Raw genomic sequence first — 144,179 nt, 5'->3', positions numbered from 1 at the left:
TCCTGGTTAATCTATTTTAAATATACATCCTATCAACCTCATTCTTCTTTCTTGCTTTTTCTAATTCAAAAGTATTTATTTCCACAAATTTTTATCCACAGCTAAATATTACAGTGACTATTCCAAGCATTTTTCTATAAAGAAAGGTGTAGTTTACAGATTTGTTCAAAGTGGAAAAATATTTTCATCAGTAGCCTTTCTTCCCTGGTGTTAGGTTCACCCCTGAATATGTTCTGAACTCTTCCGGAGAGGCAGTCCTTCATCTAAATGTCAGTGGGTGGCAAAATGTTATATTCAAATCTGAATTATTCTGATACAGTGTCACTTCAGAAAGTAGCTTAGTTTCATTTCTGGTTGATCCCCTTTTTTAGAATTAGGAATTTAAAAAAATCTTTTGTATGTAATGACCTTTATAATAATAATAAATCCTGCCCTGTGTTTGTCACTGGCATTAACCTCTGTCTACACCCTCTAATTCTTTAATTATGGCTCCAGTGGGTACAAAAGGTGAATTATGGTTATTTGGCTCATGCAGCAAATTAATTGGAGAAACTGATGACAAATGGTCTGTGAAGAACTGCAAGGTCTTGCCCCATGCTGTCCCATTTTAGTTACCATTTAGTTATGTAGGCATTATACAAATGCCTCAAATTAGGACACCTTTGCTGTCTCTGCAGGTCGAATGTATGAAAATTTACTTTATGCAGAAGAAATAAATTCTAATTTATTGGTTACCTGAATCTTAATGTATGAAGGTTCTAAGTAAATATTTGATGAATTGATGGTAGCAGCGTTAATTTTTAAATGTTCAAAGCTCCTAGTTTTTTTTGTTTGTTTTTACAAAAGCCTTAAAGTTTGGTACTAAGGAAATCAAAGAATCAACTCCCACCATCATGCTTCAGGGAAAGGGAAAAATGTCTACCTTTGGGTCTAATCTGCCTCCCAGGAGAGCCTACAGGTACTAGAACTCTAACTGCAACTATGATGGCACAGGGAAAATGCATGTATGTAATATGCTTGTCGGCTTCAGCAACAACTCATGTATACATACACATTTACTATATGTAAACAGGTCCCGTATCATACTTAAAACACAAGTGTTTGATCTATAAATATTTGATTCTTAGTATTTAAAATGCTTCTAATGTTTTAAAAGACAAAACTCCACCATGATATCACATTGGACATTAAAATTATTCCCACAGCAACACTTATTTCAGAGAAACAATTGAGAAGTCAGTTATCTTAGTCACCACTAAAGGCACCTGGTGAGAAAAGCCTGAACTAAATTTTAAATATTAAAAAATTAAAGAGACATCTAGTACAGAGTTCAAACCTTTATGTTGAATTGTTTGAGAGTAATTACTGATTTCATGACGCTGGTAAGTGTTTGAGTTGAAATGATTTTTAAAAATGCAGAGAAAATGCTAACAGAATATTATATAGTTCCCCTAAAGATGCTTCTTCTAACCTCCAAGTATTAAGTAAGACTGATCTAAATGTTAAGTACATATAAAGTATATATTTGCTAGTCATCTATAAATTTTAAGCACAATTCCAGTGATATACCTGTATCTTTTGGAAGAGAAGAACTAAACCTGCCATTTCTTAGGCTAAATAGATGATTCATAAGGTCCTTCCCTCCCCATTTATTCTGATTGCCAAGCTTGTGTTCAGTAAGCTCTTGGCATCTAGTGATTAACCAGTGACAGCAGACAGTAGTGACCAAGAGAGATGGAGAGAACGATGATGTAAGACAGTATATAAGGACAGTAAGCCACTGTATTTGTGGAACCACTGCATGTCAAAACTCCTTAACACTCTAACAAGGCATTTTTGGTCTTTTAAGATTAAGGACAGTCCTTACATAAGGGACTCAGTTTCAAACTAAAGTGCATCAAAAAGCAAATTATACTTCACAAACAACTTTAAAGAGGTAGCCACAAACCCAGTTGTTTTAGATTGGCCTTCTAAATGAAGTCAGCACATGGATCCATGTGTGAGTGTCATGGATGTCAGTGATTATGTAACTGTAACTGAAAGAAAAAGGCACAGCTCTGCAGACACCCAAGAGAAGCTGGCATGTTTAATGTGGATGTAGAAGGGATAATATCCATGGCAACTGATTGGAACACAACTGTCAGCAGCCTCAACGCAGGCTAAGACTGGGTTAAGCCCCAGGAGATGCAGAGAACAACTGAGGAAGCTGTGGTCTAAGGGCATAGTACAGAAGGTAGCTTGGAGTGTGCTATGTTTCCGAGAGCCTTTTAAGTTGGGTGGTTGAGTAAAGGAGGGTGGAGGCAGGCTGTTCTACTTCCAATCCATGGATAAATCTCATTTTCTCAATGTAATACAGAGGCTGTTCTTCTATGATTGGCAAACACTATTTGTTCTTATCATGGAAACAGCATACTGCTATCAGGAAATAAGGAAAAGACAGTAAAAAAAATGTGTGGAAAGAATATGGAATACCATGCAGCCATAAAAAATGATGAGTTAATGTCCTTTGTAGGGACATGGATGAAGCTGGAAACCATCATTCTCAGCAAACTATCGCAAGGACAAAAAACCAAACGCCACATGTTCTCACTCATAGGTGGGAATTGCACAATGAGAACACTTGGACACAGGAAGGGGAACATCACACACCAGGGCCTGCTGTATGGTGGGGGGAGGGGGGAGGGATAGCATTAGGAGATATATCTAATGGAAATGACGAGTTAGTGGGTGCAGCAAACCAACATGGCACATGTATACATATGCAACAAACCTGCACATTGTGCACATGTACCCTAGAACTTTAAGTATAATAAAAAAAGTGTGGAAAGAATAATATGGGTTTCTAACTGAATGCTTGCTTTTGAAGAGCCCAAAAACAAACAAACAAAAAATTCTAAGAGCAGCAAACATCTACGTCTGTTATATTACTGAATTACTCTTTTTTAAAATCCTTATTTCATAGGAGAGATATTTACAATTTTGAATTACAACGTTTGAAAAACGTTGAAAATAACCTGAAAGGGGAAAGTTGACCTAAGCCATTTTATTCTCTTAAAAAACCCCAAACTTTTGTATAATAGTAATCCCTGAACTGAGTATTTTTTAAGGTTTTTCAGATAATCTGATGTGCGAGGTTAGTTTGTTTTACTATTCAGTTGTTTGGAATAGTAGAGCATTATATGACACTCTTACTGGAGGCTTAATGGTATTAAGAGATTAAAAGCTTTCACATTGTTTGGATTTTACATCTATAAATAAAACAAGTTGTTATCATTTTGTAATATTTAGCTTATATACTTTTTTTGTGAGAGTTTTGTGGGACTTGGAAAGTGTATGGACTAGCATCAGACACAAATTATTTTTCCATCTTTCTCACTTGGAGTTTCAGATAGCAGCATTTTAATCATCTCTTCCATTAAACCAAGATTACACAAAAGTGTTTGAGGACACTGAGGAATGGCACTTCTAATTTTGCTTCAGAAACCAGTACTCAAAATGTCTGGTTTGGAGGTCAGTTACACTGCTGTCTTTGTATAATCAGCCATTAAAAAATATTTTGGGGACAATTCTCAGAAGTCTCATCCCCATATTTTTGTTCTTAACACATCTCACCACAAACTCTACCACACCTATGGTTTGCAAACTTTGGGAAATGTCAGTGTATGCCATTATCATGGTTATTAGTACTATTATTTGTTAAAAGCACTTTGAAGGCAATTTATGTGACTTATATATAGTTAGTATTTTAATCTGGAAATTCTCCAGTTATATGCAAAGATTAAAACTCGGCACCTTCATTTTATACAATTGGCATCTTTTATATGGCTATGGGGACTGCTTGGTGTCTATAAATTATTATGTATATTTGTTGGACTGAAATCAAAATCTTCCACATTTCAAGTGTTTTTATTCTGAGCAGTACGTACAAAAAATAATGCCATAGTTGTGTCTAATTCTGTATAGTTCAGCACTCTCTACAGGCTGTCAATCTAAGATTTGATCTACTTTTACCAGATTTAACAGATCCTTGAATTTACTTTACTGTCTATACTTCCTTTTTGCTGACATTGGGAATCAGACTAAACATGCATCTACTTCATTGAGGAACTCCAGATTGAGACATGCTGGGATTGACTCCATGGTTTGGGAAGATGGATAAAATGGAAACAAAACAGGAAACATTTGCTTGGCATCTAATAGCAGTTGCTGAGGGTCATTCTGCTCTTGTAGTTGTGCCTGGATCATTTGTATAAAGGCCACTGTTACCTGTTCTTCAAATTCATTCAGGGGAGGCTAAAGGTTTAAAATTTTGACAATCTGCTGGGTGCTGAGAGAGGCACACAGGGAGCAGATGGCCTCTGCATCCTCCTGGGTTTTCTTCTTTAATTGCAGGACCTGGGCCGCTTGGACCAGAGGTTCCATGGTCTGAACTACTCCACTCTGGTGAAGGTTTCTTCCCCAAAGCCACTCCTCAAGCTGACTTATATTGTACCTGAGTTGCATGCCTGTGCTCCAAGAGCAGACGTCCTTCCGCAGGAGCAGGTCATTAAGAGTCACTGGGTTGATCATGTAGAAGAGTTGTCTGAATACCTTCAGGATGATCTCAGGGTCCAAGCCCTGGTCACACATGACTGTATGAAAGGCATTCATCTGGCGGATGATAGCTTCCAGGCGGTATGAGTTATCCTCATCTGCCATGCTGGAGGAGTGCTTCTGGGAGCCAGTGGGCTTCACACCAGATAGACCCTGAATGCTCTCATTTTCCAACATGGCAGAAATTATCATCGGCTGTAACACACCCTCGGCAATTTTAAAGAGGTGCTGGTAGATCTGAATGGAAAGGTCGCTCAGTACCTGACGGTATTTGGTGAGGTCAAAGTTCTTAAGGCAGTGTTCGTTGTGCTTTGCAGTATTCTGAGTCATGAAGCCCTCATCCCCACTGTACCGCTTCAGACAGTGAAGAAGGTGGCAGGTGTTGGATAACAAGAATGACGTCATCTCAAAGTCATCACTGTGCTTCTTCAGGACTTTCTTAATGCCGTTGGTGGTGGAGATGATCAGCGAGTGCACCTTGAGATCATCGTTGGTTTGGTCCGCGAGCCGGATGCACATGTAGGGGATGTAGGCGGGGATACAGGGCACTGTGTCCAACAGCATCTGGGGCTTCAAGTCTGTCACCAGGTTGAGGATGAGGAGGGCCTCGCCCTCTTTTTGGCACTCCAACATGCTCTGGAAATCCTTTTCTTTCCACTGAACTGTGACCTGCCTGTTGAACTCATGGCGCTTCCTCTCACTCTGGGCCAACGCCTGGGCAGCTTCTTCATGTAAATCTTCAGTTGCTTTTAGAGCTTCCTCTCATCCTTTTCCTCTTACTTTATTTTTCACCACAGAACTTCCTATCAACTAGTATGTTGAATATTTTGCTTATTAACTTTGTTTATTGTCTTCTCCCTCGATTAGAATATTAGCTACTTGAGTACAAGGATTTGAGCCTGTTACGTTCACTGCTAAATTTTAGGCTCCTGGAAGATACCCAGCATTCAATAGAGACCACACAATAAATATATGTCAAACAAATGAGTCTGTAAGTTCATCAATTTATTTGCCCATATGCATTAACTTTTGCCCATATACATCCAATAACTCTTGTTATATGAAATCAACTGTACTATTTGCTTCATGTAATAGTTTAAAAATACATATGTGTGTATATAAATATATACAGAGATCATAGACCTAACTCCGTCTATATATGTGTGTATGTGATATGTATAAATATATACACACATATATGACTGACATATATATATAAATATATACACACACATATATATGACTGACATATATAAATATATACACACACATAGATATCACTGATATATATATCTATCTTGTGTAAGTGGAATCAGGCAGTATTCAAACATACTTTCAATTAGTAATGACTATAGTTTAAATAAGAGAAAGTTTAAAGATTCTGATAGTTTAAATAAGAGAAAGCAAACATCACTACTACTAGTATTTGGGGAAAAAGATTACAAATAGAGATATCATGATAAAAGTGTACAATATTTTTTATGTTTGTGCACTTAGATCCATGTTCAAACTTTGGCTCACCTATACATGTATAGCACATTGGAATATGTGCTACAGTATGCCATTTATAAAGACTGAAAATAATAGTTTATAAACATTATTATTTATTTAGCAAACTCATAAGCTTGGTTTCAAAAATACCTGAATTACATAGCATAATCCCAGTGCTGGAGAACAGAACAGTAGCTGCCAAGGGTTAGGGTTGGTTGGAAGATGTGATTAGTGAGGGATAACATGAAAATATGTACTTTCTTTGTGGTGATAGAGCAGTTCTGCATCCAGATTGTGGTAATGGTTACATAAATCCACACTTCATAGATCTATACACACACATCACACATACATTCAAACACATCTGTACATGTAAAATCCTTAGAAATATGAATAGGGTCTGAACCTGAGTTAATGGTATGGAAACAATGTCAATTTCCTGATTTTGGCAATGTAGTAGGTTAAGTTATGTATAATCATTGGGGAAAGTTGCCTGAAAATAGCATAGTCATTCATTTTACTTCTTTTTTTAACTTCTTATGAGTCAAATTATTTTAAAACAAAAGGTATTAAGCAAAGACAAAAATTTGAAAATTCAAAAATCAAAGCCCATATGAATTTGGACATATGATTTGATTTCTTTTGTAGACCTTGATTTCTTCACCTGTAAAAATGGAATAATAGTATGATTCCTATCTCATTATTGTCATGCTTAAATCATACCACTTATGTAGGTGCCTGTATATATATATATACACACACACACACATATCTATATATATGACTGACTTTGACTGACTTAGGTCTATGATTTAAGATGCGGAAATTGGAATTTACTAGAACATTTGTGAATTGATTTGTTCTTACGCTTCACCAACTGTCATGGTAAAGGAAACCTTAGCCCCAGCTCATAGTATGAAAACACGTAAATGCTTCTATGTGCCCTAAATTTCTTTTGGTTAAGCTTTATACTTTTTTTTTTGTTTATGACACAGAAATATGATCACAAAGCACATGTGTACCACAATACAAATTTCATGTATTTTGTCTCTGTGTTATGTTTTCTTTCCATTTATGTCTTTTCAAGCTAACAATTCCTAATCTCCTAATACAGTGGGCCTTTCAAGAACTTACTTCTTTACATAGTCATGTTCTTTTAACTAGGATCTCACAGATAAAGTTATCAAAGCATGGAAAAGGATGAAGAAACTTGACTCCTTCCCCTCTCCATCCCCCACTAAATTAAATTCATCCCAACCTTGTATTTGTTTTGTTCTCCTGGAAAAGAAAATATAGTCATCACCCTCAATAAATATACAATCTAGTTAGAGAGATATGACCTCAGAGTAGGATTTCTTAGTTTTCATTTTGATTATCTTCCTTTAGATATTTGTAAAGACAAAAATGCTGTATGCTTATGGACTGCAAGCAGTATGAGTGGAAAACAAAAGTAATAAATGTTACTTCTGACTTTATTATAATGTTAGGATTGTTAATAGTTAACAATTACTTACTGAAGGAAGATTTAAATTGAATATTTCTAAATGGGAAAAATTTAAAAAGCAGGTGAGTCCATAAATTTTAGGACCCAGAATCTACTGAGCTAAAAACTCAATGAGAGTTAATTCTCTGTTGGTGTTGTAGCAATTCTTGAGGTTATTTCTGAAGACTCACATGAGAGCTAAACAATAAAAGAGGACTGAGACCACTTCAAGGGATGGAGAACACCTTCCTTTCTTGTTCAGATGATGCTCTGAGACATCGCTGTTTATTTTGACTGCCTCTTTTTAAACAAACTTCCACTTAGGAACTTAAAAACCACCTGTAAACCAACAGCCACAAAAAAGTGGGGGAACTCAGCGTTTAAGCATTATTGTTCACCAGACACAGTACTGGGCACTTACATAAATGATATGGTTTAAGCATGACAATAATGAGACAGAAATTCTACTATCATTCCATTTTTACAGGTGAAGAAATCAAGGTCTACAAAATAAATCAAATAATATGTTCAAATTCATAAGGGCTTTGATTTTAGAAATTTTAGATTTTTTTGTCTTTGTTTAATACCAATTATTTTTAAATAATTTGACTCACAAGAAGTTAAAAAATAGTAAAAAGAATGACCGTCTTATTTTCAGCCAACTTTCCCCAGTAATTATATCTAACTTAACCTAGTACTTTGCCAACATCAGGAAATTGACATTGTTTCCATACCATTAACTCAGGTTCAGACCCTATTCATATTTCTAAGGATTTTACATGTACTCTTGTGTAGGTGTGTGTGAGTGTATGTGTGATGTGTGTGTATAGATCTATGAAGTGTGGATTTATGTAACCATCACCATAATCTGGATGCAGAACTGCTCTATCACCACAAAGAAAGTACATGTTTTCATGTTATCCCTCACTAATGACATCTTCCAACCAACCCTAACCTTTGGCAGCCACTGATCTGTTCTCCAGCACTAGGATTATGCTTTGTAAATCAGGTATTTTTGAAGCCAAAGCTCATGAGGTTGCTAAATAAATAATAATGTTTTATAAAATGTTATTTTCAGTCTTTATAAATGGCATACTGTAGCACATATTCAAATGTGCTATACATGTATAGGTGGCAAAGTCTGAACATGGCTCTAAGTGCACAAATGTAAAAAATATTGTACACTTTTATCACAATATCCCTATTTGTAATATTTTCCCCCAAAAGCTAGTAGTAGTGATATTTGCTTTCTCTTATTTAAATTATCCGAATTATAGTCATTACTAATTGAAAGTATGTTTTAATACTGCCTGATTCCACTTACGTAAGATATCTAAAATAGTTAAACTCCTAGAAATAGAGTAGAATACTGGTTGCCAGGGTCTGGAAGGAGGGGAAATGGGGGTTGCTGTTCAATGGGTATAAAATTCAGTTATAACAGATGAATAAGTTCTAGAGATCTGCTGTCAACAGAGCACCTATAGTTAACAAGATTGTATTGCACAGTTAAAAATTTATTAAGCGGATATATCTCATGTTAAACATACTTACTTCATTAACAGAAAAAAATGGAATATTTTACACATAAAATTACATATATGCCTGAATTTCACATTTCGTTTCACAAATTGTACTGGTGCTAAAAAGGTATTTTTCTATTAAAAAACATCTAACTGAAGGAAAAGTTACAAATCAGTGATCATTCATAAATAAAATATAATCCTAGGGACCGCTGTTTTTGCATTTTGAATACCCTCCACAATTAGTCTTAATAATTATGTTGACTGAATGAAAAATAATGATTTCTCAAGAGGCAATAGAAAATAGAGAATAAGTCCATTCTTGAGAAAATTTATAATTAGTGAAAGTAATTTTTTCATCCTCTTTTCTTATTTAAATCTCAAGTACTCTCTGCCACTCTGTGCTCTTCTTTCTGGGGTAAAATATGCCAGCTATCCACAGTCAGGGCATTCTCTAACCACTCCTCCTTAGAGATGTCTACAGACTTTTACTCAGCTAGACTGTCTTGTTGCCTGTCTTCATATCAACTTCGCAAGACGTGTGGACCATTCTCTTAGGCCCCTGCATGGCAGTGCATAATATATTCCATGCTAATTATCTAATGAGGTTCACTAAATTAATATTTTATTATACCACATAAAATACTCTTAGATCTAACAGTATAAAAATTTCCAATTATGGGCCGGGCGCGGTGGGTCACGCCTGTAATCCCAGCAATTTGGGAGGCCGAGATGGGTGGATCACGAGGTCAGGAGATCGAGGCCATCCTGGGTAACATGGTGAAACCCCGTCTCAACCAAACATACAAAAAATTAGCCCGGTGCGGTGGCGGGCGCCTGTAGTCTCAGCTACTCACAAGGCTGAGGCAGGAGAATGGCGTGAACCCAGGAGAGGGAGCTTGCGGTGCGCCCAGATTGCACCACTGCACTCCAACCTGGGAGACAGAGGGAAACTCTGTCTCAAAAAAAAAAAAAAAAAAAAAAGAAGAAGAAGAAAATTCCAATTACATCACTCCTTTGAATTACATCCTAAGACTAATTTAAAGAGGGTATCACAAAAATAGAAATGATAGTGACAGAAAATGGTCCCAATTTTCACTGCACTGTTGCTAAGACCACCTTGCCACTCATCATTATAGAATGCCTTTCAGGTAACATAATAAGAGCCATTTTTAAAATGGAACCTTACTATACCCATGTATGACAGGCAGAGGGACTCTATTATTATTCATAGTTTACAGATGAAGCAGTTAGATTTGCCCCAGGTCACTGGCTTATTAAATGACAGGCTAAGACAGAACCAAGTTTTATTCTCAAATAAGACCATAAAGAAGAGGATTGATCCAAATGAATTACAAAATTTTCTTACAGCCCCAGTAACAATAATAGATAAGCTAATGATTTCTTTAATAAAAATCTGATATGACAAGTAGAATGTGACAGAATCAACATGATCAAATAATCAGATTTGGGTAGTAGTTTGGTAGCTAAATGTTGGATACTCTTGGACATAAAGATGACAGTATTCATGACGATAAAGATGACCATTCCACAGTTTGAGAATTTCTACAGAGAGAGAGATGAAGAAAATTTCTGAAGTTATTTAAACTGTGTGAAGATGAATTATTTGGTTGATGAACTGCTATCATTCTAAATGGACTTCACTTTCTGAAAAAATAATGCATAAGGATGAAATATGTATTGAATGAAAATTATATTTTGTTTTTCCATTTTTTACCTAATAAAAAATCAGAAAAACAGATTTTTTTTAAAAAAAGAAAAGATGACTATAATAGACAATGGAGACTAGTAGAGGCAGTAGGGAGGGCAGCCAGGGTTGAAAAACTACAGGGTACTAAGCTTCGTATCTGCATGATGAGATCAGTCATACCCCAAACCTCAGCATGGCACAATATACCCGGTTAACAAACCTGCCTAGACATTTGTGTAAAATGAGATGATTGCAGGGTAGTTTTAAAAGTCATTCCCCTTATGAAAATATGGAATGTTGTGCACATTATTTCATAGACTTTGTGCTTAGTTAAAGGTCTTAACCAAAAATTCTAAATGATTTCTCCTATTAATAAATAAATAGCAATAACATCATTTTAATGGGCTCTATGAAGACCTTATTAAGTGATTGTATCATAATTCAACAAGTGCCCTATTGTTGAACACTTAGACTCTTTCTGATTATTTCCCTTTACAAAAAATGCTATATTATAAATTGTTGTATGTATTTTTAAGTTATGAAATTGTTAGGGCAAAAGGTGAATAAATGTAAGGTCTTTGATAAATACTGTCAGAATTCTCTCCATAGAGGATACGATAAAGCATCTTTTCATTTAAAGGAGCAAGAATAACTGCTAAATACTTCTGAGACTTCCAGTACTTTTTTGGTTTTAAGTTTTGTTGTTGTTTATTTGGTTTTTTGGAGGTTTTCTGTTTTGTTTTATAAGTAGGTTTCAGTATTGCTAAGTATTCAGTCATGGTGGATATTCAAAGAATAATTTCTCTCTTTGGGATTATTCCTCTAACACTATGAGCAAGTATCACTGTGTTCTTTCTCTAAAGGAAAATATAAAGCATAGACAAATTAAATGCTGCTCAGATTCTAAAACTATGAAAATATAACAATGGAGAAACAAATAGCAAGTCTGTAGCTACTCAATGACTTTAGCATTGAGTGGATCCTAAAATGCCTATTTTGCACAGAATGAAAAAGATACAGCAGGTTCCTTTGGAAGATCAAAGTGAGAAAATTGACTACAGCTTTAACAGCCTTAAAATAAATACCTAATGTAAATGACAAGTTAATGGGTGCAGCAAACCAACACAGCACATGTATACATATGTAACAAACCTGCACGTTGTGCACATGTACCCTAGAACTTAAAGTATAATAAAAATAAATAAATACATAAATAAAATAAAATGAATAAAAAAGAAATACAAACATATTAATCATAAGTAAATGAAACATCTGATAATCTCATTATGTCTTGTAGTAATGTCACCTCTGAGTATTTAAATATTCATCTACATATTTCTTTGCTAAATTTCCTTTTATTTCTCCTTTATATTAAACTTTTTTTAGAGAGCACAACTCCAAAGCATCTTTTATTAATATAGAAAGGTCATATTTAGCAAAAGACACAAGGCAGGGAAGTGTCAGGGCTGAGGCCTGAGCTGTGCTGAGGGACAAGGAGGCTCCGGACAAGTGCTGGGAAGGGCTGAGTGGTGGGGGCCACAGAAAGTTCCAGTGGACAACACTGTCGGCAGGTCATGGGTGGGACTCACGGGGACCTCGTTGCTAACTCTTGTTGCGTTGGCGGGGTGGGGTGGGGAGGGGGGTCCTTAGTGCTGCCACCTAGAGTGAGAACCGCCCCTTGGTTCCTGGAGGGCACCCATCAAGGGACACAGGACAGGAAGCCCAGGATGGTTAGTTCAACTAGGGATGAAGGCCAGGGAGAAGGAGGTGCTCCGGAGTCCAGACACAGAGGCCTAGGAGCTTCCTGTTAAGTGTGGGCGTTCCGCTCTGTCTCTACCAGGCACTCTGACTAGGGATGGACGATACCTCTCTTCAGGCGCTCCGTGGCGCTCTTGCTGCCAGCATAGGTGGGCCGGATCACTTTGCCCATCTTCCCTGTGACCAACAGCAGTTCCGTGTAGGTGCTCTGGGAGCCCTGGGCACCAGGTGGTTTCATGGCCTGCACACAACCGATGGTAGGCGGTCCAAAGTCTTTAAACAGCGGTCTGAAAGGGGCAGTGGCACCCGGCCCTGAGCCCGACGGCGACGGGACGCTTCCTGTAGGGACCGGAGTGCCTGGCCCAGGGGTGCTGGAGCCGGGGGTGCTGCTGGGGGCAGGGGTGGTAGGTTTGTAGGACATCCCCAGCTCCTGGGAGCTGGGGAAGCCAGCAGGCTGCTCTTCGGGGGTTGGCTGCGGGACCGCTCAGCAGCGATCTGATTGGCAAGCGGGCTGCACGCCCCCTGGTAAATCTATATTAAACTTTTTAACTGCAATTTGTATTAATCTAAATATAGTTCAAATATTCTCCATGAAAATTTCACATTTGAGTTGAGACATCCTAAAATGTAAAATACACAATGGATTTCAAAGATTTCATATGAAAAAAGAATGCAAACTATCTCTAATAATTTTTATATTGATTACATATTGACCCAATTTTTGGATATATATTGGGTTAAATAAAATATACAATTTAAAAAAATTATGCTACATTTTTGTTAAAAAATTTAAATAAACTATATATGAAATTATTTCTTGGGATAGAAAAGGGGACATGATTAAATATTTACTTAAACTTTTTTCAAAAACATATCTTTAAAACACATTTTCAAACACAACAAAAGTATTTTAATTTTGAATAGGTAAAATAAACTTATTCCTGCTGAAATTCAATCATGGCATGATTTCCTTTGTATGCATTTGAGGACTCTGTTTATAACCCAGATAAAAACATAAAATTTTGAAACTCTTCTAAGAATGTCTAACACAAATTACCTGTATAGGTATCACGGCACAGACGATGCTGAGGCCGGACTGACTGAAGAAGAACAGGCTGAAGATGCTGTACTCACACAGCAGCTGGCCCCCAGGTTACCCGCCCTTCATGTACATGGCGATGGTCACCTGGCTCACCAGCAAAGTGAACAACAGGTCGGTGGCAGTCAGCCGCATAACTGTGTAGAAGGTGGTCTCCTTCTGCTCCTTGCGTGACTTGCACAGCACCACGATGGCCACCAGGTTGCCCACCACCCCGAAAATGGACGGTCCCAGGCTGTCCAGCAGATTGGGCTCCAGGCCAAGGACACATTGGCCTGGGAAGGGGTTAACATGACAGTGGCTGGTGGTACGCAGCCCTGGAGTGCGGAGTCTGGAGATAGCAGAAGAGAGACAAAGCCACCATGAGTGAAATGACCACCTGCAGGGCATTAGACCCGCGCCCAGGAAACGGGATGCTAACATGACAAGGGAGGAACTCAATCCCACTCTCTGGATTGCAACCACTTACCAACGGCAGCCACCCAAATCTCTAGGCTCCCTCTGCTCCTGCCAGCAGCACACCCTTGCTGATCTTAATATTTATAAACTGAGCCTCCCATTCCTCTTCCTCCCCCCAGCCTATCTCACTCCACTGACAAGACCTATCTCCAGGGAAAGGTAGCGCCCTAGTAGTATTCCCAACAGATTCTGAGTTAATAAAATGCACATTGAAACCCTGGAAGACAATTTGGAAAGCGCTCTCTTTCCTCCTTGGCTCCCCTGGCAGCGCCCCATCTCCACACCCTTTGCCCGATGGCCCACATCCCATGTCACGTGTAGCGGCCCTAGTGGTGGGGCCTAAGACAATGAAACCTAAGACTAATTGGTGTACCTGAGGAAGAAGTGAATTCTAAAAGCTAGGAAAACATATTTGGGGGAATAATCAAGGAAAACATCTGTGGCCTTGTGAGAGACCTAGACATCCAAATAAAAGAAGCACAAATAACACCTGGGAAATTCATCACAAAAAGATCTTAGCCTAGGCACATTGTCATTGGGTTATCCAAAGTTAAGACAAAAGAAAGAATCTTAAGAGCTGTGAGACAGAAGCACTAGGTAACCTATAAAGGAAAACCTATCAAACTAAGAGCAGATTTTGCAGCAGAAACCTTAAAAGCTAGATGGGATTGGGGCCCTTTCTTCAGCCTCCTTAAACAAAACAATTATCAGCCAAGAATTCTGTATCCAGCAAAACTAAACATCATATATGAAAGAAAGATACAGTCATTTTCAGACAAACAAATGCTGACAGAATTTGCCATTACCAAACCAGCACTGTAAGAACTGCTAAAAGGAGCTCTAAATCATGAAACAAACCATGGAAACACATCAAAACAGAACTTCATTATAGCATAAATCACACAAGACCTATAAAACAAAAATACAAGTTAAAAAGCAAAAACAAAAAACAAAAACAAAGTACAGAGGCAACAGAGAGCATGATGAAAGAAATGGTACCTCACTTTTTAATACTAATGTTGTTTGTAAATGGCTTCAATGCTCCACTTACAAGATACAGAACCACAGAATGGATAATAACTCACCAACTAACCATCTGCTGCCTTCAGGAGACTCACCTAACACATAATGACCTACATAAACTTAAGGAAAGTGGCAGAAAAAGGCATTTCATGAAAATGGACACCAAAAGCGAGCAGCGGTAGCTATTCTCATATGAGACAAAACAAACTTTAAAGCAACAGTAGCTAAAAGAGAGAAAGACAGACAGTATATAATGGTAAAGGTCTCATTCAACAGAAAAACATGACAATCCTAAACATACATGAAGCTAACACTGGAGCTCCCAAATTTATAAAACAATCACTAGTAAACATAAGAAATAAGATAGACAGCAACACAATAATAGTGGGGGACTTCATTACTCCACTGACAGCACCTGTCGGTCATCAAGACAGAAAGTCAACAAAGAAACACTGGATTTAAACTATACTTTGGAACAAATAGACTTAACAGATATATAAGAACATTTCATCCAACAACCACAGAATACACATTCTATTCAACAGCACATGGAATTTTCTCCAAGATAGACCATATGATAGGCCATAAAACGAGTCTCAATAAATTTAAGAAAATTGAAATTGTATCACGCACTCTCTCAGATCACAGTGGAATAAAACTGAAAATCAACTCCAAAAGGAATCTTCAAAACCATGCAAATACATGGAAATTAAATAACCTGCTCCTGAATGAGCACTGGGTAAAAAACAAAATCAAGATGGAAATGGAAAAAATTTCTTTGAACTGGATGACAAAATCTATCAAGACCTCTGGGATACAGGAAAGGCAGTGCTAAGAGGAAAGTTTGTAGCCCTAAACACCTATGTCAAAAAGTATGAAAGAGCACAAACAGACAATCTAAGTTCACATCTCAGGGAACTGGAGAAGCAGGAACAAGCCAAACCCAATCCCAGCAACAAAGGAAATAACCAAGATTAGAGCAGAACTAAATGAAATTGACACAGCAACAACAACAACAACAACAAATACAAAACATGAATAAAACAAAAAGTTGGTTATTTGAAAAGATAAACAAAATTAATAGACCATTATAAGATTAACCAAGAAAAGAAGAGAGGAAATCCAAATAACCTCACTAAGAAATGAAACAGGGGATATTACAACTGACACCACTGGAATATTAAAGATTATTCAAGGGTACTATGAACACCTTTTGACACATAAACTAGAAAACCCAGAAGAGTTGCATAAATTCCTGGAAAAATACAACCCTCCTAGCTTAAATCAGGAAGAAGTAGATACCCCAAGCAGACCAATAAAGCAAGCAGCAAGATTGAAATGGTAATTTTAAAATTACCAACAAAAAAAGCCGAGGACCAGACAGATTCACAGCAGAATTCTACCAGACATTCAAAGAATATTTTATTTCATTCAAAGAAGAAATGATACCAATCCTTTCACACTATTCCACAAGACAGAGAAAGAAGAAACACTCCCTGATTCATTCTATGAAGCCAGCATCACCCTAATACCAAAACCATGAAAGGACATAACCAAAAAAGAAAACTACAGACCAATATCCATGATGAACACAGATGCCAAAATCCTTAACAAAATACTATCTAACTGAATCCAACAATATATCAAAGAGATAATCCACCATGATCAAGTGGGTTTCATACCAGTGACACAGGAATGGTTTAACATATGCAAGTCAATAAATGTGATACACCAAATAAACAGAATTAAAAAAAAAACTCACATGATTTTATCAACAGATGCAGAAAAAGCATTCGACAAAATCTAGCATTGCTTTATTATTAAAGCTCTCAGCAAAATAGGCATACAAGGGACATACCTTAATGTAATAAAAGCCATCTATGACAGACCCACAGCCAACATAATACTGAATGGTGAAAAGGTGAAAGCATTCCCTTTGAGAACTGGAACAAGACGAAGAGCCTACTCTCACCACTCCTCTTCAACATAGTACTGGAAGTCCTAGCCAGAGCAATCAGACAAAAGAAGGAAATAGAGGAAATCCAAATCGTAAAGAGGAAGTCAAACTGTTACTGGTTGCTGACGATATGATCTTTCATCTTGAAAACCCTACGGACTCCTCTAGAAAGCTCCTAGAACTGACAAAAGAATTCAGCAAAGTTTCCAGATACGAGATTAATGTACACAAATAGGTAGCTCTTCTATACATCAACAGCTACCAAGCTGAGAATCACATCAAGAACTCAACCCCTTTTACAATAGCTGCAAAAAAACAAACAAACAAAAAAAACAAACAAAACTTAGGAATATACCTAGCAAAGTAATCAAAAGACCTCTACAATGAAAATTACAAAACACTGCTGAAAGAAATCATAGATGGAGCCAAGCACGTTGGCGCATGCCTATAATCCCAGCTACTCGGGAAACTGAGGCAGGAGAATTGCTTGAACCCGGGAGGCAGAAGTTGTAGTGAGCCGAGATCACACCATTGCACTCCCACCTCAGCGACAAGAGCGAAACTACCTCTGGAAAAAAAAAAAAAAAAAAAAACAAGAAAGAAAAGAAATCATAGATGACACAAACAAATGGAAACACATCCCCATGCTCATGGATGGGTAGAACCAATATTGTGAAAATTACCATTCTGTTAAAGGCAATCTACAAATTCAATGCAATCCCCATATGAATACCACCATCATCCCTCACAGAATTACAAAAACAATTCTAAAATTAATATGGAACCAAAAGAGTGCCATGTAGCCAAACCAAGGCTAAGCAAAAAGAACAAACCTGGAGGCATCACACTACTTGATTTCAAACTGTACAATAAGGCCATAGTTACCAAAACAGCATGGTACTGGTTTAAAAATAGGCACATAGACCAGTGGAACAGAAGAGAGAACCCAGAAATTAACCCAAATACTTACAGCCAACTGATCTTCGACAAAGCAAACAAAAACATAAAGTGGGGAAAGGACACCCTTTTCAACACATGACGTTGGGATAATTGGCGAGCCACATGTAGGGTAATAAAACTGGATTCTCATCTCTCACCTTATACAAAAATCTACTCAAGATGGATTAAGAACTTAAACCTAATTCCTGAACTGTAAAAATTCTAGAAGATAACACTGGATAAACCCTTCTAGACATTGGCATAGGCAAGGATTTCATGACCAAGAACCCAAACGCAAATGCAATAAAAACAAAGATAAATAGCAGGGACTTAAATAAACTAAAGAGCTTTTGCATGGCAAAGGGAACAGTCAGCAGAGTAAATAGACAAATCGCAGAGTGGGACCTCTGACCCTGACCCTGACCCCTGACCCCTAACCCTGACCCCTAACTACTGATCCAAACCCTAACCACTATCCCCAACCCTAACCCCTAACCCCAACCCTCACCCTAACCCAACCCTAAACCCTAATCCCTAACCCCTAACATCTCTTAAACCCTAACTCTAAACGTTGACTCCTAACCCCTAACTCTGACGCCAATCCCTATCTCCAACCCCTAACCCTAAACTTAACCCCTAACCCCTAACCCTAACACCAACCTTAACCCTAGGTTCGTTACTACGTTTGTATTGACTATGTCAATGTTGATTATTATGATCGCTGTCTTTGGACTGCACAGCAGCGAGGGGATTGCGGATCTTATATTAATATTTTTGTATTGAGGCAGTGCATTAGCATTACAGGTGCTTTTTACATGAGCAATGGGGGTGTCATACTTTGGGTGTCATGTCTGCATTAGGAATGCCGCATTTGTCTTCCGAGGCTGCAGTGTGGATCTCGCACTGCGGCCGCCTCGCCTTGGCTGGGGAGAACCTCGGTGGGCAGGATTCAGAGGGGCTTTTGGTTTCCCGTTTTCCACACTGAACCCTTCTAACTGGCCTCTGACACTGATTATTCAGGGCTGCAAACAGGAAGGATTTTATTCACCATTGATGCGGCCCCGAGTTGTCCCAAAGCGAGGCAGTGCCCCCAAGGTCTGTGCTGAGGAGAACGCTGCTCTGCCTTCGCGGTGTCCCCCGGGTATGTGCTGAGCAGAACGCAGCTCCGCCCTCGCGGTGCCCCCGGCCCGCCCGCCCGGGTCTGTGCTGAGGAGAACACTGCTCCGCCTTCGCTGTATCTCCGAAGTCTGTGCAGAGGAGAACTCAGCTCCGCCCTGGCGATGCTCTCCCGGCCTGTGCTGACGAGAAGGCAGCTCTGCCCTCGCAAAGGCAGAGCGCCATTCGCAAAGGGAGAGAGGCGCAGAGCGCCAGCGCAGGCGCGGAGGGGGCGCAGGGCGCCGGCGCAGGCGCGGAGAGGCGCAGAGCAGGGCAGGTGGCACCAACAGCGGGTCCCTCAGGCCTCAAGCGCATGCATTCCAGTGGCCACCCAGACCATGCTCCGCCGACTGGGCGCCCAAGCTGCAGTCGCCCTCCGTGTGCAGGCAGCAGCTGCCTGGCAACCCCCGAGCCCGCTCGCGCTGCCAGCATCGCAGAACCAGGGCCAGGTGTCCCAGTGGCTGCGGCCAAGCCAGGCATTCTGACCGGCGGCGGCGGCTGCACAGGAGCGAGAACTGAGAACCCGCCGCTCAACCCCACACGGGGTGACTGCCGAGTGCCCATACCAACGGCCCCGATCTCCCTCAGGTGGAGGACTGGGCGGGAGGCACAGCCTGGGGGCCCTCAGGCTGGGCGCGCTGGCGATCCCGAGGCCGACCAGGCCATGCACCTCCAGCCCGCCTGGGCAACCAAGCTGCAGCCACCTTCTGTGTGCAGGCAGCAACCTCCAGGCAACTCCCGAGTCCGCCCTCACTTCCCACATCTCGGAACGAGGGCCAGATGTCCCTGTGGCTGCGGCCAAGCCAGGCGGTCTGCCCTGCAGCAGCTGCACGGGGGCGGGAACCGGCCCTCAGCCCTATCCCCCTTGGCTGCAGAGGGCCCTTGGCTAGAGGTGTCGAGCTCTGACAGAGGAGGAGCCGGGCGGGGGCAGGGTCTGGCGGGCTCTCAGGCCAGGGGCACTAGCGATCCAGAGGCCACCCAGGCCATGCTCCACCACCTGGGCGCCCAGCTACAGGCGCCAGGCAACTCCCAAGCTGGCTGGCGCACCCAGCCTCGCAGACCTGGGCCTGGATGTCGCCGTGGCTGCGGCCAAGCCAGGCGGTCTGCCCGGCGGCGGCTGCACCGGGGCAGGAACCGACCCTCAGCCCCATCCCTGGTGGCTGCGGACGTCCGCTGGAGCGGCCCCGACCTCTCTTCGGAGAAGAGGGGCGGGAGTCACGGACAGGCAGGCCCTCAGGCGGGAAGGGATGCGCGCCTGCGATTCCGGGACATACCGCGCCAGCCCAGGAGAACCCGGAAGCCCGCAGCGCCTGTTTCTCTGTGTGATTCTGTGAGGAACCACCAAATTGTTTTCCACGGCAAGTGCATCATTTTCTATTCCTAGCAGCCAGTTCATGAGGGCTCCAATTTCTCCACCTCCTTAGCAATATTGATTTTCTGTGTCGTTGTTATGAAAGCCTTACTAGTGGATGCAAAGTGGCATCTCATTTGGGTTTTGTCTTGCATTTTATTAATGAATAACGGTGTTTAGCATCTTTTCTTGTCCGTCTTAGACATTTGTGTATCTTCTTCAGAGAAATGTCTATTCAAGTCCTTTGCCTATTTTTTAATTGGGATGTTAGAAATTCTGATGTTGAGTTGTGGGATATTAAGCTTTTATCAGATACGCACTTTGATTTTATCAGATACATATTTTCTCACATACTATGGGTTGTCTTTTAACTCCCTTGATAGTATCCTTTGATGCATAAAGGTTTTTTATTTTGATTAAATCTAATTTACGTGTATTTTCTTTTGTTATCTGTGCTTTTCTGTCATATTTCAAAATACACTTAAAACTCAAAGGTCATAAAGGTTTACCTTGTGTTTTCTTCTAAGAGTTACATACTTTAGTCCTTACATTTAAGTCTTTTATTAATTTAGAATTAATTTTTGTGTGTACTGCAAGGTAGGGGTCTAACTTCTCTCTTGTGCACTGACATCCAGCTGTTGGAGAGACTGTTCTTTCCTCCCTTGACTAGACTTGGACAGCTTGTTGAACAGTCATTGACCATATATGTGAGCACTAATTTGTAGGATCTCAAATCTGTTCTATTGTATTGGTCTAAAAGTCTATTAGTCTTATGCCAGTACCACACTCTCTTGATTACTGTAGATTTGTAGTAGGCTGTGAAACTGAAAAATGTGAGTTTTCTAATATTCTTTTTCAAGACTGTTTTGTCTGTCAGATCCTTTGAATTTTTGTATGAATTGTAGAATGAGTTTCTTTCTTTCTGCAGAAATGCCTTTGGGATTTTGATGGTATTGCATTGAATCTGTAGATTACTTTAGATGGTATTGTCATCTTAACAATATTGTCTTACAACCCGTGAACACAGAATGTCTTTCCAGTTATTTCCACTCTCTTTCGTTTTTTTCAGCAAAGTTTTGGGTATACCACCATGGTTAGATTTATGCCTGAATAACTTATTCTTTGATGCTATTATAAATGGAATTTTTAAAATGTTTTCATAGTTCTTTACAACTATATAGAAATATAGCTCATTTGCCTATGTTTGTTTTGCATACTGCCTCTTTTATTAGTTATAATCGGTTTTGTGTTTTATTTGGAGCTTTATACACATAAGATCATGTGTAGATATAATTTTACTTCTGTTTTTTAGTTCTAATTTAGATGCCTTTTGTTTCTTTGTCTTGCCTAATTGCTCTGGCTAAAATTGCCAGTGGTACGTTGAATACAAGTGGCAAATGCACCGTGCTTGTCTTGTTCTAGATGTTAGGAAAACAGCTTTCAGTGTTTCGTCATTGATCATGATATTAACTGTTGGGTTTTTGTACATCCTATTGTCATGTTGCAGAAAATCCCTTCTATGCCTAGTTTATTGAATATTTTTATTATAGAAGGGTGTTATATTTCATCAATGTTTTCTCTGCATCAATTGAAATAATCATGTGCTTATTCATTTTACTGTTAGAGTATATTACACTGATTGATTTTTTATATGTTGAGCCACCCTTGCATTTTGGGGATAAATCTCACAGGGTGATAGTTTACAATCCTTTGATTATACAGTATTGCTGCTAGTATTTTGCTAGTATTGCTAGTATTTTGCTGAGATTTTTGCTTATATATTCATAAGGGATATTGTGCTGTAGTTCTCTTTTTTGTGCTCTCTTTGGCTTTGGTATAAGGATAATGCTGTTATCAAAAAATGAATTAGCAAGTATTCCTTCTTCATGTATTATGTCGGAAGAGTTTGAGAAGAAAGGGTATTAATTCTTCTTTAAATGTTAGGTTGACTCACCAGTTAATGCAGCTATTTGGTCATAAATGTTTCTTTGTTAATCACTTTCAATTACCAATTCAATATCCTAGGTTATAGGTCTATTCAGATTTTCTCTTTCTTCTTGAGCCACTTTGGTAGTTTGTGTCTTTCTAGTGATTCGTCCATTTCATCCAGGGCAGCTAATTTGTTGTTAGACAGTTGTTCACAGTATACTCCTGTAATCCTTTTGTATTTCTGTAAAGTTGGTAGTAATGGCTCTGCTTTCATTTATTATTTTAATAATTAGTCTTCCATCTTTTGCTCAGTCAATATAGTGAAAGGCTTGATCTTTCAAATAATCTATGTTTATTCATTCTACTGCTCTCCAAACTTCTATTTTATTTATTTATGCTCTAATTATGCTCTCTATTATTTCTTTCATACTGCTAGCTTTGGATTTAGTCTTCTTTTGTCTTCTTCCACTGCCTTTAGGTATAGAGTGAGGATGTTGATTTGAGATTTTTCTTAAAGGTAGTTGTTTATATCCATACATTTTCCTTTGAACTCTACTTTCACTGCATTCAATAAGTTTTGGTATGTTTTGTTTTTATTTTAATTTATCTCAAGATATTTTATAATTTTGCTTGTGATTTATTTTTTCACTCACTGGTAGTTGAAGACTGTATTGTTTAATTTCCACATTTTCGTGAATTTTCTAGTTTTCACTTATCTGTTGTTTCTTCCATTGTGGTTGTAAATTATATTTTGTATGATTTCAAACTTTTAAAAATGATTAGGACATATTTTGTGGACGAAGATATGGCCCATCCTAGAGAACTTCCATATACACTTGAAAGGAATGTATATTCTGCTGTTGTTGAATGGACTGTGCTGTATATGCATATTAGCTCTCAGTGGCTTATACTGTTGTTTAACTCTTGTATTTCTCATGAAGCTTCTGTCTGGTTTTTCTATCCATTAATTAAAATGAGGTATTGAAGTGTCCAACTGTGACTATAGAACTGTGGGTTTATCCTTTCAATCCTGTTAATTATTTCAGCTTTACTGAGGTGTAATAGAGAAATAAAAATTGTACATGTGATGCGTTTATATGCACATTCTGAAATGATTACCAAAAGGAAGTCAATGAACATGTTAATTACCTCACAGAATAGTTACCTTTTTGTGTGCATGTGTGGGATAAGAAAACTTAACTCTATCCCCTGTGACTGCAAAGTGGACATTCCAGCTGCTCCAGGCTCCAGCAGAGGAAGACTGGGGCAGGTGGCACCACCAGGGAGGCCCTCAGGCCTGGCGCGCACGCATTCCAGAGGCCACCCAGACCACGTTCCGCCGCCTGGGCGCACAAGCTGCAGTCGCTCTCCGTGTGCAGGCAGCAGCTGCCTGGCAACCCCTGAGCCCGCTTGTGCTCCCAGTCTCGCAGAACCAGGGCCAGGTGTCCCTGTGGCTGTGGCTAAGCCAGGCATTCTGCCCGGCGGTGGCGGCTGCACAGGGGCGAGAACTGAGAACCTGCCGCTCAACCCCACACGGGGTGACTGCCCATGACAGCGGCCCCCATCTCTCTCAGGTGGAGGAGTGGGTGGGAGGCATGGCCTGGGGGCCCTCAGGCTGGGCGCGCTGGCGATCCCGAGGCCGACCAGGCCATGCACCTCCAGCCCGCCTGGGCTCCCAAGCTGCAGCCGCCTTCTGTGTGCAGGCAGAAGCCTCCAGGCAACTCCTGAGCGTGCCCGCTCTCCTCACATCTCCGAAGCAGGGCCAGATGTCCCTGTGGCTGCGGCCAAGCCAGACGGTCTGCCCTGCAGCAGCTGCACGGGGGCGGGAAGCGGCCGTCAGCCCCATCCCCAGTGGCTGCAGAGGGCCCCTGGCTAGAGGTCTCGAGCTCTGGCAGAGGAGGAGCCGGGTGGGGGCAGGGTCTGGCTTGACCATTTGGAATTACAATACACTTCACTCATCAACCACAGAACATACACTGGAGTATCATCTGCGTGCAGATGAGTATACTGCTCAAAGCGATTTACAGATTCAATGCTTTTCCTATCAAACTACTAATGTCATTTTGCAAAAAATAGAAAACATCTAAAATTTATATGGAACCTAAAAGAAGTCTGAATAGCCAAGTCAAAGCAATACTAAGGCTAGAGACATAGGCTAGAGACATCATAGTACATGACTTCAAACTATACTAGAAGACTATAGTAATCAAAACAACATGGTACTGGTAGAAAAACAGACACATAGACCAAGGGAACAGACTAGAGTACTAGAAACTAAGGCCACATGCCTGCAACCATCACATCTTTAAAAAAGTTGACAAAAGTAAGCAATGGGAAAAATACTTTTTATTTAATAAATAATGCGGGGATAACTGGCTAGTCATATGCAGAAGAATAAAACTAGACCCCCATATTTCACCAAATACAAAAATTAGCTCAAGATGGATTAAAGAGTTAAATGAAAAATCTCAAGCTATAAAACGCCTAGAAAAAACCTAGGAAATACTTTTCTTGATAACGGCCTTGGCAAATAATTTATGGCTAAGTCCTCAAAAGCAATTGCAACTAAAACAAAAAATGACAAGTGGGATTTAATTAAACTGAAAAACTTTTGCACAACAAGAGAAACTATCAAGGTAGTAAAGAGATAACCCACAGAATGAAAGAAAATATTCACAAACTACGCATCTAACAGAGGTCTATTATGCAGAACCTATAAGGAACTTAAACAAATCAACAAGCAAGCAGCAAGTAACTCCATTAAAAAGTGGGCAACAGGACATGAACGGACATTTTTCAAAAGAAGACATACACACAAGCACCCAACAAACATATGTAAAAGTGCTCATCGTCATTATTTATTAGAGAAATGCAAATCAAAACCGAAATGAAATACCATTTCACACCGTTCAGAATGGCTTTTTTTGAAAAGTCAAAAGAAAAACACATATCGGTGAAGATTTAGAGAATAGAGAACACTTATACGCTTTCTGAAGGAATGTAAATTAGTTCAGCCACTGTGGAAAGCAGGTTGGGGATTTCTTAAAGAACTGAGAGTTGATCTACCATTCAATCCAGTAACCCCATTACTGGGTATATACCCGAAAGAAAATAAATATCCTATCAAAAAGACACATGTAGCCATATTTTTATCACAGCAGTATTCACAATCACAAAGACATAGGCTTAATCCAGACATCCATCAGTGGTGGTCTGGATAAAGACTCATGGAATACTATACAGCCAGAAAAAACTCAAAATTATGCCATTTGAAGCAACATGGATGCATTGTTTCCAGCAAACTAATGCAAAAGCAAAAAACAAAATACTGCATGTTCTCTTTCATAAGTGGGAGCTAAATGCTGGGTACACATGGTCATAATACAGAGGGGTGGGAGGGGCCGGGACGGTGGCTCACGCCTATAATCCCAACACTTTGGGAGGCCAAGGTGAGCAGATCACCCGAGGTCAGGAGTTTGAGACCAGCCTGGCCAACGTGGTGAAACCCCGCCTCTAATGAAAACACAAAAATTAACTGAGCATGGTGGCTGGCGCCTGTAATCCCAGCTACTCAGGGATCTGAGGCGGAGAGTCGCTTGAACCCGGGGGGCGGAGGTTGTAGTGAGCCAAGATCGCGCCACATCACTCCAGCCTGGGCGACGAGCAAAACTCTGTCTCAAAAACAAACAAACAAACAAAAAACAAAGAGGGATGGGGGAGGGAATACAGATTGATTAAAACTACCGATTTGTTAGTGTCCTCTCTACCTTGGTAATGAATTCATTCATTTAATTCATAAGTCATTCATTCAATTCATAATTCAGTTCCCCCTGAGAAAAAAATATTCACTTGTCATTAAAATCTCTCTGTATCTTACTGATTTCAGATAGAAGTTAAATTTCACCTTAATAATAGAAATAAAAGAACTAGTTAAACTGACAAAAACTAATAAATGTTTGCTCAAATTTACTGAGAGAGTCATGGGTACTCATATAATAGTAACATTCTACCAGTTTTAAGTAAAATAAATAAGGAAACAATCTTAACTCCATCGCCTACCGGAAGGGACGTGACCCCGCTCCCAGGTGAGTGGGACCCTGTGCTCTGGGCGGGTTGCGCCGCGGTCTCTGGCACCTCTTGTTGGCAGCGTCGCTTTTGCAGGCACAGGGCAGGCATTGGGGGGCGGGCAGCGGGCCAGGCCCAGGTGAATCCTTTGCCAGGGGCTGGGCAGGTGTGGAGAGGGGCGGAGCGGTGCTGCCCTGGGCGAGGGAGCCTCCCGCTCTGGACGGTTCGCCGCCCCTGCCCCAGGAAGGCGCTGCAGGATCTGGGTGGGGAAGGGGAGGGACGAGGGAACACAGGCCAGGCCAGGTGGCCCCTGAGACCTGGATGATGCAGGAGGGGCTGTGGGAGACCAGAGAGGACCCGAAGCAGAAACCGGGAACTGATATCTGTGGCTGAATATTTGTCCTCTTGCTGAAGTTTGAAAGTCAGTTATTTCATTAAAGTTTAATTTTATTATAAAAATAACAACTATTAAAAATTCCCTGTAGTCACTGGAGTGATAAATTTTGGTGCAGTTTCAGCATAACACTCTAATTATTCAAATTGTGGCCATGTTTCAAAATATATGCCATATATTTTTATGGCATCCACCCCTGTGTCCCTGTGTCCCGCATCCGCCTCTGTGTCCCTGCTGGCTCAGGAAACGAGCTTCTTCCTCCTTCCGCAGACTCGAATCAGGCCATCCTCCCTCCTGCGCCTGAGGCTGTCATGGGGACAGCCTGCCCTTGAATAGCCGGAGAACGCCCGGCCTGTGCCCTGTGCTCGGCCTGGTGTCCTGGCTTGTGCCCCTCAGAGCCCCGCACAAAGCAGTGTGACAGGTGTGGAAGGACCCAGCACCAGGCAACGGTGAGCGGATGGATGCTCCAGGGATGTGGGGCTGCTGGCAGTCAAGAACCCATTGCCAAATTCCATGGCATAATTTTGGATATTTTTCCCTTATATTTTTGTGTAAGGCTTTCAGACTTACACATTTTGAGTTTTTTAAAAAAATAGTATAAACTACAATTCTGACTACTGTATTTTACATGTTGATAGCAAATCTTCATACCGTTTTTGTGTTAAAGGGGGCTATTCCCTCTCCATAGTTTGGCCTTTGCACCCTTGTTGAAGATCATTTTGACCATATATACAAGGTTTTGTGGAGAGAGGGGTCTCTATTATTTTCTATGTCTACACGTCTTGATTTAATACATTTCTTTTTAGATTTTCTCCTTTTTACTTTTTGAGACAGGTTCTCTGTCATCCAGGCTGGGGTGCACTGGTGCGACCATGGCTCACTGCAGCCTTGCTCTCCCAGGCTTAAAAAATCCTCTCACTTCAGCCTCTGGAATAGCTGAGACTACAGGTTCATGTCACATTGCCAGGTTAATTTTAATTTTAATTTTTTTTTTAGCGATAGATGTTCTCACTAGGATGTCCAGTGTGGTTTGAACTCCTGGGTTCAAGCAATCCTCCTACCTCAGCCTCACAAAGTGCTGAGATTACACGTGTAAGCCATAGAACCTGGCCTCAAAATACCACATTTGAAAAGAGTTCAACAGCACTGCAATTAGTTTTTGATTTAAAAATTGTGAGGGCTCCACAATTGACATTATTTTACAAGTTTAATTGGCTATTTTCAATCTTGAGATTTCATATGTTTTAGAATTTTGTATTTCTGCAAGTAAATATTGTTATGATTTATATAGCTATTGCATTTAATCTGTTGTTGATTTCATTAGTATAGACTTAAGAATATTGTTTTCTAATTTATGAATATGGGATATCTTTTCAATTGTCTAATCTATAAATATAGAATATCTTCCACATTGTTTGTGACTTTTCTTCAGAAACATCTTGTAACTTCTAGTATACTAGTCTTACATCTCTTTGCTTGTTTATTCCAAAGTATATTCTTCTTAATGCTATTTTCAATGGAATTTTAAAAACTTGGATTGTACCATGTAATGAAGAGAAATACACTTAATTTTGTATTCTGCAATTTTGCTAAATGCAACTATTACTCTAACAGGTATTGTTTTCAGCGTATAGGATTTTTTTGTATATAACATCATATCATGTAATTTTACTTCTTCCTTTAGAATGTGGATCTTTTCTTTTTTTCACTGCCTAGTTGTTTTGCCAGGACTTTCACTGCTATTTTTGAATAGATGTGGCAACAGTGAATATCTTGCCTTATTATTAATCTTAGAGGATAAACTTTCCACACTTCAGAATTCTGTATAATATTAGTGATGATGGTTTTGTTGTTGTTGTTGTTGTTGTTGTTGTTGTTTTTCTGAGATAGGATCTTGCTCTGTCAACCAGGCTGGAGTGCAGTGGCATGATCTGGGCTCACTGCAACCTCCACCTCCCGAGTTCAAGCTATTCTCATGCCTCAGCCTCCCTGGTAGCTGGGACTACAGGCACACACCACAACGTCAAGCTAATGTTAATATTTTTTGTAGAGACAGGGATTCACCATGTTGGTCAGGCTGGTCTGGAACTCCTGACCTAAAATCATCCACCCGCCTCAGCCACCCAAACTGCTGGGACTATAGGCATGAGCTGTTGAACCCAGTTGGTGATGAGTTATTTACATATCTTTTGCTATGTTATTTTCCTTTTATTTCTAGATTATTGAGTGTTTTTTTATCTTGAAAAGATGATTAATACTGTCAGTTGACTTTTCTGCATTATTTGAGATGATTGTGTGGTTTATATCTTTCACTCTGTTAATATGATATATTAAATTGATTGGTTTAAACTCTCATTCCAATATAGCCAAATAGGAAGAGCTCTGGTCTGCAGCTCCCAGTGTGATCAATGCAAGATGGGTGATTTCTGCATTTCCAACTGAGCTACCTGATTCATCTCATTGGGACTGATTGGACAGTGACTTCATCCCATGGAGGGTGAGCTGAAGCAGGGCAGGGCATCAACTCACCCAGGAAGTGCAAGGGGTTGGGGGATTTTCCTTTCCTAGCCAAGGGAAGGCATGACAGACTGCATCTGGCAAAACAGGACACTCTTGCCCAAATACTGCACTTTTTGCACAGTCTTAGCAACTGGCAGACCAGGAGATTCTCTCCTGTGCCTGATTCATTGGGTCCCACACCCATAGAGCCTTGCTTACTGCCAGTGCACCAGTCTGAGATTAACCTTCATGCTGCAGATGAGCAGATGGAGGTGAATCCACAATTTTTGAGGTTTGAGTAGGTAAACAAAGTGGCCACGAAGCTTGAACAGGGTAGAGCCACTCACAGCTCAGCAAGGCCTACTGCCTTTATAAACTCCACCTCTGTGGGCAGGGCATAGCTGAATAAAAGGCAGCAGAAACTTCTGCAGACTTAAACCTCCCATCTGACAGCTCTGAAGAGAGCAGTGGTTCTCATGGCATGGTGTTTGTGCTCTGAGAATGGACATACTGCCTCCTCAAATGGGTCCCTGAACCCCGTGTAGCCTAACTGGGAGACACCTCATAGTAAGGGCCAACAGACACCTCATACAGGTGGGAGACCCTCTTCAATGAAGCTTCCAGGGAAGGATCAAGCTGCAATATTTGCTGTTCTGCAGCCTTCTCTGTTGATACCCAGGCAAACAGGGTCTGGAGTGGACCTCCAGCAAACTCCAACAGACCTGCAGCTGAGGGACCTGACAGTTAGAAGGAAAACTAACAAACAGAAAGGAATAACATCAACATAAACAAAAAGGACATCCACACCAAAACCCCATCTGTCAGTTACCAACATCAGATACCAAAGGTAGATAAAACCACAAAGATGGGAAGAAACCAGAGCAGAAAAGCTGAAAATCCTAAAAACCAGGGCACCTCTTTTCTTCCAAAGGATTGCAGCTCCTCACCAGCAGTGGAACAAAGCTGGAGGGAGAGTGACTTTGACGAGTTGACAGAAGGAGGCTTCAGAAGGCTGGTAATAACAAACTTCTCCAAGCTAAAAGAGCATGTTCGAACACATCGCAAGGAAGCTAAAAACCTTGAAAAAAGGTCAGACAATGGCTAACTAGAATAAACAGTGTAGAGAATACCTTAAATGACCTTATGGAGCTGATAACCATGGCACAAGAACTTTGTGACACATGCACAAGCTTCAATAGCTGATTCAATCCAGTGGAAGAAAGGATATCAGTGATCAAAGATCAAATTAATAAAATAAAGTGAGAAGACAAGTTTAGAGTAAAAAGAGTGAAAAGAAATGAACAAAGCCTCCAGGAAAAATGGGGCTATGTGAAAAGACCAAATCTACGTTTGCTTGGTGTACCTAAATGTGACAGAGAGAATGGAACCAAGTTGGAAAACACTCCTTAGGATGTTATTCAGGAGAATTTTCCCAATGTAGCAAGGCAGGCCAGCATTCAAATTCAGGAAATACAGACAACACCACAAAGATACTTCTGGATAAGAGCAACCCCAAGATACTAATTGTCAGATTCACCAGGGTTGAAATGAAGGAAAAAATGTTAAGGGCAGCCAGAGAGAAAGGTCAGGTTACCCACAAGGGGAAACCCATCAGACTAACAGCAGATCTCTCAGCAGAAACCCTAGAAGCCAGAAGAGAGAGGGGTCAATATTCAACATTCTTAAAGATAAGAATTTTCAGCCCAGAATTTCATATCCAGCTAAACTAAGCTTCATAAGTGAGGGAGAAATAAAATCCTTTACAGACAAGCAAATGCTGAGAGATTTTGAGACCACCTGGCCTGCCTTAAAAGAGCTCCTGAAGGAAGCACTAAGCATGGAAAGGAACTACCGGTACCAGCCACTGCAAAAAATATGCCAAATTGTAAAGACCATCGATACTATGAAGAAGCTGCATCAATTAACAGGAAAAACAGTGAGCTAACATAACAATGACAGGATCAAATTCACACATAACAGTATTGACCTTAAATGTAAATGGGCTAAATGACTCAATAAAAAGACATAGACTGTCAAATTGGATAAAGAGTCAAGACCCATCAGTGTGCTGTATTCAGGAGACCCATCTCACATGCAGAGACACACATAGGCTCAAAATAAAGGGATGGAGGAAGATTTACCAAGCAAATGGAAAGCAAAAAAAATTAAAAATTAAAAAAAAGCAGGGGTTTCAATCCTAGTCTCTGATAAAACAGAATTTAAACCAACAAAGATCAAAAGACACAAAGAAGGCCATTACATAATGGTAAAAGGATCAATTCAGCAAGAAGCGCTAACTACCCTAAATATATATGCACTCAATACAGGAGCACCAAGATTCGTAAAGTAAGTCCTTAGATACCTACAAACAGACTTAGACTCCCACACAATAATAACGGGAGACTTTAACACTCCACTGTCAATATTAGACAGATCAACAAGACAGAATGTTAACAAGGATATCCAGGACTTGAACTCAGCTCTGCACCAAGTGGACCTAATAGAAATTTACAGAATTCTCCACCCCATATCACCAGAATAAACATTCTTCTCAGCACCACATCACACTTATTCTAAAATTGATCACATAATTGGAAGTAAGCACTCCTCATCAAATGTAAAAGAACAGACATCACAACAAACTGTCTCTCAGATCACAGTGCAATCAAATTAGAACTTAGAATTAAGAAACTCACTCAAAATGGCACAAACACATGGAAACAGAACAACCTTCTTCTGAATGGCTACTGGGCAAATAACAAAATGAAGGCAAAAATAAAGATGTTCTTTGAAACCAGTGAGAACAAAGACAAAAAACACCAGAATCTCTGGGACACATCTAAAGCAGTGTGCAGAGGGAAATTTATAGAACTAAATGCCCACAAGAGAAAGGAGGAAAGATCTAAAATCAACAGCCCCACATCACAATTAAAAGAACTAGAGAAACAGGAGCAAACAAATTCAAAAACAAGCAAAAGGCAAGAAAGATCAGAGCAGAACTAAAGGAGATAGAGACACATAAAACCCTTAAAAAATCAATGAATTTAGGAGCTGATTTTTTGAAAAGATCAACAAAATTGATAGACCACTAGCAAGACTAATAAAGAAGAAAGAAGACAAGAATCAAATAGACACAATAAAAAATGATAAATGGTATACCATCACTGATCCCACAGAAATGCACACTACCATTAGAGAATACTATAAACTCCTCTACACAAATAAACTAGAAAATCTAGAAGAAATGGATAAATTCCTGGACACATACACCCTCCCAAGATTAAACCAGGAAGAAGTTGAATCTCTGAATAGACCAATTACAGGCTCTGAAAATTGAGGCAATAATTAATAGCATACCAACAAAAAAATATCCAGGACCAGATGGATTCACAGCTGAATCCTACCAGAGGTACAAATAGGAGCTGGTACCATTCCTTCTGAAAGTATTCCAATCAATAGAAAAAGAGGAAATCCTCCCTAATTCATTTTATGGGACCAGTATCATCCTGATACCAAACCCTGGCAGAGACAAAACAAAAAAAGAGAATTTTAGACCAATATCCTTGATGAACATCGATGTGAAAATCCTCAATAAAATACTGGCAAATAGAATCCAGCAGCACATCACAAAGCTTATCCACCACGATCAAGTAGTCTTCATCCTTGGAATGCAAGGCTGGTACAACATACACAAATTAATAAATGTAATCCATCATATAAACAGAATCAATGACAAAAACCACATGACTATCTCCATAGATATACAAAAGGCCTTTGAAAAAATTCAACAGTCTTTCCTGTAAAAACTCTCAATAAACTACATATTGATGAAATGTATCTCAAAATAATAACAGCTATTTATGACAAACCCACAGCCAATATCATACTAAATCAGTAAAACTGGAACCATTCCCTTTCAAAACTGACACAAGACAAGAATGCCCTCTCTCACCTCTCCTATTCAAAATAGTGCTGGAAATCCTGGCCAGGGCAATCAGGCAAGAGAAAGAAACAAAGGTATTCAATTAGGAAGTCAAATTATCTCTGTTTGCAGATGACATGATTGTATATTTAGAAAACCCCATCGTCTCAGCCCAGAATCTCCTTAAGCTGATAAGCAACTATAGCAAAGTCTCAGGATAAGAAATCAATATGCAAAAATCACAAGAATTTCTATACACCAATAACAGACAAACAGAGAGCCAAATCATGAGTGAGCTCCCATTAACAATTGCTACAAAGAGAATAAAATACCTTGGAATACATCTTACAAGGGATGTGAAGGACCTTTTCAAGGAAAACTACAAATCACTGCTCAACGAAATAAAAGAGGACACAAACAAATGGAAGAACATTCCATGCTCATGGATAGGAATAACCAATATTGTGAAAATGGTCATACTGCCCTAGGAAATTTACAGATTAAATGCTATCCCCATCAAGCTATGAATGACTTTCTTCACAGAATTAGAAAATACTACTTTAAAGTTCATATGGAACCAAAAAAGAGCCCATATCGCCAAGACAATCTAAGCAAAAAGAACAAAGTCAGAGGCATCACACTATCTGACTTCAATCTATACTACAAGGCTACAGTAACCAAACAGCATGGTACTGATATCAAAACAGATCTATAGACCAATGGAACAGAACAGAGGCCTCAGAAATAACACCACACATCTACAGCCATCTGATCTTTGAAAACCCTGACAAAAACAAGCAATGGAGAAAGGATTCCCTATTTAATAAATGGTGCTGGGAAAACTGGCTAGCCATAGGTAGAAAGCTGAAACTGGATCCCTTCCTTACACCTTATACACAAATTAATTCAACAGGGATTAAAGACTTAAATGTTAGCCCTAAAACCATAAAAACCCTAGAAAAAATCCTAGGCTACATCATTCAGGACATAGGCATGGACAAAGATTTCATGACTAAAATACCAAAAGCAATGGCAACAAAAGCCAGAATAGACAAATCAGATCTAATTAAACTAAAGCACTTCTGCACAGTAAGAGAAACTACCAACAGCGTGAATAGACAACCTACAGAATGGGAGAAAATTGTTGGCAATCTATTCATCTGACAAAGGGCTAATATCCAGAATCTACAAAAAACTTAAACAAATTTACAAGAAAAAAACACCATCAAAAATTGGGCAAAGGATATGGACAGACACTTCTCAAAAGAAGACATCTATGCAGCCAACAGACACATGAGAAAATGCTCATCATCACTGGTCATCAGAGAAATGCAAATCAAAACCACAGTGAGATACAATCTCATGCCAGTTAGAATGGTGATTATTTGAAAGTCAGGAAACAACAGATGCTGGAGAGGATGTGGAAAAATAGGAAGGATTTTACACGGTTGGTGGGATTGCAAATTAGTTCCACCATTGTGGAAGACAGTGTGGCCATTCCTCCAGGATCTAGAACTAGAAATACCATCTGACCCAGCAATCCCATTACTGAGCATATACCCAAAGGATTATAAATCATGCCACTATAAAGACACATGCACACTTATGTTTATTGCAGCACTAGTCACAATAGCAAAGACTTGGAACCAACCCAAATGTCCATCAATGATAGAACTGATTAAGAAAATGCAGCACGTTTACACCATGGAATAGTACGCAGCCATATAAACAGATGAGTTTTTGTCCTTTGTGGGGACTTGGATGAAGCCAGAAACCATCATTTTCAGCAAAATATCACAAGGACAGATAACCAAACACCACATGTTCTCACTCATAGGTGGGAATTTACCAATGAGAACACTTGGACACGAGGCAGGTAACATCACACAATGAGGCCTGTCAGGGGCTGGAGGGCTAGAGGAGAGATAGCAGCAGGAGAAATATCTAATGTAAATGATGAGTTGATGGGTGCAGCAAAACAACATGGCACATGTAAACCTATGTAACAAACCTGCATGTTGTCCACATGTATCCTAGAACTTAAAGTGTAATAAAAAACAAATAGATTGATTTACGTGTGTTGAACAATACTTTCATTGGAGAGATAACTCCTTCTTCGTCATGGTGTATAATCCTTGCAATATGTTATTGAATTTGGTGTTCTAATGTTCCGAGGAGAATTTTTACATCAGTAGTCAACAGGAAAATTGATTTGTAGTTGTATTTTTTTTTCTCCTTAGTGTCTTTGTGGGATTTGGTGTTGTGTTAATTCTGGGCTCATAAAATAAGTTGGAAATTGTTTTATCTTTTTCATTTTTCTGAAGTAGTTTAAGAAGGGTTGGTGTTAACCCTGCTTTAACATTTTGAAAAAAATATGTATTTAATGAAGTGATCCGGGCCTCGGCTTTTTGAGGGGAGGTTGTTGTTACTACTTATATGCCTATTCAGATTTTTTTATGGTTTATTTTTAGTATAATCTATATTTCTAGACATTTGTCTATTTCTCTTAGCTTATCATATTCCCTAAGTGCCAGGTTAGCTACAATAAAATAGAAGAGCAGCTAAATTTTGAAGATTCTATGCTTTAATCTCTGGCTCCCAGGTAGCATCTGTGGACCCACTCATGGCTAGGGGAACTTGCAACCCCATAGGCAGAGACACAAACCTGGCTGGCATTGCCAACTATTAATCACAGAGTCCTAGGGCTTTGAATAAACTTATATGGTAGCCAAGTAGTGGTTGCAGTGGGCCTTGGGTGAGACCAAGTATTTTCTACTCTTCTTTCCCCTCTCTGCAGGCAGAAGAGCTTCTTCTATGACTGCCAACACTACTGGCCCATGGGGGGTTTCCACCAAATCATCATCACTTTCTCACTTAAAGCCCAAGGACTCTTTAGTTAGCTTGTGATAAATTCTGCAATGCCTGGGACTCGACCTTTGGCCCAGGGCAAGTGCAGAAATGCTGACCAAGAAGACCCTAGGCCTGGACTCAGGGACTCTAAGAATCTGCTTGGTGATCTACCCCACTGTGGTTGAGCTGGTATACCAGGTGCAATGTAGAGTTCCCTTTACTTTCCCCCCTGCCTTTCTCAAACAGAAGTCTTTCACCATAGCTACCACAGCTAGAAATGTACTGGGTCACACCTGAACTTAGCACTTCTCAGAGCCCAATGCCCATGGTGTATTACCTGGTTGTCACTGTTTTTTATTCTGGGTACAGGGGTTCTTTAGTCAGCAGGTGATGAATTCTGCCAGGTCTTTACTGACATGGCAGCATTGAGTTTGATGTAAAGTCCTCCAGTCACTGTGCTCTCCCTCTCCCAAATTCACAGGTTTCTGTGTGTTGTGTGGCTGCTGCTAGGTGGGGGGTGGGGGAGTGGTGTTGTGAGCACTCCCTTAGCTGCTCTGGCTGCTGTCTCAGTAGACCCCATACTCCCCACCCTCCACATTCCACTGGCTCTGAGCCCAGCTCGGAATATGACTTGCCTAATAATTGAAGTCCTTGTGGCCTAGACTGCCCCTTAAGTTCTCTTAGAGTCCAATAGCACGTCAACTCATGATGGCAAGACTTGTAAAAACTCAAGCTCCCAACACTAGGATGGGAAGTTTTCCTCTTTCTAGGGCCAATACACATGCTTCTTCCATTGGCAGATGTCAGCTGAGTACAGTCTTGTTCTGCTTTTCACTGTGACAGGGTAGTACTGAGTTTATTGAAAGCCTCACAAACTATGCGCTCCCTCTCCCAAACATACTATCTCTGCACGATGTAGCCACTACTGGTGGTTGAAAAAGAGGTGACATCCATGCTTCTAGACCGTCTTTTATTTTTTTGTCTTCTCCAATGTCTGTTTCAGTGATATGAAGTTAATACCAGGTACTGTGATTGCTCACCCAATTTTTGGTCCCTTTGACAGTGCTTCTTGAATGTAGTTAGTTGTGAAAATTTGGTGTTTTTGTGTGGTGGATGAGAATGTAGGCTTCTATTCTGCCCTCTTACTCTGTCTCTGCCTTAAATTTTTTAGATTCAGGGAGTATATCTGCAGGTTTATTACATGGATATATTGTGTGATGCTGAGCAATGTGGGATATTATTGATCCCATCACCAAGGTAGTGAGCATATATTGTGGGATATAATTGATCCCATCACCTAGGCAGTAAGCATAGCACCTATGGTTTTTCATCCCCTGCCCTCCTCCTTCCCTCATTCATCTGGTAGTTCTCAGTGTCTATTGTTGTCATCTTTATATTCATGAGTACCCCATGTTTAGATCCTACTTATAGGCAAGAACATATGGTATTTGGTTTTCTGTTCCTGTATTAATTTCCTTATGATAATGGCCTCCAGACTTATGCATGTTACTGCACAGGACATAATTGTATTCTTTTTAATGTGTGCATAGTGTTTTATGGTGTATATGTGGCACATATTTCTATCCAATTTATTGATTCACACATAAGTTAATTCCATGCCTTCCCTATTGTGAATAGCAATATGACGCATATACAAGTGCATGTGGGGTTTCTTTTTGTAGAATTTTAAATTTTCTTTTGGATATATACTCAGTAATGGAATTGCTGGTTGAATGGCACTTCTGTTTTAAATTCTTTGAAAAATCTCCAAACTGCTTTTCACAGTGGCTGAACTAATTTACATTCTCACCAACAGTGTATAAGCATTTCATTTTCTCTGAAGTCTAACCAGAATTTGTCATTTTTTTACTGTTTAATAGTAGCCATTCTGACTAATATGAGATGGTATCTTACATTGACTTGCATTTCTCTGATGATTAGTGATGTTGGACATTAGGAAAACAACCCCATTAAAACATTGACAAGGGACATAAGCAGACATTTCTCAAAAGAAGACGAGCCAGGCACCGTGGCTCACGCCTGTAATCCCAGCACTTTGGGAGGCTGGGGTGGGGGGATCACAGGGTCAGGAGATCGAGACCATCCTGGCTAACACGGTGAAACGCTGTCTCTACAAAAAATACAAAAAATTAGCCGGGCGTGGTGGTGGGCGCCTGTAGTCCCAGCTACTCGGGAGTCTGAGGCAGGAGAATGGCGTGAACCTGGGAGGCAGAGCTCGCAGTGAACCAAGATCGCACCACTGCACTCCAGCCTGGGCGACAGAGCGAGACTCCGTCTCAAAAAAAAAAAAAAAAAAGATACAGAAGTGGGATTCTTATTCTGTCACATTAAGCTGCCTTTCCTTTGCAAATACAAAATCAAACCATTCGAAAAATCACTTTAATTGTAGGGATTGACAGTATCTTTCCCCTTCCCTATCTCCTTTCCTCTTTTGTGATTTTTTTTTTTCTGATCACTATGAATCCACTCCACAGAGTAACCTCCTTTCTTAATCTGTGTGAATTGTGGTGATGAGCTAGTCAGCTCTGTTAAAACCACCAACAAAAAAGTTTTAAATTTCCTAGTTAGTAATACATTTTTAGCATGCCACAAGATACTCTTAGAACAAGGACTTCTGGTCCAGGCATTATGGATTATGATGATTAGTTCTCTGGATTTCTATAAGCTTTGAAATTATGAGGTAAAAATCTAAAATAAGTCGGACTTCATGCTATTTATACATTTATTGGGTTTGTTAATAATTCCATAGGAAAACAGATGAAAGACTTTTGTAGAATTCAATTCTGCTTCACCATACTTAGGGTTACAAGACGGCAATTATATTGATGTAATTGACAGACTGAATTAACCTCAGTCATCACATGTGATTTTTCTAGAGTTTTTTTTAATGGTGCTGACATTCTCTTCAATATGTCCATGCTTCGCTTGGGTTTCTGGGGGACAGATGAGTAGCTAGTACTACCCATCTAAAACATAATGTTCATTAGTTGGAATAATGGTGTGATATGATAGTCTTCAAGATGATGCCCTCAATTTCTTTCCTCTCTGCATGCACATGCTGCTGTTTACATTGACAGGTAGAGTCGAATCTCCCATTTCTTGAATCTGTACTGGTCACAATGACTTGCTTTTCCAATAGGATGGAGCAGAAGTCGTATTCTAGGACCTCCAAGGCTAGGTCCTAAGAAGCTTTGTAGTATTTGCCTGTGTGTCTTGGGACAAACTACCACGTTGTGAGCACTCCAGGTAACATGGAGAGGTCAGATAGGCATCACACTCAGCAGCCAATATGTACTGCCAGCCATGTAAGTGACCCGTCTAGACTCTTTAGCCTAATTGAGCTTTCAGGTGACTTCAGCAGCAGCCAACCAACCGCAACTTCAAGAAAGTCTCCAAAAGACAACTTTTGTAGTGCCCATCAACCCACAAAACCATGAGAAATAACGTTATTAAAATTACTAAACAAATAATAACAATAAACAATATTAAACAATAAATAATTCCTTAAGTTTTGGAATGGCTTACTATTCAGCAAGAGATGGCTAGAACAAGTACTAAATATTGCACAATACTGAATAAGTATAAGTTTATTTGTATAATATACTTCTATATTTCAAAGCCATTGACATTTCTGGAAAGAGTGCAAAAGTGAGCACTGATTAAATGGTTCCCAAGAGAAGTTGTCTGTTGTGTCTCAATAGCATCATTTACCAATGGGAGCTGTATTTTGTTTTTGGAAAATATACATTTTAATGTTCATTTTAAAAAATATACTAACCATTGTTTAGAAAGGCATATGCTATTTTGAAAAAAATTTGAGCGAACCAGAGAAGTGTAAACTTTAAAGCTCTAATCATATTTATATGCAATTTAACCCATAAGTCCAAAGTCTGATGACAAATATGTTTATGTAATACTGATATTTGGATAAATAAGTTAAACTAACAGCTTTCTTTTTAAATGATAGGCTTATAATTGGTATGATGTTGAGATGGCTGCAGTGGATGGGCTCATCACCAGAATAAAATTTTCTCTTTAATACTTTTTTAGAACATTAAGTGAGAACCAGAGAGTCTAAAACTGGGTTACACAGCAGCAATAAAATCAGAGTGACACTTACTTTGCAGCAGCAGGACTGGAATTCTTGCTGTTGGGGTTGGTGGCAGCAAACTCAATTATGGGTGTCTCCTGCTTCATGCTTAGATGGTGTGTTGGGACATTTCCTGTTTAGAACTCTCTAACACTTCCTGACTAGAGCTGTTTAAAATAGAAACAAACTCCTCTGATTTTGAATTTAGCCTATTTATTGTTACGATTTGTTCATATGTTTCTACTTTTTAGACTGTGGCTTTCTTGTAGACAGAAATTATATCTTATACCTCTTTTTCTTCAGCAGCAGTGTGCCTGGCACCTAGTTGAATTGTCAGGTTCATTGAATGAGTAAAGCAAAATTATACTAGACTTAAACTATTAACTTTATCAATTTTACTCAGAAAATATATAGCTAAGTATGACGTATGAATCAATTTACTCACTTATTCAACAAAATTTTTAAGTGACTACAATATGTTATGAGCTAGGAATATGACAGTAAACAAATCTCACCTTGTCTCAAACTTCAGTGGATCCAGGAGTCTCTAGAAGTTAATTCTTGCTCAATCAGCAATTCCTTTTCACTGAAGACTTGACAAGAAGGTTTGAGAAGGCAAGAGTGTGTGAACTCAGCAGATGTTTGTGATGCACCTACCTACTGTGTGCCAGAAGTTGTAGTGTCACAGGCTCTGCCTGTGTCTCCTAGGAAAGGTGAAAACTAAGGACAATATTTTACACAACAAATAATGGCAAGTATGCCATGTGATGGAGAGGGAAAGTGCTGGCTCCCAAGAGTATAACAGGCACTGAGCCTAGCGTGGGGTCCAGGCGTCTCTGGCATGGTGCCCTCCTAGGTCCTGGTTGTCCCTCCTCGTTGCTTCTGATGTCTTCTTCAGTTACATCTGCTTCTCTGCATTTCCTCATTTTACAGTATGTTGGATGCAGTCATCTCTGAACAGGAGTAGGCAACTGTGCACCTGTTATGCCATGCTTGATGCTCTGCATTGATGTACACTGGGCCCAGGTTTCCCTGGTGGACTGCTTGGGCCGTTCTTGTCATCTGGCTCTGAAGTCTTTGCTCACAGAGGTGCACTTGCCAGATGGGTAAGCCAGAGATCTGGGGTCTCTGATGAGGCCACTCTCACCCTGCTTATCTTTCCTGACATACATAACAGATGAAGCTCAGGTGGGCGATGCACCTCAGGCCACAGTGTGGACTGTTGTAACCAAGCGAGTTATAGAGGAACACCACACTTTGAGATAAATTAAGGAGTCCTTTATTAGCCGGCAACTGAGAGGCATGTAATGCTCAAAATTCTCTTGGGCCCGAGGAAGGGGCTGGTTTTGTTTTTATACCGTGGTCTAAATAGGGGAGGGGGGAGTTTAGCTGAAACAAGTTTTACAGAAGCAGAGCTGGCAAATAGTTAAAAAATTAATTGGTTACAACAGCAGTTACAAAACAAATAAACAGTTCCAGGTGCAGGGGCTTAAACTATCACAAAGAGAGAAATGCAGGGGTTTTGCATGACATTCACCGAGTGCATACCCAGGAGCAGCTGGTGCAACTTGCCTCAATATCTTATCAGTAAGTGCATTCCTGGACCTGCTTTGAGTCAGTTTACACTAGTTATGCAATTAAGGGTGGGAGGTAAAGGGGGCTGCATGCGAAGAAAGAAACTAAAATGGAGTCTGTCCGGCTCTCTCTCCACTAGGAGAGAGTCACTCAGGTTAAAACAAGGTAGGGTATCACAGGACCATGTACAATTCTTCAAACTGCAGCTTCAACTCTCTTTCTTATTGCTCTCTTAAGACAGTATATTTAGATCAGAGTAAATGAAAGTAATGTTATTAGGAGATAAGATTAAAATTGATCCCATTTGTAAAAAGGGAAGTAGATTATTTGTGAACTGTAACACTTTTTTTTAGTGAAGAATCACCTTAAAACTTGGAACTTGGATACAAGATAATTCCTTCATTCTGTAAAAGTTTAGTAGCAAACTATATGCCAGGACTGTGCTAGGTACTAGGGATAGATGGTTGAATATATAGTATAAGATGCCTTGGAGTGTCAGATAGTTTCATATAAATGGCTCATGCAGTATATAGACAGTGTGGTAAAAAGAGACTACTGAGATGCACAGAGGACAGACAATAAAGTGTCTTTGAATGGTAGATAAGTGTGTTTAGACTTTTCACCCAGGGCTGTTGAAGTTTTTGAAGGTCAGTGGTCTCAGAGTTTTGGTGTTTTCAAGCCCTGCTAAGCACTTTGTTTCTAGCTGATGATTGGCCACCATTACTGATCATCTATTGGCTCTGTCTGATTCAGCAATCCCACCACTGAGTATTTATGCAAAGGAAAAGAAATCAATGTATCAGAAAGATAACTGTACTTGTGTATTTGTTGCAACACTATTCACAGTAGCACAGACATAAAATCAAACTAAATGCCCATCAACAAATGATTGGAGAAAGAAAATGTAGAAAATATACACAATGAAATACTATTCAGGCATAAAAAACAATAGAATCATAACTTTTGAAGACACATGGATGGAACTGGAGGCCATTGTTGTAAGTGAAGCAAGCCAGACACAGAGTAAACATCGTATTTTAGCATTCATAAGCGGGTGCTAAAAGATGTGTAGATATTGACGTAGAGAGTGGAATGATAATGGAGACTCAGCAGGGTGAGGGGATGGAAGGGGTGAATAGTGAGAAATTACTTAATGGGTACAATGTGCATTATTCTGGTGATGGATACCAAAAGCCCTGACTTCACCACTATGCCATCCATGCTTACAGCAAAATTGCACTTGGAACCCATAAATTTATACAAAAAAAGTCTTAGACCTCTCTCTCTTCTCTCATAAGCCTCAGAGCTCAATGATCCCCTTGGATCTCCTCAGCCTGCTGAGTTGTGATTTTCCTACCTAAGGTGATTTTGGGCAGAGACAAGGGAGTGTTTCAGGAAGATGTTCTCAGGCACACGCTTCTAAAGAAACATTGGAGACTCTTCTACTGGCCTTTATCTAGTCACTGCTTTAAGCAAGGAATAAAACATCTGTGGCTAAAATTTGTAAAACTGTGTTTCCCACCCACCCTTCAGACCTGACAGAAGAGTTTTTAGGATTTTAAGGGAATAGCTTTTTCCTGACCCAAAAGGGCACAGTAGTGCAAAGGCCAATGTCACGTAGGTACCGTTTCCCTATCTGTAAAATAACTTTCAGATATGATTCCTACACCTGGAATCAGTACAGTGTTTTGACTGAGGTATTAGAAAAACTTATGAGTTCATTATCATTTGAACATATGACTAATGTGAAATTTAGGCAGAATTTTATTTGAAAGGATTATTTATGTAATTTTTGATTAAATGATTTATATTGCAGTTATTTCAAACAATAAAAACCAGGTCATTGTGTTGTAAGCTAGAAATACTTACAATAACACATGGTCTTGATTATCTCACATGATGAATTGAAGATTAAAGCAAAATAATTTATCTTAGGGAATTCTGTGACAGTTTCTCTTTCTCTTTGCTTTAATAATGACTTCAAACTCTTGTACATATATGGAGAAATCCTGACTAAAGATTTTTTTTTGTCTATTGTGCTATGTTTCTGTAACTTTTTAAGATCCAGAGGAACGTACAATTAGTCTCAGTTGGCCAACTAAATGTTATGGAGTCAGCTTCTGCATTATGTGCTGAGCATTGAAGGAATGGTGGAGACAAGGCTGCTACCCTCACGGAGTCTGCTGAGAAAACCTGATGGAGTGTGGCAGGGAACATGCTGGGAGCATCCCAGGATGCCAAAAGTGCACACGGATGGAACACCTGCCTTAGAACAGGGGAGGGTCAGACAAGGAGAAGTGTCAGGAAAAACAAGGAAAGTTTAAAATGCAGGAATAGAAACACACTTGAGAAATCCATGGGGAATGAAAAGAGAATGGCTGAGCAGCAGCAGATTGTCAAAAAGGAAATCAAGAAGGAGCAGCCAAAGAGGTTGATGGAGAACCAGGAGAAAGAAGGTGACACTGAAGCCAAGGGAAGGAAAGTGTTTCAACATTTCTGGGAAACAATGACATGCTCTGTCTTAACCTTGCTGTTTTATGAGTCATATAGCCACATTCCCGGTTCTGAGAAGTCCAGCACTAAAGATGTTTCTTTTAATTTGCTTAACCCAACATTTGCCAGAATAATCTGGGCTCAGTGTGAGTGTGTGTGCGTGTGTGTGTCTGTGTGTTCTACTAATATCTCACTGAGGCTAGTGCTGTACACAACATAAATTTTAAAACACTGGTTTTATCCATCTTTTTGTTCAGCTGCAGCAACATTTACAAAGGTCAACTTTGATCATGTGTCTTCATTACTAAAGGAAACAAAACAAACTAATGAATAAAGCCCACCTGGCAGTTGCTCCTCACTACCTGTACGTCGGAGCCCACCTGGCTTGGCCTGGGTGCCCTGTGCTGACCTGGCCGTGCTGTCTTCTGCCTGCTGCTTTGCCTCCCCTTTCCTCCTGGAGAAGGTAGAGATGCTCTGAGCTTTGGCCTGTCTGGAACATGTGTCCTTCCCCTCATGTGGCCCATGTTTTCCTGAGTCCACTTTAATCTCGTTTAAGGGTATAGAACTTTCCTTAAAGCTTTTGGTCAGGTCTCACTCTCTATGCTGTTTTCCTGCCCCTTCTACAATGTACATACTTTACTGATACATTAATTATGCTATACCAGCCCAGGTTTTTACTTCTATATCATTTTATATCATCATCATTTTTCTTAGAGCTTAGTTCATTTATTTATTCAGTCTTTCCAAAATATAATTGTATGTCATATAATTTCATATTTATTTTCATTGGTGTTTATGTATCTTTTCTGTAAAAATGGAGGCTTTCTAAATAGATCTTCATTAATGTTGAAATAACAAGGTTTCATGTCTTGGTCTCAGCCAAAAGGAGTTCCCCACATTACCAGGAGGGAAATAAACATTTGCATTGTTGCATTAGATATTCTTACAGAGAAAGAGAACCATGTGTAATGGAAAATTGCTAACTTTGCCTCAGGGAGACCAGGTTGATTCACTGAGAAAGTCTGAATTGGTTTAGAAAGTATAGTTCTGAGTTTTCTAGAAGGACAAAAGTTAGAGTAGGGCATAAGAAGTAATGCCCATATCAAAAAATTAGAAATATCTCAAATTAACCACCTAACATCACAACTGAAAGAATTAGAGAAGCAAGAAGAACTCAACCACAAAGCTTATAGAAGACAAGAAATAACTAAAATCAGAGCTGAATTGAAGGAAATTGAGACATGAAAAACTGTACAAAAGATCACTTAATCAAGGTTTTTTGAAAAAATTAATAAGATAGGGCACTAGCTAGACTAATAAAGAAGAAAAGAGAGAAGATTCAAATAAACAAAATTAGTAATGATGAAGGGAATGTTACCACTGACCCCAGAGAAATAAAAATAACAACCAGCAACTACTACGAGCACCTCTATACACACAAACTAGAAACCCTAGAAGAGATTAATAAATTCCTGGACACATATACTCTCTCAAGACTGAACCAGGAAGAAATTCAGTCTCTGAGCAGACCAATTATGAGCTCAAAAAATTGAATCCATAATAAATAGCCTATCAACCCCCCCCAAAAAAAACCCAGGACCTGATAGATTAATAAATTTTAACAGATGTACAAAGAAGAGCCAGCACCAGTCCTACTGAAACTATTTCAAGAAATAGAGGAGGAGGGACTCTTCCCCAACTTGTTCTACGAGGCCAGAATCATTCTGATACCAAAGTCTGGCAGTGACACAACAAAAGAAGAAAACTTCAGGCCAGTATCCTTGATGAACATCCATTCAATAATCCACAACAAAATACTTGCAAACTGAATCTAGCAACACATCAAAAGTCTAATTCACCATAGTGAAGTAAGCTTCTTCCCTGGATTGGAAGGTTGGTCCATCATGGGCAAATCAATAAAACGTGATTCGTAACATAAATTAAACTAAAGATAAGAACCACGTGATTGTCTCAACAGATGCAGAAAAGGCTTTCAGTAAAATTCAACAAAGCTTCATGTTAAAAATTCACAATAAATGAGGTATCAAAGGAACATACCTCAAAATAATAAAGGCCACCTATGACAAACTCACAACCAACATTATACTAAATGGGCAAAATCTGGAAGCATCCTCCTTGAAACCCGCACAAGACAAGGATGCCCTCTCTCACCACTCCTATTTAACATAGTATTAGAAGTCCTTTCTGGAGCAATCTGACAAGAGAAAGAAATAAAGGGTATTTAAATAGAAAGAGAAGTCCAACTACCTCTGTTTGCAGACAACATAATTCTCTATCTAAACCCTATAGTTGTGACCCAAAAACTCCTTAAGCTGATAAACAACTTCCACAAAGTTTCAGGACACAAAATCAATGTACGAAATTTGCTAGCATTCCTATACACCAAGAAGAACCAAACTAACAGCCAAATCAGAGAGGCAATTTTATTCACAATTTCCACGAAAAGAATAAAGTACATATGAATACAGCTAAGCAGGGAGGTGAAAAATCTCTACAATGAAAATTACAAAACACTGCTCAAAGAAGTCAGAGAAGACACAGATAAATGAAAAATCATTCCATGTTAATGGAGAGAAAGAATTAATATCATTTAAATGGTTGTACTGCTCAAGGCTATTCCTATTAAACTACCAATGACATGCTTCATGGAAGTAGAAAAAAGCTATTCAAAAATTCATATAGAACTAAGAAAGAACCTAAGTAGCCAAGGCAATCCTAAGCAAAAAGAACAAAGCTTGAGGCATCACATTACCCGACTTCAAACTATACTACAGCCCTATAGTAACCAAAACAGCAAGGTACCAGTGCAAAAACAGACACATACACCAGTGGAACAGAATAGAGAGGTTAGAATTAAGACCACATACCTACAACTATCTAATCTTTGACTAAGCTGGCAAAAACAAGCAATGGGGAAAAGATTCCCTATTCAATAAATGGTGCTGGGATAACTGGCTAGCGATATGCAGAAGATTGAAGTTGGACTTCTTCCTTATACCATACACAAAAATCACTGAAGATGGATTAAATACTTAAATGTAAAACCCAAAACTATAAAAGCCCTGGAAGACAACATAGACAGTACAATCCTGGACATAGAAAGAGGCAAAGATTTCATGATAAAGACATCAAAAACAACTATTTACAAGTGGGATCTAATTAAACTTAAAAGCTTCTGCTCAGCAAAAGAAATTATCAAGAGAGTGAACAGACAACATATAGAATGAGGAAAAAATATTTACAAACTATGTATCTGACAAAGATCTAATATTCAATATAAGGAACTTGAATTTACAAGAGAAAAACAAAAAACCCTATTAAAAAGTGGCCAAAGCCCTGACTTCTGAATGGCACTTCTAGACCCAGCCAGGGACTGAGGGATCTCACTGCCTTAAAGGAAAGAACACAGGTCTGTCTGGCTTTGCCAACTGCTAATTGTAGAGGCCAAAGGCCTTGAGTGAACATAGGCAGTCGTCAGAAAGTGCATGCAGCAGGACTTGAGCAAGACCCATGCTGTGCTAGCTTCAGGTCTGATCCAGGGCATCATAGTGGTGGTGGCCAGGGGTGCTTGTGTCTTTCTTCTCCCAGCTTTAGGTGGCTTAGAACAGAGAGAAAGACTCTGTATCTTTGAGAGAAAATAAGGGTAGGGAAAAAGAGTCTCTGGCTAGTAATCCAGAAAATTCTCCTGGATCTTGTTGAAGGCTGTCAGGGTGGTACTTCTGTGAGTCTGGAAGAATTACAGCATTATTGGGTATAAGGTGCCCCATAAAGCAGATATGGCTTAGATCACAACACCCAACTCTTTTCAAATATGTGAAAGCCTTCCTAAGAAAGACAGCTACAAATAAACCCAGACAATGAAGACTACAATAAATACTCACCTTTTCTCTCTTTAAATTTTATTTTTTAAACCTCTCATATGGTGCTGCATGCCCAAGATTTTAATGTCCAGACATCGAAGAACATCTACTAGCATCAACACCATCCAGGAAAACATGACCTCACCAAGTGAACTAAATAAGGCACTGGGGACAAATCCTGGAGAAAAAGAGATATGTGATGTTTCAGACAGAGAATTCAAAATAGCTGTATTAAAAAAAAAAGCTGAAAGAAATTTAAGATAACAAAGTAAAGAAATTCCAAATTTTATCAGCTAAACTCAACAAAGAGTTTGAAATAGTTACAGCAAATTAAGCAGAAATTCTGAGTGTAAAATGCAATTGGCATGCTGAAGAATGCATTAGAGCCATGTAATAGCAGAATGGATCAAGCAGAAGAAATAGTGAGCTTGAAGACAGGCTCTTTGAAAATACATATAAGAGACAAAAGAAAAAGAATAAAAACAACAAATCATGCCGACAGGATCTAGAAAATAGCCTCACAAAGACAGATCTAAGAGTTATTGGTTTTAAAGAAGATGTAGAGAAAGAGGCAGGGGTAGAAAAATTTACTGAAAGGGATAATAACAGAGAACTTTCCAAACCTAGAGGAAGATACCCATATCCATCTGCAAAAATGTTATAGAACATTAAGCAGATTTAACCCAAAAAAGACTACTTCAAAGCATTCAATAGTCTTCCAAAAGTCAAAGATAAAGAAAAGTTCTTAAGGAAGAAAGAGAAAAGAAACAAATAACATACTGGGGAGCTCCAACACCTCTGGCAGCAGACTTTACAGTGGAAACTCTACTGGCCAGGAGAGAGAAGCAATAAATATTTAAAGTACTAAAGGAAAGAAACGTTTACCTTAGAATAGAATATACAGTGAAAATGTTCTTCAAATAAAAAGAAGAAATACTGACTTTTTCAGACAAACAAAAGCTGAAGTATTTTATGAATACCATACCTGTCCTAAAGGAATGCTAAAGGGAGTACTTCAATCAGGAAGAAAAGGACATTAATGAGTAACAAATGATCACCTAAAGGTAAAAAAAAAATCCTCATTGCTAATAGGATACAAAACAAAACAGAATATTATAACACTATAGCTGTGTGGTGGTGTGCAAACTACTCTTATTCAAAGTAGGAATACTAAAGAATATCCAATCAAAAGTAATAGCAACAACAACATTTCAAGACATAGCACAATAAAATATAAATAGAAACAACAAAAAGTTAAAAAGTTAAGGGATGAACACGACCAGTCCTGAGCCGGCAGATGTGGTGGAAGCCCCGGAGCTCGGGAGCTCGCGGAAGGACTGGAGCGTGGGCGGAAAGGAGGCCGCCCCTAGAGCCGGAAGCCTGCGCAGGGGACAGAGGCCTCCGGCGGCGCCCCCCAGCAACAGCAGGGCGGTGCCACATTGGTCCTGAGCCAGGCCTGGCCGCCGGTGACGGCGGGACTCTCTGGGAGGCCGGCGGTCCTCGGGTGTAGAGGGAGACAGCTGCCCGGGGGCACGGGCGAGCGCCTCTGGGGGTCCTGGATCCGAGACCTGCGGCCCCGGGGTGGCGGTGACGCCTGGAGTCATGTGGGCTTGGCTGGGCCGGGCTCTTGGGGCAGCCAGGCGCCGCTACTGGCGTCTAGGCCACACCACCCTGAATGCGCCCGCTCGCCTCTGATCTGCTGAAGCTAAGCAAGGTCGGGACTGATTAGTACTTGGATGGGATTCCGCCTGTTAATAGCGGGTACCGTAGGCTTTTGGCTTCCCGCTCCCTCCCTCTTTCCCCCTTTTGTCTCCGTGCTTCCCAACCGCCCCCCCACCCCCACCGCCTCTGCTCCCCCTTGACCGACCCCGCGCCCCAGCCGAAGCCCAGGACCTGCTCCTGAAGATCCGCCACTGCAGCACCACCAGGCAGCAGCATCCCACCTCTTCCGACTCGCGGCAGACCCACCCAACCCGGGCGGGAGGGGACCGACCCTGAGGGCGCAGGCGCGGGTTCCCTGAGGTCCCGGGTGTCTTCACGATCCCCGGACTCCCAGGCAATTGTATTCACTCATTCAGCGTCACGCAACCGTCCAAGCTGGTGGAAGGGGCGAGCAGGGGCAGCGGGTGCCACAGACCCCAGCCAAGATCTCCGCTCCAGAACCCAAGGGCTGCTTTCCCCAGAGGAAGGACATTTTCTTCGCCAGCCACGAGGAAATCCGTCCCTGTGCACCCTGTTTCCCAGTGCCACCGACTTCGTGTAAACTCCAGTCTGGAGGACAGGAGAGAGACCCAGGCCTCGCCCCGTGGACACGCTCGGCGCCACGGCTCCCGCCAGACATGCGAGCACACTCTACAAATCTCTGGGCCCACCGCGCCAAGGAGACAGAAAGAAGCAAACAAAGGAAGGACCTTATGAAACGCACCCCCAAAGCAACCAACCAATCCAAGAAAAAAAAACACGTCTCAGGGCTCCATTGGTTTTCCTGGGTGGGGGGCCCTGACCCCCTGTTCTAGCCTGGCCCAAGCACCCTCCACCCCACCCCGGCCTGCTGAAAGGTGCCCTGTCTACCTGAGCAGAGCCTCCCTCTCCAAGGCTCTGTCACTGTCGCTCCACAACTCCCTCACCCTCTCCCTTTCTCTGCTTCCCCCTCCACCTCGCGCTCTACTGTGGCGCTCTCTCTTCCCCCCTCTCTCTCTCCTCCCCCCTTTGCTGTCTCTCTCTATCGCTGTCTCTCTCTCTCCCTCTGGTTCTATTTCTCCATTGCTGTCTCCCTTGCTCTCCTTCTGTAGCAGGAGGAGCTGCAGACAAAACCCCTCAGACACGGAGTTGTAGAAGGAAGGGCTTTATTCAGCTGGGAGCATCGGCAGACTCACGTCTCCAAAAACCGAGCTCTCTGAGTGAGCAATTCCTGTCCCTCTTAAGGGCTTACAACTCTAAGGGGGTCCGCGTGAGAGGGTCGTGATGGATTGAGGAAGCAAAGGGTACGTGACTGGGGGCTGCATGCACAGGTAATTAGATGAGAACAAAACAGGACAGGGATTTTCACAGTGCTTTTCTGTGAAAATAGATAACATAACCGAGTAGGTCAGGGGTCGATCTTTAACTACCAGGCCCGGGTGTGGCGCGGGGCTGTCTGCCTGTGGATTTCATTTCTGCCTTTTAGATTTTACTTCTTCTTTCTTTGGAGGCAGAAATTGGGCATAAGACAATACGAGGGGTGGTCTCCCTTCAAGCTATCTGTGTCTGTGTCTTTGTGTGTCCGTGTGTGTGTGCCCGGGTGTGCTGTGTGTGTGTGCATGTGTGCACCCGTGTGTATCCGTGTGTGTGTCAGGGTGGGTTTGCTCGTGGTAGTGGTGGGGTGTGTCTGGGTGTCCGTCAGCCCCTCTTTCCCGGGATGAGGCTGCCGGGGCTCTAGTGCCAGGGCGGGGCAAAGCAGAGACTTCCTGCCCCTTTGGCCATGGCGGGTCCTCGTCAGAACAAGCGTCGATGGTGTGAGCATTGTGAGAAAAAGGGCCTGTGGGGCTGGGCCGGCTGTTTGCCCCTGGGCAGCCCTGGTGGCTCTGGGTGTGTGGGGCAAGAGGGGGCCTTGCAGGAGGGGCGGCGAGGAATCCAAAATAATTTTTCCGCAGCAAGGCGGAGGACCGGAGGGGACCCCAGGACCGTGGGCCCTGGGCCCTGACGCCTCGGAGCACACCCCGTCCTGAGCGGGCCCCAGGTGTTGGAAGCTCGGGAGCTCGAGAGCCTGGGGAAGGCCTGGAGTCTCAGCGAGAGGGTGGCCGCCTGGAGACTTCAGAGCCCTGGCAGGGGATGGAGGCCTCTGGCGCCTGGGCTGTCTCCCGCATGGCGCATGGTCTGGCCGCCAGCGACATCGGGACGCTCTGGGAGGTCGGTGGAAAGGGCAGCGCGGCGACTGGTGGTGCTTGGGCGTAGAGGGGGAGAGCAGCCCGGCCACAGGCAAGCGGCTTCGGGGTGCCTGATCCCAGCCTCGCGGCCCCCGGGTTGGTGGTGATGCCTGGAATCAGGCGGGCGTACCTGGACTGGGCTTTTGGGCCAGCCAGGAGCCACTGCCATTGTCTACGGCCATACCACCCGGAAAACGAGAGAGACCCAAGCCGCGGCCCGTGAGCACGCTCAGCGCCACTGCTCCTGCCACAGTGAGGGGCGCACTCTACAACTTTCAGGGCCCACAGCACCAAGAGGACAGGGAGGAACCAACAAAGGAATGACGCTACGAAAAGCACCCCCAAAGCAACCAACAAATCCAAGTAAAAACACGTCTCAGGGCCCTGTTGGTTTTCCCGCGTGGGCGGCCCTGCCCCCCTGTTCCAACCCAGCCCAGGCACCCTCCACCCTACCCTGGCCAAAGGGTCCCCTGTCTACCAGATAGAGCCTCCCTCTCCAAGGCTCTGTTGCTCTCCCTCTCTAGCTCCCTCATCCTTTCCCTTTCTCTACTTCCCTCTCCACCTTGCTCTCTCTCTCAATCTCCCAGGTTCCTCTCTGTCTCTCTCTCCATCGCTGTTTCTCTCCTTCTGTTTCTATCTCTCCATCCCTCCATCCCTCTGTCCCTTGCTCTCCTTCAAGCTGTCTGTGTTTTTGTGTGTCTGTGTGTGTGCTTGTGTTCCCGCGCGTGCGCCCGTGTGTGTCTGTGTGTTTGGGAGTGGGTTTGCTAGTGATTGTGGTGGGGTGTGTCTGGATGTCCATCAGTACCTTTGTCCCAGGATCAGGCTGCCAACTCTATTGCCAGCGCCTGGGTGTCACAGTTGCCGTGATAGTCTCACACACGCAGGTGTGTTCATCTCGTTCATTTTCACGTAGACAACGAGAGCGAAACCACAGAGAAAAGAAACATCCCGTGCATCACGGCCTGATGATGGATTCCTGTTTCCTGCAAAATAGGGAGTCTCCAATATAGCCTGTTTGAAAACTGGAAAGGAGAGCACCGACACGATGCTGGTCTTCCACGCATTCCTGGAAGTTTCTGGGGCCCCACAGAGCTCGGGAAACACACAGTCAACATGGTCACGCTTTCGGGGGGCAGAAACTTGAGCAACAGGCACCTTTACAGAGGGCAAAGAAACGTGGAATCCAGAATCACGCTTCAGTTGGCCTGGGTGTGACTCCTGTGTGGATGGGACTATCCGCCTCGAGCTCTGTTGCAGGGCTCAACGTGGGGATATGTCATCTGTGAACCATGTGGATGAAAAACAGACAACCACCTGAGTCTCGGCTCATTGCTCTCTGGGGAATTCGCTCATTCCTTCGGAAACAGAATTGGTCTGAATTGCTCCGGGATGAAGTAACCCAGGCTGGAGATCCAGAGGGCCGCTGAGCGCCCCGCCGGCCAAAGGGGCTGTGGGCCCAGCACTCAGCCCGTACTGGGCACCCAATATTTTCCCAGAGTTCTGGGTCTTGTTGGTTCCGGAGGCAGAAGACCGTTTTTCTCTCTGCCTTCCGTTCTCTGTTTCTTGCTCCTTTTGTCCCTCGGTCCATCCTTCCCTCTGTTCTTCCCTCCCTCCCCCGGTTTTTTCCTCCCTTTCTCCCTCCCTCTTTCTCTCCCTTCCAGGGTCCCTCCTTCCACCCATCCTTGCCTAGCTCCATCCTTCCATCTCACTCTGTCTCCGTTCCTGTCCTCATCTCTGCCTGCCTTCCCTCTTGCCTGGAAAGGGCAGCACCCTGGTTTGCGCGAGGTCTCCGGTCTTTATTTAGTTGCAAGGCGCTCCATGGTGCTGGCGAGGAGGCTGGCGGGACACGGGTTGGCAAGTGATGGTGAGCGAAGAGGCGGAGGAGTCGAGACGCAGAAAGGAGAACTGGCCTGGTTTCTGCCCCGGCCCAGTGTTTCACGGACTGTGGTCTCCGCCAACCCGACTGAAGAACGCGGGGGGAAAAGGGATGAGAGCTCCGCCTGGGCTAGTTAGCAAACCTAGGCTGCTGCCTGGAAACCCGCGCATGCGCAGTAGACAGCCCACCTCCCTGTACCTGGACCGGCCCTGGGATCCCCGGGATGCTCAGGAATTCTTTCTTGTCATTGTTGACAGCCCTCCTCTGTGTGGAGTCTCTCGCTGGACCTGGAACTCAGGGATCCTAGGCAGGTCAGCTGGAAGGGAAGACACACCTCTCCATACCAAGCCTGACGTTCACCGTGAAAGAGAGGCCGCCGCCCTGCCCCCACCCCGCCCCAAACCCGCCCCAACCTGCTCCTCCAGCAGAGCCCTGTGTTCTTCCTGGCTGAGGAGTGGTTCCAGCAAAGCGGGCTCTTCCACGTCCTTCAGCTCCCCCAGTGGCGCCGGATCTAGGAAAGGTTGTGCCTTTTGCTGAAACTCTGGGGTTGACAGGAGCTCATCTAACAGGCTGGAGGTGAGTGCAGACGAGAGCCCCGGCTCCTGGAGCGGTTGAGAGGTGCCTGGTTGGCTGGCATCTGTGCTTGACGCGGAGGCCTCCGGGGTCGCGAGCTCCGGAGGTGAAGGTGTCCCGTCTTCGGGTTCCCATGCCGCCCTGGCGACCTGGGGCTCCAGCCCCACCACGGACTCCGGTGGGACGTGGGTGGCGCAAGCACACCTTGCCCCTGTGACTCAGCTTGAGGGGCCCCAAGCTGTCCCATTGAGCACGCACCCAGCAGGCCGTCGCACTGCGGGTTCTGGTCTTCCTGTCATTTGTTGGGGTTCGGAGGCCACCAGGGAGTCTGAGGATGGGAGAGCCCCAGTTTCGGAGGAGCCAGGGCAGCGAACACAAAGCCCCGCATGCCCGGGCAGGTTGGGAGAGTCCTTCTGCCTGCGCAGCCTGGCTGGGCTGGAGCAGGGGGATGGCCCTTGCTGCCTGGCTCATGAAAGCCCCCTGTGGGAGAGCCCCAGGAGCGCAGGGCATGTGGGGTGCGGGAAGCGCCGTTCCCCATGCCCCCGTGTAGGTGAACTCGATAGAGGAGGGAGGAGGGTGACACCCACCAGGGGTGCTAATTAGTAACCACAGTGGCCTCAAAGAACTCAAATGAAAGGAAGACTTGCACGTCTCTCACTGTAAGTCCAGAGCTAGAAATGATTAAGCTTAGTGAAGATGTAGAATTTTCATAGCTAGAGAGAAGTCAACGCTTGGCTTCAAAACTTCAAAGGATGGGCTGACTCTCTTTGAGGACCACTGCAGCTGGTGACTTCAAGTTACAGCCAGTGCTCATTGACCACTCTGAAAATCTCAGGGCCCTTAAGAATTGTGCAAAATCTATTCTTTCTGTGCTCTAGAAATGGAACATCACTGTCTGGGTGACAGCACATCTGTTAATAGCATGGTTTACTGAATATTTTAATCCCACTATTGAGACCTACTGCTCAGAAAAAAAAAAACCCGATTCCTTTAAAAAGATTGTTGCTTGGCCAGGCATAGTGGCTCATACCTGTAATCCCTGCACTTTGGGAGGCCGAGGATCACCTGAGGTCAGGAGTTCAAGACCAGCCTGGCCAAAATGATGAAACCCCATCTCTAATAAAAATACAAAAAAAAATAGCCGAGCACGGTGGTAGTACCTGTAATTTCAGCTACTCGGGAGGCTGAGGCAGAAGAATGGCTTGAACCCTGGAGGCGGAGGTTGCAGTGAGCCGAGACCACACCACTGCACTCCAGCCTGGGCAACAAGAGCGAAACTACGTCAAAAAAAAAAATAAAGAAAGAAAAAGAAAAAATAAAATTAAAGAAAAGGAAAAAGGAAAAAAAAGATTGCTGCCTATTGACAATTCACCTAGCTACCCAGAAGCTTAGATGGAGATGTACTTGGAAATTAATGTTATTTTCATGGCTGCTAGTACAATATTTACCTTCAGCCTGTGGATCGAGTGGTTTTGACTTTCAAGTGTTTTTATTAATTAATAAATGCATTTTGTAAAGGTATAGCTGTCATAGATAGTGATTTCTTTGATGAATCTGGATAAACTGAATTGAAAACCTTTTGGAAAGGATTCACCATTAATCCTTTCATGATATTTGAACCTCCTCCCATTAATCACAAATGTCCTTAATAGCAATCCTTACATGCCATTAAGGACATTTGTGATTGATGGGAGGAGGTTGAAATATTAACATTAACAGGAGTTTGGAAGAAGTTGATTCCAGCCCTTATGGATGACTTTGAGGGCTCAGGATGTCAGTGGAGGAAGTCCCTGCAGATGTGGTAGACATCACAAGACAACTAGAATTAGAATTAGGGCCTTAAGGTGAGATGAAATTGCTATAAACTCATGATGAAACTTGAACAAATAGGGAGTTGCTTCTTATGGACGAGCAAAGAAAATATTTTCTTGAGATGGAATATAATCCAGGTGGAGATGCTAGCAACATTGTTGAAATGACAACAAAGGATTTAGAATATTCCATAAACCTAGTTGATGAGCAGCGGGGTTTGAGAGGGTTTACTCCAATTTTGAAAGAAGTTCTACTGTTGATAAAATGCTGTCAAACAGCATCACATGCTACAGGGAAATCTTTTGTGAAAGGAACAAACTTCATTGTTTTAAAAAATTGACACAGGCAACCAACCTTCAGCAGCCCCCACACTGATTAGCCAGCAGTCATCAATATAGAGGCAAGACCCTCACCAGCAAAAAGATTATGACTTGGTAAGGCTCAGATATTCATTAGCATTTTTTAGCACTGATGTATTTTAACTTAAGGTATGTACACAGTTTTTTAGACATGCTATTAATTACTAATTAATAATTATTAAATACTCATTAGACTACAATATAGTTTAAGCATAACTTTTATAAGCACTGAGAAATAAAATGTTTATGCAACTAACTTGATTGTAACATTTGCCTTATTGAAGTGGTCTGGAACAAAACCCACACTATCTCTGAGGTGTGCTTGTAGGTTTTTGTTTGTAACATTTGCCTTATTGCAGTTGTCTGGAACCAAACCCACAATATCTCTGAGTATGCTTCTAGGTTTTTGGTTTTTCTTTGTTTTGAGATGGGGTTTCACTCTGTCGCCTAGGCCAGAGTGCAGTGGCATGATCATAGCTCACTGCAGCCTCAAACTGCTGGGTCAAGTGATTTTTCTACCACAGCCTCCTGAGTAGCTGGGACTACAGGCATGCAGCACTATGCCTGGCTATTTTTTTTATATATATTTTTTTTCGTAGAGACGGGATCTCACTGTGTTGCCCACCTGGTCTTGAACTCTGGGGCTGAAGCAATCCAGCCACTTCAGCCTCCCAAAATGCAGCCATTACAGGCTTGAGCAACGGCACCCAGCTTGTCTGCAGTTCTTAAAACAAAAATGGCCAGTGTGGTGTCTGACGCCTGTAATCCCAGCACTTTGGGAGGCCAAGGCAGGTGAATCACAAGGTCAGGAGTTCGAGACCAGCCTGGCCAAGATGGTGAACGCAGTCTCTACTAAAAATACAAAAATTAGCCAGGCGCAGTGGCGGGCACCTGCAGTACCAGCTACTCGGGAGGCTGAGGCAGGAGACTCGCTTGAACCCGGGAGGTGGAGGTTGCAGTAAGCCGAGATCGTGCCACTGCACTCCTGCCTTGCAACAGAGCAAGACTCCATCCAAAAACAAAAAAAAAAACAAAAAAAAACAACGTAATTTCAAAGATTAAAAGTTAAGATAGATTTTTACAAATGTATATATCTACCATTATAGTATCATACAGAATGGTTTTACTGCCGTGAAGATTCTCTGTGCTCTGTGTATCTATCTCTTCCTTCCCCGTGGTCCATGGCAACCACTGATCTTTCTACTGTTCCCATAGTTTCACCGTTTCCAGAACGTCATATAATTGGAATCGAACAGTACATAGACTTTTCGGATTGGCTTCTTCTTTTAGCAATATGCATTTAAGTTTCCTCCATGTATTTTTTTGTGGCTTGATAGTTCATCTCCTGTTAGCAGTGAATAATATCCCGTTGTCTTTATACTTTTGTGAAGACTCAGAACGTACAACGTGAAGAGTAAACGTGAATGTGCCCTGTAAGCTTTGAGTGATAATGAAGGGTCAAGGTAGGTTCCTGGTTGTCACAGGTGTGCTCCTGTGAGGCAGGAAGCTGTAGTGGGGAGGCTGTGTGTGGGGAAAGGGACATATGGGAAGTCTGTACTCTCTGCTCCATTTAGCTGTGAACCTGCACTTCTCTAAAAAATAAAATTAGTTAAAATTAAAAGCAAAAAATTAGAAAAATTAAAACATTACAATGTGTCATATAGTTTTCAAATCACAAGACCGAAAAAGACATAATAAAATAAACTATAGAAAACAACAAGGATAGGAATAAAACATCAGTGATAAAAGGTAGAAGACAGAAACGTGGAGCCAAACACATTAATTTATTTTAATCATTAGTTATACTCATTTATACTAATTTGTATTGATTTAACATATTAATTCTGACTGAATGGAATTAAAGGAGGTCTGAGGAATTTGCATGTCACATTCTGGATGAGAGGACTCAATAATATTAACTCTTTAGTTTGTTGTAAATCATTTAAAAATACGCTAAAATTCCAATAAAAATTCCAAGAAAAATATTTTCGAAAATCCATATATTAAACACACACATACAATGAGAGCCATTATTATAAAATTTACTGTACGATATTTAAGATTATTATCACTATTCAAAATTAAACAAATTTGAAATGGCACAAAAATAAACACATTAATGAAAGAGAATTAAAAACACAGAAATTGAGTGTAATTTTATCTAGTAACAGGGTAACATTTTAAACCCACAAAACAGAGCGATTGTTCCATTTGTGATATTAAAATATTGGGTAATGATTTGAGAATATAAAATGATAGAATTGAATCATTGTCCCACACCTTACATAAAAGTTAATTCCAGCATTAAATGTAAAAAAAAAAAAAAAGAGAGAGAGGAAAAAGAAAATTAAATGTGTGTGTGTTTTATGACCTTGAGAATGAATGTCTTCTAAAATCAAAATTTCAAACAGAAACCATATAAAAAGGAATAAACCTAACTTACCTAAAATGTAAATTCTTAAACATTTCAACACCAGGTAAAAAGCACAAAACAAACTGGGGAAACTTTTACAGCAATTATGTTACATGAAAGTTAAAATCCTTATGACATATACAATGTATAAAACAGTATGATTACTGCTATTATTAATAGCATTATGATTACCTGGTCTTCCCACACACCAGTCCTCTTCAGGTTCCCTGTGGTGAAGCAGAGCCCTCCCTCTCTGGCCACAGTGAGGGATCCAGCAGGAACCTGTGCCTAAACCCACAGAGGGTGTGAGCCAAGCCAGGTCATCACATTCCCTCCTGCGAAATGACGCAGATACCCACTCACGACAGAAATTTGATCCCTCTCTGGAAAAGTTGTGTAATAATTATTGCAGAAACTTGTTTCTTATTTTCCCAGACACATGGAGAAAGCTGGTCTGGAAGACTGATGTCCACATGCTAAGAGAAGCAGTCACTTATAACACACACACTGCACACACCACACCACGTGCACACGCACACACACCCCACACACAGACACCACACAAACAGCACACACACCATGTGCACACACACCATGTGCACACACACCATGTGCACAAGCACACACACCCCACAGAAACCAAACAGCACACACACCATGTGCACATGCACACACACCCCCACACCCACTGCACACACCACACACACCACACCTACAGCACACACACCATGTGCACATGGATACATCCCATACAGACACCACACAAACTGCACACACTACACACACACCACATCTACAGCACACACACCATGTGCACATGCATACAACCCATACAGACACCACACACACTGCACACACACCATGTGCACACACACTACACATAGACACCACACACACTGCACACACCACACTATGTGCACACACCCCACACACACCACACACACTGCACACACACCATGTGCACACACACACCAGACACCACACACACTGCACACACACCATATGCACATGCACACACTGCACACACACAACACACTGCACATACACCATGTGCACACACACCCCACACACAGTACACACACCATGTGCACATGCACACACCCCACACAGACACCACTGCACACACACCATGTGCATATGCACACCCCAGACATCACACACACTACACACTCCATGTGCACACATGCACCCCAGACACCACACACACTGCACACACACACCATGTGCACACACACACCCCATACAACACACACACACCACACACGCCATGTGCACATGCACACCCTAGACACCACACACTGCACACAGCAGACACCACACTACACACACGCCATGTGCACACGCACACACCCACATACACACACACTGCACACACGTCATGTGCACACGCACAACACCCCACATGCAGAAGCCACACACACTGCACACACCATGTATGCACACACACACACCATGCACGTGCACACACCCCAGACACCACACTGCACACACAACCAAGACACCACACGCACTGCACACACACCCCACACACACTGCACACACACCATGTGCACACGTACACACACACCACACACTGCACACACACCATGTACACATGCACACACCCCACACAGACACCACCCACACACTGGCACCACCCACACTGCACACAGCACACCATGTATACACACACACTGCACACACACCATGTACACATTCACACACACCCTGCACACAGACACCACTCATTGCACACACCACAGCATGTGCACACTCACACACACCCTAGACATCACAGACACCACACACTGCACACACATGTATACACGCACACACCACACACACACCATGTGCACTTGCACACACACCCCAGACACCAGACACCACACTGCACCCACACCATGTATACATGCACACACCCCACACACTGTACACACACCATGTGCACACATGCACACCTCTGACACCACACACACTGCATACACACCATGTGCACACACACACCCCCACAGACATCACACACACCACACAGTATGTGCACATGTGCACACACCCCACCACACACATGAATCTACTACACATACACCACACACATACAGCACCACACACATCACACACCCCCACAGACATCACACACACCACACAGTATGTGCACATGTGCACACACCCCACCACACACATGAATCTACTACACATACACCACACACATACAGCACCACACACATCACACACCCCATACATACTCCCCACACACACCACACACCCCACACATACTCCCCACACACTGCACACGTACATACAGCGCCACACACATAGAGCAAACACATACCTCACATACATACACACCACACACACATTCTACAAACACATCAAGCACACATCAAACACTACACACACTGCGCACACACAGCACCATACACAAAACACACACATCACATACACCACACACATATCACATGCACACCACACCATAGTACACATAAACACCAAACACACATACACCACGAACACAGCACATATACACACCAGGCACCACCCACATACTACACACAGTATACACACATAACACCCACAATACACTCCACACACACATATACATAACCCATGTACCTACTACACACACAGACCACACACACATATCATGCATACACCTGCACACACCTCACAGAATACATACAATCCTCACTTTTAGAAATTAATTTGGCTTTTAAGGAGCCTGGATAGTAAAATATTTTATTGGCGTTTGAGTGTGCCAAGAAAATGCGTATAAATACACATGCGTAACTATGAGGGCACAAGCAGCACTTTCGAAATCACAACATTAGATTAAACCGTGTAAATTTTTTATTGTTTTTAAAGAGGCAACTCTTTCTCATTTTACTAGAAACTATTTACCAGAGTAAACTAATGAGATTCTTCCTGAGGTCAAAAGACTTTCTGGAAAAACTTCTCCTTGATGAAATTGCACTTAAAACATCATTTCCATCGTGAAGTATTTCTTTAAGATGTTCTTGGTCCTTTTCCTGTCATGTGGAATCGTCAATTCAAATTTTAAAAGTGACTTTGAGATGTTTTTCATCCATTATTTTAAAAATGTTGAAGGGCTTTTTAATTCTGCCTTCAACAGAGATCGACACACTCTGATTATGATGTAAAACTGAACACGTTACCCTGACAGGCTTTCTCTTCTGCAGTGCCGCTACCATCATTATTAATAATGATTGAATGCTTTTACTCCATGCACAATCTATATTCCCTGCTTTATAAAGAATAGAAATCTAATTCTCACTATGAAGGCAGATAAAAGTAATCCCTTCAATCTACAGATGACTGAATCATTTACCAAAGCACACAGACTTTAAATAGAATTTATCAAATGTGTCTATATTTCTACGCATAATTCATATAAAGAACATGTAGTTTAAATCATTGCACATTTTATGCTTTTAATCAGTTGTGATGGTCATTAGTATTTTTATCACATTTCCCCAAAGGTAGGCTAATTACTATTATTATTTTCAGCTAGAAATATAAAATGTATTTTCTATTTTTGATGACTTTGAAACATAACCCTTGGAATATAATATCTGTGTATAATATCTGTGGAAAGCATGAAATTAATATTCAAACAGTATGCATTTTTTCCAGAATGAAAATTTCCTCTACAATAACATTCATCCTTTTTTCCTGGTGGACACATAAAAGTCAACATTTCTAACATTGCTGGACGTTATTTACATTAAACTTGCCTCAGCTTCAGGTGTTGCAGAAACTGGGCAAGAGGCCACAAGGTACACAATACACACACACACAAAAAACTTGTATTACTATACTTACCTAAGTGTCTAAAGAGGTGGATAAATATATTAGATTGCTCCAGAACAAGGATTTTTATGGGGCTTATTGGAAAGTATGACTGCAGTTTGAGTGAGATGCCTGTAAGAGATTCAATTTGGCCACTATTTATTGAGTATCCAATTTTAAAAGTACTGACAGAAGGCTCATGAGATAGAAATTTTCACCTAAGTCTATTGGAAATGTGCTACTAGATGCCGTAGTAAAGAGTGGTGTAGTTGTAAAACACATCTGATATCTAAACCTTTGTTTGTTTGTTTTTTACCTGAAATCCTTATGGGGGTGATTGTGTATGTCAATTTGAATCTTTCCATCAACAAGATAAATAAATAAATAGCCAGCCTACCTCGATAAATTAGTTCACCTTTTCGGCAGTGCTTCTCCTCCTTTGACAGCCACAAGATTCACCCGGGGATCTCCTTAAAATGCAAAACCATAGACCACACTTTGACTAGCTTGGATAAGGGGCCAGAGCATTGAAATGAGTGTGTAGGTGACTGTGCTAAGATTCTGCTGCTCATTTGGGCACTGGCTCACCATATAAACAAAGCTTAGGACCTCTAGTCCTTGCTGGAAAAGAAATACACATACATAGGATGTGACTACGGATATGGAATGTCTGTTGTGTTCTGGACATTGTGCTAGACAACAGAGATAAGAAGTCAAATAATCCCTTGTCTCTATCTGAAAAGAGCTTCCTACACAGTGGCTTCTGAGGTCTTTGAAACTAGATTCACTTTCAGATTTGATTATTTTATTTATGATTTGATATTTTCATTGAACTCCATGATATAATAAAGTTTTCCAGAACCTGCTATAACAATTGACTTTTCTTTCAGCATTATGAAGCCACTGGGGCATATAAGTAGTTCATTTATGTTTGTATTTAACCAGACAGGAATAAGTTGAGCTACTTTTCTGGCCACCTTCGTTTAGAGCTGTTTTTTTTTAGTTATTTTTGTTTGTTTGTTTTTGAAATGGGTCTCACTCTGTCACCTAGGCTGAAATGCAGTGGCGTGATCAGAGCTCACTACAGCCTCTACCTTCTAGGCTCAAGCAATCCTCTCACCTCAGCCTCCTGAAAAGCCGTGACCACAGGCTCATACCACCATACCCAGCTAATTAAAAATATATTTTTTTGTACAGACAGGGTTTTTCCATGTTTCCTAGACTTGTCTCCAACTCCTGAGCTCAAGCAATCTGCCTGCCTCAGCCTCCTAAAGTGTAGAGCTGTGTTTTTAGTCTTTTTTGAGCTGTTTTACGATGCAGTTTTGAATTGATAAGTTTGGATTCATTCTGATATTTGCAGATTTAACATCCTACTTCACAAGATGCTCATAGCCTTGATCCATTACAGCCGCTGCCTCATCCATCTCTGCTCATAGCCTTGATCCATTACAGTAGCCACCTTGTCCATCTCTGCTCATAGCCTAAACTAATAGAAGCCAACATGAGTCCAGAACACACATTTTATAAGAGCATAAGAAATTTAAAAATAGCAAAGTATATCATGAAGTTTTTAATAGATACGCGTGGCTAAAATTTATTCTTAATCAATATATTCTATAAGCTGGGAGAAAATATTAAACACATGAAAAGTAAGGAACTTGGGCTGGACGCGGTGACTCACGCCTGTAATCCCAGCACTTTGGGAGGCTGAGGTGGGCGGATCACAAAGTCAAGAGATCAAGACCATCCTGGCTAACACGGTGAAACCCCATCTCTACTAAAAATACAAAAAATTAGCCAGGCATGGTGGCGGGCGCCTGTAGTCCCAGCTACTCGGGAGGCTGAGGCAGGAGAATGCTGTCAACCTGGGAGGCAGAGCTTGCAGTGAACCAAGATCGCACCAGTGCACTCCAGCCTGGGCGACAGAGCAAGACTGTCTCAAAAAAAAAAAAAAAAGAAAGAAAAGTAAGGAACTTTTATCATTAATATATAACTAATATGACGAGAATGTGATTTATGTTTTTATCTTTACAAGATTTAGGAACATTTAGTGCAAAGAGGAAGAATTTATAATCATAGGGAGCATGTATGATACTGGAGGGAGCCTTTTGACAAGGGGGAAATGGCATCACGAGATATGCTATGGTCATAGCTATGTGGGAGCACAGCTAGCTATGATCTCCTTCATCAAACCCACTGGGCAGTGTTCAGTTACCAACCTTGAGATAGAGCTCACCCACCCAGGACAGAAGAGAATATATACACTGCAGTCAGAAGCCACTGAGTAGGAAGCTTCTTTCAGATAGAGGCAAGGGATATTTGACTTTTTATCTCTAGTGTCTAGTACAATGTCCAGAACACAACAGATATTCCATATGCACAGTCACATCCTTTGTATCTGTATTTCTTTTCCAGCAGGGACTGGAGGTCCTAAGCTTCATTAATGTGGTGAGCCAGTGCCCACATGAAGAATAGCATCTTAGCACTGTCACCAGGACATCCATTTAAATGCTCCTATCTTAGCTAGTCAAAGTGTGGTCTATGAGTTTGCATTTTAATAAGATCCACGGGTGAATCTTGTGCATGTTACAGAGGAAGCATTGTCCTACATCATATGTGACAGGCTCTCATACTCACCATCATCACGGGAATCTTGTACATGTTACAGGGAAGCACTGTCCTACATCATATGTGAAAGGCTCATAGTCACCATCATCATGGAAATCTTGCGCATGTTACAGGGAAGCACTGTCCTACATCGTATGTGACAGGCTTTCATAGTCATCGTCATCACGGGAATCTTGCACATGTTACAGGGAAGCACTGGGGTCCTACATCATATGTGATAGGCTCTCATAGTCACCATCACCATGGGAAGCTGCATTTAGAGCATTTTAACTATATGGGCTCTGAAATCAGATGACTTAGGTTTAGACTTCCTTCTACTTCTTCCTAAGCAGAGAACTCTGGGGTGAAAACTTTATGAGGCCCAGTTTTATCATGTCCAAATTGGAGGTATAGGGAAATTGTAGCATTTTGCATGGAATATTGTTTTAAGTATAAAATGAAATAGTACATAGGAAGCTTCTGCCATACCTTAACTGCACAATAAATATTAGTTAATATTAACTTATTTACTCCTAAGAAGAGGTCTATAAATTTGTACACAATTTTTTTTTGTGGCTACTCAAATTTTCATAATTAATCTAGATTTAAAATCAAGGAATATTCTTACTTGTAGTTGGCAATCAATATGACATGCCAAAATTATATGTAAGTATTTTATTGTTGGTGGGAATATAAGAAATTTACCATCAAAAGAGAGACGATAATCTATGCTTGCAGACTCCAGAAAGCTGTCTCTCACATAAGAATTTGCAATTTCTGGGGGAAAAGAAAAAGTTGATTGTACAAATAAAGATTACTATGGAGTCTTCTCTATGGCAACATCAAAAATGAAAGCTGATTCTCATCTTCCTAACAATCTGCAAAGATGAGTGAAACACAACCTACTGAGCATCAAGTTAAAGAAGGAGAGAATTTGAGTGGCACAGGAGGAAATCATGTCACCGCTAGCGAAATCAATATGACCAGTGCTCCTCTGCCCTCCTCCAAGGCTAAGGATGGGTTAAATATCAGTGGCTGACCTCAGGTAATGGAAGGAGCAAAAAAGCTATAAAAATGCATGCATTACATAATTAAGAGGGTGGGAAGGGATTTTTTTAAAAAGGCAATTCCTACTTGGGTTCCTTCCTGTTCACCCCATTGGTGAAGAAGCTAGTCTTGCCCTAGAATTCTGGGAATGGCTGCAGACAAAACAAACACTGAGAAGAGGAAATTCCCAGTAATTTACTCGTCACACATACTCAGCCCAGCGGGGGATGACACTGCATTTATGCAGGTCTACCCAGGGTTGCACTTCGGAACAGAGGGTGTGGGAGGCAGGCTTGGTAGAAATCAGAGGGTGGGGTAACGGCTGGTTCCTTCAGGGATGTGCTTGACTAATTCAGAGTTTTGCAGTCTGGTGGGGGCATGAAAGCCATTAGGCTGAGGACATGGTGGGGTGCTGCATGAAATTTTAGGTGTCACAATAAAATTGACACGATGCTTTAACATCAGACATTAATTTTCATGATGACTAATATTTTGAGAGGCTGAGAGAAAGCTGCTGAGACATTGTAATAAGTGCTTAGGGACATGAGAGATTAGGAAGGCCACAGTTATGAGTAATGTAATGCGGAAGCCGATGCAAATCTACTGCCCCCATTTATTTAGCAGGAGGCAGGAAAAGTAATCTGGGGTCTCTGGCAGCACAAGTGTGTTCATAAATATTTGGGTGACGTCATGCATTCCCCATGCATTGGTTTAGAGATCTGGGGTCTCTGGCAGCACAAGAGTGTTCATAAATATTTGGGTGATGTCATGCATTCCCCATGCATTGGTTTAGAGATCTGGGGTCTCTGGCAGCACAAGAGTGTTCATAAATATTTGGGTGATGTCATGCATCCCCCATGCATTGGTTTTCATGTCTCCAGTGAGTTGTTGGGCAAGTCTGATATTACTGATCCACACACAGCAGGCAGCTTCCTGCACGGAGCTACCTCCACCCTTTGGACAGTCCAGGACTGAATGGTTGTCAAAAATGTGAACTCCTTGATGTCCAGTAAAGGCAACTGAGGGAACTGTGTAGCATTGGTGTAAAAAGTCCACTTTCCTATGAAGTATTAACTTAAGAGTAATCAAAGCCTGTGGCAACAGTGGAACCCAGCAGGGCATCCACTCGCTGCTTTGTAACTTAAATAGGAATTCTTTGAGGAGCTCAGTCTATCTCTCAACTAAAGCAGCTGCCTGCAGCCTATAGGGGCGGTGGAAGCCCTACTGGACACTTTCACAAGCCTAGCACTGTGTTTTCTGATGAAATGTTGTCTTGGCCACCATCAGTAGTGTCTGGAACTCTGCAGGGGATAAGGAGTGTCCCTGTGAGATCCGCACTGTGTCCTTGGTTAAAAAAAAAAGGCATCTGTTACCTTGATTGTATTCTGAGTATCCATGAGGCAAGAAGTTTCTTTAATTCAATGGGGAGGGAAGGTGGACAATCCTTGGCAATTGCCAAAAATTTGTAAAAATGTACAAATGGGGCTAATTGTTGGCCCAGCATCAGTGCTGAGATGACCACCTCAAGTTTGGCCAGTTGTGCTGAGGCTTGGGTGTCATCCTTTATCAGGGACATCCTAGCTAATGGAGGGAAGGCAGCAGCATCCCACTGAGCTCCATCACATCAGATGATGGCATCCATTCAGAAGGTGGATGAACTTCACTGCTGGTCACTCAGTCGATCCCAAGGGGCCTCGGAGACGGGTGACTTCCAGCAACACAGCCTGAGGATGAAGGAGGCCAGTGTTTCCTGCAGATGAGAATGGCAGGGGGTCCAGGTTTGACTCCATTCTGAGGCAAGGAAGTCTCTGCAGCTGTGCCAACGCTGTGGGGTGCTGCTTCCCAAGGCCTGATGGCCAGATGGGCATGAAGGCTCGTGGACATGGATGCAGAGCCCTGTTTCCAGAGGGTCCAGTATGTGGTCAGCAATCACTGCCCTGATGCTGTACAGAGCAGGGTCAAAAGGGGTAGGTTTATCTTTTACATCAGAAGCCCATGGACTACTATGGCCACCATATGCAACCCAGATACTTCAGGAGGCATGGGAACAGGTTGCTAAAGCATCCACATTGTGTTCTCTGAAGGAATTCATAGGAGCACCTGTTAATTTAAATTCGGACAGATTCCACACTTGTTGGAGGAGGCTTCATTCAGGGTGGGTGAGTTTGCCAATGACAGCATCAGTGGGATTAAGTAAGATTTGTAAATAAGAAATATGTTGTCACCTGAACCCCAAGTAAAGAATTAAAGGGCTGGGCACAGTGGCTCACACCTGTAATCCCAGAACTTTGGGAGGCTGAGGCAAGAGGATCGCTTCAGCCCAGGAGTTTGAGATCAGCCTGGGTAACATAGTGAGACCTTTTCTCTACAAAAAAATAAAAAAAATTAGCTGAGTGTCATGGCACACACCTGCAGTCCTAGCTACTTGGAAGGCCGAGATGGGAGAACTGCTTGAGCTCAGGAGGTCGAGGCTGCAGTGAGCTGAAACCGTGCCACTTCATACCAGCCTGGGTAACAGAGCAAGACTGTGCCTCCAAAAAACAAAACACAAATTAAAGAATATTAGGCTTGTATTAACATTGTGGACGCTGAGAGGATGAATAACTATTTTTTGAAAGTCTCAGGAATAGGGCAGCCCCATATTTACCAAGGAATTTTCAGGAATTGAAGCAAAGTGGCAGGGCCTTGCACTACTGTGTTGGGAAACATCCATTCCCTTTGTGTAAGCCTCCTTGTATCTGTGTGTCCTTAGTGGGTAAAGCGAATTTTCTCTGAGAATGATGTCATCAGTATAATGTCACACCTGTGCTCCTGTAGAAAGGTGGTTGCAGTGAGATCTTGTCTGTGAAGATTGCATGCAATGACAAGGCTGCCGAGGCACTCCGTGGGTCACCTGGTCCCTTCAGAGACGAAGGCAGGCTATGACTGAGACTCTGTTAAAATAGGCACAAAAAGAACATGGTAGCCAAATCTGTAACAACAAAATATTTATCAGTTGCATGAATATATATAGGTTTATTGTAAGGAATTGGCTCATGTGGTTATGGAGGCTAAGAAGTCCCAAGACCTTCAGTCAGCAAGCTGGAGAACCAGGACTGCCGATGTTGGAGTTCCAGTCCAAGCCTAAAGTCCTGAGAACCAGGAAAGCTGATGGCATAAGTTACAGTCCACGTCTGACTTCAAAGGCGAGAGAAGATCTACGTCTCAGCTCTGAAATCAAAGAGAGTGAATTCTCTCTCCCTCTACCCTTGTGTTTTATTTGGGTTTTAGTGGACTGGATGAGGCCCACTCACACTGGGGAGGGCAACTACTTTACTAAGTCTACATATTCAAATGTTCATCTCATCAAGAAACACCCTCACAGACACATCCAGAGTGTTTAACCAAATATCTAGGCAACCCAACTTGGCAAATAAAATTAACCATCATAAGGCGAAAGATGTATACAATCTGAAGAGAAACCAGGGATGCAGGATGGTTAAACATCTGCAAGTCAATAAATGTGATACACAATATAAACAGAATTTTTAAAAAAATCACATGATCATCTCAATACATGCAGAAAAAGGATTTGACAAAATCCAGCATCCCTTTATGCCTAAAACCCTCAGCAAAATTGACATAGAAAAAGCATTTGACAAAATCCAGAATCCCTTTATGATTAAAACCCTCAGCAAAATCAACATCAAAGGGACATACCTTAAGGTAATAAAAGCCATATATGACAAACACACAGCCAACATTATATGGAATGGGGAAAAGTTGAAACACTCCCCCTGAGAACTGGAAGAAGACAATGATGCCAACTTTCACCACTTCTATTCAACACAGTACTAGAAGTCCTCACCAGAGCAATCAGATAAGAGAAATAAAGTGCATCCAAATCGGTAAAGAGGAAGTCGAACTGTCACTCTTTGCTGATGACATGATCATGTACCCAGAAAAGCCTAAAGACTCATCCCAAAAGCTACTAGAACTGGTAAATGAATTCAGCAAAGTTTCGGGATAAAAAATTAATGTACACAAGTCAGTGGCTCTGCTATACAGTAATAGTGAACAAGCTGAGAATTAAATAAAAAACTCACCCCCTTTTACAATAGCTGCAATAAAAACCTTAGGAATATTATAATTCCTATAATTATAATAGTATATTCCTATAATTGTCAATTGCATGCAATCTTTGCAGACAAAATCTTAATTATATCTGGAATACTTAACCAAAGAGACAAAAGACCTCTACAAGGAAAACTACAAAACACTGCTGATAGAAATCATAGATACAAACAAATGGAAACATACCCCATGCTCAAGGATGGGTAAAATCAATATTGTGAAAATACCATACTGCCAAAAGCAATCTACAAACTCAATGCAATCCCCATTAAAGTACCAACATCAGTCTTCACAGAACTACAAAAATTCACATGGAACTAAAAAAGACATAGAAGGGACATACCTTAAGGTAGTAAAAGCCTAGAACCAAAAAAGAGTCTGTATAGCCAAAACAAGACCAAGCAAAAAGAACAAATCTAGAAGCTGACTTCAAACTATACTAGAAGGCCATAGTCACCAAAACAACATGGTACTGATATAAAAATAGCCATATAGATCAATGGAACATAATAGAGAACCCAGAAATAAAGCTAAATACTTACAGTCATCTAATCTTCAACAAAACAAACAAAAACATAAAGCAGAGAAAGAATAGCATTTAACAAATGGTGCTGAGATAAATGGAAAGCCACACATAGCAGAATGGAAGTGGATGCTCATTTCTCACCCTATTCAAAAATCAACTCAAGATGGATCAAGGACTTAAATCTAATACCTGAAACCATAAAAATTCTAGAAGACGACATTGGAAAAACTCTTCTAGACACTGGCTTAGGCAAAGAGATCATGACCAATAACCCAAAAAGCAAATGCAACTAAAACAAAGATAAATAGATGAGACTTAATTAAACTAAAAGGCTTCTGCACAGTAACAGAAATAATCAGCATAGTAAACAGGTAACCTACAGAGTGGGAGAAAATCTTTGCAATCTGTACTTCTGATTAAAGGACTAATACCCAGAATCTGCAAGGAACCCAAACAAACCAGCAAGAAAAACATCCCATCAAAAAGTGGGCTAAGGACATGAACAGACAATTCTCAAAAGAAGATAAGCAACTGGCCAACAAACACATGAAAAAATGCTCAACATAACTAATTATCAGGGAAATGCAAATCAAAACCACAATACAATATGATACCCCTTCACTCCTGCAAGAATGGTCATAATCAAAAAATCAAAAACTATAGATATTGGCATGGATGTGGTAAAAAGGGAACACTTTTGCACTTTTTGGAGGGAATGTAAGCTAGTACAACAGCTATGGAAAACAGTGAGGAGATTTCCAAAGAAGTAAAAGCAGATCTATCATTTGATCCAGTAATTCCACTCCTGGGTACCACTCAGAGGAAAATAAGTCATTATATGAAAAAGATACTTGCACACGTATGTTTATAGCAGCACAGTATGCAATTAGAAGAATTTGAAACCAGCCTAAATGCCCATCAATCAGTAAGTGGAGAAAGAAAATGTGGTATAAATATTTACCACATGGATTACTACTCAGCCATAAGATAGAATGAAATAATGCATTCACAGCAACCTGGATGAAACTGGACACCATTATTCTAAGTGAAGCAACCTAGGAATGGAAAACCAAACATTGTATGTTCTTATTCATAAGTGAGAGCTAAGCTATGAGGATGCAAACGCATAAGAATGATACAATGGTCTTCGTGGACTCAGGGAAAGGCTGGGAGTGGTGGAGTGGGTGTGGTGAGGGATACAACACTACACATTGGGTACAGTGTACACTGCTTGGGTGATGGGTGCACCACAAATCTCAGAAATCGCCACTAAAGAACATATTCCTGTAAGCAAACACCACCTGTTTCCCAAAAACCTATTGAAATAAAAAAACAAAACACCATTATATTCCCCAAAAACCTATTGAAATAAAAAAAAATTAACCACAATATTAGGCATTGGGTACGAGGGCCTTAATGGATGGGAGCACTGCAGTCACATTACAGTAATCCACTGTGAAACGCCATTTATTATTTGCAGGTTTAAGAACAGGCCAAATTCTACTGCTAAACATTGAAGCAATGAGGATTATCACCCCTTCACTAATTAATTAGGTCTTATATAATAAGTTTTATTTATTTGAAGTCATGTTGTAATTTATGTTGGACCATATTTCCTAATTTATCAAGATGGGGAGGCTAGGTACGATAGCTCACACCTGTAATCCCAGCACTTTGGGAGGCCGAGGCAGGAGGATTGCTTGAGGCCCGAAGTTAGAGACCAGCCTAGGCAACATAGCAAGACTTCACTTTTTTAATTGGCTGTGTTGGTGCATGCCTGTAATCCCAGCTACTTGTAAGGCTAAAATGGAAGGACTGCTTGAGCCCAGGAGTTCAAGGCAGCAGTGAGCTATGATTGTGCCACTGCACTTCATTCAGCCTGGGTAATGGAGCAAGACCCCATCTCTAAAAAAAATGAAAAATTAAAAATAAATCAAATTAAAAAAAACAGGAGAGGGAGTTTTGTAAGGTTACATTTGGTGAAGTCAATGCGTAAGTGCAAATGATTTAATATCAATTTGTTTCTCATTAGGTCAGAGCATCCATGTCCCCTATGGACAAAGACTTCTATGACTACGGGAAATTTAGTCAAGGTAACAAATGTGAGGCATAAATATGTGTCCTCTATTCTATATGCAGTTACTCTGCTAGGATTAGGGGATGCAATGTTTAAATTTAGTGAAATCTCAGGTATAAACAAAGTTTGAGCTCCAGTATTAAGTTTGTGAAAGTATGCCAATTGGCAGATTTCAGCAGATGTTAAAATTGATTCGAATATGTGCTAGAGAGTTACAAATACCAATCAGCACCCTTTTATCTTTGGACTGTATAAGTTGTTTTAGAAAATAGAACATTTTCAATTAGGTCAGATGATAGACTTCCGTTTTAATTTAAATTTTGTTTTTGTGCGTATCCAAGTTCCTTCCCTTCCTTCCTTCCTTCCTTCCCTCCTTCCCTCCTTCCTTCCACCTTTCCTTCCTTCCTTCCCTCTTTCCTTCCTTTTCTTCCTTCCCTCCTTCCTTCCCTCCTTCCTTCCCTCTCTCCTTCCTTCCTTCCCTCCCTCTTTCCTTCCCTCTCTCCTTCCTTCTTTCCTTCCTTCCTTCCTGCCCTCCTTCCCTCTCTCCTTTCCTTCATTCCTTCCCTCTCTCGTTCCTTCCATCCCTATCTCCCTCCCTCCCTACTTCCTTCCTTCCTCTCTCCTTCCTTCCCTCCTTTCTTCCCTCTCTCCTTCCTTCCCTTTCTCCTTCCTTCCCTCTCCCTCATTTTTTTGCCACTGGATATTGGGAAGGTTGTTCTCTTTCCCGCTCATATTTATAATTTCTTTCTTTGAAACAGCCCCAAATCAGTATCTTCAGAGTTAAGGTCCTCCTTGTGAGCAGATTGTGTGGTTTAAGAACCCTAGACTTAAGTCAGGTTTGGATTTCTCCCTTCTCTGTGCCTTAGGGGTACCGCATGTGTCTTTTCCTATAACCCTGAGAATTAGATCTTTGTTGCGGCAGAACCATAAGTCACAGAGCGATGCAGCACAACCAGCCCACAATTCAGGGGTCAGTGGATTGAAATCATCTTCTGCTACGGCCCCATCTGGTTCTTCCAGGACTTCCCTCACCCATTTTTTTCCTTTTACGGTGTTGAAACTTTAGTGGTATACACATTGCCTCATAATCAGTCAAAACTCCCCTTATCCCACATCATGGATTAAAGAGAACATTGCCAGGAGCCCTTCACTGTCTAGAAGGACTTTATTTGATAGGTCCTTTTTCCATGGTTTAGAATAAAAGAGGTAATAACTAGAAATATCTCCCTCATAATAGGCTCTACAGCAAATTCTACTTTAAAGGCTGTTGTTCGTGTCTTTAACTGTGGCTGCCCTTAATGTTTTGATCATCCACAGACAATTGTTGTCTCATTTTGGTCCTCTTTAAATGATGGTTTTATAATCAGCTATAAAATTTAACAGATGCCCTTAAATGCAGGATTCTGATTAATAACGCTGGAGATTGTGACATTAGAATAGAGGGAAAACTTTCAAATTGAAGAGTGAATGGTGTTTGGTCTACTTTGGACTGTATTTTTATAAATATGTTATTAGTATGTGTTCCAACATTATTGGAAACTTCTATAGAAATGTAATCCCCAGTTTCGGAGATGGGGCCTGCTGGGAGGTGGCTGGTCCATGGGAGCAGTTTCCAGTGGTTCCCAGTGTCAGAGACGGGGCCTGCTGGAAGGTGGCTGGTCCATGGGAGCAGCCTCCAGTGGTTCCCACTCTCAGAGATGGGGCCTGCTGGGAGGTGGCTGGTCCACGGGAGCAGTTTCTAATGGTTAAGCATAATCCCTCTAGCGCTGCTCTTGTGATAGAGTTCTCATGAGATCTTGTTGTTTAAAGTGTGTAGGACCTTCCCCCTCTCTCTCTTCCTCCTGCTCTTGCTTTCCCTTCCACCATGATTGTTAAGTTTCCTGAGGCCTCCCCAGAAGCTGAGCAGATGTCAGCATCATGCTTGCTGTACAGGCTGCGGAACAGTACTCTTGTTTTCTTTTTATTTTTTTAAATTATATTTTAAGTTCCAGGATACATGTGCAGGACATGCAGGTTTGTTACGTAGGTAAACGTGCATTATGATGATTTGCTGTACCTATCAACCCACCGCCTAGGTGCCTAGGTATTAAGCCCCACATGCGTTAGCTATTTATCCTGATGCTTTCCCTCCCCGTCCCCACTGACAGGCCCCAGTGTGTGTTGTTCCCCTTCCTGTGTCCAGGTGTTCTCATTATTCAGCTCCCACTCATGAGTGAGAACATGTGGTGTTTGGTCTTCTGTTCCTGTATTAGTTTGCTGAAGATGATGGTTTCCAGATTCATTCATGTCCCTGCAAAAGACATGATCTCATTCCTTTTTATGGCTGCATAGTATTCCATGGCGTGTATGTACCACATTTTCTTTATCCAGTCTATCATTGATGGGCATTTGGATTGATTCCATGTTTTTGCAAATGGGAATAGTGCTGCTATAAACATATGCGTGCATGCATCTTTATAATAGAATGATTTATAGTCCTTTGGATATATATCCAGTAATGGGATTTCTGGGTCAAATGGTATTTCTGGTTCTAGATCCTTGCAGAATCGCCAAACTGTCTTCCACAATGACTGAACTAATTAACATTCTTACCAAGAGTGTAAAAGTGTTTATTTCTCCACAGCCTTGCCAGCATCTGTTGTTTCTTGACTTCTTTTTTTTTTATATTATACTTTAAGCTTTAGAGTACATGTGCACAACGTGCAGGTTTGTTACATATGTATACATGTGCCATGCTGGTGTCCTGCACCCATTAACTCGTCATTTAGCATCAGGTATATCTCCTAATGCTATCCCTCCTCACTCCCGCCACCACACAACAGTCCCCAGTGTGTGATGTTTCCCTTCCTGTGTCCATGTGTTCTCATTGTTGAATTCCCACCTATGAGTGAGAACATGCAGTGTTTGGTTTTTTGTCCTTGTGATAGTTTGCTGAGAATGATGGTTTCCAGTTTCATCCATGTCCCTACAAAGGACATGAACTCTTCATTTTTTATCCTGCATAGTATTCCATGGTGTATATGTGCCACATTTTCTTAATCCAGTCTATCATTGTTGGACGTTTGGGTTGGTTCCAAGTCTTTGCTATTGTGAATAACGCCACAATAAACATACATGTGCATGTGTCTTTATAGCAGCATGATTTATAGTCCTTTGGGTATACACCCAGTAATGGGATGGCTGGGTCAAATGGTATTTCTAGTTCTAGATCCCTGAGTAATCACCACACTGACTTCCACAATGGTTGAGCTAGTTCACAGTCCCACCAACAGTGTAAAAGTGTTCCTATTTCTCCACATCCTCTCCAGCACCTGTTGTTTCCTGACTTTTCAATGATTGCCACTTTAACGGGTGTGAGATGATATCTCATTGTGGTTTTGATTTGCATTTCTCTGATGGCCAGTGATGATGAGCATTTTTTCATGTGTTTTTTGGCTGCATAAATGTCTTCTTTTGAGAAGTGTCTGTTCATTTTCTTTGCCCACTTTTTGATGGGGTTGTCTTTTTTTTTTTTGTCAATTTGTTTGAGTTCATTGTAGATTCTGGATATTAGCCCTTTGTCAAATGAGTAGGTTGTGAAAATTTTCTCCCATTCTGCAGGTTGCCTGTTCATTCTGATGGTAGTTTCTTTTGCTGTGCAGAAGCTCTTTAGTTTAATTAGATCCCATTTCTCAATTTTGGCTTTTGTTGCCATTGCTTTTGGAGTTTTAGACATGAAGTCCTTGCCCATGCCTATGTCCTGAATGGTATTGCCTAGGTTTTCTTCTAGGGTTTTTATGGTTTTAGGTCTAACATGTAAGTCTTTAATCCGTCTTGAATTAATTTTTGTATAAGGTGTAAGGAAGGGATCCAGTTTCAGCTTTCTACATATGGCTAGCCAGTTTTCCCAGCACCATTTATTAAGTAGGGAATCCTTTCCCCATTGCTTGTTTTTGTCAGCTTTGTCAAAGATCAGATAGTTGTAGATATGAGGCATTTTTTCTTAGGGCTCTGTTCTGTTCCATTGATCAATATATCTGTTTTGGTACCAGTACCATGCTGTTTTGGTTACTGTAGCCTTGTAGTATAGTTTGAAGTCAGGTAGCGTGATGCCTCCGGCTTTGTTCTTTTGGGTTAGGATTGACTTGGTGATGCGGGCTCTTTTTTGGTTCCATATGAACTTTAGTTTTTTTCCAATTCTGTGAAGAAAGTCATTGTTATCTTGATGGGGATGGCATTGAATCTGTAAATTACCTTGGGCAGTATGGCCATTTTCACGATATTGATTCTTCCTACCCATGAGCATGGAATGTTCTTCCATTTGTTTGTATCCTCTTTTATTTCACTGAGCAATGGTTTGCAGTTCTCCTTGAAGAGGTCCTTCACCTCCCTTGTATGTTGGATTCCTAGGTATTTTATTCTCTTTGAAGCAATTTTGAATGGGAGTTCCCTCATGATTTGGCTCTCTGTTTGTCTGTTATTGGTGTATAAGAACGTTTGTGATTTTTGTACATTGATTTTGTATCCTGAGACTTTGCTGAAGTTGCTTATCAGCTTAAGGAGATTTTGGGCTGAGACAATGGGGTTTTCTAGATATACAATCATGTCATCTGCAAACAGGGATAATTTGACTTCCTCTTTTCCTAATTGAATACCCTTTATTCCCTTCTCCTGCCTGACTGCCCTGGCCAGAACTTCCAACACTATGTTGAATATGAGTGGTGAGAGAGGGCATCCCAGTCTTGTGCCAGTTTTCACAGGGAAAGCTTCCAGTTTTTGTCCATTCAGTATGATATTTACTGTGGGTTTGCCATAGATAGCTCTTATTATTATGAGATATGTCCCATCAATACCTAATTTATTGAGTTTTTAGCATGAAGTGTTGTTGAATTTTGTCAAAGGCCTTTTCTGCATCTATTGAGATAATCATGTGGTTTTTGTCTTTGGTTTTGTTTTTATGCTGGATTACATTTATTGATTTGCGTATGTTGAACCAGTCTTGCATCTCAGGGATGAAGCCCACTTGATCATGGTGGATAAGCTTTTTGATGTGCTGCTGGATTTGGTTTGCCAGTATTTTATTGAGGAGTTTTGCATCAATGTTCATCAAGGATATTGGTCTAAAATTCTCTTTTTTGGTTGTGTCTCTGCCAGGCTTTGCTATCAGGATGATGCTGGCCCCATAAGATGAGTTAGGGAGGATTCTCTCTTTTTCTATTGATTGCAGTAGTTTCAGAAGGAATGGTACCATCTCCTCCTTGTACCTCTGATAGAATTTGGCTGTGAATCCATCTGGTCCTGGACTTTTTTTGGATGGTAAGCTATTGATTACTGCCACAATTTCAGAGCCTGTTATTGTTCTATTCAGAGATTCAACTTCTTTCTTGTTTAGTCTTGGGAGGATGTATGTGTTGAGGAATTTATCCATTTCTTCCAGATTTTCTAGTTTATTTGCGTAGAGGTGTTTGTAGTATTCTCTGATGGCAGTTTGTATTTCTGTAGGATTGGTGGTGATATCCCCTTTATCATTTTTTATTGCACCTATTTGATTCTTCTCTCTTTTCTTCTTTATTAGTCTTGCTAGCGGTCTATCTATTTTGTTGATGTTTTCAAAAAACCAGCTCCTGGATTCATTAATTTTTTGAAGGGTTTTTTTGTGTCTCTATTTCTTTCAGTTCTTCTCTATTTTAGTTATTTCTTGCCTTCTGCTAGCTTTTGAATGTGTTTCCTCTTGCTTTTCTAGTTCTTTTAATTGTGATGTTAGGGTGCCAATTTTGGATCTTTCTTGCTTTCTCTTGTGGACATTTAGTGCTATAAATTTCCCTCTACACACGGCTTTGAATGTGTCCCAGAGATTCTGTTATGTTGTGTATTTATTTTTTTTAAGGCAGAGTCTTGGTCTGTCGCCCAGGCTGGAGTACAGTGGCTCGATCTCAGTTCACTGCAACCTCCAACTCCCAGGTTCAAGCAATTCTCCTGCCTCAGCCTCCTGATTAGCTGGGATTACAGGTGCCTGCCACCACACCCAGCTAATTTTTGTATTTTTAGTAGAGATGAGGTTTCACCATGTTGGCCAGGCTTGTCTCAAACTCCTGACTTCAAGTGATCCACCCGCCTCAGCCTCCCAAAGTGCTGGGATTGCAGGTGTGAGCCACCGTGCCCTGCCTGTTTCTTGTATTTGATGATGAAAATCTGTTATTGACAGTAAGAGGATGGGGGCTCAGCTTAACAACAGGGTGTTAGAAAAGCAGCAGTGAAATTTTGGTTCTCAAAACAATTTGATGTCTTATTCCTTTTTTTGAACATAGGTTTTGCTAAAAAAGGCCAGCCATTTTGAAACTTGATTTTATTGTCGTGTTCTCATTTTGAAATTCATCTTTTTGTCTGTATGAATTGGCAGCTGTATGTGGGAAATTTCAGTTTTGCATATTTTCAGATTACTTTCATTTTTACATCAGAGATTTTGAACAGATGCTATACAAAAGTATTCATTTATTTATTCAACAAAATTTAGTTCTGGTTATTTTGCAAGCACTTAGTGAACTTCATGGTGTACGTGCCTCAGATACTTTTGTGAATGTAATGGCAATATCAAAAACTTTGCCCTTATGCACCTTATAAACCTTTAATTTCAAGGCATGTTGATGAGTGAGCATCTGCTATAACATAATTTCATTGTCATTTAATTAACCATTATTTGGGTATACCTTATATTAAAGCTGATTATTAAAAACTGTAAGACATTTAACACATCTTCATCTTGCCTTTTTCCTTAACATATATAGATCAAGGGAGTCACTGAGAATCAATTTTAGGGATAGTTACAAAATCTTAACTTTGCAACTATAACTTTGTCCTCAATGTAATAACTGGAAAAAATAATTTACGTTTCAAAGGCTTTACTCTTTGTATTTTTTTGAAAAGGAGCCTTCACCGAGATTCTTTAAAAATTCTTGCTCTGTCCTACAGTAGAGACTAATGGACTCATGGATATGGTCCTGTAATGGATCTGTACCACCTCAGTTCTCTGATTGTCGCCCTCCTGTGGTGAAAATTAAAGCTTATTTTCATTTCATGTCTAGGATGTAGTATGTTCTTGTTGGGAGAAAATGATGTTTCTTGAGAAATAAGTGCCTTCAGTATCACTGTGTGTCACTTAATAAATATGACTAATATCTACTTTTACCAATTGCTGCAATTTGATCCTTAAACAGCCACCTTTAAATTATACTTTTTCTTTGGTTAAAGAAATTATAATAGACATTAATTATTTTACATTATTTTCTTATGTGGACAGCCATTCTTAGAACTAAAACTTTCAGATGTTTATATTACAAGTACAATTATTATTTACTATTATTAATGTCAGTGGCCAAATGTAATCAACTCTCTTCCTTTTACTTCCTTTTTTGAATCAAACTGTTACACTTATACAAGCAAGAGCAACCATTCTATATCTCGATCACTGCAGTGCCTAGAAGATACAACAGCATAATTTACAAATCCAAATTTCCAGGAAGTCTCTGCACATACCTCTAGTACAAAAGATGCTTCAGAGACTAGAGGGTCAGAGGGCAAAGAGAGGAAATATTCAACTCCCAGTTCAGGTCAAAAGGGAAGAAAACCTGGTGTTGAAAGAAATCCAAGAATGACTGTGTCTGCCACTCGCTCCTTTCTGTAAAGTATTCATGGTGTTTTACTTAAAATATTTGCTCTTATGATGGTCAATAATATTAATAGTTAGGCTTTGTAAAAGAATTTATGCTTTACTTATAATTAATGGATCATTCTAAGTTACTATATGTTTAGTTGCTATAGTAAGATGATGTGAAAGATTTGTTACCTGTTAAATGTTTCTGGGATCTTTATTATGATCTGTGCTTCCAAAGTTGAGCTGTAATTTTATTGTTTATACAAATGTAGAATAAAGCTTAAGTATGGGGAGAAAAATAAAAGCTAGAGTTTTCCTTTCAGCTATAGAACAGTCACTTATTTCTATAAATGTTCTTTATGTAGCTTTCCTAGTTCCATATTTAAAAAGATAAATATGGGGATCTACACAGGTCTCATTAAATAATAGTTCTCGATTAATAATGAATTTATTATAAAGCTTGAAGTTTAAACTAGAATTTTGCTCAGCCTACATACCTTTTATGGTCAGGCTGCTATAATTATGTAATACCCAGTTAAATTTCAATTTCAGATAAACAAGGAATAATATTTTAGTATAAGCATGTCCCAAATATTGCATGGGATATACTTACACTGAAAAAAGTATTTGTTTATCTGAAATTTCAAATTAACTGGGCATGTGATATTTTCTGTGGCAACCTGTTTTACAGAGAACAGAGTAAGTCAGCTGAATTTTAGAATACTTAACCCTAACCTGGTGTTCTAACTCTTTCCTTTTTGTAATTATTATTATTATTTGGAGTCAGGGTCATGCTCCATCACCCAGGCTGGAGTGCAGTGGCACAATCACAGTGCCCTGCAGCCTTGAGCTTCTGGGCCCAAGTGATTCTGTCACCTCTGCTTTTGCCTCCCAAGTAGCTAGTACCACAGGTACGTGGGCCCAGCTAATTTTTTTTTTTCTCATAGAGACAGGGTCTCAGGCTGGTCTGGAACTCCTGGGCTCAAGCAATCCTCCCACCTCTGCCTTCACTTCCCAAATAGCTGAGACCACAGGCACATGCCACCACCATAACCAGCTTATTTTTTATCAGGTTGGTGCAAGAGTAATTGCGGGTTTTGCCATTGAAAGTAATGGCAAAACCCGCGATTACTTTTTGCATCACCCTATTAATTTTTTGTGAAGACAGGGTCTTGCCCTGTTGTCTAGGCTGGTTTCCAACTCCTGGGCTCGAGTGACCCTCTTGCCTTGGCCTCTAAAAGTTCTGGGATTACCGATGGGAGCCACTGCACCAAGCTACTTTGTATAATTTTTAACATAAACATAAATATTTTGAGAAATAGAAATGTTAAAACCATTGGAGGAAAAATTATTGTAAAGTATACAATAGAAAAAAAATCAAACAAAATACAACAAACAAAAAATTATCAAAATTTTCAGAGGAACAAAACAAAATCTAGTTTTACAATCTTCAGAATTCAATCCCATTATATCAAACATATAAAGAAACAAATTCAAAGAAAAAGGCAATCAATAGAGACTGACCTCAAGATGACCCAGATGTTGGAATTAGTGTGGATTTTTAAAGTAGTTATTGTAATTCTTACTGAAATCAAAACCCAAAAAACCCTTAAAATAAATCAATAGGAAATCACAGCAGAGAAGAAGAAACTACAATAATAACAAAGGCTCAAGTGGAAATTCTAGAAGTGAGAAAGTTTTCAGAATTAAAAAATAATAATCAGTTGTGTTCAGGAGCAGCTTGGAGGTGGTAAAGAGTCAATGAACCTTAAAATACAACTGAAATAATTCAATCTGAAAAATGTGAGCAGTCATAGGTTGGGGTGAGGGAGCTTTTCCTTTGGTTAGTACTTTTAGGTAATCTTGGTTTTGATAAGGTTGCTACACTGATCCGTCAGGGGCATGCTAAGCCAGAGTTTATCTTGGTTTCAGTAGTGCTTTAAATAAAACTCATGATATCCTTGTGTACAAGATGGAAAAAGAGTGGACCAGATGACAATATTTAGATGCAGTCATTCTTAACCTCTGTTGCTCTCCCAGTGGTCTAGCTGGGGTTTGTATAAAGTGGAATGGGAGGAATAGGGAAGGAGCCCCCACCTACCCTCTCCCCTTGTCCACTTGTCCTCCACTAGTGGATAAAGTCCACAGGAACAGGCAAGTTATTTTAAATCTGTAACTTCTGTTGTCAAGATCTGTAATCAGTTCTGCTCGCTGGACTGGGGACAGGAACCAAGGGAACATGAGGGTGAATGGGTTGACATGGAGTCCAGGAACACACTGTGCCTACAGGCAGAATGTTGTTCCAGGAAAGCCAGTCAGCAGGCAGATGGTCTCAGATACCAAGCTAGTGTTGGGAAGCAAGATTCAGTCTCTTGAAGGTGGTGTTCCTCATTCTGTGGTTTGTATCAATTGCTTCAGAATGACCTGGAGTACTTGTTAAAATGCAAAGTTTGAGCCCAATCCTAGACCTCCTAAGCCTGCATCTCTACGGATGGGTCTCAGTAGTTGATATTGGAAATGTGCATGTCCCTAGGAGATGCTTATGCATATAGATTTGAACTGTTGTGTTTTAGGGTTAGGGAGCTGGCAAAAGCAAGGAATAGACCAAGCCCTTGGGTGGGAAGGCTCCATAACCTTGGCACTGTTAGCATTCTGAGCGGAACAGGATTCTGCCACATGCTTCTCAGCATCCCTAGCCTCTACTCTCTAACACTGTATTCCAGTTGTGAAAACAAAAATGTCCCATGGGAGGCAAAATAGTCACCAGTTGGGAACTGGAACCACTGCTTTGTGGGATCAGAGTGGTTACTTTGTTCCCAATCCAAGGATCAGAACACACGATGAGAGAAAGTCCAGCTATTGGAACTGGAGTGCCAAGTTGGAGCTAGACCTACAACAAAAGCTCCAAAAGCTCCTTTACAGAGCTGATCCCATGCCTCAGCTACCTAGCTTGTACAGATGCCATGTAACTCTAGATTTGGTGACAGAAGGAATTTAAAGGCTAGAACTAGATAGGGTCTTTCAGGTTGGGCCAGCACACAATGTGGAATTTTGACATCATCCAGATGCTTGAACCAACCTCAGTCCTGAGGCAGAATTTCCTGTGGCATCTGATACACAGCCTGGATTTGGAGCACTCACTGGGATTAGAGGCCACGGGAATATTGTGTTTAGGAACTCTGAAAGAGACAGGCTTCAACAAAGCAGACCTAAGCAACACGTAGCATCTGAACTTCTTTATCAGCTTCCATTCCAGCCCATGAGGACAAAAGCATCACATACATAACCACTGTGGCAAACCTGTCCTCAGTAGGGAGTTTCCCCAGTACTACTCTCCTCTCTGTTCTGAGCCTACTTGCTCCTTTGTAATGTTTCCACTTTCTGTCCCACTCCCTAATAGATGATTTGTCCTCTTTGTCCAGCCCCCTAGTTCTGATATTTGGATTGTCTGTGATCTGGGTAGTACTTAGGAGGTAGAATCAAAGCCTTGTTGATTGGATTGGGAGTTTCTAACTTCCTATTAAAGGCACTGATTAAGCATCTATTGTATAAAGTAAAGTAAGATTATGATCCAGTAAGAAAGATTCCACAAGTAGAGCAGGAAGAATTGGTTTCTAGTACACTTCATGCTTCAGGACTGGAAATCCAGAAAAAAATTCTGTGGTACGTTAAGTGTTTACTGTAAGTTTCATTTCCATGTGAAAAACTGTAGTTAGCTAAAAAGTACATCCATGAAGAATCCTGATTAAACTTGTTTAATCCTGGTTAAACTAGCTACTAGCTAAACAGTAAGTTCACAACAACTCAATAACTCTGTAAAAGCATTTCCTCTGAATATTTTATTTAGAAAAAAACACAAAAAGATAAGGCAGAAACAAAAATCCCAGTCATTTGCAGTATCTGTCAGCTTTCAATTTGGTTCTCTTGTTTAAATAAAGAAAAATAGTAAAATTAATCTATGTAAAACATGTCATGTATATTCAACTGCTACTAAATATAAAAAGCTTTAAAACTGCGTGTTCAATTTTGGTTAGTGTATTACCACAACACTTATATTAATTATGTATACTTTTAAATTTGGTTTCTATAAAAAATGGATCCTAATCTTATAAAAGTTATTTCCTAATATTCAATAAATGTTGCCTAAGGGCTTTTTCATTCCAAATAGCAATTTTAATTATTCCAGAATTTAAGGGTGCTCTAAATTTCCATTTAACAGGGTGAGAATGCTGTATTATTACAAGTGAAAAAAGTTACAGGACATAGAGCTTATTCCATTTTAGACTCCACAACCTGATTATATTTTATATCCTCTTCTTGATTTCTCACAACTAGATACATATTCATTTGCTCAGCTGGAAAAAATTCTTAACATTATTTACTGACTTTAGGTATGAACTCTACCAGCTAGTTAACAGGAAATATGTAATTAAACATTGCCTTCATCAAGTAATGTAAAAAAAGGGTAAGAGTAACTTTCCAACATAGGACTTGAATGAGCAGCTGGTGATTATCAAAATCTGGCACTTAATTGATTTATACTTGTACCCTCACAGCTAAACGTCTCTACCTGTTTTTCTATGTTGTAAATCTAGGACATCACTTATCTACATAGGAAGAGTAATAAATATTAATAATGTGCTATGATAAACATCCTGCACTCTTCCAAATCTTACAATAAAACTGCTTCAATTTCACTTGTATAGCTTTTATACTCAGTTTTTTAGTTGATCTATGCTTATTTTAAGGAACCTGAACTACTCTAACAGAATCCACATAATTTTTATATTAGTCAAACTGCTTCTTTCTAACTCTGGTTCTAAAAGTTATAAAAAGATAATGATAAATTTATCAAGTAGATACAGTCAAACCTGAATTTCTTAAAGTATATACTTAGAATTGGTTATAATTTTTAGATATTCTTTCTTGACAGTCTTTTCCCAAACTCATGATGTCCTCTCTAGGTAATATTACCACACTCATAAATTAGAAATAAAGACAAAAATTTGAAAACTACAGTAATTTAAGAGAATGTAGGTTTTCTATATGCCATTTCTATTGGCTACTGAAAATAGTGGAAATAAGTAAATAGCTACCTGTCCAGAAGCGTCTCATGCAAAAATCCATCTTTCTGAGCCTTTTTAAGAATTTTACTGTCTTCTTTACTTATTTTAAGTTTGTGGTCTTGGAAGCTCTGAAATTTCTTTCTGCAAAGAAAATGTCTTCATTGAAAAATACCTCAAACTCTGATTATACATATTTACTATTAAATTTATAAATACTGTTAATTTCTTTTTCACTTATTAAAAAAGTTTAATTGTAGGCCAGGCGCAGTGGCTCATGCCTGCAATCCCAGCACTTTGGGAGGCCAAGGCAGGCAGATCACTCGAGGTCAGGAGTTCGAGAACAGCCTGGTCAACATGGTGAAACCCCGTCTCTACTAAAAATACAAAAATTAGCAGAGTGTAGCGGTGCGTGCCTGTAGTCCCAGCAACTCGGGAGGCTGAGGCAGTAGAATCACATGAACCTGGGAGGCGGAGGTTGTGATGAGCCGAGATCGTGGCACTGCACTCCAGTCTGGGGGACAGAGCGAGACTCCGTCTTGGGGGAGAAAAAAAAAGTCTAATTATATTTTTTAAATAAGCTGGAGCTTTTGAACAACAAAGATGATCTTCGTGACCTCTCAAGAGGAGGGCCACTCATTGACTGGGTAGCAGAAGGCCCCACTTCTATTAGGGCATGCTGTCTGGAGTCCCGTGTCCTGGTCATAGCACAGCCTTTGACAGGCATTACGCCCATTCTATGAATGAATACAGAGATTGACTAACCTGAGTGACTAGCTTTGGGAGCTGGTAGGATGATTAGGAAAACTGAACCCTCAAGAAAAGAAAAGCATTTAGCTCAGTGCTCTGTCCCAGAGGCTACATTGTGTTGCCTCTTCTTGACCATCAGTTTTCATTTTTTCAGACAGGGTCTTGCTCTGTCACCCAGGCTGGAATGCTGTGGTGATCAGAGCTCACTGCAGCCTTGAACTCCTGGGCTCAAACAATCCTCCTGTCTCAGCCTCCCGGGTAGCTGGGCCTACAGGCGTGCCTCACCATACCCAGCTAATTAGGTAATTTATTTTGAAAGCACTTTGAGAAGCACTTCACTGTCAAATCTGTAGGTCTAAAAGGAAAAGCATACATACACATAACTGATTTCACCTTGTTTTACATTTCATTTGTCTTCTTCTGGAATGTCATCTTTTTTCTTGGTTTCTCTTTCAGCACAGGATCTAATCTAGATATTTGAAAAGAGAATCCAATGGGTTATATGTTTATCTTCCATCTTCCCCACTTTACGTATCACATAAGAACATTCGAGATGATTTCTTATGCAGAAGAAAAAATTAACTGAGCAACTATATTCAGAAAAAGACAGGTTCTGGCTATGTGTTTTTACTTCATATATATAATCTATATGAGTAAGTGCTATCACATGCTTCCTCCAGAGCCCTTGTGTCAGAAACACTACAGACAAAATTATTTCAGAAACATTTTACACATCAGATCCTGTTAGGCAGTAAAGCAATCATTAACTAATTTAATTTTGTCCTCCAAGTCAATACACTAGGATCAAATTATCCCTAGTAGACAAGTGTTCATTTGATCAGATTGAAAGCTTAATAGCTATTTTAGATTGCACAGACTATTACCAAAGTATTAAAACGTTTAACATTACACAACTTGTTTTTAATTAATTGGAACCCACCTATTTTACTAGCTTCTTATATCCTCCTAAGTTTGGATAGATGCTTACTATCACATGTCATAAGTTAATTGATCTGCATTCAACAATTAGGATCGCCCACAGAACAGGCAATTGGCAATGGTAAGGACTCATGTCTCCTAAGGGATCTCTGTGGCCAGAGTCCAGTTCCAGGGCTGCTTAGAAAGTGATGACAAATAACGTGTTTGTGCCAATGACATCTTTGTGACAGTTTTGATTAGAGGGGTCCCAGACCTGAAAACATTCCCTGCTAGGGCCTGTAGCACAATGCTACCTTTAGTAAGAGGGATCTGTGTTCTGGTAGATAAGGCAAGGTCATAAAGGTGAAGGGCTGACAGAGATTAGGAGGTCCTGCAATTAAATGGTACGAAAAGAGTCCTAAATAATCACTGTTCAGAGCTTCCAAGTACTTGACTAACCAAAGAGATCCAGAAAACTTTGTATTTCATCTGAAAATTGCTTTAAATAGTGAAAAACTCAATCTTTGTGTAAGTATCATTGTATCTTTGTATAAGTGCAAAGCACTGCACATATATTTGCAATTGTTGCCTTCAATAACACTTTTGTGATGATATCCAAATGAAAAATAATTTAAACATGATACAATAAAATATAAATAAATAAAATTAAATGTAAGTCACAAACCAATCTGCATTTCCTCAGTGACCTGTTTCCTGAGAAGCAATGTGCTATGAAATACTGAGACTGGCCTCTGGAGTCAGCTGGGCCTGGGTACACATCCTCTCTTACCACACCTTGAAATCACTGTGATTTCCATGAACTGACTGACAAAAACCACGAGGATGTAAGGAGGTTCAGAGGCTGTCTTACTGTCTGTAAGGCTGAGCTCACATCCACCTCACAGGAGCATTATGGAAATTCAAGACTACAACGCATGTGCCGGATGCATGCAACGAAAAAATATAACACTTCACTTCTTTAACTGTAAGAAAATTCCTACATTTTAGATTGAAATTGTTTGAGCTTTAGATTTGAAATTATCTGAAATCAAGACTATTCTAAAAAGAAAATCAAACATATGACCGGAAATCTAACATGAAGCACATACAGAGAATTGATAGATGCTTTTAAATTACACTGGTAGTAGAGAAAAATGTAACATAAATTTTTATGCTCTGATTATAAGAACGAAGGGCATTTTAGAAAAGGCATTTGCCCCCTCTCTGAGAGCCTTCCACTCTGGCCCCCACAATGCCTGACAGAGCAAATCTGGGTCAGACTGGATGCAACCTATGATTCCCAACAGAGACAAAGCAGATTCAGGATGCTCAGTACTGCGATGGAATGCCAAGACACAGAAAAACCATGTGTCAAGAAGGGGGGAGTTATTCTTTAGACACATCCTGGTATATGTTTATCATTAAAGATCAGTGGCTTTTGTGAGTCTAAAAAATTAAGCCTTAAATGTTTTCATCAAATTCCAGTTAACTACCTGATTTATCTAGGTTATATTAACAGTATTATTTAGAATTTCACCTTGATATGAAGATGTCTGTGTAACTTTTACAATGATGTAAAACAAAGAGTAGGATTAGGGAGGGCACAGGCCACTGGTGCAATGCATAACGCGTCTGACTACAGATGAGGGAATTTAGCCTGGAATAAGGAATTTTTATTTCCAGCTTAGTGATGCACACAAATTTTAAAAATAAAATAAAAATCATGTTTTATGTGATTCATGTTTCTCCTAATGCAAAGAAGATGGGTACTATTAATAAAAATATTTTTAAAATGTAAGGGCTAAGGCCCCAGAAGTTCTGCTATGATTTTTTACGTTTCATAGAGTGATTATCATCACAGAAGCTCAAGCATTACATAAATACAAACGTGTATACCCCGACCTGGTAATTCTGCTTCTGGAAATTTATCTTCAGGTCCACCCGCACATCTACAAATTGATGCATATTCAATGTTATGTACTGCAGCAGTGTTTATAAGAGCAAAAGACTGGAAACAGCCTAAATTTCCATCTACAAAAGACTAAATAAATAAAGGTACATCCCTAAAATGGAATATTATGTGGCTGTTAAAAAAGAGAGAGAGAGAAAGAGAGGAGAAGCAAGAAAAAGAGAAAACTTTCTACATTCAAACTAATAGTAGAAAACTCTCCAAGATACAATTTTAAGGAAAAAAATATCAAAGTCGAGAAGACTATAGAGGAGACTGCCTTTAGTGTAAGACAGTTGAAAATTATAAATATATTCATATGTTTATAAAGAAATTTTAGGAGGCTATAAAAAAACAAAACAAAGGGAAAGAGGAACAGGAGCTGGGACACAGGTGAGTAAGATGCATAGCAGGCATATGTCTTCATCTTCGTATGCTTTTATTTAAAAATGTTGGACCACATGTACATGTTATCTATTTTAAAAATTAGATTTTAAAATACAAGCAAGAAAACAAGAAAATGAAAGCATGAAAAGAGCATGTGGAACTACCAGAAAAAGATACTAATCCATGGAGATAATGGCAAGGTAGCTCCTAGATACACTGATTTCTCTACCACATTGTATAAACAAGCCATCAACTATGGGATTTATAATTAAAAATGAGTCTATCTGAAATACCACATTATAAAAAGCTATTAAGTAAATCTTTAAAGTGACAGTAAATGATGACTTAACATTTTAAAGACATACAGTCACATCGCATGTGTGAATGCAGTCATCTGTATAAAATGTCATCATTACCTTGATCATTTCTTCTTCTGCTGTTTTACTTTTTGCTTCTATGTCCCCTGCTTCATTGCATCTAATAAAGCAGCTATTTGAGGCCAACAAAGCCATTTTCCCCTAAGTGCAACAAAATAACGAAATAGCCATGAGGATACTTCTTGTAGAAGAAACATTAAGTGTTTAGACTGAATTAATTTCTCCTCCCTGATTTAAAAATCAGAGAAAAAAACTTAGAGAAAAACCTGAAAAATATAATACAAGAACATATAGAAAAGGAAACCAAAATCACCTTTCATTTTGCTATTCGAAGATTACCACAATAAATATTTGTAGTGTATCTTCCTAGTAGGACTAAATTCTAATTACATGAGGTAGGATTGCTTCCTTTCTAAAAGATCTAATGAAGATAAAACTGATTTAGTTCTGTTTGAAAAATTAACTTTAAAGACAAGAACATAATTATGAATGCATACTTTATTCAAATATTAGCATTTTAAGTAAAATTTATTTTCTTCACAATTAGAAAACATGAAAAGGCATATACAATGCCTTTGGTGTTTTGAATTTAAGAATCAATGTCTGAGGGACTTTTGTGTGTGAAAATAAATATTCATATACATTTTCATTTGTTTAATGTTTGATGTATTACACTGCTTTCTATTAAACAAAACTTTAAAAATTGATTTTCTTGCGTATCTAAATCTGGGTTATAAATTTGGTTAGCTTAACTCCCGTAACAAATATATTGTTTATTTATAACTTGTATTTGGTTGATTCTTTTGGAAAACTTGGAATACAATAACATTTAGACAAAATATTTATAAATATAATGATTACAAAATATGTTAACCTTACATCACATCCAGTTAAAAACGTGCTGATAACATGGATTTAATTTCTTAGTTAAGTCACAAGAGCTGGGTGGTCTCTCATCTCAATGGCTCCCGGTGAGCCCTGGAACATGGCGGTGTGGTCCAAGGTGATTTAAACCTGTGCCACAGATTATTCAGTTGAGTCCTTTTTGCAATAGAGTTTTAAGACCCTCTTTCATTTAAATTTAAATTTTTGAAACTTAGTGTCCTTCCTAAAAATAAAATGAAATGAACTTTCCTAAAGTGTGGTATTATTAGTACTATCTAAGTCATCATCCTGGCCTTATGAAATATTGGCATTTTCTACTGGTGTAACTTTTATTAGAAGCATCTCATCATAACTAGTAGGATCATCTCAAAGGGGTTGCAACACATTAGCAGGTAATGAAATCAATGTAGTGTTTCCTGAACAGTACTGGGTGGGTGGGGGGGAAAAAGAATACACACAGACACACAGAGGAAGGGGTAAAAGAGAATAAGAACTATCAAGATGCATAACACATGGATAAGTAAGTATTGTTAAGTACAACTCTTGCTTCAGTTACACATATGTGTGTGCTGGGCTGCAATGTAAAAATGCATTTCTCAATGGATTGGGTCAAAATAGTTTTCAAGTCACTGACTTATGATTTTATCCTAGGGGATGAGGAAATTAGTGTAAGTGATTACCACTTTCTGGTGGGATGTTTGTTTAATCTGTCATTTTAGAAAACACTGCTGAGTTCCTATTTTCAGTTCATTATTGTATACTGCCAAAGCTGCTACTCAAAGGCTGAGCTTATCTTCTATTTGCTTGTTCTGCGTGGTGCCCATTGGTCCTTACTGTTTTTGATACAGTTATCTACTTTTTAAAGACAGTTTAGCACTCACATATTTTTGTTCAATATTTACTTCTCACATAGAAAAAGGAAATTATGTATTCTGTATCAACAAAGATTTAACAAAACATCCATATACTACAACTGTCTACTTACTAAAATTAAGAATTAGTATATTATCTTTTTTCTTCTTATATTAAACTATCTTTTCATACACTATTTTAAGCTTATGAACTGAAAATCTTTTAGAGATAATTTACTTCAATGAACTCTAATTATTTAGATTTTATACGCAAATTGTCACAACTTGGTCTTAGCTAGCTCCACTGTTTGCTTACAGTCTGTAATGTTTCTGAAAGCATCCATGATTTCTGCTACAAAGAAGATACTTAGGAACTATTCTGTTTTCCTACTCTGTGACCTAAAATTGACTGGTTCTTCAATGGAAATGAGATATATATCTAGGCACTAAGGGTATACGAAATAATTGTGGGCAAAAGTACTAATGCTATTTTTGTTGCACTACATTTTGAAATCTCTTTAAGGCTCTATGTTCTGATTTATTCCAATTTAATGTATTATACTATTGCATCCTACTTTTTCTTTTTAAATATATTATGATTGACTGTTACAGACTTTCTGTTAAACTGACAGGAAGTTTTTATAAACAATAACAGCACTTACATTTTGAAAGACTGTTTCCCATTGTTCTCTTGGTCCAATTGCATCTGAACGCCCAACAACAAGTTCATCTGAATTTATACCAAGATATTTTCCATAGCCAGATTTCAGGGTGATTCTGTACATTAATAAGATAAATAAAAGTTAAAAACTGAGAGAAAATTAATTATAGGACACCAAAACAGGACATGTGTATGTGGGTGTGTACATATCTAAAATTTCAGACTGGACATATTCCAAGTGTTCAAAAGATGCATGTGGCTGAGTGGTGACTCACTCCTGTAATCTCTGTGCTTTGGGAAGGCAATGGGAGGATTGCTTGAGGCAAGAAGTTCAAGATCAGCCTGGACAACATAGTGAGACCCCATCTCTACAAAAAATTTAAAAAGTTAGCTGGGCATGGTGGTGTGAGCATGTAATACCAGCTACTTGGGAGGCTGATGCAGGAGGAGTGCTTGAGCCCAGAAATTTGAGGTTATAGTGAGCTATGATCACACCACTGCCCTCCAGCCTGGGTGACAGAGTGAGAATCTGTGCCTTCAAAAAAAAAAAAAAAAAAAAAAAAAAAAAAAAAAAAAAGCTACATGTGACTAGTTGTTGCCATATTGGACAGTGCAGTTTTAAATTTAGTTTTATATTTTGCTTTTTTAATATAAACATTGTGCCTTATATATTACATAACAAATATTTTCAAAACTCATCATTCTTTAATTATACCTCTTTAGTTATAAACTTCAATAATAAATTCTAAAACTTTATGTCATCAAACTGTTTTCCAGAAAATGCTGCTTCCATTTACATTCTTACCTCAAATTAACAGAATATGTTTTGTATCATGGATTTTTTTTTAAACATTATGACTCTAAAAAATACTTGAAAACCTGATATGGAAAAAAACAGTACCCTATTAATTTGCATTTTAGTAGCTAACTAGAATAACAATTGTTTTTGTTTTCCTTTCCTTTTTAGTTTTTAGATTATCTGGTAATGTCCCTTGTCCATTTTTCTATTCAGATCTGATTGTTTGCAATTTTCCTACTGGGGTCTTCAGTGCTATGAATTCTATACAAGATACATATGAAGATTAAGAACTCACTGCCTACTAAGATTGTTGCAAATATTTTCCTCATTTGTCAGTTAATTTTCTTTATAATCCTTTTTTGTTTATAATTGTAAAGCAGTTTAAAACTATTTAATTTTTTCTTCCTCTGCTTTTCTTCTTTGTCTTTCACCCTACTTATCAGATTTTCAAAGAAAGTATAGAAATAATCATCTTAATGTGATTTTTTAAAATTATGATTTCTTTTACCTTACCAACAATCTCCTCGGATGCCAGAATTGACTTCTACTCCTTTATATGTTAATGATTATATAACAGAAATCATTATCATGTTGATGTAACCAATTACTAAAATATGTAAATTCACTTTCAGTATCTTTTACCCAAAGAATCATTTTATACTTCTGCACAAGGTGAGAATAAAAAAGGTTACTTTATAAAATGACTGTAAAAATAGTGAGTAAAAATATTCTTTTGGTCGTTATGATGCTGTAACATTCTCTGCTGGTTTCAACAATATTCCTTTTTTTAGTCTTCCTGTTTCTCTTTAGACTTCCAAACAGTGAGTTTAAATATCATAGCAACAGTGAACCAGGTTTTGTACTATTTGATTTATTTTTTAATCTATCTTATTTGGTGTGTGAAGTTATTAATCTTCATTTTTTAACTTACATATCTTTTTTCCAGCCTAGCATTATATATTGATAGGAAATCCATTAAAAGTTGATCATATAATCTACTTTTCAAAAAAGCTATTTCATTTTTTATATCAAAATTACCGTGGGCTTAAGACAGATACTAAAATTTTTAATGAATACAATTAAATTTTTAAAATAACTGGTTACTAATTATATTACAACATAAGCTCACCTGGAATCAGATAATTTGACAGCTGTAAACTGCTCTGGAGGACTAAGGCCCTCATCAACTATTGGAGAAAAAACATTTGAAAATAAATTTGACATTTGCTATAAATATAAAGACATTATTTTGCTTTAAAAAATGTGGCTATTTTCTTCTGCAATTAAATGTAAGAATATTCAGATATACTGATGTCACTGTAATACTGTATCTTTGGAATCAAGATCTATTTTACCTTCTTTTAACTACAGTGCTAATTTTATACACTGAGTAAGACAGGGTGATATAATGCTTATTTAACAACTTTCGAGATAGCTTCTCTTTATGTTTTAAAATACAGTCATAAATAAGCACTTATTTAAAAAAGCTAAATGCTTTCATTTATTCAATGGATGGCCTTGCTGACCAAATGATACTGCTTTTTATCTTCTAATTATTTCGTATCTCATTAGTGCTTCCTCTAATGGGCTAAAGAAAATGAAGAAACTTCAAATTGTTAAATGCACCCAGGTTAGTTTTGGTAATAGGTCTGAATGAAAAAGAAATTCACACATGTTTGACTCAAATAGGTTTTCTTTTTTCTTTCCACTTACTATTTTAATTATTCATATTGTTTTGATTTCCAAAGATACTCTTCTGGAACAATACGGAATGTTTTCCAATGCTTATATTAGAAAAAGGGACTTGCCAATGGCTGGTAAATATTAAGCAATTAAAAAAAAAATGGAAAAGTCAAATGCAATGGTTCCATTCCTTTGGAAAATGTTTGAGACTAGTTAGAGTTTGGCCTAAGTGAATGAATGTCCTAAAATCTACACTTGTGTCAGGATCTTCCCTTCCAGACACAAACCTTCTTTGTGTGGAGCTCCCAGGGTAAAAAGACCATTGTCAAGTGCATGTATATAGGTTCCCTCATCCATTTCAATGGCTATGGTTCCTGAAATTTCACCAAAGTTTGTTACTGTCCGCCAGATTCCTAAAAAATAAAATTGATATTTCAACTTTATATCTTAGTTTTGACACAGAGTTCTTTGTTATTATAACTTAGTTTTAAAAACTTTTTATTTGGCAGTCGTAAGAAATAATATGAAGATCTCACATATCCTTTACTTGCTTTGTCTCAATGATGACATCTTGCGTAAGTATCATACACTTTTAGAATCAGGAAACTGACACTGATATAATCCATGAAGCTTATTCAGATTTCACCAGTTTTACATGTACTTGTTTGCATGTATGTGCACAGATTCATGTGACTACCAGCACAGTCAGGATTAGGTTTTTAAAATACATAATAGCAACATACAGCCAGGCATGGGGGTGCATGCCTGTAATCCCAGCTACTCGGGGAGCTGTGAAAGGGGATCACTTGAGCCCAGGAGTTCAAGGTTATAGTGAGCTATGATCACACCACTGTACTCTAGCCTGAGTGACAGAGCAAGGTCCTGTCTCAAAAAAAGACCAAAACAAAACAAAAGGCAACATGTGAAGGTACAAAGTGATATATGGAGAACGGTCTCTCTCATGATAGACCCCAGCCTCTATTCATGCCTGCTTTCCAGAGGCAATGCCTATCATAATGCTTCTTAAAAATGCCTCTACAGGAAGACTTTCTAGCATAGTAATCTTTTTTGTTTGTTTGTTTGTTTTTGTTTTAGACGGAGTCTTGCTCTGTCGCCCAGGCTGGAGTGCAGTGACGCGATCTTGGCTCACTGCGACCTCCACCTCCTGGGTTCAAACAATTCTCTGCCTCAGCTTCCTGAGTAGCTGGGGTTAAAAGAGCCTGCCACCATGCCCGAAAAATTTTTTTGTGTGTTTTTAGTTAGAGACAGGGTTTCACCACATTGGCCAGGCTGATCTTGAACACCTGACCTCATGATCCACCCGCCTCTGCCTCCCAAAGTGCTGGGATTACAGGTGTGAGCCACCGCACCCGGCCAGTAGTCTTAACTATGATTTTAGATTGAAAGCAAAATGAGCAGAATCTATGTCTATGTATACTAATTTCCAATTTGCCAATAGAAATGTTAGACTCTAGCAACAATTATTTTAGCAGTTGTTATAAAAGTTTATATCTTAATGTTAAAAAATATCCTCAAACCTCCTCCTAAATTGTACTTTAACTAGAGTAGAAATGAGTCAATCATTAACTGGATATGACATATTAAGGAATTCTTGTTAATTTTACAAGGTCTGATTATGACATAGTATAATATATAGAAGTAAAGAACAAAACATGTGATGAGAGAAAGACATACCACGTTAAGAAATGTACATTTATGTACTTATGGGTAAAATGATGTAATATCTGTGATTTTACTTAAAATTTTATAGGAAAAAATGTGTGTGGGGGTGTGCATGTAAATGAAACGAGATTGGCAAAATATTGATAATTAATGCTAGGGCCTAGACACATGGGGGACTCATTATATTCTTCTACGTATGGATTAGTTGGGATATTTCCATAATAAAAAGGTTTTAAAGATTCAGTTAATTCCACTGCACAAAATTTTCTATTCAACTAAACATTTCATGCTTTTCATAATCAATTTTAAAATACATAAAATTTTAGCTAAAATGAAGTGGGACCCTTATCTAACACCAAATACAAAAAGTAACCTAAAATAGACCAAAGACCTAAATGTAAGAGCTAAAGTTAGAAAACTTTTAGAAGGAAATGGGAAGAGCTTCACGATAATGAATTTGGCAATGATTTCTTATATAGAACATCAAAGGCACAGGCAACAAAAGAAAACACAGACAAACTGGACTTCATCAGAATTAAAAACTTTTGTGCATCAAGAACCACTGTCAACAAGAGTAAAAGGCAACCCAGAGAATGGAGAAAATATTTGTAAGCTACATACATTATAAGGAATTAATATCCAGACTATACAGAGAACTCCAAAAAGACAAATACCACAATTCAAAACTGGGCAAAGGATATACACGGGCGTTGCTCCAAAGATGATATACAAATGGCCAATAAGCACTCTAAAAGATGCTCAACATCACTAGTCACTAGGGAAATATAAATCAAAACCATAATGCAATACCACTTCACACCCATTAGAATGCTATTATCAAAACAAACAAAAAACAGAAACCAAGAAAACCAGAAAAACAAATGTTGGGCAGGATGTGGAGAAACTGAAACCCTCTGCAATGCTGGTGGGAAGGTAAAATGGTGCATGTATTTAAATGCCACTGAAGTGTACACTTAAAAATAGAAAAACTGGCAAATTCTATATTCTGTATATTTTACCCCCCCACACACACGAAACCAATGGAGAAAAAGAAAATTAATCAAAATTAAAATTTCAGCTAAAGATGATTAGAAAGCAATAAAACTAATGACAATTTAGATGATTGAGTTATAGCTACAATTGTTTTCAGGAAAAGAAATAATGCTTTATTCAGAATCATTATGAACAGTGTTATGATTAGCAAGTCTTTCTTATAAATGTAATAGTTAATAATTTTAAATTAGTTTTATTTTGTATGTTCTATGCCACATTCACCAAGTACACTTAATATTAAATAAAATCATTTAAATACAATATCTCATTAATGTTTTGCAAATGAAGAAGAAATTTCTGGCAGACAAGCTCCTCAAAATTTTCACACTCTGTCCAAGTAGGGAAATGATACAATAACATTACTTATAATATTGTCAACTGAAAAAGAAATTACATTGAGCAGATGCCAGTATTTCTTCTCAATGAGATTTCAAATAATAAGAAAGCTAAACACAGTATCATCAAGAATTAAATGTGAGCATTCTGCCTACTTTCTGCAAGTGGCCTACATTCAACATTTGGAGGTATGCTTATACGTTTAACGACTAAAGTAACATAACATAATACTTAACGGTGCCACTTGGGGGTTTTAGCTGTGAAAAAGCAGTGGATCCTAAGAACAGTGGGCACTGAAGTTGCCTGTCTCTACGTCAGGTGACAGCTCAAGCTGTGTATATGCTGCAGACGCCCGAGCTGAATTTAAGAGAATCCGCTCTAAAACATTATTTGCTATTTAGACACATGCTTAAAGTTATTTCCTTTTAAACCTTAGGCAGATGATGAAATATTCCCGCTGTGTTGTCTCACAATGCATAACAAAGCTTTTCACATATTTTCACATAGTTGAGAATGTTTCCATATGTCTGGCATGCCTGTAATCCAGCACTTTGAGAGGTGGAAGCAGGAGAATCACTTAAGCCCAGGAGTTCAAAATCAGCCTAGGCAACAAAAGGAGACCCCTATCTCTACAAAAAAATTAAGAAATTAGCTGGGTATGGTGGTATAAGCCTGTGGTCCCAGCTACTCGGGAGTCCGAGGTGAGAGAATTGCTTGAGCCTTGAGCCTACGAGTTTGAGGGTGCACTGAGCCATGATCATGTCACTGCACTCCAGTCTGAGCAACAAAGCAAGAGCCTGTCTCAAAAAAAAACAAAAAACAAAAAACAAAAAACAAAAATGGCCCGATGCACCAGTGTCATGGCTGATAAGATACTACCAGGGCACCATCATTCTAGCATCAAGGCTGTGAGACAGCTCACATCACCTTCTGACTAACCCAGTGCTTCTGTGCTAAGGGCCCCCTTAAATCTCTACCTTCATTATGTTCTTGGCACAAAGGAATGATATATCTTAGATTTGGAAATGGAATTTTCTTCCCCAATCTTACTGTAGTCTAAGTACCCTTCACAGACCTTCTATTAACCCATAGTTTACTTAGCTTTAGTTCCTGGGTAAATCAAATCTGTGTTTTGCAAACTACGATGTTGTAAGTTCAATTGCTTCTGAATCTAGCAGAGCTCAGTGAAACCCTTTGCTTACAGACATGCTCATTTTTATTAATGTCACACATGGTATTCTCCATGTGAAAGACAGAATTTCTTTCATCCTATTTACCAATCCCTTCAGATCCTTGTGAGGAACCAACAGAACAGCTTTAAAAAATTAAAAGGGTTTTTTCCTTTCCCTTCACAAATAGGCACATGCTTACTTATACGGCAAGTTTAGAATATCCACAATGCAAAAGAAGGTGGAAGGACAAGGAGAAAAAGACGCAGAAGGACTTCCTCTTCCAGCCAAGATGGACTTGCCCTCCCACCATGACCAACGAGAAAACTGAAACTGGTTAGAATATTTGAGAAAACTGTTTTCGGGGATTGGAACACAGGCAGAACAGGACTGTGATATTTGAGAACAGGAAAACACAGGAGGCAAATCTCACACACACTTCTGTTTTCTGCCCAATGGCAGTTTCTTGACCACACAGAGAGAGGTAGAGACCTCCAAAAATGAGGCAATGTCACTGTCACTAAGCTGAGAGTCTTGCAGTACTAACATGTTTGGAGTTTATAGAATAAGGTACTGGAGAAGAGAGAACTACATACAGGTGAGGCCTCAAAAGAGAATGCAAAAGTTCTCTGCAGGTCTGGGGCCAAGGGCTGGGGGGAGTGCATACAGCAGGCAGGCTCCACAAGGCCTCTGCAGAGTGGCTGGCACTTCTGAGGGCTGACTGGAGATGCCAGAGATCACACAAATTTGGGACATAGCAGAGTGGAGAGAACTCATCAAGTATACATAGAACATGTGGCTGAGGCCCATGAGGATGAACCTTTCCTAGAGTAAGAGTCACTGTCTAAGTCTACAGGCAAAAACCTAATAAATAAGCACAAACTAACAAAGGCCCAGGCTTGACAGGAGAAAAAGGGTGGCCAAATAATATAACTAGGCATCAAGACATTTAACAGAAATAAAGGTTAAAATGTTATGAAAATGAAAGACTGAATTTATAAGGAAGACTTAACAATCCTAAGTGTGTACACATGACAGCTTCAAAATACTTTAAGCAAAAACTGCTCAAGTAGACAGATCTAGAATTACAGCTGGCGATTTTAACATAACTCTCAATACATTGTAGGATGAGTAAAAAATCAGTAAGGACACAGAAGATGTGCATAGTCACAAGCTCCACCAGTTGATCTAACTGACATCTAAAGAACACTGAACCACCGGGCGCCACGGCTCATGCCCGTAATCCCAGCACTTTGAGAGTGAGGCGGGCGGATCGCCTGAGGTCAGGAGTTTGAGACCAGCTTGGCCAACGTGGTGAAACCCTGCCTCCATTAAAAATAAAAAAAAAATTAGCCAGGCATGGTGGCAGGTGCCTGTAATTCCAGCTCCTCCAGAGGCTGAGGCAGGAGAATCACTTGAACCTGGGAGGCAGAGGCTGCAGTGAGCCGAGATCGCACCACTGCACTCCAGCCTGCTGGGCAACAGAGCGAGACTTCATCTCCAGAAAAAAAACCAAAAACAAAAACAAAAAAACCCTGAACCAACATCTGCAGAATACACATTCTTTTCAAGTGTACATGGAAATTCACTAAGAAAGTATGTTCTCCAACTATACTATAAATGAATTAGAAATCAGCAACAATAACATACCTATAATATCTCTATGTAGTAGAAATTAAAAAACAATACACTTTTAAATAACTCAAGCATCCATGAAAAGAAAAATCACAAGGAAAACTAGATGATATTTTGAATGGAATGAAAATGAAAGCAAAATGTGTTGACTATAACTAAAACTAACGTGGAATGAAGAGATCTAACTCTCTTCTTAAGAAGCAATAAAACAAGAGCAAAGTAAACTGAAAATAAGTTAAAGGGAGGAAAAAAAAGACTGAAAATAAATGAAATAAAAAATGAAAAAAAGAGAAAATAAGTAATACTGAAACAGGCTTGTCCAACCTGAGGGCTGCATGTGGCCCAGGCCAGGTTTGAATGCAGCCCAATACAAATTCATAAACTTTCTTGAAACATTATGAGATGTTTTTTCCTTATTTTTTTTTTTTGGCTCATCAGCTTATCGTTAGTGTATTCTATGTGTGGCCCAAGACAATTCTCCTTCCACTGTGGCCCAGGGAACCTAAAAGATTGAATACCCCTGTACTAAAAGATCATTAATGATCTAAAATAAGTGATCTTATAAAGAATTGATAAACCTCCAGCTAGACTGACTGATCCAGGAAAAAATAGAAAAAAAACAAATTACCAATATGAAGAGACTGCAATACAGATTAGATTCTACGGATATTAAAAGGATATTAAAGGAATATTCTGAAAAATTTTATGCCAATAAATCCAACAACTTGGATAAAATGAAATTTTCCTAAAAGACACAAATTACCAAAACTGACAACAGAAAAATCTGAAAATATCTCTTAAAAAATCTTAATTCTCCCACAAAAAACTAAAACCAAACCAAACAAAACCCTCTAGGTTCAGATGACTTCACTGGTAAATCCTATCAAACATGTAAAGAAGAAATCATACCGATCTTACACAGCTATTTCCAAAAACAGGGAAGGAGACAGCACTTCCCATCTAATTTTATGACACCCAATATCACCTTGACACTAAAATCAAATAAAGACATTACAAGAAAAGGATACAAAAGTCCAATATCTCCCATCAACACCAATATAGAAATCTTAAAAAAAAAAAAAAAAAAAAAAACCTGGAAATCAACTCTAGCAATATCCCAAAGGACAATGCACCACAACCAAGTGGGGTTTATCTCAGGGATGTAAAGTTAGTTTAAAAGTTGAAAATGAAACCAATGTTATTCATTGGCAGAATGAAGAAAGTTGTATAATCATCTCAACAGATACAGAAAGAGACATTTGACAGCATTAAACATCGTTATGATAAAAACTGCGAGAAACAAAGTTTAAAAGGAATGTCCTCATTTTGATAAAGGTTTTCTCTGCAGATCCTACAGACATACCATATGGTGGACCACTGAAAGCTTTCTGCCTAAGCTTGCAAACAATGCAATTATGCCCATTCTCGTGACTTCTGTTCAACACTATGGAAGTCCTGGACAGTATAATAAACCAATAAAAAGCAAGACAAGACAAAAGGATTAGAAAGAAAGAAGTAAAACGATAGTCACAGGAAACATAATTGCAAATTTCTTAGTTTTCTATATAAACAAACCACTAGAAGTAATAAGTGAAACAGACTTATCAGACTACAAAGTCACTATACAAAAATCAATTGCATATCTACATACTGACAGCAAACAACTGGAAAATCAAATTCAAAAGTTCTACTGACAGTAGTGTAAAATTATAAAATACTTAAGAATAAATTTTTAAACAGGCATGCAAGACTGCTACATTGAAAATTATGAAATATTGAGGCCCAATATTAAGATGTTGATTATCCCCCAAATGATGTGGACTCAATACAATTCTCCGAGAAAATCCAACAGGCTTCACTGTAGAAATTAATAAACTAATAGTAAGTACAAAGTTGGAGGACACACACTACCTGATCTCAAGACTTCATGAAATTATAGCAGTCAAGATAAATATATCAAAAGAAAAACAGACAATCGATAGAACAGAGTCCAGAAATAGACCAATACACAGAAAGTTAATTGACTTTTTATGAAGATACGAAACTGGATTAATGGAAAAAGGAAACACCAGTGGTGCTGGCACAAATGGCTATCAAGATGTTAAAAAAAAAAAAAAAAAAGTAAATCTTGAAACCAAACTCACACCATGCCAAAAATTAATTTGAGATTAATGACAGATTTAATGTAAAAACTAAAACTATGATGCCTCTAAAAGACAATGTAGAATATTTTCCTGACTTTGGGGTAAGCAAAGATCTCTTAGATCAAAGAGATAAGGCAGGAACCATAAAAGAAAAAAAATAAACTAAGCTTTATAAACATTAAAAGCTTCTGACCATCCTGGCTAAAATGGTGAAACCCTATCGCTACTAAAAACACAAAAAATTAGCTGGGCGTGGTGGCAGGTGCCAGTAGTCCCAGCTACTTGGGAGGCTAAGGCAGGAGAATGGCGTGAACCTGGGAGGTGGAGCTTGCAGTGAACCGATATCGTGCCACTGACCTCCAGCCTGGGTGACAGAACGAGACTCCATCTCAAAAAAAAAAAAAAAAGAAAAAGCTGTCCATCCAAAAACCATTAAGAAACTGAAAAGGTAAAACTCAGACTGGGAGAAAAGACTGATAACACCATCAACTCTTGGCAAGGATGTAACTGGAGAACTAATTCATTCTTGGTGGGAGGATAAAATAGCACAACCACTTTAGAAAATTGTTGACAGTTTCTTATATAGTTAAACATTCACCTATCCTTTGACACAGCAATTCCACATCTACATATCTACCCTAGATATTTACCCTAATTTTAGAATTGTTGATTTGCCATTTCAAAAGCAATGATTCTTCCAGAACATTAGCTTTACATCATTCCATATTTTATATATTTTTTAAGCTAACATAATTTATGAAGATTCAAAATGCAACTTGCCAAGTTTTAAAAGAGAAAAAATAGTATGGAAACAGCTAAATGGAAAACAGGCTGGTTAAGTGTGTTTGGGTCAGTTTATTTCTAGTATCATTTACAGGCTACCCTGATATTGTAATTAAAATTTTCATTCATTTCAGAGTTCACAAAATAATGATTTTTCCTGTGAGGATACTTCGTTTAAGAGACAACTGACTTCTACAACAAAAATGCATACATGTTCAAAGAAAATATCTTGTAAAATATATTTGGTTGAATAATATTTACATTAAGCCTTTAAAATTATGTATCAGAATCTGCGGCTATTAAGCAGTCTAATGGTGCCTATTAAGTCAGAGAGTTGTAATTCTTCTCTCCTGTGCTCTGTTCTGATAATGAAGTAAAGGGATCAGTAGCATATACTGTGCTAAAGAATAAATGGAATTTGCAACTGTAGGTAATATTTAAGCACTTTAAGACAAATATGAATACATCATAAATTTCTAACTAGGAAAATATTTTCAATGAGATCTCAAGAAATGTTAACTTTTTTCAGAATAAAGCACTGAAAACTGACTCACCAACATATCAAGCTGGGTTTCTTCATCTTCTTCTCTTTTTCTCTTCTTATCTTTGCTCTTTTTCTTCTTACTACAGGACATCATTTATATAGATGAGTTTAAGTATATTGATTTGTGTGATAAATAAATATCGTTAAGATTGAAACTTGGAAGTCTTTTAAGTTGTTTCATTTATAAATTATTGATTTAGGAAGACTTACATTGCTATGCCCTCTTAAATACAGTACTGAGAATTTGCTTCCGGCTTTGTACATATTATGTTAAAGTTCAAAGCAGATTGTAGAGCCACACTGCCAGATTTTAAATCCTGATTCTGTCACTTCTTAGCTCTGCAATTTTTGGAAAAGGTACTGAATCTCTCTGTGAGTCAGTTTCCCCACTTAAAAAATTAGGATAACAACTCTTAAGGCTATTGTGGGGATTAAGAGGTAATATGTATCTTCACACATTGCTGGTGGAAATGTAAAATGGTGCAGCATCTACAGTAAACAGTTTGGGGTTCCTCAAAAAGTTAAAGAGTTACCATATGACCCAGCAATTTTACTCCTAAGTATGTATACCCAAGGGAAATGAAAACATACACCCACAAAAATACTTACATAAGAATATTCACACTCGCATTAGTCACAATAGTCAAAAAGGGGAAACAATCTAAATGTTCATCAACTGATGAATGGATGAACAAAATATTACATCCATACAATGGATTACACTACGCAGCCATAAAAAGGAACAAGTGCTACAACAATTATGGACCTCAAGAATGTTATAAGTGAAAGAAGCCAGATACAAAAGGCCAGATGTTGCATGATTTCTTAGGAAATATTCAGAATAGGCAATTTCACATAGATAGCAGACTAGTGGTTGCCAAGGACTAGGAGAGGGGGAAGATCGGATGTGACTGCTTTAATGGGTAGGAAGAGATTTCATTCTGAGATGATGAAAATGCTGAGCAACTAGACAGTGGTGAACCTCTTGAATATATACTAAAAACCACTGACAGTACAAAAGGGTGAATTTTATAATTATGAATTACATCGCAATAAAAAAATGAAAACCCAAGAGCGATTTGAAAAAAGTTAATGTGCAAAGTGCCTACAACAATTTCTGGTCAGACTGAAAGTGCTATATAAGCATTAATTATGATTATTACGATAATCTTAAGACACTCTTGTCTGCATTTTCATCATAAAGTTTTCAGAAGATAACTCACCACTTCTCACAGGAAATTCACAGAGTAAAAATCTCACATTCATTCAGGATGTACCTGCCATTTATTCTGGCATCTTCATGAGGCCAGACTCCTCGAGAGGGTTCTCAAGGGCAGTGGCTTCAGCTCACTCCTTGATACTTTCTTTCCATCTCGCCTAACAATATCAAAACCTCTGTTTATCACAGAGGCCAGGAGGAAATGCTCAATATTTGTATGTACAGTCAACCTCAGGCAAATCTGCCAGTTAAAAAAGAAGCGGGGATATGAATGCACAGGTATTTTTCTCCTAAAGAGCTAATAAATTACCACTACAACCTCCTCCTCATATTTGGCTCAATTTATTTACTGTATGTATGTTCTCTCATTTAATCCTCACAGTCTTCTAAAGGTATAAAAAATGGTCTGAAAGTATAAATGTGTAAACGGAGGTTCAAAGATACTTGATCTCTTAATGAGTAAATGGAAGTTCAGACATATTGACCAATTTGCCACAAATTACAAAATTAGTAAATGACAGAGTGCAGGTTCCAACCCATATCCCTATCAAAGCCCATATACACCTCAACCACTGTGTGATTCATCCTGGTTTCACTCTACATATTAGCTTTGAAAAAAATTAATAATTTTTCCAGGAAGAGACAATAGAGAAAAGAATAATCCCTAATAAAGGAAGTTATTATAATGAACTACAAGATCAGACTAACACAGACCCACCAGGCAGAGGCCTGGAGAGATGCCTCAGGGGACCCAAACTCGTGGGTACGGGGCCACGGGTCACCCGCCCTTCTATCCTGTTTCCAGGGTCGTCCGCGCGGGAGGCTGCCCCTCTCTGCACAGGCGCCAGGAACCGCGGTCCGGCCTCCGTCCAGCCCAGACAGGGTCAGAGCGAAGGCTGGGAGGCCACGAAGCCGGCTCTCCGCACCACGGCTTCCACCGGATTCGCGGGGGTGGAGTGCGTCCGAAAAGAACTGAGGAGGCTCCCGCCGGAGCTGCAGGACCCAGCTCTTCACCTCGGTTCCCTTGAGCACAAGCTTGGTAGACTTCACATAAGAGTACTAGGCCATGGCTCCGGGAGACTTCTGCGCGGAGAGGCTGAAGCCAGCTCAGGATGAGTATGTGACCTGGAGCAGCACCACGGCGGGGAAGAACAGAAGTGGAGGCGAAGTAAACACTCCCTGACAGCGTACGTCTGTCCAGAACCCGCCTCCGTCTTCACCCAAACGCTGAATGACTGAGATTTCCACTTCCGAGTTTCTGCCGGCGAGCTATGGCGGCTGCAGAGGGCCGAAAGGTGTCCGCACGCATCTGCTCCCTGGCGCCCTCTCCAGGAGCCCCTGAGGATTCGTGCCTCCCAGACGTGGGGAAAGCCCGCCCGAGGCGCAGGTGCTGACGGTGGCGGGGCTGTCGGGCGCGCTGTGGAACCGCCTCCCGCTAGAGCTGCGGGCTGGCGAAGGTTCCCGCGGGGGCGGGAAGCGGCTCAGGCTGCCCTCCCTGGCCTGCGGTGGCGCGTCTGGAAGCGCGGGCCACTCGTGCGCGGGTCACTCGGGGATGTGCCTCGCGCGACTGTGTGTGCAGGAAACAAGCAGGAAATACCCTAAAATAGAATGAAGCGCCATGTTGAGGGCCGCGGACGTCGCGAGTGCTGTGGGAATGTGGGCCGAGGTGGAGAGTTATGGTGGCGCGTGTTACAGGCTCAGGAGTCAGGAAGAAACCTAATCGTGGAGGCGGCATCTGAGGAGGGTCTTGAACGCTGGGCAGGCTTTTGCCCGATAGAAAAGGAGGAAGCTAGTCCTGTCTGATGGAGGAAACAGGGCAGAGGCGTGGAGGGAGCCGTGCAGCGCTGGTGTGAGGAGCCGCGAGCAGGCCAGGCCTGTAAAGCAGAGTGGTGGGAACCAGGATAGAGAAGGCAAGTCGGGGTCCTGTGGTCGCTGAAGAATTTGAATGAAATCAGTAAACAGGTGAGAGGGATCCATCGCAAGAGCATGGGATGAAACAAGGAGTAGTCCACGGTGATTCCTCTGCAGCGGTGGGTATTATTAATCGCGTATGTGACACCAAAACGGTGAGTATTATTGATAGCGTATGTGACACCAAAACCACCCCACTCAAGCTGTGGCTCTTTCCCTAAAGTAGAAAACAGAGACCAGTTGGGTTCCAAGCATCCACGAAGATCTTATTAAATTCGTGATCCCTGGTGGCACCATGGGATTGGCTCATCTCAAACCTGACTCAGAAACAAAACTATCTCAATGTGCGGAGATGAGCATCCTTACCCGCTATCATAACGTATTTTCTGGTGTTTTCACAGTGCTGCGCTTCCTAATCCCCATTCTAGGGCAATCCACATGCCATGATGCCCAGAGGCATTAACAAAGGAGACACACAGGGGCTCCTCACGTTGGCTTTCCATGGTTTTGATGAAAATCTCAGTTTCCTCATCTCATACAATGTGGCTCATAATAGTATCATTTAGGGTTGAAGAATTAAATGGTACAAATTATATAGTATGCTTATTATAACCTACATGGAAAATGCCTAGGATATGTTAGCTATGCCCATCACCAACATCGTTATATGATGGTAATAATCAGATAGTCAGGAAGGCCGACACCAAGAAAATGGATACATGCTCTGAGGGAATGAATGTGGAGAGATCAGAAGGTCAAGAACAAAGCCATACAACATGTCTGCAGTAAAGGGATAGAGAAAAGAAAGGCTATAAAAGAAGGAATGAAACAGAGTAAAATTATAAAATCAAAGCTAAGGAGAATTTCCAGAAAGGGTAATATCATTTAATATCATAGAAGTTTAGGAGCACAAGATGGAAAAAAGGCCTCTGGGTAACTGACATTGAGGCAGTCTTTAGGGCAGCTCCGTTTCCGATAGAGAAGTAGACACAAAGTCAGCTTGAAGCAGGGACTAGGTGAAGAAGTTGTTGGCTGGTCGCATGGGGAAATAAATAAGGATGGCTTATGCCATATTTCTGGATTTCTTTCTTGCCCAGCCTCTATATATGCATAGAGTTTGGCAAAAACTTACAAAAAATAAAAATGAAACCAATTTCGTTTGTTGACTCAAATACAATGCTTTGTGTTAGAATCAATATAAATTCATGCCTCTCCCTTCTATTGTCACCGTCAGTTTTGAAATTAAACATCAGCTTTTCTTCTTCATTAAAAATCATTTTCAACTCCTACCAGGTGTTGGTGGTTTGGGGGAGTTACATAAGCAGTCAGGTCTTGATGAGTAGAGGAGGAGGGAACAAACACTTTCAGCAAAGGCAGAATTCTGAAATTCTGCTCGTATTTTTCTCCAGTAACTTTCCTATGTTTGTGAGGTTATTCAGTCATAATGATCGTAGTGAAATTTTTTTCAAGCTTGACTAATCGTAATCACTGTGGATGTTTGTTTAAAATGTGTATTCCCAGGCCTCTCACCTGCTGATTCTGATTCAGGAGATCACGGATGGGACTCAGAATACACGTGTTTGACAAGTACCACAAGTGTTTCTTATGGTCAGGCAAATTTGGGAATCTAACCAGAAATTTATGTTTTTATGACTGGCAGCTAGAAAAGATTCCTAGAGTCTTTGCTATTTGAAAATAAAATATTTCTTTTTTAAAAGGAAAATTGTATGACTAGATACAACATTTATACATGTGGCACATGTACTATACTGTGTGCTTTTGTCATATTTACAGTTGAAGATGTGTAAGAACACTCTGAGAAAAATTATATATTAAATGCAAAGAGGGGTAAGTCAGGGTTGGGGAGAAATGGGAAGGTTGTGCTTATTGTTGCTAAAAGGTAGAAAAGCCATAATGATAGCATCTAAGGTTGCAAATAGCACATTGTAAGTTGAGGGAACTTCGTAATCATGTCTGAAACCTTTGATATACTGAGTTGTAAACAGTGGCTTTGGACAAGATTTGAGGGAGAAACCAACTATGCTTTAAAGTGTTAATTTAAAAGGCTTTAATTAAAGGAAAGTCTTTATATTTACTTGAGCTAATTTAACTTCAGGACTTTAACAAATTACTAGCCCTTAACCTCTTAAAAATTGTCTTTCATTTCAAATGAAAGTTTAAGGTGGCCTTTATGTTCGATTGGTATACTTGTGCGAAGACTTAACAGCAAGGTACTGTACATTTCTAAATGTTTACTTCTTAATTTTGCTGGAAGAAATATACTACTCAATTGATTATTTTTAAAGCAAAGTAAAACAATTTATTTTGACAAGCGACACTGTATTTTCCCAGTTTTCTGGTGGCAAAGATTAGGCTTAACATCACTAATCATCAGAGAAATGCAGATCAAAACCAAAACGAGATACCATCCTACACCAGTCAGAATAGCTACTATTAAAAAATCAAAAAACAACAGATCTTGGGAGGCTGTGGAGAAAAGGGAACATTTACACATAATTGATGTGAATGTAAATTAGTTCAACCACTATTGAAAGCAGTTTGGAAATTTCTTAGATAATTTAAAATAGAAATTCCTTTCAAGCCAACAATTCCATTACTGGTATATGACCCAAAGAAAGTCAGTTATTCTACCAAAAAGACATACGCACTTGCATGTTCATCGCAACACTATTCAGAATAGCAAAGATATGGAGTCAGCCTAGGTGCCCATCAACAGTGGATTGGATCAATAAAATGTGGTACATCCACATTAGTATTATTAGGCCATTCTTGCATTGCTATGAAGAAATACCTGAGACTTGGTAATTTATAAGGAAAAGAGATTTAATTGGCTCATAGCTCTGCAGGCTGTACAGGAAGCATGGTGACAGCATCTGCATGGCGCCTGTGGAGTCTCCAGGGAGCTTTTACTCATGATGGAAGGCCAAGAGGGAGTAGGTACATCACATGGCCAGAGCAGGAGCAAGAGAGAATGGGAGTGGGGGTAAGTACCACACACCCTTACACAACCAGATCTTGAAAGAATTCACTATCACAAGGACGGCATCAGGCCATGAGAGATCCACCCCCATGACCCAAACACCTCCTACCAGGCGCCACCTCCAACACTGAGGATTACATTTCACCATGAGATTTATAGGGGCCACCTTCCAAACCATTTCACACACCATGGAATACTATGCAGCCATAAAAATAACAAAATCATGTCCTTTCAAGCAACATGGATGCAGCTGAAGGCCTATCCTAAGTAAATTAATGCAGGAATACAAAACGAAATACCACATGATCTCACTTATAAGTGGGAGCTAAACACTGGGTACTCATGGACATAAAGATGGAAAGAATAAACACCAGGACTACTAGAGGGGAGAAGGAGGAAGGCAAGGTTTGACAAACTAACTATTGGGTAATATGCTCATGTATTAATCTGTTCTCACACTGCTATATAAAACTACCTGAGGCTGGGTAATTTATAAAGAAAAGAGGTTTAACTGACTCACAGTTCCACAGGCTGTACAGGAAGCATGGCTGGGAGGCTTCAGGAAACTTATAATCATGGCAGAAGGTGAAGGGGGAAGCAAGGCACGTTCTACCATGGTGGCAGGAGAACAAATGAGCCAGGGGGGATGTGCCATATGTTGAAACCATCAGATCTCATGAGAACTCACTAACCATCTAAGAACAGTAAGGGGGAAATCTGCTCTCATGAGCTAATCACCTCCCACCAGGTCAGTCCCCCTACATTGGGAATTACAATTCAACATGAGATTTTTGTGGGGACACAGAGTCAAACCATACCAAATCAGCATCTGGATGATGGGAACATTCATACCCCAAAACTCAGCAATATGAGATATACCCATGTAACAAACTGGCACACGTACCCCTGAATGTAAAATACAAGTTAAAATTATTTTCAAAATAAATAAATTAATGAATAAATAAATATGATTAAATGAAATTAAAATTTTGAATTAAAAACATTTGAGAGTGATTTCAGCTTGACAGTTATGTAAGTTATGTAAATTGAAACAGTGAATTCTGTAGGGTTCGGATCAATTGCACTATCTGTACTAAGTTGATGACCAGTTGTTTGGATGAAAAGAAAAGAGGAGAAACATATAGATCTAACAGGAAAAAAATGGACCAGTTTTTATGATAACAAAAAGAAGAATGGAGGAAACAGGACTGAGGTTATAGTGACTGATAGATATTAATAGACGACTAAGTCAAAAGCCACTGGTTGCAGAAAATATTGATTAATTTTGTTTTATTCCAGTCAGACAAAAAAATCCTATAACCTGCCTCTAGAGAAAACCCTTTTAGCCCTGTAATTATCTTTATTCCAGGCACCATTCCATTCATTAAGTAGTGTATAGGGCGATTAATAAGTGAATTATTCACAGAAGTAAGACAGAATTTTTGAGTATTTCAGGACATTAATAGTATAGTCAATGAACTAAAATAAAATTTGACTAGAGGTGTACACGATCACCATGAATGCCATGTTGGTCTCTTGTTAGATTTGGCAACCTAAAGTTGACAAATTTATTAATAAAATAAACGTTCCTTGATGATTAATTTACATTTAGTAGACATGCTCTTTCTTCTTCCTTCCCTTTCTTATTCATTCATTCATTCATTCATTCATTCCTACAGAGCAGTGACTTTCATTCTAAGATTCCCAGAATCCTAAGGAATTCTTGAATGTCATCATAGGGAGCCAGGTGTGAGGATTCCCAAAAGTTGTATTTAATACTTGAAAAATCTCGAAAAGTTATATATTTACACCAGAAAAAGCTATACAAGTTTGAAGTTATATATATATAGTTGAATACTTTTTATTTCTATCCAGAACTAAGTCATTAGAGTTAATAATGTTGATTATTTCATACTGACCTAATGGTTAGCCTTTATATATCATTGATTACTTATTAGTAAAATAAGAACCCCCCCAAAATTACAAAATAAATATATTTTGTGGTTTTTTCTTAAGGCTTTTGAAACATAAAATCAGAGGAGAGGATTAAAAGTAATCCTTGATTGTTAAAAAGGCAGGGAACTACTAACTTAGAAAATTGTATGAAAACAGCAAGATATATACATGGCCCTCAGACCAGCTGCCTGTTTTAATAAAGTTTTATTGGAGCACATCCATGGATCTACGGTGCTTTCCTGCTACAATGGTAGAGTTGAATGGTTGCTATAGAGACCGTATGGTTTGCAAAGCCTAAAATATTTATCATCTGGTCCTTTATAGCAAAAGTGAACCCAGTTTTAGAACATTCACTTTACAAATTAAGATACAGTGGATGCTGCCTTAACTGACCTCCACTTAACTGATTTACAATCAGCACTTTTTTTTACCCCTGTACAACTTATTGACTGATGTTCACTGCAAACTGAAAGCCTTTGAGCTACTTTTAATGCCTGTACATTTCTCCTTCCATCACAGAAATTGTATAGTTTCTAAGAGGAAGCTGTGTTCATTCCTAAATATGTTTACACCATTTGTTCTTGTTCTTGTAGTTATGCAATTTAATTAAATATGATGTTGAGAGGCTGAGACGGGAGGATCACTAGGTCAGGAGATCAAGACCATCCTGGCTAACTTGATGAAACCCCGTCTCTACTGAAAATACAAAAAATTAGCTGTGCGTGGTGGCGGGTGCCTGTACTCCCAGCTACTGGGGAGGCTGAGGCAGGAGAATGGCATGAACCCGGGAGGCGGAGCTTGCGGTGAGCAGAGATCGCACTACTGCACTCCAGCCTGGGTGACGGAGCGAGACTCCGTCTCAAAATAAATAAATAAATAAATATTACGTAAACTGAGAAAATGAGTATAACAAGAGTAGTATTGTTGTTTCTCTGAGAAATAAACTAAATGTGTTGGAAAAATGAGAAACTCAAACAGTTGCTGTCAGCTTAACTGTTGGCAAGACAACTAGAAACAAATGGGAAAAATTGTGTAATCTAGGATTTCAGATTGCTTTACCCCAGTTGTCTTCACAGAAAGTGAACAAGAAATCAATGACAACATATCATTGGCGTAGTTTCCACAAGAAACTCCACTCTGAATCCGTGCAAGGCTTTGACCTTGTCATCAAAATTCTGGCAAATTTATTTACACATGTCTTTTAAATTAAAGTTAAATTTTAAGGACTTACATCTAATACGTCTTATGATTCCTCCATCTAACTTAAATTTGTGATTAATCTGTTTATTACTGGTCCCAATCTGATTGAATAAGGGGATTTCTACCGTTTTTGCTAACCAAAAGTTTACTTTGATGAAGATGGGATTATAAATACAATAATTCAAGTTTAAAGAATTAGAATGGTAATGGTTAATACAATTTAGTATGCCTAAAAATCACTTGAAAAGCTTAATAACAATGTAAATTCTTGTGCCTGAGATTTTGATTCAATAGGTCTAGCATGGGGCATAGGAATCTGTATTTTTAGGAATGATAAAGGAAAATTGCTTAAAATAGGGTAAATTATGACTTACAAATATAAAATGAACACTTGTCTAAGATTTTTGTTTAACTCATTTATTTAATGAGGGAGCCAGTAAGATGTTATACTGAGTTTTATGGAAAATTAAAAGAGCCACACGTATCTAGGCACTAAGGAACACTGAAATAAATTTGCTTGATAGGTTCAAAACTGACTTCTTGATGGAAGGTGGAAAAAGGAAAATTAATTATACTTCCACCAAAATCAATCATTTGCCTATGTATAAACATGAATATTTGCATTACTATCAGTAATCTACAACTAACAGAATTGCTAATAACAAAGAAAACAAAAGGCACAGAGACCCCATAGAAACAGATAACTCAGGTTATTCTAGACAAGGCTGAGGTTTCCATTAAAGACACTCAGTGGTAATTTCGTTGGTCCATCTTAAAATCTTTCCATTTTCTCCTGAAACAAATTGCTCAAGCAATTCAAATACAATGAATGTGGTCAGTGGGTCACACCTGGAGAAATCATTTTCTAACCTGTAATCAAGACTGTTGAATTACTCCCTTCACTGGAAAGAATAAAATATTACCACATAAATTTGTATTATGATAATGGCCCACTATGAATGCTTTGGTGTTCTTAATTTTCTTAAGATTTATTAATATTTCTGAAGTAACTACTGAATGCCAAGCAATATATCTTCTAATTTAATCTTTCATTGACTTTTACTTTCACTTCAATTGAGCTACTCACTTTCATGGCTATAAACTTAACTTTTCAATAACTTAAAAATTGATTTCTAATGTTATAAACTTTAATGTTCCACTCTGTGACATGCTCTTTCAGACTCTCTCTTCCTTACTGCCAATTCACCTTCTCTTCTATCTCTTCCAGTGCCTCAGTATCTTGACTCTTCCATTTTCTTTTTTCTTTTCTTTTATTAAGTGGATACATGATAATTTCACATGTTGATGGGGTACAATGTGGTATTTTGATACATGACACATTGTTAAAACCTCTCCTCCCTATCTTTCCCAGTCTGGTAACCACTCTTCTACTTTTTATTAGATCGGTGTTTGTAGATTTCACATATAAATGAGATCATGTGATATTTGTCTTACCGTAGTTAGCTTATTTCACTTACCACAATGTCGTCTATGCTCATTCATGTTGTCACAAGTGATACGATTTTACCCTTTATTATGGCCAAATGTGCATATGTTATAGTTTGGATATTTGTCCTGACCCTTATCTCATGTTATATTGTAATCCCCACTGTTAGAGATGGGGCCTGGTAGGGGGTGTTTGGGTCATGGAGGTGGATCCCTCATGGCTTGGTGCTATCCTCATGATAGTGAACGAGTTCCCAAGCTTCCTGACTAGTCAAGCAGATGTTGGCATTATGCTCCCTGTACAGCCCATGGAACCAGGAGCCAATTATGTCTCTTTTCTTATAAATTATCCAATCTCAGGTATTTCTTTATTCTTGCAATGCAAGAATGACCAAATACAGCATATATGCCACATTTTCTTTCTCCATTCATTCATTGATGGACACTTAGGTTGATTCTAGGCTATTGTGAATAGTGCTGTAAAAAACATGAGAGTCCAGAAATCTCTTTGACATACTGATTTAATATTCTTTGAATATATACCCAGTAGTGGGATTGCTGGATTTTATGATAAGTCTATTTTTAATGTTTTTGGAAGTTATATTGTTTTCCATAACAATTGCTCTAATTTACATTTCCACCAACAGTGTATGAACATTCCCCTTTCTTCACATCCTTGCCAGCGTTTGTTATTTTTTGACTTTTTCATAAAAAGCATTCTAAGCAGGGTGAGATGATATCTCACTGTGGATTTGACTTCCATTTCTCTGATTATTAGTGATGGTGGGCATTTTTTCATACACCTGTTGGTGATTTTTTTGTCTTATTTGGAGAAATGTCTATTCAACTGTCTTGACTATTTTCTAATCCAATTATTTGTATTTTTGCTATTGAGTTGTTTGAGTTTTCTATAAATTTGGGATATTAACCCCTTGTGAAGTGAATAGTTTGCAGATATTTTCTCCTGTTTTGTAGGTTGTCTCTTCACTCTCATGATTGTTTCCTATGCAGTGCAGAAGTTTTTATTTGGTGTAATCTCATTTGTTTATTTTTGCTTTTGTCGTGCATGGATTTTGATGTCTTTTCTAAAAATTCCTTGCCCAGACCAATGACATATAACATTTCACCTACGTTTTCTTCTACTAGTTTCATAGTTTGGGGTCTTACATTTAAATATTTAATTTATTTTGAGTTGATTTTTGTATATGATGAGAGATAGGGGTCTACTTTCATTCTTTAGTATGTGGATATGCACTTTTCCCAGCACCATTTGTTGAAAAGACTGTCTTTTCCCAATTGAATGTTTGCACCTTTGTCAAAAATAAGTTGCATGTACATATGTGGATTTATGCCTGGGCTCTCTATTTTTGTTCCACTGGTCTACGTACCTTTTTTCATGCCAATACCATGCTGTTTTAGTTCGGATAGCTTTGTAATATATTTTGAAATTAGATAGTGTAATACCTCTAACATTGCTCTTTTTGCTTAAGATTTATTTGGCTATTTGGGGTGTTTTGTAGTTTCACATGGATTTTAAGATATTTTTTAATATCTGTGAAGAATGAAATTGGAAATTTGATAGAGATTATATTGGATTTATAGATTGATTTGAGTAGTATGGTCATTTCAACAATATTAATTCTTCTAGTCCATGAACATGGGATATCTTTCTATTTATTTTAATTTTTTAAATTGCTTTTATCAATGTTTAATAATTTTCATCTTTCCATGGCTTAATTTACTTGTAGGTATTTTGTTTTTTTAATAGCTATTTTAAATGGGATTATTTTCTTGATTCCTTTTTCAGATAGTCTGCTATTGATGTATAGAGGTGTTACCAATTTTTTATGTAGATTTTGTATCCTGAAACCTTATTGTATTCATTTACTATTTCTGATTCTCAGTGGCGTATTTAGGGTTTTTTACATATATGATCATGTCGTCTGCAAAGAGGGACAATTTGACTTTTTTTTCCAATTTGGATGCCTTTTATTTCTTTATCTTACCTAATTGTTATGACTAGGACTTCCAGTACTATGTTGAAAAAAGTGATTAAAGTGAACATCCTTGTCTTGTTCCAGATCCTAGAGGTAAAGCTCTCAAGTTTTCACCATTCAGTACAATGTTGCCTGTGGGTTATCACATATGGTCTTTATTTTATTATGTTCTTTTATAATAACTAATTTGTTAAAAGGTTTTATCATAAAAGGATGTCTAATTTTGTCAAATGCTTTTTCTGCATCTATTGAAATGATTATATGTTTTTTATCCTTCTTTGTTTAATGTTATGTATCACATTTTATTGATTTACATGTATTAGACTATCCTTACCTCCCTGGGTAAATACCACTTGATTATGGTGAATAATCTTTTTAATGTGCTTTTGAATTATCATTGCTAGAACTGCTGGCTTTGAATGTTTGCATCTATGTTTATCAATGATATTGGCCTGGAGTTTTCTTTTATTTGCTGTTCTTGTCTCATTTTGGAATCAGGAAATGCTGTCTTCATAGAATGAGTTTGGAAGAGTTCCCTCCTTTTCATTTTTTTGAAATAGTTTGTAAATAATTTGTATAAGTTTTTTAAATGTTTTGTAGAATTTGTCAGCGAAAACCACCAAGTCGTGAACTTTTCTTTCTTCCTCTATTTTTTTAGAGACAGGGTCTCACTCTATCACTGAGGCTGGCATACAGTGGTGCAGTCATAGCTGACTGCAGCCTCAAACTCCTGGTCTTAAGTGATCCTCCTGCCTCAGCCTCCTGAGTACAAGTACACACCACTATATCTGGGGAATTTTTATTTGTATTTTTAGAGATGGAGTCTCATTGTGTTGCCCAGGCTAATCTTGAACTCCTGGCCTCTAGTGATTCTCCTGCCTTGGGCTCCTAAACTGTGACAATACAGATGTGAGCTACTGTGTGAAGTCTTTTGGATTTTCCTTGACTGAGAGCCTAAATCACTCCTTCAATCTCATTATTTGTCATTGGTGTGTCCACATTTTCTACTTCTTCTTTCTTCAATTTTGATGGGTTATATGTGTCCAGAGCATACGTATTTCTTCTAAGCTTTTCAATTTATTGGCATATAATTGTTTGTAGTACTTACGATTCCTTATATTTCTCTAGAGTCTATCATAGTATATCCTTTTTCATCTCTGATTTTATGTGAATTTTCTCTTTTTTTCTTAGTCTGACAAAACATTTGTCAATTTTACCTTTTCAAAAAAGATTCCTTCATTTAATTAGTCGTTTGTATTTTTTGTCTTCATTTATTATATTTGTGCTCTGACCTTTATATTCTTTTGCTAATTTGGGTCTTAGTTTGTTCTTGATTTTATAGTTCCTTGAAATACATTGTTAGATGCTTTATTCATTATCTTTCTTCTTTATTGATGTCGAAATGTATTGCTATAAACTTCCCTCTAAGAACTGTTTTGCTGTATTTCATAAGTTTTCATATGTTCTGATTTCATTTTTATTTGTCTTAAGACGTTTTAAAATTAAATTTTTTTCATTGACCCATTGGTTGTTTAGGGATATGTTGTTTAATTTGTATGTATTTGCACAATTTCTGAAGTTCCTCCTGTTGTTTATGTCTAGCTTTATTCCATATGGTCAAAAAAACACGTGATATGGTTTGATTTTTTGATTAGCTAAGACTTGTTTTGTGCTCTAACATATCTATCATGGACAATATTCCATATGCAGGTGAAAAGACAGTGAATTATGCAATTGTTGGATGAAATGTTATGTAAATAACTGTTAAGTTCTTTTGATCTAGAGTGCAGTTTAAATGTTTCTTTGTTGAGATTCTCTCTCAATGATCTGTTCATTGCTGAAAATGGGATGTCGAGGTTTCTTACTATTATTGTACAGTTTTTTGTCTCTCCTTTTAGATCTATTAATGTTTGCTTTATATATTTAGGTTCTCCAATGTTGAGTGCATTATATATTTACAATTATTGTATTCTCTTGTTCTACTGACCCCTTTATTATTACATAATGGCCTTGTTTGTCTGTCTTTACAGTTTTTTTACTTGAAGTCTATTTTATTTGATATAAATATAACTACTTCTGCATTCTTTTGATTTCCATTGTCATAAAATATATTTTTCCATCTGATCACTTTCAATTTATGTGTGTATTTACAGGTGATGGGAGTCTCTTGTAGAAAGAATATAGTTAGGTCTTGTTTTTAATCCATTTACCCATTCTCTGTCTTCTTACTGGATAATTTAATCTATTCACATTCAAGGTAATTATTGATAGATAAGGACTTGTACTGCCATATACTGTTTTCTTGTTGTCTTTTAGAATTTTTGTACCTTTTTGTCCCTTTGTTGTCTTCCTTTGTAGTTAAGTGATTTTCTCTGTGTGTTTTTATTTCTTGTTCTTTTATTTTTAGTGTATCTAATAAAAATGTTTGCCTTTTGGTTACTATGAGGCATGTGAAGAATATTTTATAGTTTCAATAGGTAATTTTGAATGGATAACAACTTAATTTTGATAATAAGAAATGGGGAAAAGCAATCACTCTGCTCTTTAACTCAATCACTCCTCCACATTTTGCATTTTTGATGTCTTAATTTACATCTTTTATATCACTTATCTCTTAACAAATTATTGTAGTTGTTATTATTTTTGTTTTAACCTTGTATTTTAACCTTCTTACTAAAAACATGTAAGTGCTTTACATTCAATTATTACTATATTAGAGCATCCTGAATTTGTCTGAATATTTATTTTTACCTGTAGATTTATAACTTCCAATTTTTTGTATTACATATTAGTGCCCTTTTCTTTCAGTTTGAAGACTGTTCTTTAACATTCTTTTAAGGCAGGTATGGTTACAATGAATTCCTTCATCTTTTGTTTGTCTTAGAATGTTTTAACCTCTCCTTCATTTCTAAATGAGAGCTGTGCTGGAAAGTATATTCATGGTTGACAGTTTTTTTCTTCAGCACTTGATTCTATTATGCTACTTTCTGCTGGCCCATATTGTTTCTGCTGAGAAGCCTGCTGCCAGGCACATTGGAATTCTCTTATGTGTTATATGCTTCCTTTTTCTTAGTGCTTTCAGGACCCACTCTTTGTTTTTGACATTTGAAAGTTTAATTATAATATGTCTTGTGGTTGTCTTATTCAGATTAAATCAGATTAGTGAGCTTTGGCCATCCTAAACATCTTAATCCTTCTCCAAGTTTAAAAAGTTGTCTGTTATTTCTCTGAATAAGCTTCTCTTTTTCATTCTTAGTTCCACTTTAACATTGTAGATTTGTTTTTCTGATGGTGTCCCATGGATCTCATAAGTTTTCTTCGTTTCTTCTCATTTTTTTCTCTTTTCTACTCTGACAGTGTATTTTCAAGGATCCTGTCTTTGAGCTCACTGCTTTTTTTCTTCTACTTGATCAGTTCTGCTCTTGATGTCCTGTAGTGCATTTTTCAGTTTGTTTACTGAACTTTCCACCTCCAAGATTTCCTTTTGATTTTTTCCCATTATTTTAAATTCTTTGTTGAATTTCTCATAAATTTCCATATTGTTTCTCTTTACTTTGTTGAAGTGCACAGATTTCTTTTTTAAAAAAACAGCTATTTGAATTTTTTTGTCTGCCACATCATTCATTTGCATGCCTTTAGGTTCAGTTGCTGACACCTTGTTTTCTCCATTTGGTGAGGCAGTTTTTCCTAGGCTATTCTTATTTTTGTAGATGTACATCTCTGTCTACACATTGATGAATTAAATATTTATTTCAATCTTCTCAGTCTGGGTTTGTTTTTGACTGTTTCTCAGTGGGTTTGTTTAGAAATTCTGTGTGGATTTCCATTATATTCCATTTTAGCATTAGGAGGTGCCCAAAGCAAAGTTTAGACATAAGTCTTGCAATGGGGCTTCACCACTGATGCAATGTAACTGGATGGGCCCATGGGTGATCTGTAGAAAGACTGCTGTCTGTAGGGGGAGAACAAGTCAGGCCATCAAATCTGGACAGTCTGTGTATCAAGTTTCCCACAGCGTGGTGCCCATAAACAACCTGTCTGGTATAATGTTTCCTCTGGTAGGAATGACTAGCCACTGCTAAGTTTCATATAGTAAGTATTGCTAACGCAATCCCTTCTCTATGTCCCTAGCATGCCTCTGGTGGTTCAGCTCTGTTGACACTCATGGTGCTGCTTGTAGGCTGATGCAGGAGTGAGTCTACTGTGAAGGCACTCAGTATGGTGGAAAAAATATTCAACTTCTGCTCACTTTATTCAGTGTAAGAATTGTGAGTTCAGGAGGACTTTCTGCATATAATACCATTATGTCCGGGGGGAGGAGTATCACAGTCACAGAGTACTGTTTCCTTTACTGTCCAAGCATGGTTTTACTCCTCTTTGCAGTCCAAAGGGGCTTCATAGACTCACTCATGTATTCAGGGTTCATTAGCTCTTGTAAAGTTAATTTCATATGTGGATAGTTGCTCATACAGATGTGTCCATAGGGGTATGATTACTGGAGAGATCTACTCCACTACCTTGCTCTGCCTAAACCCTTCCCCTTTCCAACAAGAGTTTGCCACCTCCTAGTTTTCTTTTTTCTTAACCAAACTAAGTTTAGCCTTTTAATCCTTCACCCTCCTCCACTTATAATGCCCTTGCTTCTTTGTATGCTTATTGTATTTTCCATGCTATATGACTTTCAGCTGGTTATTTACAGTATGTAAGTTTTAATATCCTGTAAAAGGGAGATAATAATAGCATCCATTTGATAAGGATGTTAAAGATACTAAATGACACTGTCCATGTTAAATAACTTCTTGAGATATATTGAGATGTTTCTGTACTTCCTTGTTTTGCCCTTCTTGTTGAACCAGAGGAATCTATTGCCATGAAAAACAATAAAACTGTGATAGTAGAAATTAAAAGTGAGTAGGAGCTTATTTAAAAATCATCATTCTCCTTTTCAATGCAAAAATAAGAACTAGAAACTTTTAATAAGGCAATAGTCCGAAGAAATTACTTATGGAAGATAACATGGGTTTTTTAATCTTAAAGGGTTCTTTTATATATTCAAGGGTCAAGATTGGCTGCCTTGAATCCTACTAAAATTTCAATGTAAGTTTTAGAGAGGGAGGAAAGTGTCAAAGAAAAAAATCACTGGAAAAAGTTAAATAAGTAAGGAAGATATTATTCAAGCTATTGCAATACGGGAGAGAGGCCAGACCTAGTCTGAACTCAGCTCACCTGATACAAAGGGCCGTGGAGTTTTTGAAAGTGAGGGTAAGGGGGCGATCATAGGCCACCTGTCTTTGCTAACTGTCTTTTCTCAAAGGAAAAATAAACTTTCTTTTATCTTTATGATATAAGGTAATTTTTACAACTTGGAGCAAGATTAGGCTCCTACTCTCTCCTAGAGACTGGGAAATAAGGTATTATATTTCCGGAGGATTACATTTGAAAGGGATGGCTCCCAGATCCTTGAAAAAGGAAATTTTCTGCTTGCAAGTTACACATGCCACTTCTACCTGCATTTCACTGGCCTAACAGGTCACATGTCTTAATCTGACCCTTCCTTCAATAGGACAGAAATGTATAATCTTCTAGGAGACAGGGCCACTACAGCAGGAAGACCAGATAATGGGAGAATGGTAATATAATCTACCACAATGACCACAGTGAAAACATTAGTAATCCTCAGGGTTAAACCAAGTCTTCTTGGACACTTAGGTTGATTCTAGGCTGTTGTCAATAGTGGAATAACAAAAAATAAAGAGAATAGCCCATTTATTTTTTTCAGAGAAGCTAGACAATTCACAGGAACTCATGGCCTAGACAATTTTATTTCTTGATCAACACAACTCTTTATAGATGCCTGTGGTCCAAAAATGCGGATTCCTAATCGTCCCCAAAAAGAAGGGATCCTCTGCAAGGCAACCTGGGAGGGAGCTTAGGATTGTTCTGAGGCAGTGAAAGCCACTGAGATTCACATGTAAGAGAGTAGAGAAATGGAATCCACATGTTTTGATCCCTCCATGTGCTGGATATAACTTCGTCTTCATTACATTGCACCACTTTGGTGTCAGAGAGAACTGGATTTGAATCCCAGTTCCATCACTCATTATGATTTGATGATGACTGTGTTTTAAACTCGTCTGCGCCTCAGTTTGCTCATCTATAAAAGATGGGATTGTTATGAGACTTACATAAGGTAGGTGTTTAAAAATCTGGGAATAATCCCTGTAATTTAAAAGATGGGATTGTAATGAGGCTTCAATAAAGTAAGTGTGTAAAAATCTGGACACAATGTTACTAATTTTGTAGGTTTTCAATATATAGAGAAGGAGGAGTATTTTTCTTTCATTTAATTTTTAGAACAAGTTTATAAAATTGGTATTATTCATATTTTTGAGATAATCAAAGGATCAGTAGGTTTAAATAAATCACCATAGTCACAAAGCAGTTCACAATATATTGACTGGATAATTGCTAGTGAAAAGTAGCAATGATGATCACATTGAAAATCTTGTGTTAGGTGGTGGTTTTCTCTTGCATAAGCCTCTTCATTTGTTGAAACCATAGATTCTAAGTTTGCTCTATCAAAGTGATCATTAGAAAAATATAATGTACTTAATGTATAAATTTTAGAAAATTTCCTTTTCAATACTGTTAATTTGATTGAATATGTGCATTTTGAATTATGAATATAAATATGAATATGTATGACATATGAAATATGACTTGACATCACAGAGTAACCTTAGATCGTGGCAACGTTTTTTTCTGAAAGCACCTGCAGAAATGTATCTTCTTTCTAGTTTCCAAAACACTCAGAGGTCATGGGGGAAGAGGGGACTTTGGCTGTCAGATAGTGCATGAGGTACATTAGGATACAGTAATTTCATCATAATTCATATTCATAATTCACAGTGAGGAAACCTGAAAGTTGCTACCAGTTACCAATAAATGAAAGGTGGGGCGGGGTCGCTGGGGGGCGCGGCTTTGTGAGCCAGTGCCTGGACTCCCACGTCACAAATGGAAGGGCAGCGCGTGGAAGGAACTCAAGGCCTGACTGGTTCTTCCTAAGCAGGACACATCAGGTTGTCAGGGCAACCGGCCTTCAGTTGGTGGCCTTCAGTGCGTGCTTTAAGTTGGTGGCATTTGGTTGCCTTTCCTGGGGAGAGGGGGCAGGTGCTCAGCTCTGCAGACGTGAGGGCAAGCGAAGGCCCAAGCTGCCTCGAGAAGAGCAGAAGTGCTCCATGGGGACCACGATGACCAGTCGCATGTGCACCAAAGCCAGCCCCCTGCAGGGCCAGCGGAGGGGTTCTGCGGGGCCGTCCTGTGGCTTTGATATCTATGAGTGGGCAGCCAGCACAGGCACAGGCACCAGCAGAAAGGAGCAGAGACGCCCAGAACATGCTGTCCCCCAATGCCAGCCCCAAGCGAGGCCAGCTTAGGGTGCGGTGTGCAGAGCCATCCTGCAGCTCTGAGATCCACGAGGTGTAGGTGGGAGTAGGGCCAGGCTCCACTGCGTTGGAGCTCACACAATTTGAGCCCAATTTGATTCCGGAGCCATGACCTGCAGCACATTGGCGACCAGAAGATGCCCAAAGGTAGGGAGGCGACAGATACCTCTTGGCCTCAGGAGCTCCTCTGGCCGTTGCTGAACCAAGGTTCCCCCAGAGACATCCACAGCCTGGGGCTCCTCCCTTCTTCACTTAGTTCCTTTCCTAGGCCCAGGCCCCAAACCTGAGGACTGGCTCTGCCTGGGGTCTCCATCCCTTCGTCTTTCCCTGTTGCATCCAGCTGGTTTCTTTTCCCCTCCCTACCCATATGCCCAGTTCTGGGCCCTCTTCTTCTTCCTAGAGGCTGGCCAAAAACTAAGTTTTCAAAGTACAAAATGGATGCTACAGATTTCGTTGCTGTAGAGGAAATGTCTGACAGCTCTTGTATTTAAACTTAAGTAGCTACACTGGGACTCACAGTTTCATAACTTGAGTTCTAGACCAGAGCTCTCTACCCTAAAGCAACAGCAAGGGGTTAGAGGTACTCTTCTTGATTCTAATAATAAAAAATGATTTTTTTGTAGGGACAAGGTCTCACTGTGTTGCCCAAGCTGGTCTCAAACCCCTGGCCTCAAGTGATTCACCCACCTTGGCCTCCCACACAGCTGGGATGACAGGCAAGAGCCACCACACTTGGTCATTGGAGGTGCTCTTGCTTTGTGTGTTTCGGCTGGTCTTCAGGCGCAGCTGTCTGTAAGATGCTCCTGCAGTATAGTTCTATGTCTTTCTGCACAGATTCAGTGGATCCTGTGATTTTTTTACATGGAATAGCCCCTTTATTTTTTACAGAGAAGCTAGACAATTCACAGTAACCTATGGCCTAGTAAATTTTATTTCTTGATCAACACAACTCTTTATAGATGCTTGTGGTCCAAAAATGCAGATTCCTAATCATCCCCACGAATAAGGGGGCCATTGCAAGGCAACCTGGGAGGGAGTTTAGGATTGCTTTGAGGCAGTGAAAGCTATTGAAATTCCCACATGAGGGGCCAGAAAAGGGAATCCACATGTTTTGATCCCTCCATGTTCTGGGCGTAACTTGGTCCTCGTTAAATTGCACCATTTTTGGCAACAGAGAGAACCGGATTTGAATCCCAGTTCCATCCCTCATTATGATTTGATGGTGAATGTGTTTTTAACTCGTCTGAGGCTCAGTTTGCTCATCTATAAAAGATGTGATTGTTACGAGGCTTCCATAACATACATGTGTAAAAATCATGGCAAAATGCTTGTAATTTAAAAGACAGGGTGTCAGGAGACTTCTCTCAGGTAAGTATGTAAAAACCTGGACACAATGCCTATAATTTTGTAAGTGTTCAATATATGGAGAAGGAAGATTATTTTTCTTTCATTTAATTTTTAGAGCAACTTTATAAAATTGGTGACACTCATATATTTGAGATAATCAAACCAAGGATCAGAAAGACTAAATAAATCAGCATAGTCACAGAGCAGTTCACAATACATTTACTGGATAATTTCTAGTTAAAAGTAGCAATGATGATCACATTGAAAATCTAGTATTATCTGGTGGTTTTCTCTTACATAAGCTTCTTGGAATTTAGTAAGATAAGTTGCAGCTCAAAAAGCAGATCCTTAGAATATTTTGTTCCAGAGATTGTAGTGGGGGACCAAGTATTGCATGAGTTTTGTTGGGAACAAGGTGTAGGCTGAGAATCTAAGCAAACTTCAGTTGGTGGTTTTCAGTTGGCGGGCAGTGGCAGTAGCAGGAGGAGCTCCGTCTGTGCTCTCTCTTCCCCCAGTCACAGCCCTCAGGCTTGTTGCATCCAGGCCCTTCTTAGTTAAACCAGACAGGTTGACAGGTTTATTTATCATTTAGCAGACAAGTCAGCTCAGGGTAGGCGGGTGAGGTGGGGTGTGGGCTGCTAGTACAGTGCCGCCCTTTGACCCAGGGTTGCCCCTGCCCAGGGGGCTATTCCATATATTATATATTATATATATACATAATATTTTTATATTTATGTATATAAGCCTGTTGGTTTATTAAAACCATGGATTCTAAGTTGCTCTATCAACGTGATCATTAGAAAAATGTGATGTACTTAGTGTGTAAATTTTAGAACATTTCTTCTGTTAGTCTTGTTAATACTCAATTATTTTCTAAAACACCTAGTGCAAATCTCCATAGGTTGTAATCGAATTATATTATAATTTGGATTTTCTGGTCTGCCTATCTTCCAAATAATAAAGTTCTTAAAATTAATTTTCTATTGCTGCCTTAACAAATTACCACAATTTTGTGGCTTAAAACAAAGACTTATGACCCTATAGTTCTGTAGGGCAAACCTCTGACCGTGGTCTTACTGGGCTTAAGTCAAGGTGTTGTCAGGGCTGTATTGCTTTCTGGAGGCTCTAGAGAGAATCCATTTCCTTTTCCAACTTTTAGATGCTGTCCCTATTCCTTGGATCATGGGACAATCCCTCCATCTTCAAAGCCAGTAATGTGGGATGTCTGTGACCATTGTTCTGTAGTCATATCACCTTCTGACTGTAGCTAGGAAAGATTCTCTTATTTTATAGACACATGCAATTAGATTGGCCCCCAAGATAATCAAGGATAATCCCCCTAACTCAAGGGTTAATCACATCTCCAAAAGTCCCTTTTGCCTCATGTAAAGTAATATGGTCACAGATTCCAGGGACTAGAACATATTTATGGGGTCATTATTTTGACTGTCACAAAGGCAAAGTCTTGGACTTATGCATATCTAGATTTTCTTTGCTTAATTTCAGAGCCTAGAACACATTAGACTCTAAATAAATGTGAATGAGTGATAAATATTATATTTACAGATTGCTGCCACATTACAATTCTGTCCTCCCACTGGTGGTGGAATCCTATGTACTTTTTACCATCTCCATTTTGCATTCAGACTGAACATGGCTATGTTATTGCTTTCACCTGGGTGATTTGAAACCATCTCTCTATTTCTATTTGTAGAGATCTTATCTATCAAGCCCTTCTCAAATGCCACTTCAAAAAACTTTTTCTAATCTCCAATTGTCTTAGTCAATTTATGCTCTTATAACTAAATAACACAGACTAGGCAACTTATGAAAACCAGACGTTTATCTGTCACAGTTCTGGAGACTAGGAAGTCCAAGATCAAGGCGTTGGCAGGTCTGATGTCTGGTAAGGGCTGTTCTCTCCGTTCAAGATGGTGTCTTGATGCTGCATCTTCCAGAGACAAGGAACACTGTTTCCTCACATGGTGGAAGGCGGGAGAGCAAGAGGGATGAACTCCCTCCATGGAGCTCTTTCATGAGGGCTCCTAAACCCATTCCTGAGGTAGGAGTCCTGATGGCCTCATCACTTCCTGCAGGCTCCACCTCAACACTCTCACATTGTCAACGCTGAATCTCGGAGGAGGCACAGTGAAACCACAGCACCAATCAAGTATGATCTTTCTCTCCTCAAAAACCCCCTCATATGTTTAGACCTCCCATGCACTTTTATACGTTGTGTTTCATGGTTTCTTCCTGTACAAATAAGGTGCTATAAATGGATAGCTATAGTTTTGGGTTTCATTTCAACAAAACACCCTTCCTAGTTTTTTGAACCCCAAGCAAAATATGAGGACAGGCCCCACCTTCCATTACAAAAGCTGAAAGGGAGTGCATGATCCTTTTTCCAGTTTCTTGGCCACTCACGTGTGGGCACATATCTAGGCCCAGCCAACTGATGGCTCTTTATTAGAACTTGGAACCCGATGAAATGATGCAAAAGACCTGAAAGTATCAGAGATGATTCTGAGAAATTGAGCAGAGATGCAGGTCCAGGAATGTGGCAGCAAGTGCCTAGGTTCAGCAGAGCCCAGCTACATGGTGACAAGTGTCAAATGACAACATCCTAGTGGTGGCATCCCAAGATCTGCTTTCATTGAATGAACTTGGCTGTGCTGAGTTTCCCTCAGTTCTTACCTTGCTTCTCCAGCATCTTCAATGATTTTGTGAACTATTCAATATCCTTTCATTGAATTCCTGTTTTGCTTAAGTTGTCTAGAATTTGTTATTTTCAGTGAAAAATATAAACCAATTATCCCCTCACATTAAAACACACTCCACTTAGGCATCTCCTCTGATCTCACTGGAGAAAACTGTGGACGTTATTTGTAATTTGACTCAGAATCATAGGATTAGTTTGGTACTAGTAAAAATGGAGATAAGTAACTAACTTTTTGTGAAACTTCTTCCTGGGGTGAAACAAAATCTATTGTGGAAACTCTTTCCAACTATCTCTGGAAATTTATTAAGTGGCTTAGTATATAATGATAATTTACCATGATATTTGATAAAATAGTTTTGTGTGTTCAGAATAATTTCTTTTTTCTTTACCTTTGAAAATGCGTTGATAGTTAATTTTCTCCTAAATTGTCTGTTTTTATTTCCATAAAAGGTATTTATTGAATGTCTCCTTACTTTTAATATAACTAGGCATTGTGTGATCAAAGTAAAATAAATATGTTCTTGTTTCTGGAATTACTAAAGCTTTGAAAATGGACTTATCGACCTCAAACCAATAGGACATATTCCTATGTGGCCTGCTCCTCTGTTAGGGTTCCCAGGGTAAGTGGTGATTCCTTTTCTGTCTTTTTAAAGATTTTAGAAATGCAGTTTCTGCTGTGGCCCACTAGGAGGAGTACTTCAGAGCAGGGTTTGTGGGAGTACAAAGCTAACTTCTGCTGCTTTTGCTTGATGCTTCTGCAGCTTCCTTGACTACTGTGGATGATAAGTAATCATTTTCTTCCTCTTCTTTATTTTTCCCCCTCCCTGTTTGGAGTGAACGTGAAACATTTAGGAAGTTTGTTGATCAACATGTACCGTGTTTATGAAAATCCGGCTAAGATAATATGGTAGGACTCCTTTGGTTATAAATAATAGAATTCAAACTCAAACTGGTCTAAGCCAAAAAAAAAAATTAATTTGTGGACTCGTATAATGGAAAAATCCAGGGTATAGCTTCAGAATGGCTGAACGTAGGGACTCAGGGCTTGGCTCTTCTCCTCTTCCTTGTTTTTTCTTCCCCATTGATTTTATTCTCAGACAAGCTTTCCCTTTGTGCTGCAATGTGGCCATCATCACTCCTCCAGTGTACATTTCCTTAGTTCCACAGTCCCAGAATAAAGCAAAAACAGAAACACTTCTAATAGTTTCAATAAGAGACTAGAGATTGACTTTGGGTGTGAGGCTTGGATTTCATGTCCATCTCTAGTTTCATCTGTGCCAGGATTAGAAGTATATTCATTGGCCAGGCCTGTGTCACGAGCTCATACAGGGTTTCCACTGTCGACACAGTGCCTTTGCAAGTATTAGAAAATGGCTCCCCTTTCTCCAGTTAGATGCAGCCCTGTATCGGGGCATGTGGCTTGGAGAAGAGCATGTAGGCTGGATTTCAGCCCCCTTTTCTCCCTTAGCTGGGTTTCTTCCTTGAGTGAACAACATACTTGTTAGTAGCTGTCCTGTGCTTATTCCTGAAACTGGGGGTGAAATCAGCCCCCACGCCAAAACTGAAGGACAGAAGGTGGCTTCATCTAGGGTATCAGATAATGGCTAATAACAAAGGGAGGAGACAGTGGGTGCTGTGTGGGCAAAAGGAGCAAAAAATAATCCTAACCTGTCTAGACTTCATCCCAGAAGCCATATGCAACCTTCTTCAATGGAAATATTTGACACTTCAGGAGTGCCAAGAAGGCTATAAGGAGCATATCTCTTAAGAACATAAGTTAGGGCATTCTAGAATGTATGCTTTATGGATTTACCTTGTAAATATATAACATTGACTAATACACACAGAAAATATATTGTAGAGTAACATAGATGACAGAAGTTGAAATACATGACATTCTACTGCAGTCTATCATTATTTTCTAACTTATAAAAATACTCAGAGGATCTTTTTTTTATATTGATAAATTTCTAACCAGAGCCCTATTTACTCGTGTCTTGAAAAACAGAGTATTTGCATATATGTCTGAAGAGGGAAGAGAAAGAAAATGATTCCAAAAAAGCTGATAACATTAATACAGCTTTCTATAGAAGATGTAAATTTGCAACCACAAATTCAAAACTTATAGGAGATGCACAAAATGTGAAGAAAAATAAATGAAACCAAACCACTACAAGAAATAACCAAACTAAGAAGACAGCAAGAGAGGAAAAAAAAAGAACTGCAAAACATATGAAAAACAATTAACAAAATGCAAGTTACTCCTTACCTATCAACAATGACTTTAAATGTGAAAGGATTAAACTATCTAATTAAAAGACATAGAGTGGCACAATGCATAAAAGATACTCATCAGTACATATTTATAAGGGAGTCACTTTAGATATAAAGATACATAGAGGCTCAAAGTGAAGGGATGGGAAAAGATACTCTATGCAAATGGTAACCATAAAAGAGCAAGGGTATCTATACTTAGATCAGAAAAAATAGACTTGAAATAAAAAACTGTCATTAGAGACTAAGAAGGTCATTATATAATGATAAAAGTTCACTTCAAAGGGAAGATTGTAAATATATATCCACTCAACATTAGAACACCTAAATATATAAAGTTAATATCAACAAAGCTAAGGGGAGAAATCAGTAACACTAAAATAATAGTAGCCAACTTCAGTACCCCAAATCCAATAATGGATAGAACATCTAGGCAGGAATAAAAAAAGAGGAAAGAGCTGACTTGAACAACACTGTAGATTAAACACTGACATATACAGAACTTTCCATCCAACAGCAGCAGAATATACATTCTTCTCAAGTGCACACAGAATATTCTCTGAGATAGATCAAATCTTAGGTCACAAGGCATCCTACAAATTTAAGAAGTTTAATATAATGCCAAGTATCTTCTCAGACCACAATGGAATAAAATTAGAAGTCAATAACAAAGAAAACAGAAACATTTACAAAAATGCAGAAACTAAACAACACACTCTTGAACCACCATTGGGTAAAAGAAGAAATCAAAAGGGAACATTAAAAATATCTTGAGACAAACAAAAATGAACATACAACTCAACAAAACTACAGGATGCAGCAAAAGAAGTGCTAAGGGGGAAATGTTACAGTGATAAATACCTACATTAAAAAATAAGAAAGATCTCACTCGAACAACCTAACTTTACAAATAAACAATTAGAAAAAGAAAAACTAACTAAACCCAAAGTTAGCATAATGAAGTAAATAATAAAGATTAGAATATAAATAAAATAACTATAAAATAAAAAAACAATAGAAAAATCAACAAAGCTAGAGTTGAAATTTTGGAAATACAAACAAAAATAACAAACCCTTAGCTACACTAAGAAAAAAAGAGAAACTCAAGTAAATATAATCAGAAATGAAAATGGAGACATTATATCAAATGTACAGGAATACAAATGATTATAAAGGACAAGCAATTATATGCCAATAAATTGGATAACCTAGAAGAAATGAATAAATTGTTAGAAAGATGTAATCTACCAAGGTGGAACAAAAAATAAATAGAGCAGACCAAAAGCAAGCAAAGAGATTTAACCAGTAATCAAAAATTTCCTAACAAAGAAAAGCCCAGGTGCAGATGCTTTCATGGGCAACTTCTACCAAATATTCAAAGAAGAACTAATACCAAAATTTCTAAAACTTTTCAGAAAAAATAGAAGAGAGAATACTCTCAAACTCATTTCATGAAGCCGATGTTACCATGACTTAAAAGCTAGACGAAGACAACACAAGAAAAAATAATTACAGACCAGTATCCTTAATGAATATAGATGCAAAAATTCTCAATAAAATACAAACTAGCAAACTGAATTCAAAAGCACATTGAAAAGGTCATACACCATGACCAATTGGAATTTATCTATGGGAAACAAGGATGTTTCAATGTGTAAAAATTAATAATGTGATATACCACATTAACAGAATGAAAGACAAAAATAACATTCCAATAGATGCAGAAAACACATTTGACAAAATTCAATATACTTTCATGATAAAACTCTCAGCAAAATAAGTATACAAGAAACTTACTTCAACACTATAAAGGCTGTATATGAAAAACCTATATCTAATATTATAATCAATGGGGGAAAACTGAAAGCTTTTTATTTAATATCTGGAACAAGACAAGGATGTCTATTCTCATCACTCCTATTCAACATAGTACTGGAAGTCCTAGCCAGAGCAATCAGGCAAGAGAAATAAAAGGCATCAAAATTGAAAGGAAAGATGTAGTTACCTCTGTTAACAGAAGACATGATTATTATACATTGAAAACTCTAAAGACTCCACAGAAAATGGTTAGAAATAATACAGTCAATCTTTCATATCTGCTGGGGATGTGTTTCAGGAACCCCTCAGATAACAAAATCTGTGATGATCAATTCCCTCACATAAAATCGTGTACAGTTGGCCCTATGTATCCATGGGTCAACATCTGTGGATTCAAACCACCACAGATGGAAAATATGTACAAGTTAGGTTCATGGTTGATTGAGTTCATGGTTGCAGAACCCATTGATATGAAGGACTGACTATATAATAAATTTACTAAAGTTGTAGGATACACAATTGACATACAAAAATCACTGCTATTTCTAAACACTAACAATGAATTGTCTGAAAGGGAAATTTAAAAAACAGTATCAAATAAACTACTTTGGAACTAACTAACCAAAGAAGTGAAAGACTTAAACATTATAAATTATAAAAGATTGATGACAGAAATTTAAACCAAAGTAAATTGAAAGACAACCCATGGATTGAAAGAGTTAGTAATGTATTATTATAGTGTCCATATTACTCAAAGCAATCTACACATTTAATGTAATCCATATCAAAATCCCAATGGTATCTCTGACAGAAATAGAAAAAAAAATCCCAAAATTCATATAGAATCACAAAAAATCCCTGAGTGGCTGAAGCTATTTTGAGCAAGAACAAAGCTACAGGTATCACACTTCCTGACTTCAGATTAAATTACAAAGCTGAAGAAAGAAAAACACTGTGGTATTGGCATAAAAACAGACACATAAACCAGTGAAACAAAATAGAGAACCTAGGCATAACCCACACATTTGCAGCAATTGATCACCCTGGAATGTGACAAGGAGACATTATAGGCAGAGGATATGCTCTTGACCAAATGGTGTTAGGAAAGCTGGATGTCTACATGTAAAAGAATGAAATCGGATCCCTAGCTCAAGCCTTATGTAAAAATTAACTCAAAATGGATTAAACGTTTAAATGTAATCACTGAAACAAAACTCCTGGAAGAAGACAGGAGAAAACATTCTTGACATTGGTCTTGGCAATAATTTGTTTAGATATGATGCCAAAAGCACAGGCAACAAAGGCAAAATAGATAAATGAAATACATCGAACTAAAATGCTTCTGCACAGAAAAGAAAACAACTAATGAAAAGATAAGGCAACCTATGAAATGGGGAAAATGTTTGTAAACCATATCTCTTATAAGGAGTTCAAAAAATAAGAAGGAAACATACACATCAATTCCAAAATCATAAATAATCTAATTTTATTTTAAGGCAAAGAACCTATATAAATACATCTCAAAAGAAGAAATTCAAATGGCTAAACAGGTATATGAAAATGTGCTCAACATCTCTAAACTTCAGAGTAATGCAAATCAAAACCACAATGAGATATCATGTCACACCTGTTAAAACGGCTATTATCAAAAAGAGAAAAGATAAGTGTTGGTAAGAATGTGGAGAAAAGGAAACCATTATACACTATTGATCGGAATGCAAATTAGTAAAACACAGAAAACAGTATTGAGGTTCCTCCAAATAAAATTGAAAATAGCACTGGCCTGGTGTGGTGGCTCACACCTGTAATCCCAGGATTTGGGGAAGCCAAGGCAGTAGGCCAGGAGCTCCAGGCCAGCCTGGGTAACATAGGAAGACCCCATCTCTGAAAAAAAATTAAAATTAGCCAGACATGGTGTTGTACACCTGTAGTCCAAGCTACTCAGGAGGCTGAGGTAGGAGGATCGCTGGAGCCCAGGAGTTCAAGGCTGCAGTGAGCTATGATCTTACCACTGGACTTTGCCCTGGATGACAGAGTGAGACCCGGTTTCAAAAATAAAAAAAAAGAACTACCACATAATCCAATAATTTCATTTCTGGGTATATGTCCAGTGAAATTGACATAAGAGTCTTATAGAGGTAACTGTCATCCCCTGTTCATTGCAGCATGACACACAATGACCAAAATATGAAAATAACCTAAATGTCCTTTGACAGAGGAACAGATGAATGGGTAAAGAAAATGTGACGTGTATACATAAAATGAAATATTATACACCCTTAAAAAAGAAGGAAATCCTTCTATTTGTGAAAACATTGATGGAGCTGGAAGATATTGCGCCAAGCAAAAATGCAAGACACAGAGACAAATACTTCATGATCTCACTTACGTGTAGAATCTACGACAGTCAAATTCATAAAAACAGAGAATAAGACAGTGGTTGCCAGGGGCTCAGGGAGGGGAAATGGGGTGATGTTAATTAAATTGTGCAATGTTCAAGTTATAATAATTTCTGGAGATATAATGTACAACGTGGAACAACACTGTATCATATTCTTGTGTTCTGCTAAAGGACTAGATCATAAATTAATTACTGTCAACACACACACAACGGTAAATATGTAGAGATAATATGCTAATTTGCTTGATTGTGGTGATCGTTTCAAAAAGTATAGAAATATCAAAACATTAAGTTACCTTAAATTTACACAATTTGTATATGTCATGTTATCATGTTAAAGCTGTTAAGAAAGATTTAGTAAATCATGTCTACAACCTGGGAACTTTCTCATGACAGGGAGGGCTGGAGTAGGAAAATGGAATTTTGCAACAAGGATAGGGTGAGGGACATGGGGAAATTATTGATCAAGTATTTAAGAAATGACCTGGGTGGAAGCTACAACAAAGGGTATGAGATTTACCTCATCAGTCCTCAAATTTTTGGTTTCAGGAACACTTTACATTTTTAAAAGTTATTGAGGACCCCAAAGAGCTTTTATTTATTTGGATTATGTCTATCTATATTTATCATAGTAAACATTAAAACTGAGAAATTAAAAAAATATATACTTATATGTTTACATAAATCACATTTTTATTTAAAATTATCATTTTTAAGCAACAAACTTTGTGAGAACAGTGACATTGTTTTATATTTTTAGGTACGTCTTTAATGTCTGGTTTAATAGAAGAAAACTTGTTCTCCTTTCTACTTCTACATTTAATTTCTTTTGACATCACATGTCAGCTAGCTTCTGGGAAACTCCAATTATACTTGAGAGACAAGGAAAGTGGAAAAGGTAAACAAAACCTGTGTATTTTTATGAAAAGACTTTTGACCTTGCAGAGCCCCTGGAAGGGACTCAGGGACTTCTCAGGGTTCTCTGGCTCATGTATTCATAGAGTAGAGGGTAATCCGCAAGAGAAAGCAGTGATTGGGTGTGGGAGGTCTTGCTGAGAGGTGGTAGAGAAGAGGTTGGATGTGGAGAAAGTATGGTCCTTGTTTTCGTTTCTTTTCCCTTTCCTTTGGCCTCTTGTTGATGGGATTTCCTCTTTAGATGATCGTATCATAAATTAGAAATAGCATTAACGAACATTCTTGATACTGCCTAATGAAAGTTTTTGTTTTGTCTTTCTGAGTCTTGATACATTTCAAGAAGTCTTCTATCTCATTTATTGTTCCCACACAAATTTGGAATTTAGGAAGAGTCGATATAGCTATATTTAGATGATTTATCTCTCTGAAGACATTTTGGGATCATTTATAAATCTCTATAAACAATGCTCTGATGTCCCTTTATTTTGTTTAGAGACTGGGTCTTGCCGTGTTGTCTGGAGTGGAGTGGCTAGATCGTACCTCACAATACACAATACAATCAAACTCCTGAGCTCAATGTTATCCTTCCACTCAGCCTCCACAGCAGCTAGGTCTGCAGGTGTGTGCCAGCATGCCTAGCTTTTGATTACTATTATTATTTTTGTAGAAATGGGGGTTTCATTATGCTGCCCAGGCTGGTCTTCCAACTCCTGGCCTCAAGCAATCCTCCTGCCTTCCACCGTCTGAGGAGCTGAGATTACATGTGTAAGCCACCATGCTGGTCCTGATGTCATTTAAATACAAACATGATACTATATTCCTTGTAGAAAGTGCCACATAAATATACTTTTTTTGAAATAGGGTCTTGCTGTGTCACCCAGGCTGGAATGCAGTGGTATGATCACACTCACTGCAGCCTTGACCTCCTGGGCTTAAGCGATCCTCCCACCTCAGCCTTCCAAGTAGCTGGGACCTGAGGTATGTCCCAGCAAATTTTTCAATTTTTGGTAAAGATCGGCATGTCACTGTGTAGCCTAGGCTGGTCTTGAACTCTTGGGCTCAAGTTACCCTCTGCCCAAGTCTCCCAAAGTGTTGGGATTACAGGCCTGAACCACTGCACCAGGTCCTAAAAATTCATTCACTTTCTTTGTTTGTCCACAAGGTGCTGCTGTTTCCTTTCTAATAACATGAGACAGCTCACTCAAGAACATCAAGAACATGACATTCTCTAAAAAAAATCACAGTAGTTCCTTTTCCATAACTATGAAGTTTTCAAGGTGTTATCAGGTTTATTTCATAGAAAGAATGTGTAAAATTTTTCATGTAGAAACATAATCTTTTAGCAATGAGTTAGTTAAAAAATTTGGCATTGTCAGAATGAAGATTTCCTTTTCCCTATAATTTTATTTATTATAATTATATTTTTAATAATATCAATTGCTTTATAAAAACTCATTACATTATATACCCAATGTCTGTGAAATCGTCTGCTTTGAAGCACAGTGAAATAATCAATCAGCATACTGGGTCTAACACGGTTCCTTCCATTTTAAGAAAGCTATTTACACTCCAATTTGCAAGTTGGACTTTACAAAAATTAAAGCATTTATAAAATATACTAACTATGATTGTTTTAAAAAGTAATGGGTTTTTTATGTTAAGGAAATAAATTGAAGCTCTGTGTTGGAAAATGCAGAAAACAAATCAGCATTCTTTATAAATAGAATTTGCTGCTGGTTTAGAAATTACCTAATGTGCTTTATAGATTTTGGAAAATGAAATCAGCTGCAGTTAGCAGTGTGCACACATCGTATTTGCTGTGTCACTTTCAGAAAGGTTGTGGAATATTGGCAGGTCAGGATTCTCAAAATGAGAAGTTCTAAGAAGAGGCTAAATGAAAAAGAATTTTGAAAGCAAACCTAGTTGTTTAATATAAACCTGGACGAGTTATGGGGAAATCCTGGACTGGGAGCTAGCAGATCTATGTTCTGACTTTTACTAAGTCATTGGCTGCTACAGCAGGCCAAGCAGACATAACTGCCAAAGCTGCCTGGGAGTTGGGTTGATTGGCAATTGGCACAGGGAGAGAGGACAATTGCCAGAGTAATGGCCAAATATTCAGGGTTTCATGTTCAGTGAAGCAGGACGTGCATTTGTATCCCAAGGGCAAAACTGACGCTAGAATCTGGGCCTCCTGGCTGAATCTGAGTCCACAGTTTGATGAGTAGGATGAAGTAGTCTCAGAAATCCAAGCCAGCCAGAACCCATGAGGTGTGCTTTGCAGATATTGGCTGGTGAGCTGCATTAAGATGTTTCATTCCATTGAGCAAACATTCCTTGATTGGTTAGGTTAGCATCCCACAAGAGCAGAGACAAATTCTTCAGAATTTGTCCATGAAGCTATAGTCCCAGAGCTTATATTTCAAGGGAGGAAACAGCATCTCAGGATGGTAGGTGATTACAGCTAAACCGAATTCTGAAAATAAAAGGAACCATATGTCTTTGTCTGCTCAGGCTGCTGCTACAAACAACTGTAGACTGAGTGGCTTAAACAGCATATACTTGTTTCTCACAGTTGTGGGAATTCAAAGATTAAAATCTGGGCCAGCAGAGCCAGTGTCTGGTGAAGGCCCTCTTACTGGTTTGCAGGTGTTCTTGTTGTATCTTCACATGGCTGAGGGAAGAGGGCTCTAGTCTCCTACTCTTCTTATTAGGATGCTAACCCCATTGTGGGAACTCCATCCTCATCAAACCCAAATTACTTCCCAAAGGTCCTCCTTCTAATGCCATTCTATTGTAAGAGTTTCAACTTGTGCATTTGTTGAAGGAAACATGCAGTGCACAGCATCTAATCTAATCAAATCAGTTGTCCCTTGAATAAAATTCTAGCTCCTATAACAAGACTTAAAATTATGACTTGGTTGTTGCCAAAACTGTCTATCTGGATTTGCTAGAAATCAAACATACTTGAATATTTCCTCTAAAGATTTTCTCGTTCCTACCCTATTGTGTATATTTACAGAATTCTTAAATAATTACATATACAAGGCTTCTATTAGCTCTGATGAGAGCTTCTATTAACTTTGACAATTGCAAGCAGTTTTATAGCACTGTAGGTAAAAGCATGTGCTTTGAAATCATATAATAAATTTATTAAATGCTAAGGACTTTATATTCACTGTTTAATTTTATCATCTTAATAACCTTCATTATTATCTCCATTAAACCCTATTTGTTGGCTGCTTACATTATTCTGATTTTGCAAATCTAAATTTGAGAGGCTTTCTCAATGTCACATAAGTTAATAAGTGGCATAGCTGGGGTTTGAATTAAAGTCTACCGGATTCCAAGATCTGTTTACCATTGTTCTACAATATGTACTTTTTAGGTCCCTGAGAATGCTAACAACATTTCTTTTGAAATCTGCCTTCTTTCTGGATAGCAGCTTTATTAATATGTGATTAGGGCACCATATTTCAGGCAACAAATTCTTTGAAATCTTTCATTTCCATAGTGAGATAAGGATCAGTTTTGTGGCATTGTCAGCCAGAAAACATCATTTAGAGACTATCTTGTACAATAAGTAGGAGACACAGCTGGCAGCCTGCGGAGGACAGAAAGCTCACAGCTTCTGTCCATACCCCTTTCACTTCCTCCTCAAGGAGATGGACCTCTGTGGTTGGTCAAGCTTAAGGATCTTTTATGGGCCACAGCTAATGGTGAAATCTTCCTAACTCTAGGTGAAGATTAATGGGCAAGTTGGAGAGTTAAGGTAGCTTGTGGCTGCTCCTTTTAGAAGAAAGTCTGATCATTGCTCTCTTATTTGTGGAACCCCTCTGTTCCCCCAAATGCTTGGTAAGACACGCCTGAAGACCAATCCTGTGTCAGTAGACTTCATATCTACTCTCTTCTACCAATCACACAACTACAGACAAATAAGAAAAATAAAACAAAGCTCAGACACACTCCCCTGGCATGGAGGCCACTCTCCGGCTGGCTACTTTTCTCTACCCTGGCGCCTCCTGGGCATTTGGCTCTTTCTTAGATCAAAGTGAGACATAGGTTTGGGATTAAAGAGAAGTAGGTGAAAGGGGTCTCTGGCCTGTTTTGGCATTAGACCAAGTAAATAACAGAGTTCTGGCTTAAGCTCAGCTCTGTAGAGCTTTCTCTGTGTTTGGGGAAAATCTCTGATAGTAATGAAGTGATATTTTACTGTGCTTCGTTTTCTGTACATATATCTCTTTCTTAGGTATGTTGTGAGGAGATTTGTTCCCTGGACAAATACCATCTTAATCACCTTCATTACCAACTTTATTTTATTTGCAGAGTTAAAATTTAAATAGACATTCAGGAAACAAGTCTGGTGAGAGAATTATGTTATGAGGTTAATCTTTCAGCATCTGCCTTAGGGACATTGATTATTTTCCTCCTTGTTTTTCACCAAGCTCCAGGCTTGCAAAAGAATTGTGATGTGGTCTGAGGCAAACTTACTGATTGGCTAGTGGTAAGTTAAACCATAACCTGTAGGACCGCTGGGAACCACTACTTGTCATCGGCCAGAAATCCATTGTTTGGAGGTGTGCGCTGGGAAGGCTATTCATACTTATTGATACATGTTTTGTTCTTGGCACTATGTTAAGTACTGGACACATGCAACAATTTGGAATATCGTTACATTCAACCCTCACAATAGTCTGATGTATATGTTATTAGTCCCGTATTAGAGACGAGTAAACAAGATTAGAGGAAGGGAAGCACACAGCTGGAACCACATAGGCGGCACTGGGATTGGAAGTAGTTCCATCTCACCCTGGACCACCATTTCCATGCTGTGTCTCCACTAGAGGATCCTTTCTTTGGTTCTTCTAAGTCATTAGTCATCAATAATTTATCTCCAAACTGTAGGTTTCACAGGAGGAGATGCCACTTGAAGCTTCATGGCTTAAAATGGAGATGGAATGTGGAACATGGTGGGAAGCACCGGGAGGGGTTTATTGATAAATTTCAAGTACTTTGTGGGGCTCTGAAAGACTGTCTTCAAATTCTTTGTCCTACTATCTCTTTCATATTAGTTGAAATGTCATATGGGTATATCTTTTGGGTTAAATTAAGGAAAATCTCCATGAAAAGTAAAAAACAAACAAAAAAACCCCAAACGAATAGAAAAAGATACTATGAAAAATCCACTCAGATTTCTCAGAGTTTTATTAACTCAAAGAAGCCTTGGTCCAGTTGGAAGAAGACAGAATTGATTTTGACAACCTCTAGCAAACCCTTTAGCGTTCAATGCACTCTGGACCATGAGTATAAAGAAGTTCACTTAATAGGTTCACCAAATTAGTTAGTTTGTGTAGTTCAAAGGGAAACAGACACACAGGACTGTGAGGTTTTGACAGGGGTGAAAGGCAAGTCTGGGTCCAGTGAGCCCAGGCAGACCATGAAGGGGCAGGGCAGGAGAAGGACGGTGCTGGGAGGCTAGGGAACTGGTCACTTCTGTGCTGGCTGAAGATCACAAAAATCAACACAGCTTTCTCCAAATGCTGCCCGTGCCTGATGGAATTAAACAGAGCTCTGAGAAAGACAGAACCGGGGCCGAGGATGCGTCCTGAGCTGCCTACAGTCATCAATATCTTGGCCAGTGGCTATGCACTTGGGCAATTTGGCTAGCTTTCTTGATCCACACCAGAAAACTCGCTTTTGAATTGGTTTGGAAAGCTCCAAAAGGGACGTGCTTCATGCTATTGGTATTGCTGTCAAAAAGAAAAGATTCTGCTTTTCATGAGCTGTTGATTTTTGCTCTCTGTATTTCTCTAGCATGTGTTGCTGGTGGCCCTGGTTATGCTAACAAGTAGATAGTGTAGCTGCAACAGCAGAACAGAAAAGACTCTCCTGGATTCTCAGTTCCAGGCTGGCCTGGGAACAGGCTTAGGGATGTTTCAATGCTTGAATGCAGGTGAGCTGGAGATCTGTGGCAATTCTTTTGACATGAGGCTGGACATTCTTTATAGCTTCCCCAGACACAGGAATTGGCAGAGCTTGAAAAAGAATCACTGGCAGGAGGTTCATTTTCTTTATTGCTACCTCCCCAGCCATAAAACTAAAAGCTTTTTACCTAAATCACGTTAGCCATCTCATGGGAGTAGGAGATCATTTCCTTCAGAGTCTTTCCCGATTGGAGTCTAGTCCTAGGATGGTTTGAACTGTCCGTTTGAATTTGAAGAGCTTTCTAATTGATGCTTCTCATCCCCTCTCCAACCAGTCTTATTTGGTGTCGTCTGCCTTTCCCCTTCCTCCCTACCAAACCTCAGAATCTTGAAACAAAAATCTTAGTATTGTAAACTTCATCATGCTAATTTCATCACTTCAAATGAAATTTCCCTTGTTTGAGTTTCCTCCAACTGTGTGACTTAGGGCTGTTGAACTCTTTCAAATACACAGGAAAACGGAAACCTCTTTTGCTGTCTAGTGATTGTATAATAAAACCTTTTCGGATGCTAATCACATGCTTTGAGCTTGGTTAATGAATGAAATTCTAAGGATATTCTTATTTGAAAGGTTTAAAAATATAATAACTGTCATTATATCTAATTCTGTCTACATTTCTGGTGTGAAATGAGAAGTCAGGAGCCCTGCCATCTACACAGTGCATGGTTCTACCAGCTATTTCTGTGTTACTTCAAGCAAATCACTTCTTTTCTGCCTTTTCTTTCTGTTTATGTAAAATTTGGATAACTATCTGTCTCACTGAATTCACAGAGTGACTGTATTATGTACAATAAAATTTATTGAAAAGCATAAATCTCTATAATTAGGTAGAATGTTACCTGTAATTTATAAGCTTTTTAAATCCTGGGGCAGGGGAGGAAGTATTCCTCTTCCTGTAAAAGGACATCCCTCTAATAATCTCCCTTCTTTTCCTGACTTTTCAGGGATTCTGTTCATTGCTTTTCCATTTGTCATCTGCATCTTCAATCTCTCTCCTTCTTGATGCATTCTGTCAGCATTTAAATATAAATTTTTCATTTAAAATATCTTCTATTTTGGAGGAACCTTAACTTTGACTCTGTGTGTCTTTCTAGCTATCAAGTCATCTCCTCCTTTCTTGGCAAATTTTTCTCAAGGATTTTCCAAACTTACTATCTCCTTTTGCTCATTTTCCTTTCACTCTTTATTCAGGTCAGTTTGGCTTTCACTTTCATCAAGCCTATGAAACTGCTTGTGCTAAGGTCACATATAAGAGTGCTAGGGGCTTCCATCACAAGCTGCCACAGATTGAGTGGTTTATCTTCTCAAGCTCTGAAGACTGGAAATCCAGGATGGAATGTCAGCAGGTTTGCCTTCTTCTGAGAACTGCTGCCTTGCAGATGCCTCGCTTCTTGCTGTGTCCTCAGGCTGTGTTGCCTGTGTCTCAATCTCTTTTTAGATGGACACCTGCCATATTGGTTTAGGGCCCACCCATATGGCTTTATTTGACTTCACTTACCTCTTCGAATGCCTTCTCTAAATCAGTCCCTCTGAGGCAGTGGGGATCAGCTCTTCAACATAGGAATCTGGGGGGACACACTTCAGCACCCCCAGAATTGGTGATTCCTAAACATCATGAACACTATTCCTCTTTCTCTTTTTCTTTCTCTCCCTTTCTTTCTTTCTTTTTCTTTCTTTCTTTCTTTCTTTCTTTCTTTCTTTCTTTCTTTCTTTCTTCTCTCTCTCTCTTTCTTTCCTCTTTGTTTCTCTCTTCCTTCCTTCCCTCCCTTTCCTAACCTTCCCTTGCTCTCCCTTCCTTCTTTCCTTCCCTTTCCTTTCCTTTCCTTTCCTTTCCCTTCCCTTCCTTTCCTCATTCTCCTCTCCTTCTTTCCTTTCCTTTCCTCGCCCATCCTTCCTT

At 39.4% G+C, this 144,179-nt stretch overlaps 2 protein-coding genes and 1 pseudogene across 2 annotated transcripts; all 3 read right to left on the bottom strand.

Moving 5' to 3' along the window:
- Positions 1-4,074: 4,074 nt before the first annotated feature.
- On the bottom strand, positions 4,075-11,577 carry LOC129136894 (unconventional myosin-Vb-like). Its single transcript, XM_063796149.1, is given in 2 exon segments — positions 4,075-5,348; positions 11,388-11,577. Coding segments are annotated over 2 exon segments (1,464 nt in total).
- A 639-nt stretch (positions 11,578-12,216) lies between these two features.
- Positions 12,217-13,137, bottom strand: LOC129136740 (cyclin-dependent kinase 2-associated protein 2-like). Its single transcript, XM_054665018.2, has one exon. The coding sequence runs from the start codon at positions 12,975-12,977 to the stop codon at positions 12,648-12,650; it is 330 nt and encodes a 109-aa protein (XP_054520993.1). The 5' UTR covers positions 12,978-13,137; the 3' UTR covers positions 12,217-12,647.
- Positions 13,138-65,045: 51,908 nt separating this feature from the next.
- Positions 65,046-107,177, bottom strand: LOC107973371 (protein FRG1-like; annotated as a pseudogene).
- Between the last annotated feature and the right edge of the window lie 37,002 nt (positions 107,178-144,179).

This window comes from Pan troglodytes, chromosome 17, assembly GCF_028858775.2.
Source record: "Pan troglodytes isolate AG18354 chromosome 17, NHGRI_mPanTro3-v2.0_pri, whole genome shotgun sequence".
In the NCBI taxonomy this organism is placed as follows: domain Eukaryota; kingdom Metazoa; phylum Chordata; class Mammalia; order Primates; family Hominidae; genus Pan; species Pan troglodytes.
Note: the sequence above shows the minus strand (reverse complement) of the source record. Positions and strands in the feature narration are given on the sequence as shown.

What these genes read in the sequence shown, in the direction of transcription:
- LOC129136740 (XM_054665018.2), bottom strand. Translation starts at nt 12,977, where the DNA reads ATGTCCTACAAACCTACCACCCCTGCCCCCAGCAGCACCCCCGGCTCC.